The 144179-nt window shown below is 39.6% G+C and overlaps 1 protein-coding gene across 3 annotated transcripts; it reads right to left on the bottom strand.

Annotated features, from left to right (window-relative positions):
- Positions 1-8433: 8433 nt before the first annotated feature.
- Positions 8434-102392, bottom strand: USP25 (ubiquitin specific peptidase 25). 3 transcript variants are annotated; one of them, XM_040054782.1, is made up of 26 exons: positions 102294-102392; positions 80791-80868; positions 79559-79703; positions 70462-70585; positions 64184-64346; positions 50899-50985; positions 46110-46247; positions 45162-45238; positions 44367-44440; positions 42728-42876; positions 40355-40482; positions 39517-39612; positions 39061-39222; positions 36425-36633; positions 36142-36212; positions 32462-32690; positions 31030-31227; positions 29452-29591; positions 26500-26613; positions 24608-24703; positions 21164-21342; positions 16835-16913; positions 14956-15035; positions 10311-10434; positions 9476-9671; positions 8434-9030 (listed from the first exon to the last, which is right to left on the bottom strand). In XM_040054782.1, exons 1-26 carry the CDS (start codon positions 102336-102338, stop codon positions 8858-8860), a joined length of 3354 nt encoding a protein of 1117 aa, XP_039910716.1. In that variant the 5' UTR covers positions 102339-102392; the 3' UTR covers positions 8434-8857. The 3 variants fall into 3 exon arrangements, with proteins under 3 accessions (XP_039910716.1, XP_039910718.1, XP_039910719.1); XM_040054784.2 differs by lacking the exons at positions 24608-24703; positions 26500-26613; XM_040054785.2 differs by lacking the exons at positions 70462-70585; positions 80791-80868; positions 102294-102392 and having other exon boundaries at positions 79559-79699.
- Positions 102393-144179: the final 41787 nt, after the last annotated feature.

Genomic DNA, 144179 nt, shown 5'->3' on the forward strand with positions numbered 1-144179 from the left:
CAAATTAATGCATTAATTTTAAACTATTTCCTATGCAGGTCAGAGGAAAAGCTCAACAAGGTTAAAAAAAATATAAAAAAGTATGTACACTGCCACTGAGCACTCCAATGAAAGCTTCCACATTCTTAGTTTAACTAGATGGACCATATAAGAAATAGAAACTTTTAAAATATTGTAATACAAACTGAACTTCAGGTCAAAACTGAGCGTCAAGTATTTTAGCTGCATTCCTCATCATTACGCCGTCACCATGTAAGATTTTAAGAGAGCAAAGGTTTCACTTTCATCACATCTGTGTTCATTTGCAGTGCCACTGTTTGATGTCATTTTAACCTTTTTATCTTTCTCCAGTGTAGGAGGCCTGAATCAGTCGGACTGATGCTGAAATTTGTAACTGGGGCTTAACATGTAAAAGTAGATTACTTATTTAAAAGTCCTGCTGCACGTGCTGTCAGGACATTTGCTATCACTACAGACCTGTGCAGTGTTCTGTGAGAGCACACTGTGCTGGTGTCAAAGAAAGCCTAGTGCCAAATCCAGCTCTACCAGCTGCTACACAGAGCTCCATCATTCCCTTCAGGGAGACCACTAATCATCAGAGCAGCTTTCCCATTACAATCCTATAGCTTTTAATGCTGTCTGAAATGGCCACAAGACTAAAGCTTATGATTTACTGCAGAATCACAGACTGGGTAAGGTTGGAAGGGACCACAGTGGGTCATCTGGTCCAACTTCCCTGCTCAAGCAGGATCAACCTAGAGCACATGGCACGGGATTGCCTCCAGATGGTTGAGAGCTGTCTCCAGTGAGGGAGACTCGACACCCTCTCTGGGTGAACTGTTCCAGTGTTTGGTCACTGCACAGTGAAGAAGTTCTTACTCATGTTCAGGTGAAACTTCTGTGCATCGATTCCGCCCCGTTGCCTCTTGTCCCATTGCTGGGCACCACCGAGCAGAGCCTGGTCCATGCTCTGACCCCTCCCTGCAGGCACGGACAGACACTGATGAGGTCCCTCTCAGCCTCCTCTTCTCAAGGCTGAACAGCCCCAGCTCCCTCAGCCTTTCCTCATAAGAGAGATGCTCCATCCCTTCACCTTCTTTGTCACCCTCCACTGGAGCTGCTCCAGGAGCTCCAAGCCTCTCCCAGGAGGAGCCCAGGACTGGACACAGCACTCCAGCTGTGCCTCACCAGGGCTGAGCAGAGGGGTGGGATAGCTCCCTGACCTGCTGGCAATGCTCTTCCTACAGTACCCCACGACACCATTTGCCTTCTTGGCTGCAGGGCACACAACTTTTTTGTTTATTCCATAGACATTTTTGTGATGTAGGGACAGGAGGGGTTTCTTCTTACTGAGAACTTCCTTCCAGAGGAAGCACTACTAGTGAAGGGAAGGAGTCACATCCTGCAAAGACCTCTTCATCAGGGAGCTGAAATATAAGCAGTGACTATAGAAACCTGAAAAACCTGAAGGATACATTTTGCCATGCCTCAGTCAGTCAATCACAATGTAGCTGAGTACTTAGGGAGCTGAATTCAGTTGGGTGCAGGTGTAAAATAGGATATGCCCCTTCACTGTGTACAAAGTAAGGCCACGCTTCCCTTATCCAACAGGGCTTGTACCTTAGGAAAGGAGGGGCTCAGAAAAGACTTGAAGTAAAAATGAGCTCACAGGTGTGACACTACACAGGAGTGTGGCAAAGCTGGCCCTCAGCCAAAGAAGCAGAGAGCTGAGACTCAGCTGGTGACAAGGAGGGAAACAGCCAACGTGCAGACAGTGACTCCAGTGGAGAAGATGGGATTCTGCCCAACGGTTTTCACCTGTCCCTCTTCCAAAAAAAGGCATGCTTGTCCCCTTAAGGTTACTGTCCAAAATACACGTTTCCCCTCTTCTACAGTAGGGAGCCCCATTCCATTTCTCATGGACAAAGCCACCTTTGTGGTGACAATAACTCATGTCATTGACACCACCTGTCATGCTTTTCTGAACTCTGCAGGGATCAAACCTCACAATACTAGCCCTCTGGAAAGAGATGTTAGACTACAGTACTTAGAAACCCTCAACATTTACTCATTGTCCAGCACTTCTTTGTAGACATTCTTTGCGCAGCACCCTTTTATAGATGGCTTCAGAACAGCATTTGCCACCATTCCAAATTATTCATTCTTAACAGAAGTAACTCAAGACAGGTAAGTTTAAACCTGGCTGTATTACCTGTGTCTCTTCCTCTCTTAGCCAGAGCTTACCAGTATTTGTGTATCTGTCTTAAACCTCTTGTAGCTCTCTTGGCCACAGAACTGGTCTTTTCCTTGAAATAAACAGAGAAAACAAAAACCCAAGCAATCAACAAAATTATAGTTTGCCCTGAGCCCACTACTTTGTTTTAGAAGTGCCTTGGTAGGGGACAGTGGGCAGTTAGCCAGGTAATAGCATAGACATAACTGAAATTAATTACTGCAAAGTTTCACAGCTTCACTGAACTGACAGAAAATTCCCATTGGAATGAATCATACTTTCTTGCTTAACACCAAGAACTGACATTAGGCATCTACAAAACAAACTATCCAAAGAAAACACATAAAATTATTATGGAACAAATAAAAATCCACCGTAAATACTTTTAAATCAGCACATTTAGAACAAAGACAGGACAAACATGTTATCCATGCAAGTGCCCTCCTGAAGGGATTGTGACCAGTTTGAACACTTACCAGATCTTACCTAGAAATTTCTAATTTCCTAGAAAAGATAAGCAGCTTTCCTAATCTTGTGGGGATATGTGTCAAGGGAGAAATGATTTCATTTTACTTTGTTATTAAGTAGAGAACCACATTATGGCTCTTCTCTGTCAACGGCAACCAATAGGTAATTAACTCCATCACCTTCCATTTTAAACAAACTCACAGAGCACAAAGCACCATAAAATCTCTTAAGAATTCCAAGTAGCACTGAGATGTCACTGCCTCAAGTGGCGTATCACATTGGCAAACAGAATCAGTGCTGTTTCACTTGCTCAATGCAAAGCATTTGAATAACAGCCTTTAACTGAAATGAGATAAGGGGGGAGGGGAGTGAATTCCTAAAACACAGCAGTATAAACTTTTGTATGCAAAGAATGTTAAGGATTATATCCTACACAAGGAAGCTGAAGTGACAAATCATCTGTTCAAGCTTCTTGCAACAACCACATAACTAAAAAGCACCATCAGCTGAGGGTGGAACAAGCACCAGTGCCAAATACAATGACAGGTCTTAATCTCATATTGTAAAGTATTGAAGATGACATATTTTCCTTCAAAGAGAAATCATATGCGTTTCATAACATAATGTACTTGTTCAAACAGACTGAGCAAGGGAGGGAAGAAATAAGAAGTTTTTTTAACATCCAAACTAAATTTGAACTTCATAGAACAATATTATCTTCCTGGAGGAATGGGGGTGTTATTTCATTTTGTGGACACAATTTGGGTTTTTTGGGTTTTTTTACTTTCCATACAAAAAAGCATCATAAACAGATCATGAGAATGTATTACCTCGAGCTATTAGAAGTTACAAGCTTTTCAGTTTCACCAATCAAGGTTCCTTACAAAAGCCAAACACTACAACCTCTTCTCTATGAACACAGGAGGTTTTCTTCAAATTGTATTATGTAACATTAACTTCTTTGCTTAAAGTTTATTTCAACTAATTCTTTTTTTTCTAATCCACATAAAAGTTTACTATGTTTACACAGCAATTCCCTCCATCTCATGATCCTGTATTATTGATAATTTTAAAAAAACAGCCCCTCCCCAAACTCACACAGGTTTTCCCAAGCCCTTAGTCCACATTCAACTGCAAGTTTTATTGTTACAGAATAAAGGTCACAGACAAAATGCAAATTTTGTTTCTTGAAGAATATCTACAGGAATTACTGCCCTTCCCCTATTGTCTTTATATCCACACAGTACAAAGGGGTCCAAGGAACTTTAACACAGATAACAAAGCAGATATTGTCCTGAACACTGACAGGCAACATGCAGTCACAGAACACAGACATGGGTAAGGACTGCAGTTACTGACTGAAATCAGCATAGCAGGAAAAGATGCTTTTTGCCCGAAGTTATGGTTTAATGCAGTTTTAATAATTCAAGACAAAGTATAAAGATCAGGGTAAACTGAAAATTATTACACAAGAGGAACAGCCTCCAGAACCTTCATAAACTAGGAAGTGCTGAGAAACAGTGCACAAGACACCCCTCACACTCCTGAAGTGCTCAGTTAAGTCAGGCTCCAACAAATTGTTTTCTTTTTTATTTTTCTTGATATGCCAAGACATGGTGCAGAAAAACTCTGCAGTTTACTTAGTTTTGGCTGACTATCCATAATTTCCCTGTTTCAGGCTCTCAAATGCTGAGCTGCCAGACAGTATGCATGGATGATATATGATGTGCAGATCCTGCGCAGGCATTTCCAGGAAAAGCCAGACAGAAATGGAAGCTCACAGTAATCAGATGGAAGCAGAGGAATCCTGGTTCTGTATCCTGGTGGTGAAGGTACAGTGGCTAGTTCAAGCTGATGGTGAATCAAAGACTTAACCAACTACAAAGCCTGAAAAGTGAATATTCAAGTGACTTGACTGGGGAACAACAGGGGAGGGGGAAATAAAAAGTGAAAGAATGAACCATGGAGCCCAACCTTTATTTAAGAGGAACTTCAGTTTAGATATGAAGAGAGCAATGAAGAATGACAACATTAGTGATGAATCCATTCTGTGACTATCATCCTGAAAACAAGCCTTTCCCACTATGCATTTCCCAGCCTGCGAGAAGGGGATTTGTGTTGATCCTAACCACCAGAAAGCAAGTCAAGCTGTTCTTTCAAAGTGCTACCTCAAGAAACAGTTTTTGAGAAGCATGTCTCCTTTCCTGCTACTCACAGCAAAGATCTGAAATTCATAATTGAGAACATTCCATGGCCAAGTCCAAGATTTTAAGGGCATGACAATACACCTGAAGCACACGTGCGTACGGCAGCAACAGACATGCCTGCAAAAATTCAGAGGCTTTGCCTCCATATGGATCAGAACAGAACTAGAAATGCTTAACCAAGCAGGAATGTTCTGCTGATTCTTGCCTATAAAGAAAGATGCTCTTTAGGAGTTAAAAGTGTTTCCAGTTAATAACTTACCCACCAAGACCAGGACTCCAAAAAATCTTCAAGGACACAGTACATAAAGAAAAACTGGATCTTAAGTACATGAAAAATAATTGTTTCGCTTGAATCACTCCCGTTTGGAATTCTACCTACTGTACTTTGCCAAAAGACCCCTAGATAAGCGTTTTCATATCTGTATTATTGTGCTCTCCAAAAAAGAGAAAGATGCTACCAGTTTTGTCTCACTGCCAAGACAGATACTCACTTTGCTTGCACTCTTATAGACTCAAACCTAGAATATATATATTTTTAAAAGCCACACATTTATGCTGAAAAATGCTGCACAGATGAGGTGACTCATTGCAGACCTAGAGTGGTGTGTTGTTCCATCAAAATTCTTTACCTTGTGCCTATATAAGTCCTCCCACAGACTTCTGGACTCACTGGAGGTTGAGAGAAGGAAACGTGACAAATGGGCAGCCACCATTGTCTCCCTTTATGAAACTTTACATTTGGTGGACAGTATCCAGCTGTCTCCTGTATGCTACTGGTGGTGTCCAGTTCCTTCAGGGAGCTGCAATCTTCACAGGACAACATGAATAAAAATAACCTGAAAGATACTTAATGCAGATACTATGAAATCTTAGTGTATTAATACTTGAACACAAAGCATGTGCTTTTGGCTCTGCTCATACTTCAGGTTGCCTGGAGCAAACCTGTTCCGTGCAGTAAAGCACAGACTGCCCACAAAGCAATGCTGACTCACTAGTAAAGGTCAAGTTCTTGGTGTCTGGTGTGATTCCAAAGATCCCAGATCTAAGAAGTACAAACTGACTCCATCCATCCTCCTCATTTGTTCAGCTCAGTTCTGCTGCTGCTCGTGGTTTTCTACTAGCCTGAGACTGACAGACCTGCTATGGTAGCGTGAACCAGAAACAACAGGATTCTCGACACTACCAAAATATCGCTTCAAGTAAACCAATAGGATCGGGCAGCTAAAATGAAGACATGTTTGAGAGAGACCAAAAAAAAAAAAAGCAATTAACTGAAAAAGGGTAAGTCCAAGCTCTTTCTCACTATGAATCAATATCTGGAAAAACCCCCACCTTTCATTTGATGGTACAGGTGATTTTGTAAATGAATTTTGGTTAAATTTCCATAATCTTTTTGTGCTCTATTAACTGAAAAAAACCCCTGAGGAAACCCTTCATAATCCCTATCATGAAGAGATCATATCTGCTCACAAAATTCAGTCACAGATTATCAGGTAACCAAGTGGACTGTATGCTTTACTACCTTACAGTTACTTGTAGAGCTTTTGTACTGAGCATTGTGAATCCAAGCTATCAATTGCCTTACTGCAGTGAAAAAAGCAAGGCTTTTAAGACGAAATTAATGTAACCATTCATGATTTCACATTAATGTAATCATTAATGATTTCACTGAAGGGTTTAAACTCAGATATTTAAAATATATTAAAATAGCAAAATACATATTTATTTATTTCTGCTCTTCTGCCTTCTCAATTCAACTCAAAAATGTCTCTGTAAAGGAATACACATTTATGTTCAGTACTATGAACTTCAATGGATTATTTTCATACTTTCAGAGACTGAATAAAAACCAAATCCAAAACAAAAACCAAGTCTCATACTTCCTTGCTTCCTTTTAATTGAAATATCTTAGATAGTCTTCCCAAATGATTTTTTTTTTTTTTTAACCTCAGAAAGAGTGCTTTTCGCCATGTGTTTGTTGAGACCAGTTAAACAGATGAGGGTAACTGGCTCCTTCAGGGTAAGAAGGGAGCTTTCCTTAAAAGATTCTCCAACACTCAAACTCAAAACCTGTAAGCCATAATAAAATAAAGTTGCACCTTCACATCTAATTATTTTTACTATTATTACAAAAGTTGGAAGTCTGATCTGTTCAAAACCTTGTTTAAAAATACAGTGCTAAGTAGGCATATTCTTGAGTTTCAAATCAAAGTGGAACAGGTGCAAAATGTAAAAGCTTTTAAAATGTATCCTCTTCCATTTCATAGTAAGCATACTTTTTTTCTTTAAGATGGATATTTCATGCATCAACAGCCTCAGAACCTAGAAAAATGCTCCTGTGGAGTATTCCACTTGTAAAAGGTCAATATGCTTAAAAAAAAAAAAAATAAATGGGTGGTTTGAAAAAGCATGAAGCACTGCAATACTGAAAAGAGGAGTGGAGAACAGCCCTGAACATATTTGGAATTGAAGGCCACATTCTATTGTGATCCTGTACATCTCCAGAGTAAACAAATTCTCAGACTGATATGTTCTAAGATTGAACTCTGCTACCCCTTGCATATGAGATGCCCACATTTTTGCCCACTGCATTTCTAGGTGGTCTGAATTCTATCACACTTTCCCTTCCCTCTGTGGCCTTTTATTAGCAGATATTCAACCACCACTTGAAACCTTGTAAGGAAAAGTTGTGTCGCTCCAATAAAAACATACAAATAAATATTCACATATTTTACTGATCTAACACAAAATGTTCTATAAAAAGAGAAGGAATCAAAATAGTGTCAGGTAACAGCATTACCTAAGGACGCATTAAATCTCTTTTTCCACAAAATTATTAAGTTTCTTCATTAAAACCAGACAGTATTTCAGTTCTGCAAAACAAGCCCAATAGATATGTTGTTTTTATTTCCAACAGAAATTTAATTAGGACAGATAAAAGCTTTTTGAGATATTTTGTTGCAACAATAGCAACCCATTTCAAGTAAAGAAGTAAAATTAAGGTTTTATTTCTGGTCACTTACATGACTCAAAACCCAATTAAAACTGGATTAATCCTTAAGCTTCATAAATTCAGATTTTTAAAACCTTTATTTTCTCTACTTAAATAAATTTTTAGAAGTTTTGCTTAGAGGGTGTAATATATTTATACCGAAAATACTTTTAATTTTTTTACTTCATTTTTTTTCTAAGAAGAGAAGGAAGGTGCCATTATTGTTTTGCTTCAGAAGCCAGTCCCTACTATTAGAAAAGACTTGGCATGGCCATTCACACGCACACTAAAGTGCTCAGGTGCAGTATCATACAGACCAGTGAAGAATATACAAAACACCATTGTGTATAATACTGTGACAGTTTTTCAATATATTCACATACAGTAATCTCCAAGTACCTGAAAGGAAACTTGCCATAAATCCTGAAGAACCTTGTCTATAAAATTGAGTAACCCATCAATATACTGTATCTCTTCTAAAAATACCCGTATTTTACAATAATATACAAGGTATCTGCTTGCAAACACAGAAGTAGCCATAAATAAAACTTTATTCTTTCTTTTCATTTACAAGCTACCAAGTACCATGTATTTACACAGCACTGGACACTTAAAGTAGTTGCAGTCACAAAATGATCCAGACAGCTGTTGATAAAGTAAAGGATCTTAAGATAAAAGCAAAGTAATACTGTAACAGATAAATGGCAAAAAAGCAGTTTTGCCATAATGATCAGACTTGCATGTTGCGTCAAATCTGGTTGAAACGACTGAGTGCCATGCGATTCTCAGCTTTAATCGTTTGCAGTCTGGCTAAAGTTTGTACAGTCATTTCTCTTTTGCAGTTATTAAAATAAAAAAGTTAAAAACTATAGCAGCAACAAGCAAACCCTGTGACAGGAAGGCAAGGTTTAAGAACTAAAAAAGTTTATACAATGTGCTTAGGAAGGTCTGCAGAATTTATCTTCCATCGGCTGGAGTTCGACTGAGTGACAACATGATTCGGGCGTATCTTTCACACAGTTCATGTGTGGAGTAGGAGGGTAACTTTGGCGGGTCATTGAAACCTTTAATCTCTGTAGAACAATCTAGCAGTTTTGGCAGGAAATCTGTCAGTTTTTCTTGCAAGTTAGCTGCAAATCAAACCAGAAAAACAAACATAAGCATTTATGTCTGCATGTAGAATAGCCCTTTTCCTGCCCAATGTTGACTTTTTTAATTAGTGGGTGGTAGAAGAGGAGGAGTTTCACTTGGAATAATTCAGATTCTTTAGACCTACCAGCAATAACTAGGACATACCAATTTCTAGTAAGATGTTGATATAAATTCTTCTTTAGATAGTCTAACACCACAAACATTTTTCCATTCAAAAAGCATGTTTCCTTTACAGCCTGATATCCCAGTGCAACATATGAAAAAACTTTTTATTTAAATGTATACAGGATTATTCAAAAGTCAGGGTAGCTCAATAAACCTTACTAAGGCATGAAAGATCCAGGTTTGATTCCAGACATTGAAAACATAATACTTATAAAAAAGGTGCACAAGGGCCTTTTACCTTAATTATAAATGACTTACGTTCCATTTCTTGTCCAAGATAGGAACACCAACGGTTTCTCATATCTTCCACAGCAACAATATCTTTCTCTTCCATTTCATCCACCAGTAGTAATGGCAAACACGGGACAATAAGCTCGTTCATTATGATCAGGCCATTATTTACTTCCTGATCATCTCCTGATTCAAACAGTGCTGCAGCATGTTCATTTAGTTTCTTCAGAAACCACCACAAAAAAGGAAAGACTTTAAGTACACAGCATTTCACAGTCTACCATTGCATCATTATCAGTTTATTTTAAAGCACAGTCTTCCTACAGAATTACCTGGCAATTTGTATTAACCACAGCTGTGTTTTAAAATTTACTCCATTATGCATATGATTTACTAATCCACTTGAACTTGTGCTGTTCCTCAAGCCACTTCATTTCTTACCTGCTAACTCCAATTTTGCAGCTGTTTTGTTAAGACTGAGATTCTATCACCTGCTTTTATTTTTTTCACGATTATAAAAAGTGACATAACAAGGAAAAAATCCCTTGTTTCAGGCAACACACCATTGCTGATGTCTCCTCATCAAACCATGGCAGCAGGGTGAGTCTGCTCAACAACACCGTCAACCACTGCTCCCACTCAGCCCAGACACCCAGCCCATGTCTATTCAAAAAAAAAGGGGAGAATCATGGGGTTCTTTTACTTTTGCTTTTTTCCCCCCTTACAAGCCTCAGTATTAAACTGCTACGGCAGAAAGGTTTTGGGTTTGTCGTATATGATGGCAACACTTTTCCATTAATTAATTTTATTAACGCAAAGCAGCAAACTCAACATTTTGGGACATACAATTCCCTTCACTTACTAGCAAGCACTCTCGTCTGTAGTGAGATATCAGCTCTTCGTCGTGCCCTCTGTATGGGCCTTTGGACAAGAGTTCTTTGTTATTCTGGTAAGCATAGATAAGGTAGAGCAAGGCTTCCATGTAACTGAAGTGAAGAAACAAAAGCATTAGGTGCAACATCCGTGAGCCACCTGCTTCAAGGTAACTACTGTGTTCCTCAAAGGACGGGTAACTCCACTTGCTGAATGACAAGTCCACCCCTTCCCACCAATTTTGTCATAGCTTCTTTTTTTATGCCATACAATTTTGTCTTTTACATACATCAGAACAAATTATCTTATTATTACATTAGATCATTACACATGAAGTCTGATCCAAAGCTCACTGGAACCGATGGGTATCATTTCATTCACTTCAAAGCCAGGCTTAGATTGGCCTTGAAAATTTAATTTTTCCTGACTGCATTTATGTCATATTGGGTTTGAGCTTCCATTGCCATGAATATCTTGATAGCATTCATCACCTCAGCAAATAAGATTTAAAGCTGTCACCCTAATTCTAAAACAAAAACTGTGAATTTTTAAGCTTCACCAACTGTAAGTTCTTCCTAGTTATTTGAAACCTAATGTGATGGAAGAAGCCATCACAGCATTTCAAAAGCAGAAGTGCTGTTGGACTGTTGATATTTCTGTCTTTAATCTGAATGCAGAAGATAAATGCAAGGCTAATTGGTAGAGAAGGAATCCGAGAGTACCCAAGAACCTATCACTTAATGATTGACAGAGATCCTTTCATGCACAGATGAGCAATCTCCCCTCACACTGTTGCACACCATCTCCTGCAAACAACTGAAATGGCTAATTCTCTGATTTACAAAGACCCAGTTATGACAGACAAGCACTGAAAGTCGTTCCAGTAGCTACCCTAAGAACAGGCAGTTTGATATATGATTTTTATTCAAATTTAAAAAAAAAGCTAGGAAGAGGAATTTCCTAAGGGAGTGGTTAAAGGAACATGAAATTGTGCACTCCATCCTGATGAGAGTATGAGCTCAAGGGTCAAGTTGAAACTACCAAAATCAAACTACCAGGCTACTAAAAAAGGCTAAAAATCATGTGCACACACAGAGCATACATGAATACAAGTCAAGAGTTTTCCAAAGTAAAAAACTCAAGATGTAAGGTAATACCTCCCAATGAGACAATATAAAAAAAAAGGGAAAAGTCTACTTGAAGTCCATTTTTCCTAGCCATGAAAACTCTTTATACCACTGGTCACCAATATAACTGACCAGACAGCTGAAAATTAATGTAGGAGGAAAGGGGAAGAAAAGATGGTTACAAGAATTAAAACTGCTGGTTATAAAGCCAGAGGAGGAGGACCTTCTCCTTCAGTTCTTAGTTCAATTATTTGTGAAACTGCAGGTTGAAGCTACAATGTCAACAGCTCTGTTGAGGCAAATTAAAACTCAGTGGTGGTAGTGGTCTTATTTCCAGTCACTCTCTTCTTGTTCCTTCCCTCACTTGTGTGTGACCCTTTCCTGAAACAACCATGGTGCCATTTAACACCAAGATAAGTTACTTTAGATTATCGAGACTGTTTATCCAAGCTCAGACTCCTTAAATATCTTGGGTCTGAGGAATGGGACTACAGTAAAATTAGCAAACAGATCCATAGAATCATTTGGTGGCCTGGGTTGGAAATGAACCTTGAAGGACATTTGGTTCCAACCCGTGTGCCAAAGGAAGGGACACCTTCCACTAGACCAGGTTGCTCAGAGCCCCATCCAACCTGGTCTTGAACCAGGGATGGGGCAGCCACAGCTTCTGTGGGCATCCTGTTTCAGTGCGTCACCACCCTGACTGTAAATAATTTTTTCCGGATGACTAATCCAAACCTCCTTTCTGTCAGTTTGAAGCCATTCCCCTTTGTCCTGTCACACCATGCTCTTGTAAAATGCTTCTCTCCATCTTCCTTGTAGGCTCCTTTCAGATACTTAAAGGTTGCTTTCAGGTTTCCATGCAACTTTCTCTTCCTACAGGCTGAACAGCCCCAACTTTCTTCTGTCTTAATTGGGCAGGTGCTCCATCCCTCTGATGACCTTGGTGCCTCCTCTGGCCTGGCTCCAGCAGCTCCCTGTCCTTCCTGTGCTGGGAGCCCAGAGCTGGATGCAGCCCTGCAGGTGGGGTCTCAGCAGGGCGGGCAGAGGGGCAGAATCCCCTCCCTGCCCTGCTGCCCACGGGGCTTTGGATGAGCCCAGCACACATTTGGCTTTCTGCTGTCTCACAGCGGAACTGCACGTGAGCTCAAGCCTGTGCAGCCTAAGCCTAAAATCCATGAAGTTGCTCACAAAATTCTGGAACTCAATAGGTTGAGACTTTGCAAAAGATGCAGAAAGCACAGAATGGCAAAATTTTAGTACTGCTTTGAAAAAGGCATTTCAATCAAAACCAAAAAGCTGTATTGGCTTTCCGAGAAACTTAAAAGGCAACTGGTAAAGCATACAGTTTGTTCACTTTTAAGTTGCTGCCACAAGAGTGAGCTGCAGGCAAAACTCCTTCCAAGGCTCATTAGCTGGCTGAGTTCATCTCAGGCAGGGCAGGTTACTACTCCACCCTGTAGTCAGAGGAGATCTGCCTGAAAGACCCCTTAATTCTCCATCTGCAGTGAAAAGTGGGCCTTGTCAACCACCATCAGGGATCACAAGTGACCACTAAAAACAGGCATGAAAAAGATACACCAAACTACCTTAATGTTGATTTTTGTGTTTGTTTAACACATTACAATTAAAGAATAAATTCTTCTTGAATAAAGGTCGACTTTTAACTCCATCAAGATGTTGAGTGCTGCTAGTTATCACTTAGTGTTACTGAAGGTAAGAAAAGTTTGTCAACAGAAAGGTGGGTTTGCAGGGGAAAAAAACTTCAAAACAGTCCTACTAATGAAGATCATATTTCTATTACAGAAGTCCTTCCTTCAATGAATATTCTTAAAGATATGTTTTTATGATTTTAGTGTTAAATGAACTGATAGGGATCAACAAAGTCTCATTTCAACATAAGGATGGTACCATTGCTCTCTCACATGTGCAAGGTGGGAACCTCAATAAATCTGAGTCCTTTGGGAACCTGAAGCTGCAACACAGGTAAGTATTTGGTCACTGGATACCCAGATTTCACTCATCCACTATTATACTTTAGTCCTACTGTCTTTGTATCAAACACTTCATAAAGGACTTCTGAAATAGTACCTTGTATTTCTGATCCATATTAGAGTGTAAGATTGGTGATAATAGGCTTGTTTTCTAAATTATGAAGATGCTTTCTAATAAACACCTCACCCTAATTCTGCAATTTATTGTAAATAATGGAGAACTTTGTTTAGCAAACAGCAGAAACCTGTGCTTCTCTCTCTCCTCCATGGCATAACCAGAATATGTTATGGCAAGAAGGAATTTATTGAAAACATTGGCATTTTACAATTGAAGGTGCCATTTTGGAGTCCCAGTGCCAAGGAACTTGAAGATGTTTCACCCCTGCCTGCAATCTTAGAGCGCATGAAGGGGTTCCTATAAAACACACCAATGCCTCTGGCATTATTGCCTCTTTAAGGAATGAAGCAACATCAGGGTGTTTATTTTTCAAATAAGCCAGACAATCTTCTGACTAACCTTTGTACACAAACTATTTAAGACCAATAGTGTAGTATATTTCCATTTAGATTATTAGTAAATGTACTGTTTATTACATGGTGGTAATCCAAAGACAATCCAAGACTCTGGGCTCATTTTGTTAGCCAGTATAAAAAGACGTATCGTGTCACAAAGGGAAGGCTGTGTCTTTTACAATCAATTTTCCCATATTGTTTGGGGCCTTTCTTTCTTGAGAAGATACAAATATGGAGCGATTTACTACACAACACAGAAACAAAGAATTAAATTTGACTCCTGCTATAAATTTCCTACCTATTGTTTTATATGTGAAAAATCAGTGATTGACTACATTTATACTGTAATCACCATTCTTGTTGCATGTGTAGATCAGAATAAATTTGAGCTGTTTTGAATTAAGAACATAAATGTCACCCATTTTATACAGCCACAATTTCTGACTTGGTTCAAAAAGAGAAGGGAATGATTCACCATGGAGTTAAGGACAATCAGCTATAACTATGACAGATCTGCATGATAGTTTTTTTCAAATATGTTCTGTTTTCCTGACCTTTAGAGCCCACCATAGGTACAGTTTTGGCTCAGACTAATGAAGAAGGTAAAACTGCCTCAGTGGGGAGACCTAGTCAAAAACCAGGAAAGACATGGACTTGACTAATTGTGTCTGCTGATGAAAGCAGATAAATGTTTGTGCACAGGTGGTGCCAGAGAAAGAGGATTTTCTTGGCTGAGTGATACCCAGAGCACTTAAGAATAGAAGGAAGAATAGAGGTGCATGTGGAGGGTGCTCTGAAAAGAACCCATAGATTGATAAGAGACTGAAAATGGAAATTAAGAATAGGAAGACACAAGACTGAAGACATTAGTAGCCTGAATAAATGCTTATCTGAAATCAACACATTAAACACTTCTTAATTTAAATAATAGCTTACTTATCAATAATACATTTTGCCCTCACATTGTTCTACTACATTTGAGTTCTATACTACCACTTACCTCTTTTTTTGGAAAAACTCCAATCCTACCATGAGGAACATGGTTGTTTCCCTGAAATGTCTATAGTCTTGATGCCATCTCTGCATGTAAGAAAGGGTAAATAGAACTTCATCCACAAAAAAGAAATATAGTTTATTTTTTAAACACACACCACCCCCAACTTAAATTTTAGTTTCCAATAGTCACAGTAAGTACTAAGGATGCCAGTAGGCTTGCATATGTGGAAAGCCCACCTGAATCCACCCTCCCTCAATAAAAAGAAAATTCCTAAATATCTTAAACATTTCTAGATGAGATTATTCTTACAGAACCTATTACCTTTGGAGAGGAAGACAAAGCATCTTTGGAGAACCACAGGTAAAATTATACGAGAACTTGTTTTTTCTTCCCTACATTATCCAGAAAGTGTTGGAAAGCTTTTTCATATGCCAGATATTAAGTTTAATTTTCAGTACAAGAATGACATAGAAAAAGCCTGAACACTTTACATGAGAAGTGCTAAAAAAACCCCCAAATGCAACTCAGATGAGATGTTGGTGCTGGAGCAGAATATTTATCTTACTGCATCACCATTTATATCAAGTGACTCCTACTTCACATTACAGGTAAAAGCTCCAGGTGAGAAAAGCAGTTTCTCTACAGAGGGTTAACTGATGACTTTCAATTGTGCATTAAAGATAAAATAGGGGACAGAACACCATAAGACACAGCTACTAGCAGATTCAACAGAAAGAGCTTGAGAAAGCATCCATAAAATGCCAACTCACAATACCAGAGTGACACAATCTATGGAGAAACCCCCAAGTACCTATTGCAGGAGCTAAAAAAAGGCCACTTTTCTGCAGAGGAACAGAAGATACCCCCACTCACTCCCCACTCTTACAGCTAAGTCCAGAATTGTTTGTTCTCTCTGTGCAACATCATTCAGAAAATAGTAAAATGCTGAGCCCTGCACAGCCAAGAAAATGCAACTAAAATGCCTCTCTGAGGGTCCTTCTCTATCAGTGACTACGCAGGCACGCTGTAATGCAGTAGCATCTACTGTAGATCCTAAACATGGTACTGAGAAGTGGCAATTAAAATATTTTTCATTGGATTTGTGAGGGAAAGATTACTTCCACTATCCTCCTGATCAAATTGCTTGAACCTACCAGCACAAGGAGGTAGTTCACTGGAATCTGCCCAGGACACAGATACCCACTGTTAAGCGGTCTTAATGACCAGTGTTACTCAGACTTGAAACGGATGCTAGAAAATCAGCTAAAGGCTTAGCTTTAAATGTGAGATGAATTATTTTAGCAACTATTAGACACAATTATTTAATGTCCAAGATTAACTCTCACTTTCCCTCCAACAACGTTTTTCAACAACGCAGGAGGAAAAATTAAATGCATAAGCTGGTTGTGCATGGTCTTGACAAAGAAAAGAATCTGCTGCTCATAAGAAAGTGGGAAAGGCTGCAGAGACAGCTGGAGGAAAAGCACACATGGGACTGTGCCTGCTATGCAGCTCTCAAGATGAGCAAGGCTGGGCACAGACCACTCTCCTCCTTCCCTGCCAGTCGTGTCTGCCTGGAAAAAGCCATGTGGCACATGTGGTGATAAATTGCAAAATTTTGTTAGTGACGTCAAGCCTCATTAACAAAGTAAGGACAGATTCCAACTTGACACTTATTTATGGCTCAAACACTGGAATTACAGATGTGGAAAAAAAACAGCTTTAGCTCAAGAGCAGCCTTGGGACAAATAAGGGGTCTTTAAATCAATTGCCAGTTCTAACTTCTTAGTCTGAGACAAGAAGAAATTTGTGAAGATGAAATTCAGCTTTACTAATAACTATTTCACATTACAACTTAATTTAAAGCATAGGAAATACTGACCTCATATTCCTCCATGTTTACTTCATCTGGCTTTATCATTTCAAGCTTGGCTTGAGCAACCTTCATTATGTTACGACACCTTACAAAAAGCAATAAAAAAGTTATGAAATAATACTGGAAATTCACAGAAGATATTACCCTTACAAAGACAGGAGCCTCAAGCAGTATGAGCTACAGCCTTATGCAAACCAGTATGAAAATGCCATGGAAAATGTACATTTTATTATGCATGGTATAATCAGCAGGAGAGTGTGAATGATGAGTTCCTCCAAAAATGGGGACATGTGAGCAATCCAGTTTATCTGGAAGAACAGGCCTATAACCATTTCAAGGATGCAGAAGTCACGTACTAAGCAGAACAAGATGCAGAAGTCTCATACGAAGAAGTACAAAAGATGGTAAACAACTCCAGGATGTGAGAACCGGATGAGAGCCAGAAAAAAAGGACTGTATAATCTGCCACGTATGCAAGAACCACTGACCAACAGGGATTAAAGGGCTAACGTGTGCTTTTAGGGTGCAACCAACTGTAAAGTAGCAAGAAATGCCTGATTAAGGCTAAAAACTGCATAAAATAGATTGTTAGGTTGCAATAAATGGCTCACTACAATCATATTGTTCATTGTGTGATGTCCCATCCTTGATCTTCTGCAGGTGGTGCCCAAACAGGGACTGAGAGCCTCAGATTTCTTATGTGCTGCTTTCCACAACAGTGGAAAGAAGAATCGAGGGAAAGCGGGAAAGCCAACTGAAAATATCCCTGCTGTCCTGGCAGGAAGCCTCGCCAAGAGGATGGCGGGAGGAGAAGATGGCAGAGAAGCTGGTGACTAACTTGAAGGAGGTGCACCTATTAAAGCTTATGAGGAAACTCACCCTGATCAGGTGAGCGGTCAAGGAGGAGATGGGGGTGGACAAAGAGCAAGAGGCAGTCCTAAACCTCCTCCAAAATAGTATCTCTAAAAGAGGCGTGAAATGTGATGGCTCTGTTTTACGGAACCTTATACTCTGGGCTTGGGAGAAAGGACTTATATCAGGTGCAAATGTAGTCTTTGAGCTCTCGGTATGGGAGGCAGTTGGAAAAGCATTATGGGATGCGATAAGCAGCGGGGGGGGGGGGGGGGGGGGGGGGGGGGGGGGGAGCACCTGCTAAAAAAGCTAGTAAATATTCAATGCATTGGAAGCTAATTACAGAGACTTTGCAGTTTATGAAGGTGGAAAGACAAGCTGCTGCTTGTGGTTTTGTTGCTTTAACCGCAGCGCTGAATCTAACCGCCCTGTAGCGACTTCCACCTTTTCTAGGTGTATTTCAGTTCCCATACCCACTGCATCTCCTTGCCTGAGGCACAAGCTGTTCACAACACTGATAACAAGTGTAACAATGTAACAGAGACTCGAGAAGAATTTCAAAGCCTGAAAAATGAGATCGAACAAAAAAACCAGGCAGCTCAGATGGGAGAGTCAGCATGTTGTCCAAAATATCCCCAATTGCCAGACTCTTCTCCTACCTCTCCGACAGAAAAAGAGGAAGTCAAAAATAGTAACAACACAATCAAAACATTATTACAAGAAGTGTTAGGAAAGCTCGATGCACTGAGTTTCCAATCCCCTGTTGTGCCACCAGCTTCCTCGTATTCATTCCGTGATCCTCCACTGCCCCCTGTTGGATCCTTGGCACCAGCAAAGCAGTTTGGATCTATGATGCTGCCAACATTTGCTGAACCACGTACAGATCCAAATCAGAGGTGGAAAGGGGTGACCCGTGAAGCCTTAATTGAGGGACAGTTTATTCCACAAGCCTTCCCTGTGATTCTGCAGCCAGGTGGTGGGAAGAAATGGGAAGCTTTTGACTGGAAACTATTAGATAGAGCCAAACAGCAGTACAACCATATGGGCTGCATTCCCCATACACCCACCAGATATTGCAGTATCTGTTTACCTGCGATATGCTTTTGGAACAAGATATTGTGCACATCGCTTCCATCCTGCTATTGCCATCTCAGCAATTAATCTTTACAAAGGCTTGGAGGACATTGTGTCAAAGGGAGCAGCAACACCAAGACAACAAGTTGATCCATTTTTTGGTGTAACAGTTCAGCAGCTTATGGGAAAAGGACCATGGGCTGACGCCAACATGCAGTTAAAAAGTATACCTGAGGTGCATCAAAAGACTCAACAACTAGCCTTTATGACTATTTCTATGTTACCTGAATTAGGAAAGCCACATGCCTTTGCTCAAGTTCAAGAGGGTCCTAATGAGCCACATACTAAGTTCATTGATTGCTTGCATCGTACAATAAAAACAACATCTTGACTGTAATGAAGATATGAAAGAACAGATGTTCAAAATATTAGCATTCGATAATGCCAATGACAAAACGAAGCAAATGGTGGGAACTTTGCCAAGAGTGCAACTGTTGTGGAAATGTTAGAACTGGCTGAGCGTGCAACTCAGACTGCTAAGGCCGCTTATGTAGCAGCTGCAGTCAATGGGGCCATAAAACCCTTACTCGACCGACAGAACAGCGAAAAACAATGTTTCAACTTTGGAAAAGGAAGGGCTTTTCAAGAGCCAATGTCAAGCACTACTGTTCTAACTGGACTTATATGAGAAATTACATGAGAGGATCTAGTAAGACGGTTAGGATGCTTCCACCAGGTATCTTTTTAATTTGTGGAGATATTACTTGGAATTGCCGGCCATGTCCTGCTTCCAGCAGGCCTTGCTGTTTTGGAAAATTGACCATGTTTAAACCCAGCTTTCAATAGCTATTGAATATCACTAAGCATACCAAGCATCAAAAGAGCAAGAGAAGCATTACTCAGCTAGAACCAGACTGTAAGGATAAAGTAGGACTATGGGACCCTCCTGCAATAATTATGTCATCCCTTTTTACTCCCGGTGTTACTTCAGCACGTGCTTTAACACAACTGAAAAGATTGGCATGTTGGTCAGGGAAGCAATAAAACTTGACCTCCAAAATATTAAGTGAATTGACCACTGATGTAGACAGTATTAGACATGCAGTTTTACAAAACAGTGTCATGATAGATTTCCTGCTGCTAGCGCAAAGCCATGGATGTGAAGATTTTGAGGGAATGTGTTGTTTGAATCTTCCCGATCATTCTGAATCCATTCACAAAAGCTTGAGTCAGTTAAAGGAAAACATGAAAAGGCTAACTGTTAATACATCTCCATGGCTAGCAAAGTTAGGTATTACTGGTTGGCTACTCAAATTAGTAAGAATGGGAGTTGTAATCATGATTGTATTTGTAATTATTCTTGTGGTGCTACCATGTGTACTAAAATGTGTGGTCAAGCTGGCCGAAAATGCTGTAAAAGAAGTCTGGATAGTTCAAAAAAGACAAGGGGGATTTGTGGAGGATGAATTCCTCCAAAAACGGGGACATGTAAGCAGTCCAGTTTATCTGGAAGAACGTGCCTATAACCATTTCAAGGATGCAGAAGTTACGTACTAAGCAGAACAAGATGCACAAGTCACATATGAAGAAGAACAAAAGAGGGTAAACAACTCCAGGACTGTGTAATCTGCTGTGTATGCAAGAACCACCAACCAATAGGGGTTAAAGGGCTAACGTGTGCTTTTAGGGTGCAACCAACTGTAAAGTAGCAAGAAATGCCCGATTAAGGCTAAAAACTGTATAAAAGAGATTGTTAAGTTGCAATAAATGGATCACTACAATCATATTGATCATTGTGTGATGTCCCATTCTTGATCTTCCGCAGGAGAGGGCATACTTTTGAAGTATGTGTGATGGAGGCCTGTGCTATTTAAAGGATTATTTATTTTATTTCACTAAATTTCCACATTGCTCAGTCTCTTTTAATTTTAAATTTCAGATAGTTTGAAACTCCTGGACAGTTATTTTGCAGGAATTTAGGTTATTCCCTACACAGTAATAAGAGTGTTTTCTAACTTTCAATGTACCTATTTATATAAATAAGTAGATGGAACTTGGAGTGGAAGAGAGACATTGTCTTGCCCTCAAGCCAGTTACCCAGTTGGACAGGCTTTGATCTCTACTGCTGGCTTTCAGGGCAGTGAGGAAATGCAGTGAAAGAAGTTACAGAAATTGAAGTGCAAAATTATAAACAATGAGCATTTCTACTTATTTTAAATGAGTAGAAACTCAACCTCTTGATTACTCTTTTAGCAGGGATTTTTATAAAAATGATCTATTTTACAAAGTAAACTTGCAAGCTATTAACTAGGAGATAAAGCCAAACACACAGCCAAATATGAAGGAGGGATGTTTCCACACATCAGAGAACATTCATGAACAGGAAATGAGATGTGCAGATCCTATTACCTTTCATCAAAGCTGAGATTGTGATCTCCAAACTGCTCCAGTAATGTTCTCTCAATTATCTTCTTTGGTGCCTGGTTTTGGATGAAGTAAACAATTGCATGACGTAAACGATAATCACATTCAGGTGGTGGATCTTCCTGGGCTAATTTTAGCAGACGTGTGTATTCCAATTTAATTGCCTACATGATTAAAAAAATAGACATTAATTCCTTCTGGCTTTTCACTCAAACACCACAGACACAAGATACTTTATGCGCCATGGCATTTTGTCTATAAAATTTTTCCACAGACCACCCTTCTAAGAAGTCTAAATTATGTTTCTAAAATGAAAATGAACAAAACCACAGATAAATTTTCAAGTTGGTACTTTCTCTCACCAGTTAAGCCTGACAAAATCCTAAGTAAACCTTCCCTTCAAATGTAGTTCCAATCCTATGCTATGTCTCCCTGAGAGCAGATTTACCCAATCCTTAGAGAGGTTTCTTTGAGCCCAAGACAAGTATAAGATTTCAGACACTTGTCCTCAAGAAATTTTCTGAAGTCTCATAAGGTAAAAAAAGTACCTCTAATACATGGTTAAATGCAAAGACGTGAATAAAAAATAACCTACAGAAAGTTTAGTGAACATGTATGATTTGGAAAATACCAAGTGGGAATGAAATATGTCTTTCAATCAAAAACAAATTATAGGATATCTGAAATATCAATGGTATTGTCCTATGGGGCAAGATGCAGCCTCACTGAATATTAGAGAAATTTTAGAGGTCATCAGAATCATTTACTTTTTCAGCTCTGCCAGCACCTTAGGTTTTAATGGTCATTTGGTATGTTCATTAGATTTTACTCACTAAAACTATACAGCATGAACAGGAGCAACAAGAAAAAGAATTAGAAAAACAGTGACAAATGTTAAAGCACATTCCATAAATTCCTTCTGAAAATAGGGATGTGATCAGATGATTTCCTAACACATTGGCAAAGTTTCAATGCTATGTATGCACAAAATAAAGCACCAAAGCAGTAATGAGAAGGGAAAAAAAAAAAAATCCTGTTCAGTATTTCAAACACCTTTATGCTGTAATACCTGGCATTTAACTATCAGAAATTTGGGCTCCCATCCTCTGCTAATAGCATTTTGTTTCTAAACATTTCATTTCTAAACATATAGACTAATAATCATATAGGTTTAAACCCAGAGCATGTAGAGACCTTAAAAACTTAAGAGAATATTCCTCATCAATATCTTTAAATACTCATGATTTGCATTACCATTAAAAAGGATGTTTAGGACAGCATTATAAATGTCAAAAGCCACAGAGTTTCTATTACCTTCCATCAGTTCTACCATTAGAAAGTCAACATGGCTAACAATTAAAACTTGTTTATTGAGGAAACAAAAGTAAACTGCTATTCGATATTTAATGTTTTATATAATTCCTTAGAAGTAGGGAAAAAAGCAACACAAACCCTGTATTTTATAATAATTTTTAAAATAATGTGGAATTCTACAGATTAAGAAATCTTACACAAAATGAAAAAAAACACTTTCTCTACACAAAAAGGGGCAGAAAAAATATTATATGCTTTAATTTTCTCACTGAGAATATTATATAAAGATCTTAAAGGAAACATTCTGCAGTGGGATGTTTATATAGGTTAAAGAACAATGATTTGAAGACATCACTGACCAAGAAATATCAGAATGTTAGTCATGTCTTAAACCTGAGATCTAGAGGGGGAGTGAAACCTTGGCTGTAACAATGACCTGCACCAAAGGAGTTCCATTTAGATAAGGTATAGAACCCACCCCCAGTTTTCTGAAAATGCTAATTTAATTAAGAAAAAAAAAAAAACAACCCACACAAAACACCATAAAAGCACAGTAATAGCATTAAAAGATATCATAGAAGCTTTTATAGTAAGTTCTGGGAAAATGTGAGATGTCATCTGATGCATCCCAAAACAAAAATTTTGTTCCCAAACAATACAACTTCATCTGCTTCTATTCATACTAATGTATCCCTTCAAAATGAACCGTGTTTCACCTCTACCAAGCTATTACAGACACGTTCCAGCAGAAAACGAGTAAGAAAAGTTTTCTACTTTATGTCAAAACATTTTCTCACTCAAAGACATTCTGCCCCTGTGAAGCCTAAATCTTTAAGGATTCAGAATTAAAGACTGAAAATCATTTCAACTGAGCATTGTTTTGGTAATTCTAAAGCATTAAATATAATTTTATTTTGAAGTAATTTTCAGTTTTAAAAATATTAGAACACCCTTCATACGAAAAAATATAATTAGTTATAATTGAACTTTCTGGTAAGGAGTGATTTGATCAAATGAGGATTTTTTTTCAACTTAAAAAACAATTTACATGTTCTCATTAATAAATTCAGGGAAAACAAACAAACAAACAAACCCAGTTTCGCTGAACAGAGCTAGGGACAGATGTTTCTCCCTTCCCTGAGATCAGGCACAGTTAACAGAGACAGCTCTGCAAACACATTATGGTTATAACCCTTCTCTAAATATCCACTTCAAACACCCCTGCAAACAGACAAACCAACCAATCAACCCATGAGGTTCCAAACCAAGGGGTTGTAGAACTTTTTGTTGGTGACGTTAGAGTTGTTTGTTTGTTTGTTTGCTTGTTTGGGGGTTTTGTGGCTTTTGGAATTTCTTCTAGTGGAACTACACCATAACAAATAAGAAGAAAACAGACTGCTACTCAATGACAAGCAAGAAATTTCTTTTTCCTCTCCAAATCACATTTGAGAGGATTTTATATTTTACATCATGTCAAAGCAATTCCCTTTCTAATACCCTGAAAATTCAAAAGGCCATGAGCTAAAGGTGCTCAGAAGTTTGTGTGCTTAAGAAAAAGAACATATTCTTAAATCTGGCATCACAGTGGAAACTAATCACTGTAAAAAGCCTAACATCTAATTCCCAGTAATAAAAAGACTGCTTAAATAAATAGTATTGACACTCATGTGGTGACACAAATGCAAGCAATTTAAATTTATAAAAAAATCTTTTAAGGAGAGCAAACCAAGAACATCTCTTTGAAATAAAGGACAAATGACTAAAAGTCCCTGAGTAAAAAAATCCTGATGTCCCACAGTCTAGTAAAGGCATGGGTTTTATTACTAACAGGAGAAAAACCCATATACTTTTATTGATTACACATCTAGGTTTCATGTTACTATTATGTTACTCACTACTATAATTAAAAAGCTAAAATGCAGAAAGGTGTATAAGCCACTGATATCAACAGGGCAAATATCTGCCTGTTTTTCAAGAGAGAAATTTCTAAATGAGGGACTGATATAGACAAGTATACATAAATGCTGTAAAAGACTATATACAGAAAGGGGTAGAGGGAGTAGCATATCTAACAAGAAAAGTCAGAGGAGAAAAAGTTGAAAATGTTAGTTGTACCTTAAAGAACCCTGCTTCTGGCCCACACCTGTCATAAACATTCCTGGCTTTACCTATAGCCATGATAATACCTTGCATGTTCGGGGTCAGCATGACCTGCCACAAGGGATTTAAGGTAAAAGTTTTGAATGATTAATATTTTAACAACTAAATTCAATATGCTTTTAGTCTCATGCAAGATGAAAAAGCAACTTAATGCATGCATACAGTGATATGGCATTTCGATACAAATCTGGTGAACATGTTCTGCAAATCAAATCATGGAATGTGTAAATATAGTTTTACTGTAACCTTAAAGGAACCTTACAAAAAGGGAAAAAAAAAAAAAAAAAAAAAAAAAAAAGGGAAGAAAAATGTGTAAAAAATGTTACATGGACCAAACTTCACAGGAAAGGAACATGCACAGTTCAGCATTAGTACCAAGCAGAAACTGCACACTGAATGAGTACTACCCATGGCCATCTAAGGATTTAAAAAAAAAAAAAGTTTCAAGTAGAAAATTCATCCACTCACACGACAGATATACTGCACTAAAGCCATGGTAAACTATACTACCTGTATTTTATGCATATTTCAAGGTCAAAATAAGAGACTTGCTGCAATCAATCCCTGAAGCATCTGCAGACAATTTCTTAAACATCAAATCCAAAACAATTAACAAACACTAAGCCAAACACAAGATATCTCGCACTGCTATTCATATCAGTTACACACAATTTGATACATTCAAGCTACTCAGAAAAGCCTTTCTCCTTTTTTATCTATAAACAAAGGAAAACACTCCCTCTCTCCCTGCCCAAGGTATTGCTGGCGCAGCAACAAATGATTAAGGATCTTAAACTCCCTGCAAGTCTCACACACATAAAAGTATTTTTTTAAAAAGTGAATACACTCACAAAATGAACAGAGGAATAGATAAGAAAGTTATCCTCTAGAAAGACAATGGCATGGGGACAAAAGTAAAAACAAACAAACAAACAAGCAGATCATTATCAGAGGTTAAATCCACCCTTCTTTCAAGGTGGAGACTACATATCTGTGAGGAGCTAAACTCAGTGTGATGTCAATTAAACCATTTTATTCCCCACCCCATCCTCCCAGTTATAACTGATCACACTTCCAGGGCAGAATGACCTGAAATATCTATTTGCCTAAGGAAGCTAAAGCCCCCCCAAGAACAGATGTTCAGACCCCTGAGAATACAGGATGCACCAACCCTGTTTCCAACCAAAACAAACGTGGAGTAAGCAGTGACAAGGCGGGGCAGTTTGATGACCTGCAGCGTTGCTTTCTATTGCTGAAACTGGGCAGCAAAAAACATCTCTCAGAAAAACAATGGGCCTTTCAATTATTCCCCAAGTAGTAGAAAGTACACGCACCCCCCTGAGTCTGAATTATTTTTAAGATTTGCAAGATTCAGTTCTACCAACCATATCAGTTTCAGGTTATTTCCATGGCTAATTTAATCCCCAATGCTTGAAAAGCTTAACCTTGCCAAATAAGAGATCAGACTTGAACATTAGCTTTACTGGACTGATAAGAAAGCACAAACATTAAGAACATCCCTCAGTGTCCTGTCACCTTTTAAATAACACAGCAGTGTGCAGTCTATTGCCAGCATTTTGAAGGCTACCTGCCCTAACACAAACATTCAACCTCCACAGCTCCAGTGTAAATGGTACCATGCAAAGCGTGCCCAATTAGAGTTCGTAGTGCTTTCCTTCCATATTTCACGACAAACTATGACATCGTTAAGGATTACAAATCGCTAAGCATTTAGTTTTGCAGAAGTCTGTTAGGTGTCACAGTGTGCAAACATGCCAAAAATTCTCGTCAGGCAGCACAAGGAAGCACCGAGGAGAAGCGGTGCGCACAACTGCAATCAGAGGTACCTCATCGTCATAACCCCCCTCCTCTGACTCAATCACAAAAGTCCCTACATCAGGGATCGCCACCTCTACCACTCGCTGGGTAGGAGCTGCTTGAGCTGGGGCATTATCAGAGCTCTGCAGAAGAAAACCATTATCAGTAAGTGTTTGGGGAAAAAAAGAATAATCATAATAATCATCAGAAAATACAGTGAAATTATGGAGAGATGCAAACTGACAGGCTGATCTAGTACAATGATGTCCACTGCTGAAATTCTGAAGAAATTCAGAAACTGTATCTAATTAGAGGATATAAGTGATACTTACAATTTTTTAAGCAGCACATTTTAAAATTACTAGCCATAACAAATTAAAATTACAAGCCATAATTACTAAAATTATTTCATTTGTTCTTTATTCACTAATTCTATCTTTACAGGATAGTATACCAGTATTACAGCTCTAATATCCATTACAAATTTAAGTTACTTGGCAAAGGATGAGTCTGTGAATGACCCTTTCTTCTATATTTCACCCCAAAATTACTAAGTATATCATAAAACATCAGAATAGTTTAGGAAGGGAACTCAAAAACCGTCTCATCCTAAAGTTGCCACCCACTAGATCGGGTCGCTCAGGGACCCATCCAGTCTATCCTTGAAGAGGGTCAGGTCAGATACTTCATATCTGAAATACCCGATGAAGTCACACTAAAGGATAGAAACAAACTAAAAGCTAACATTTCTCGATGCTCTCGGAGGAAAACAAAACAAAACAAAAAAAAACCACAAAAAACCCAACCAAACAAAGAAACCAACCCCATCAGAAAAAAGCCCCTAACAACCAAGATATTTTAAATCATATTTAAAGGAGCATTACATTCAACTGGTTTATTTTTTAGAAGAGTAATTAAACAGAAAATCAGGAGATTATCCGAGTCACTAAAATTCTTGGTATGTTAAACTAAGTTTTAAACAACAATGGAGACAAGTCTTGGCTCCTATGGTCTATCATTGAATAACAGGCAGTTTGCAACATTTGCAGAGCTTAAACCTTGACTCTAATCCAAACAATCATAAAGTGCTATGCTACTTTTTCTGCAACAGTAACAATAGCCTCATCTTTTAACAGAGTCCAAAAACATACTCAATACCTATTTACACCCAATACTGTATAAATACAAAGAAAAGCTGTGCAAGCAGAGGGCGGAAAAAAAGGACAAAAGGCATAAAACGGACAAAATGAACATGTGGCAAATAACCTACAATCCTGTTATATGTGCTGATGTTGGCTTTCCTTTTTTTTAAAAATAGACAAACAAAAAGTGAAATAATGGAATATATGCCTGCATGTCAAATGCATATGGAAGCATATGCATAATTAGAAAGCATGCTGATACACTGAGAAGGAAGCACAGTTCTCCATAGGTGAAATTTGGGGATACAGAGAACAGCTTTTAAAGGTTAACAGAGTACCTTCAGATTAACTAGAAATTTATTTTACATTTTAACAGCTGAAGTACATTTCTTTCTAAATAATGTTTGCATGGTTTGTTTATTTGTGGGTTTGTTTTTGGTTTTTTTCCTCTCTCTCTCTCATTAAATAGATCATGGTGCTCCCCAGCCACAGTCTTGTGAAGTCCCAAGGCTGACCACTGTGCCAAGTGCCATTATCCTGAATGACAATACTTGATCCATGGAAAAAAGTCTAAGATTCTTTCACATCCCACTGGGATGGTACCCACAAACCCTGGAAGGAGAGCCGCCTTATGAAAGACATTTTATCATGCATTTTGGTATCTTCATAGCTCCTTTTCAGCTGGAGTAACACGTTTTAAACAGCCTCCCACTAAGCTGTTCTGAGCACTCAAAAAAGGCCAAATGCAGCAGCCTAAGGCTTTGGTGGCAGAGCATCTTTTCATCCAGAGTTAGATGAGATTCCCTGTTAGGTTTGATTTCAGTTTAGCAGAGGAAGTGTGCTTCCCTGTCTTCCTGACAGGGTGGAAAACCCAGCAGGTCAACAGTTGCCAACAAGCTGTCACATCGTTTTCAAAGACTGTAAGTTATCTGGGGCCAGACAGCTTCAGTTTAATGAGGATTCACACCTGATCTTGAGAAGCATTTTGAACAGATTTAAACTGTTCATATCCTTAATGGTTCCAAGGGACAGCTAAGGAAGTCATACTGTACATTTATGGATACAGTTCCAAGAGAGATGCATATATTGTTTGAATGGCACTTAGTTTTGTGACAAACACACTTGTCATTTATCTACATACTTCTAGGGAAGGAAAAAAAAAATTGCTGAAAGAAAAAAATGTCAAATATTACTTTCATTAATAACCCATAAAATTGTTAATGTCTCATTCCTCTGAGTATACTTTGTACCAGATGAAAACAGAAACACCCAACAAGGATTATTATAGACATTTTGGGCTAATATAGGCATCCTATGAATCACAAAAAATATTTTCATCAAGTTGTGAATCTGAATTAAAGCTATGGAATACTGTTGAAAAACCCCTTATTTTTGAAAGCTACACTAATTTCCACACGCCTGTCAAAGGAACTCAATTATACCCTTAAATTTCCTAGACAAAAACCTGAATGTCTAAAGCAATTTTTCAAGTCTTTTACAGGGACTGTCAATGTTTGCTCCTCAAAGGTACATGGGATCATCTAACATTTTTAAAAGGTGGTGGGCACAAACATCTTACTGTAATTTGAATAATATGCCATACTCCTGACAAGCACTTTAATTTCATAGAGAAAACCTATCTTAATAATTTTTTTTGCACTACACCCATTACCATTGTACATCGTTTCTGGATGGACTTCCGTGTTGGACAGTCCCTGAAGAAAACGCAAATTTCAGTTCAAAGTTCCCAGACTCACACCCTTTTATCAGTTTTTTTTTATCATTTTCATTTGCAAAATAAAAGCAAAAGAAGTATTTCAAGCTTCAAAATATTCTCACCGTATCCATTATAGCTTCTGGACCTCTATCTTCTTGTTCAGCTAAAGCTTTATTGATTGCTTGTACAGAATCTTCTTTTAAGTGCTTTGAAATATCAGTTCTTGATGGCTGCTCTAAGTATTCTGGTTCTCCTGCTTGAACTTAGTGACAGAAATAAGATAACAATTTTGTGTGTTAACATAAGCGTGAATTTTAAATTGATTAGTTTTATTTGGATCACTGTCTCATAGATAAGGTAAGCACACAGAAAATGCAGGGTAGGTCGCACAATTCACAAACACAACTTTACACCCGTTTGCATCTCATGTAATTTTAAATACTTCCCTACAAACGGATCCCTGATTTTATATTAGGAACAACAGACCTGACCTGTATATAGGCCCATTAAGGGTGAGGGGTGTTCATCAATCAGTCATCAGGGATGACTGAGAACAAAGGTGAGAATCTTGCTGGAGTTTCTGTGGGATACTGACTCAACATATGGAATGATATCCAGCCACTTGAGTGCAGGATTTATTTTTACTTTGAAAAATAATAAACACATTATATTTTTCTGCCTTAAAGGAGATCTCAGTCTCCTCCACTTGAGAGCAATAAATTGATTAGTATAAATAGTATCTTATATTCCTTACATGATGAAACCAAATTTTAGCAGACTAAACATTTATTTTGTACTTTTGATTACTAACAAAAGAAATGGCGTGAATCTCAAAGCGTTTGTGAACTCAAAACATAACAAAAGATGAAGCAACTCTCCGCAGAGTTTGCAAAACAAACGATGCCATTAAATCACTGCACTTCTTACACTCATTTTGCAGTCACACATAGTTATGAGAAACGTACGCTCTATCTTTAGGACTCAAATACAGCAATGAGAACACCTGGACAGAAAATTCATCTTGTCATCTTTCACATAACATACACAGCCTACTGCAATGGAGGAAAAGGTGGCTGTTACCAAAAACCTGGCAGCTCTGGTTTATAATCAGATTGCCAGTGGTCCTTACTAGCCGGGTTCCTACAAGCATTGGCCTCACAGTTGCTGGTCAAAATATTTTCCACAATTTTAACACTCTCATTTCCACACGGTAATTTCTTAAGTAGGCCCTACTATTGCTAAATCTATGCAATGCACTGCACCAAATACATTATGCTCTTCAGATCTAAATGCTGTTCTAATTTAAAATGTGACTGTAGGTCTCACACTGAATCATCTTGAATAAAAGAAATAGACAATTTACAGTCTAACAAATCCTCAGAACAGACTGGTGAGACCTATCCTAAAAAGCCTCAGTTTCTATGGGGAAAAAAAAAAAAAAGAAAAAGAAGCTCTGGACAACTGGAAGGGATAAGGCAGAAGAATCAATAAATAATTATTTTCTTAAAATAAAAAATGAAATGCAAAAACCCACCCCAACAGGCTAAACTTCAAGTATAGTTACCTTGGCCAAATAAATAGCTATAATTCAAGATTACACAAATTAACTTTTTCTTCCTTTGTTACATTGTAAAATGACATATACAAGCCCTAGTGATTTTTGGTCATATTCCCATTCCAAACAGGTAGAAGCAGCTAACCTGGAGCAGGTGAGGGTGCTGGTGCCCTGGGTATCTGAGATAACAATTTCTCCTGTTGTGCTTTCTGAGCAAGTTCTGCATCCCACTCTTCAAGCTCTTTTTCAAAACGTTTATTGTCTTCCTTGACATAATCCCTTAGATCAGAAGGCAGCGTGTCCATTCCAACAAGGATCTGCCCCGTTTCTTTGTTAAACTCCTCTGTAGTAATATGAAATATAAGTTTCAGAAAAAGAGAGAATAGGACAAAAGAAAGTAGAAAGTATGTTCAACAGATATCCTCAAGTGAATTACCAGAAATGTACAGTGGAACACCAAACCCCCAAAACTATTATTAGTTTTAACTAATTTCACTATCTGTGGAGCACTCTGTATGAATATTCAGAGAATCAAAATCCCCACGATTTTTTGCCACAGATAGCTGGACACAACTAAACTTCCCAAGAGAAAAGGGGAAGGAGAGTGGGAGAGTGGACCTACAGGAATTTTGAAAGCCAGCTGATAAGAACACCAGCTAAATTGAATCATCTTCCTTTTGCTTTGAGAATGGTCTCTGCAGGGGTATCCCAGATCCCAGGGGATCCAGCAGCAGTAATTGTCCCACAGTGAGCAGGTCTCAGATTTAACTGGAATGGCGCAGGCAACCTACAGGGCCCAAAGACCCTATGGCTGCAAGAGCATCACCAACTTGGCAACCTAGGAATGTCAAGGGTAATAGTGGCTCTCATTTAAAAACTGAATAAATGAGAACTTGAGTCTTCTGCCCTATAAAAAAACAGGAACCCAAATTATTTTCCATGATCTTCTATTGACTCTCTGGACATTTTCACAGACAGATGTCTACCATTATCAAAATCTTCATGCAAAGGGATCTCTGTCCTCTCTTTAAACACTTCCATACAAAGCCTTACAGCTGCATATTCCTACACGACCTCAAAAAAATTACCCAACCCATGTATTACTAAGATTTGATGTGTGGTTGGTAGAGCTAAGTTATTCACATTTCAATTTACTGCAGAAGCTTTCAAGTTTCCACGCTCCACTAGAGTGTATCAGGGCTCTGAAGCTTAGGGGGAAAAAAGCAGCTACATAATGATTTTATTGTCAAAAGGCTCATTTCTCTATTTCCATACTTCTCTTCTAATCTTGAGAAAAAGCCTCCAAAATTCTCCAATCCCTCCTCTAAAATATTTACAAATTAGCAAACAGTTTGGTTTTTTTGTATTAATAATGCTGAAACATTGGCATTATCTTTAATGATCTGTAAGTTGAACAGCAGTTGTTTCACCCACAAAAACACAATTCAGAGCAAGAATAAAACTTTCAATAACTATTAAAAACATTTCAAAAATCTGGAAATCCATCTGAAAGAAGTTTGCTTTACCAATATATTCAGCTATTCTAAATCATGCAGAATGTGTGCCAATAAAATTACCTTGTATCAAGTACTGTTCCTTGTCATTGATATACATTAAACAATATGCACTGGCATTCCTGTAACCACCAAAAGAGTCCCGTTCCAACTCTTCCCAAGTTGACTTTGTCACAGAAATATCATTATATTTCATCCATCTGTTCTGGTGGTGGTCATAAATATATGCCCAGTAGTGTCCCGCATTCGCTTGACCCTCATGAACTAAGACAGCATGCAACCTATACGGAACCTTAAAAAAAACCAGAAAATAAAATAAATGTCAAAACAGCATTTAGTGCCTATTGTATGCCAGCAGTAAGTGCTACATGAAATAAAAGTAACTGAAATAAATGAAGTAAAGTTAATCAGCATCAAAACACAGATGAAAAACAAGTAAAAGTAGCAACCCACTAAGCATGAGGACTTGGAACTACATTACTTACCACTACGAGTAACAGGAGATCTTAAAAATATTAGTGTATGACAAATGTCTACTCTGCTGTCTTTAGTGCCATGCATTCTCTTTTCTTAATTCTTTAATATTCCTACCTTCACTGTATCTGCCAAAAAAACCCTCAATTAAGTCAGCCCTGACTGTCAATACTCTGCTTCAGTTCCGACCTGGCAAACCTGTCAAAAAGTCTGGAAAGGCACATGCAGATTCAAGGTAATAAACTCAGTGTTTTCTGTGTGACAGTAGAAGAATTCATTTAAATTAATATCTACTTCAGTTACACAAAAATAAAATTCCCACATCAGAATAGGAATACAACTGTTTTCCAGTACTTTAACTGTATCAAGAAAAGCTAAATAAATCATGGAAGACCTGAAAAAGTCCTCTGCTCCTCCCGAAGCAAAGGACGATAGAAGTCTCTAGGATCAGTGTAAAATTAATTCCAGGCTACATCTGTAAACCAACCAGTAAGAACAATGGGATACCAAAGGAGAGAGAGAGAGAGAAGCAGAATGAATGAGTTCTTCCTCAGTTACAAGTCTTTTGAAAACATCTTAGTGATTGATTCATTTTAACCTGCTGGAATAGCACATTAGCACAATAGCTAAAGCTGAGCTTCCCTGCTATGTGGTGTGCCTCAATGACAACAGCTCAGCTGGGATGAAAAACCCCAAAACTAGTTTGTACTGGTGTCACAGTCTGGTCTGAAGATAAACAGTCTCTAACTCAAGTTGTACTCAGTATTTTTCACAAACATCATTTGAGTACTACAACGCTCATAAATGAACACGTAACTGTAACTGGAGATACTCCTTGAAGTTATTTTTAACCTGATCATTCTCTTCCAGGCTATATGCAAGTGTTGGAGGTTTTGCAACTCCCCTTGAACTGTAGAGGGACTGCACAGCAGCTAGAATCAAACAGCCTGTCACTCCAGAGACCAGACCACACTCTAAATCTCCCAAACACAAGAAGTATGCACAGAAGAAATCCTGGCAAGTCCTTAAATCTGAATGCTCTGGGGTTTTTAACATCTGTTATTAAACCAGTGTGAAAGCATTAAAATCTTTTGTGCATATACACAGGCTTGCAGTCATCCTTGAAATGACTGCAAGCCTGTGGATATGCACAAAAATGTATGCAGATCGTGATTTAAAAAAATGTGTCTCTTTAGACTTTGTCAAAATAAAATTTTCTTACTCTAAAATCAGGTACTAAAAATCCCCATTGAATTTAAATCATTTTACTTAATACCATGCTAACTGGGTCACCTTAAGGGTCCCCACCCTTTCCTCCAAGTCAGGAGAAGCAGCTGTCAGTCAACCACACTGAGCTCTCAGGAAGGTTCCCCAGAGGTCTGTGATCAGGGGGCAGGTGAGTTCAGTGCCAACAGGCATCTCTTGTGATAAGCCATTATGTCAACAGTAATTAATAGCACAAGGCAACACAAACGTAGGTAGCATTAAACTTCTTAGTTTACACTTAGTACTTGTGAGGCAGGAATGGAGCCTCACATGTAGCTACAGAGCAGGTATGTCAAAGCTGCTATATCCAAGATGAACTCCCACAGAAAAAACAGTTGTGCTTCTTTCCCAACAGCAAGTTCACAGAAGGAAGGAAAGAAATAACAGCTGATGAAACATTCATTCAGGAGAATGAAATAATAAATATTTTGGGAATGCATTTCATACAACAATTTGACACAGGTTTTATGGACTACTGTGTCTCCTTAGAACCCAAAAGGACAAAAGGAGAAGACAGATTCTCAAATAGTTCATAAATACATTAGGAAGCGGCCTGCAAATATTATATGTTTGTCTTAAAAATGTGTCTAGTTTTATGCACCTAGAACTTGACTTCAAGACTGCAATCCTGCAATTGTATTGTGCAGAGGGAAACATAACACTGTGAAACTGCTCCCAGGGAATGGGGCAATACCCAGCTATAAAATCACCCAGAGACAGAGGTAGGCAGGGCAAAGTAGATACTCTGTGTACCTGCCTCCTTCCTATTATGCCAAAAACAGCCACAGGGACAAACCAGCTGAGCTGCAGAAGGGCAGCTTCCCTTCCAGCTTGTGATTTCAGATGGGTTTAGCATCTACTTTTGTGTTTTACTAAGTTATCTCTTTTTTCTTTTGTAATGACAGCTGACTAGTATCTTTGCTATCCAAAGGTATTTACTTCTGCAATACCTAAGCTAACACAGGTAGATTATTCAGATGCAAGTTACCAAATTAATTAATTTTAATTTAATAAATTAATTTAATTTAATAAATTTAGATGACACGTAGCCTGTGGCCTTCTTTTTATAACACAAGTATTAAGGAAAAAAAGTGCCTGCTAGTAGCAAGCTTAAAGGAAGTCATCTAGGCAAATCTGCCTGAAATCCTTAACATCAGAATTCAGCTGCCAGTAACTATTAGAAGTCGTGTACAAAATTAAAACATACCTCAAGGAAAACTGTAAGCTGAACAGATCTTACTTGGAATGAAAATAGGTCTTTTTACTAACAGAAAATAACAGAGGAAGTAATCCTTAACCTTAAAACCTGTCAGAGTGAGAGAACATGAGTATGTGAACATAAGAAACAGCAAAGGAGCCACAACTCCACAGTAAAACATTCTACGAACATTGTTCAGATCACACAGAATAAGAATCTGCTAAAAGACAGCTTAGACTAATAATCAAAGTTGTGACTGATACATAATCTAGACAACATTTAAAAAAAAAAACAAAAAACAAACCCACAAGCCAATAACAACAAAATCACTCACTGGGATTAACTACTGATCAAAATCAGGAGCCTGGAATTTCCATGTATTGGCATGGAAGTTGTAATACACAGTGTCACTAAGCAGCAAAGTAAATAGTACTTTCCTGTGTCTAATGCTTTGCCACCTTAAAGCTGTAAGGTTACTGAGAAATATGGGCAAATCAGGGCGAGAAAATTTTGTTGTGCAAATCTGCATTCAAATAAAAAATGGGGATGAGAGATAGAACATATTTGGGCTTTTCACCACACTTGCCTAAATTTAAGCATGTCACCTGTAAAATACCGTAAAGCTGTCTTTCATCTGACTGCGCACAAGTCAAGGGCTTACAAAACCCATTATGACTTTCCAAAGAAATTTCTCAGAACACTACATAATTGTTGTGTACTTGCTCTATTTTCAGGCATCTAAGAACTTTTTAAAAGTGCCAAAAAGGATCTATTTTCAAATATCTCATGCCAAAATTGTACTTACTTGGACCATTGTTTTGTCAGAGTACATCAATTCAATTGTCCGATGTATTCTAGATATACTTTCCTGTAAATCTGAAAGACAAAGAAGAAAGAAGCTCTTTTCCACAGGGCTGTATAACTGCATATGACTACATCTTTATCTCACGTAAAGCCAAACAGGGGTGCATTTCACACGTGGTACATTTATCTACACGCCAAACACTAAACCCTCTTGGATGAAAGACTTCCCCCATTTGCACAAATCTTTTCCTACAGCAAATGCATTCCCCAGTGTGTGGCATTACCTCTTGTGTCATTCTCTACTTCAGTCCTCCAGCGATGCAAACAGCCCTCGAGGACAGACAGCTCCTCCTCCGTGATGTGCCTTGGGGCCGGATGCATGGGCAGGTCAGGAGGAATCCGTGATTGTGTGAATGGTTTATGTATTACTGATCTTTGAACAGGAGATGTGCTTGGGACATCTGATGATGAAGGCCCCTGCTGCTCTATTGTGCTGCATTCATTCAAAACATGAAATATAAAAACTGAATCATCACATAGACAGACTAAAAGTTACACCATAAAAATAAGCTTTTCATCTGAAAGTGGGTGTTTTGAAGGCAACGATTTCCTAAAGTGCAATCCAAACAGGTAACTACAACAGCAACACGGAATTAGCATTTAAATTCTGAAAGCTTTGTGGTGTACTACATATTAGCACAACAACAAAGTTTTGTTTTATGTGAAATGCTACTGAATAATTTCAAATCCCGTCATACACGTAAATAACTGTGGTTTGAAACATTTACAGCCAAATGGCAGAGAGGGAAATCACAGCAGTTTCTCTTATGGCCAATGACCATAAAATCCAATAAGAACAAATTCTCAGTTCAGTAACTTCCTTCCTGTGTCTTATGCCTAGCAGATATACTTTTTCTAATGTCCTACCTACAACTTATGTTAGCTGAACAGCAATAATGAAGGGACATCTGATATTTTGCCACACTGGAAATGCACTACCAACCAATCTATATTGGTTCCAAACCACTCTGACTCGAACTGCAAAGCAGCCATCTTAGAAGAATTCTGCAAGAGCAGCAGGATAATAAAAATGAAGACTTGTTACAGATTTTTCTCTTCCCATCAACAAGACCACCTCTATATAATTACACTGTATTGGAAGATCTTTCTTGTATGCCACTGAATGTTTACTTTTTGTACAGCGTCATAACAGCCTGAGGAACTTGGATTCTTCAGGAGTTTAGAAAGTTCTGAGAACATTAAGAGCTGAAAAATGTCATTCCATTTAACAGGCTGTGGTTTTTCTACAGATGGACAAAAAAAGCCACGATACTTATATTTCTACAGAACAAACTTCCTATATAGGAGTTTGAGCAGTTTACTGCTTTGGATATTGCATTTCACGCAAGCAATATTAACTTTTAAAAGTTTGTCTTCTCTTATCAGTCATAGGGATTTCTGCTGGCATTATATCAATAAAGCATTGGAAATCTTTTTAAAGCCTTTTTAGAATCATGCACTTCACTTCTCTGAATGACAAATTTAACAATCTTGACTGACCCAGAAGACAGAACCCTACTGTCCAAATACCATTTACAAAGCTATATTATAAACTGTTAATGTCCACTTATCCAAAGTTATGATCTATTATCATAGAATTATTTAGGCTGGAGAAAACTTCTAAGATGATCAAGTCCAACCATTAACCCAGCACTGCCAAGTCCACCACGAAACTATGTCCCTCAGTCCCACATCTATACATATTTTAAACATCTCCATAGATGACTCCACCATTGCCCTGGGCAGCCTGTTCCAATATTTGACAACCCTTTCAGTGAAAAAAAAAATTCTTAGTATCCAATCTAAATCTCCTCTAGTGCAACTTGAGGCCATTTCCTTGTGTCCTGTCACTTGTTACGAAGAGGCTGGCTCCCACCTGGCTACACCCTCCTGTCAGGCCGTTGGAGAGAGTGGAAAGGCCTCCCCTGAGCCTCCTTTTCTCCAGATCAAACATCCCCAGCTCCCTCAGCTGCTCCTCATCAGCCTTGTGCTCCAGACCCTTCCCCAGCTCTGTTGCCCTTCTCTGGACACACTCCAGCACCTCAATGTTTTTCTTGCAGTGAGGAGCCCAAAAGTGAACACAGGGTTTGAGGTGTGACCTCAGCAGTACCCAGCACAGGGGGATGGTCACTGCCCTGGTCCTGCTGCCACAGCACTGCTGATCCAGGCCAGGTGCCATTGGCCTTCTTGGCCACCTGGGCGCTGCTGGCTCATGTTCAGCCACTGTTGACCAGCACCCCCTGGCTCGTTTTCTGCTGGGCATCATCTGCAACCTGACTGAACGTACAACTCAATCCCCTATACTGAGTTAGTAGCTTAAATAGGGAGAAAAACAACATTCTTGCACATTTATCTCTCTAGTACTTTAGCTACTCCGCATTTAAGAAGTCAGATTATTTAGGTTTCTGACAAATTTGGTAAGATATGCAAACTGCATGGCAGAAAAGGAGCTTAGCTCCCGGGCAAAACGTAACAAATAAACTGCACACCAGAAACCTTGATGCTATGCAGCACATACACACTGCCCAATTCAGATTCTTAAACAATACACATGGGAATCAATGACCTCACCAGAATCTTCTGTCTATTTAGAATTGTAGATGGAATTGGGCTGTGCCTGAAAATGGCAATCTCCTTGTGAAGACATTTTTGTAAGTGCACGAGACAAACCCAGGTCATTAAGATTTTTGTTTATTTAAGCCTGCCGTGCTGAAAGAAACAAGCAGAAACTTTACAATACCCCGCTTAGGAGATGCCTGGTTTTATTGGGCCGGTGAACAAAGCAGCTGAATGTGCTCCCTCTCTCCCAGAGGCTGGTTTGCTCTGGCCTCTGCCCCGAGGAGCAGGAGGCAGCCCTTACCTGGGGGGGATCTGTGGTGGCAGCGTGCTGCTGGCGGGGGCACTGGCACCCAGGTCATCCACGGGGGACGTGCACACCGGCTTGCTGGAGGCAAACTCCAGGGCATACTGCAGGACATCTACCAAGGGGAATCGTTTAGGACCAGAACCATAGCTTAAATATCTGTTAACCACAAAACATATTAATGCCATGACTCACAGATTAAAAAAAAAAAAAAAATTAAAAAAAGAATTATTTTTTTTTCTGATTGACTGCAATTAATTAAAACAAACTTTTCCTAGTATATTTCATGAATCAGAATTACAACACTTACAACATAGCTTCCAAAGAAAGAGTAAAAAAAGAGATAGAGAGAGGAAATCTCAGGTAAATAACTACACACAAAGTGTATAATCACAAAAAGTTATTCTATGTAGCCCATAAAACTATTTGCATTTACACAGTTATCTATAGTACCGTTCTAATCTCTGTTGTAAAACTGTGAGGTACTCTTTGAGTCTCTTGATTTCATCTCGTTTAATTCTTGTTATTTCTCTGTTTTTGTGCATGTACCTGTAAAACATGAAATTTGGAAAGCAGTGTCAGCCCACAGCATCCCAACAGTGAAACTGCAGTTTCCATCAGCCATAATAAAACTCACACCCTCTAGAACCTACAACATACTCAGCACTAAAACAGAACTGAGAAGAAAATGAGTCTTTCCTTCCACAACTTTCAGAAGATGCTTTTTCCCCCAGTGTCAAAAGCTCTGTTGATACCAAGGATGACATCCCACTATTAGAGAAAGCCACTATTAGAGATTCCAAATTAAGCAGTTCAAGTGCAACCACAGAGCAATACTCCTGTTTCATTATTTAGGTTCACAAATAACATTCAGCAGCTAACTGAAAGCCATCCTGGTATTTCTGCTCTACAGAGAAACTGTATGCACTCATGCTGAGAATTGACTGCACATTTGAAGAGTTATCTGGAACACCACAAAATATCCAACTTGTCACCCTGTTTCCCAAATGGACCCATAAACAGTGTGATTTTTCAGAGTATTTTGCTTGTGTACACAAGTACCTAGCAACAAATGAAAGTGGAAGCAGGTTTTTGACACAAAGCATCAGTATGTCTTAAATTGTGATTTATGTGTATTTTCTGAAACAGATGAAACCCACGAAAACTCAAACTTGTATAAATAGAACATAAATTTACTATGATTCAAGTGAGCATGACACCTCATCAACTTTAACAAACTTACAAGATTTATTTTATGTTCACACTAGAATTTAATAATATTATACTGTACCTGTCTAGATACAAAATTGGAGGAAATTCTAATTTGTTGTGTATCTTCTCTGGTCTCCCCAAAGCCTGATTAAACTCAAATCTTGACAGCTCAAAAGTTAAGACAGGAGGAAGCTCTGTGAACCAGTGCTGGATGAAGAAACAGAAATCCCAAAAATTAATGCCTTCCAATAGCAGAAATTAAGTAATAATGATACAATACCTGCAGACCAGCACAGCTGTGAGAGAAACTGATTTTAGAGAGTTGGTCAGCATAGGTTTTCCAATGCTAACACCTTCTCCCTTCAGTGTAAACACAGACCATTTGTTGCCCATGAGAGCCCAAAAGAGCTTTGCTAACTGTCTTCCAGCAGAGGAGGCAGAAATACTTGTTCCACTCACATTGATTTTGCTCATACAAAAGCCAGCTCATGCTTGAGCATACCTGCCTTGCCAACTGTTCTGTTCCCTTAACTCCTCAATGATACTGAAAGGGTTGTTTACACTGTTAGTTCTCTCAGACTCAGCTTTCTGATCCTTTCATTCACCTGATATCATTCAAAGCTTCTGACCCTCTGAAACATGATCAGCAAGTGTTTGACATTTCCTCCATACTAACAGCTTAAAGTTTCTACTCATGTCTCTAATCACTGCTATCAACATCTTACCTCATTTGTCTTTGACTACTCAGCAGAGGTCTAGCCATAGTCGTCTTTTCTTTTTTTACATACATTGTTTCTCAACTATAATACAAATTGAGCTCCAGTTCCAGCACTGAAGATATTTTTGCCCCTCTCCATTCTCAAACATAAAAACCACAGTCTACCCATTTAATAAGTTTTGAGTGTCTAACCATCACCTGAAGTTTCTCTGATTGCTGCTGACAACATTAACACATATTTGTCATCAGTGTCATAGCCCAGATGTGGCATTTGACTCAGGGCTCAGTTCAAGTTCTCCTACCCAGCCAAATTTCTTGAATAGTGTTTTTATATAATACCTGGCAAAACAGCCTGTGCTCATGGCTGAAATTCTCTTGAAGCAGGATTTAAGTTCCTCAGGACAGAGAATGTCTCCTTTTCTGTTTCTACACTAGGTCACTTGCTGACACCCTCCTCTGTAACTGAGGCTTTTAGGTATCATGATAACAATACTACTACTACTGCTACTACAAATAATAATCAAGCTAAATATCCTATTAGAGTCAATGGTGGGAATAAGGAAAAAAACCAGAATGTTACTTTGAGGATCTTTCAACACTTGGAAGTACTACATTATTATTCTCTTTAAGCTGTGATATCAATCAGCTCAGAGAAAAGTTACTTGAAACCTTTGTGCAGTTGATACAGACCATGTTAAAGATACAAGAAATTCAGAATTTTTTAGTACTTCCAAAACTTCCAATGCATTGTAACATTTTTCAGGCATTATATTTAAACATAGCTATTAAAAGAAGCAATATCACTATGGATTATTTCAGGGAAACATAACCAATTTACTTGGCCCTGGTAATAATGAAACAATGTGTTTTCTAGAATAGGACTTAATACATCATTTTTCTTGGTTTTCCACCACTGTCAATCTGTCATACGACTACTTCACTTCTATTTCCACATGCTAAGAAGCCAAGCTGACAATTTCACAGAACTCAGAGCTTCAGAGTATAGACCTGTACATCACCATCCTGCTGTTTCCCAGTTTCCCAATATTACAAGTGAAAAACAAAACAAAAAGCCCCACAACTCCCGACTGCTGACATTTCTAGTCAAGCATTTATAACAGAACTGACATTTTATGCATGAATACACATAGGTTATAACTGCAAGACAACCTTTAGTTCATAAGATCAACAATTGTGCTCTCGTAGTAGGTACACACAAGGTTTCACCTTGCATGAAGAAACTAAACTTGGGATTGTATCAAGAAATTTATGAGATTTTGTTTTCTTCAAAATATAATTCAGGATATGTGCCCATTGTAAAAGAGATGCCGTAAAACATTTGCTGTAAAACACAGAACTGGCACCAGAACTTCTGACTTGAGGATGATTTCAGGGTGCATCACTATTCAGGCTTCACAATTAAACCCCATGTATACTTTGATATAATTAAATGAAGCAACACTTCACTACTGCAAAAGATTGACATCAAGGAAGAAATTGCACCTGAACTTTTCAGGCAAGTAGGAAAAAACCTCCTAAGATTTCACATCTTTAAAATAACTGTGATGAAACATGAACAGCTGTGTAAAGAGAAAGTAGCTCAGCCTTTACAGGCAATGGGCATTCCCATCTATACAGCAGGTGCCGTGAACCATAAAAGCCAGACGTGAAACCCAAAGAAAAAATAAAGGGCACAACAACAACATGCCAAGAGAAGTCCACAGGAGCACTTACCTCCTGACCAGACTTTGCAGAGTTTTCTGAATGGAGAGATTCAATTTCCCCTTCAATCATTGCAGCTTCTAGGCACTCATGCAGATCTTTAAAGCCATTAACCTGAAGTGGATACTGGCCAAACATTTCTGTATTTTCAAATTTTTTACCTTCACATGAAAAATTAAATAGTCAATGTTTTAGAACAAGCATTTACCTCAAAAAAACTGTATCAATCCTAGGTCAATTGATATGTTCTACTGAACAATACCCACAATTTCTTATTGAACAATTTAATTATATGTCCAAAGACAATTTATTAAAAAATGTTGCTCAAGCAATATTGAAAATTACCGCATTTTCCTCTTCAGCCCATTTTTAATATTGTTTTAGCATCTTTTGGTAATAAGCAAAACTCAAAATTAGCTGGCACCACAGATGTATGGGAAGTTTTACACATATAAACCAAAGTCTTCCCCTGCAAATAGGGTCTTCATAATACATGTGTATATTGTATCAGCAAAGTCAGTGGAATTGCTGGTATGAAAGAGCCCTTTGTAAAAGTAGATCTTGCAAAAAAAAAAAAAAAAAAAAAAAAAGCCATGAAAGAGATCATTCATTTCTATCCTGAAAACAAGATTATAATTTTGTAACACTGTATAAAGATACAAGTGCAAACATGTGGAGAAATGTGGGGGATAAATTATTTCAACCTAGAATTTCAATTTATTTCAACCTAAAGTCAGTAACAAGTCTTGTATCTTCTAGCTTCTGTTCATTTGTTTGATTTTTACATATCTTCTCTATTAAAATGAGAATGTAAGGGATGAAAGTAGCTAAATATAAAGGAGCAAGAATGCTAGCTACTAGTGAGAAATCTGCAGAATGGTTCTGAAATCTGACAACTCATTAGAAACATGTTCAAGATCACGGAATAACCTGGAAGCCACTTAAAAGATTATACCTGCTTCACGCAAATGCAAATGACATTCATTTGGATGGGAGACAGAATCACCAACATTAAAATGACTCAAAAATACTTTCACACCCTCTTGGAAATCGAGACCAGTACAATTCTGCAGATCTAATTACATACATGTAAGGTAAAAGGAAACTTGTTGTACAGTCTCTTCCCCCTTAGCACTCGCTCCAACACTGCCCTTGAGCGGGTTTCCACCAACTTGTTTTCCAACAAACGGTACTTTTAGGAGGATGAGTTTTCCATATGAGAAATTGTGCAGAAAGAAATGCAGTAAACTGAAGTTTTAAATTGCATTAAATGAATCAGAGGGAGTATGAGAGAACAGCTCAGTGAAATACAGTATCTTGCTTCTGTACACCATTAGTAGGTGGTAACAGTGCCCCGGTAATTTCTTCCAAGCATTTTCCCTCAGCACCTCACCCCAACTTCTGCTGCACTGAGAACATACACTCAGCTCATGAAGGTTATGAAAACAGTCATTGTGGATCCCTGCAGTTCACTGCACTTCTCCTCAGGCTCATACCTGAGGAACCATTTGTCACAGACAAATGTATATATGTGTTCTCCACGTGTGGTTCTGCAGTAGCTAAAATCCTAAAACTTCATCAGTCACCTGTGCGTTTGGACGAGCACAGAACAGACAGGACCAGAGATGTCCAAGTAAATTCTAATGCCTACCTTCAAGTACACCTACTGCTAGAAATCGTCCATAAAACAACTCCACCATTGGGTTCTTTGGTTTCTCTCCATCCCTAAAAAACAGGAACAGTGTTAGAGGAAAAAAATCCAAGTCAAAGCTATAACCTTTGGTTTATAAAACTATGAACAAACTATTCTGAATTCATTATAGAAATGATGCCCATTTTACTGTTAGTTCATTTTTGTACTTTCCTCTAATAACAATAACATTCAGATATTTGCAGGAAAGAGTATATTCTGAAAACTAATTTTCAGAAGTCTTTCATTCTAAGGCAATCTGTGCAAACTGGATTCAATAATGAGTGGTGAAACCATACAAAACCCTTGTAAAAATTGTTTCTTGAAACTTATAGAAAAAATCATGTATTCAAAAAAGTTTCCAGATGCTCACTAATACAAACAATGAGTATTTACTTCTGAGATGAGAAAGAGAAGCGATGTTTTGAAGTATTTTAACTATCAAAAACCAAAATATCATTAAAATAAAAAAATCCTAATTGATTATCTACAGAACACCTGTACTTTTTATATATTCTGGACTTTATAGAGCTAGATTTCTAACATTAAATAAGATGGTGAAAAAAGACAACTTGTGGAAAAAAAACCAAAAGTATTGACGTGTATGGGAAAAAAGTACATTTGAACTTTGAACTACAACAAACTACAGGGTCAAAATGTTTTCAGTCATACAGAGAATTGGATTTTTGGTCATTTGGTTTGCTTTTCTCTCATCCAAACATTCAACATGCAGAGCTAAAAAAAAAAAAATCTTGCCTCTCTTCTTCAGCTTTAATTTGGAAGGCATCTTCTAGCCAATCTAATAATTTGTGTGTAAATTCACTAACGTCTTGCTGTTAAAAAAAAAAGAAAAAGTGATCAGTTGCCATATATAACACAACACAACAAAGTGTCACCTTACAATATCAGTTTAGCAGAATTCCCTTCCCCCTCCACCAGTGTTCCCAAATCACACAATGCCTAAGACTATGCCATGATTGCTTTTTTTATGAGTGGCTCTGGTGTTCCTCAGCAGTGACACTCTCCTGTGATCCTTGTTACTTGGGCTCAGCTTTCACACCATGCTAGTCCAAAGGCATCTCACGAATCCCATTGTTCAAACCCTTTGGTATCTAGCAAGTGGTGACTAATATTACTTTCATCGAGCACTAAATTCAGTGTGCAACTGTAATTAAACACTTCAGCCATATAACCTCATGTGGAAAAACAAAGCATCTGAAGGAACAGAATGTTTTTCCAAGAAAAGCAGAATATGAACTGTAAGGTTTGGGTAATAATCCTGAATATGAATATTTAGTCCCTCCAAACCAGTATCTAAACAAGCAGTATAATGGGACTGTACATTAACAGTATAGCCCTGGATGTACTGTTGGATCAGAACAGTATTTCACTTTTAAAAATCCACAGACTTAGAAGCTAAACTAAATCCCAAAAACAAGAACATTGAACCATAAGTTCATTTCTAAAATAATAGGAAGAAAGTGCATTAAATAAAATAGTCCTGTTGTCTGGATTTTTTTTTTTTCCTGATAAAAGTAACCAGAAATCATATAATAATATAGGTAAAGGTCAAAGACTGTGATAATTAGAAGTTGCTTTTTCTGCAGATATTTGGGAATTCTGTTGTCCACGGTAAGTATTTCCTATTACAATATGACCATATAAAAACATTCATAAACTTGATTGAAAATACACGGAATTTACCTGTTGGGAATCATTTGATTTAAAAGCATCTTTAAGGATTTCAACTGCTCTTGATGGATCGACATATTTTCTCTTTGAACCAACTAGAAGTGCAAACAGGTACCTCAATTCACGCATGAAAGGCAGATTCCTATGTTCCTGTATGTGAAGAATACAAATATTTAACAAAGTGGTAACAGAAATCTGAACTGAACCACAAGCATTATACAATAAACTGAGTAACATCATAATATATAAGGTTACTTCTAGTACTACCAAGGTAATGCTGCATGCCTTTTACTTGTCAGTGTTACAAAATAATGCAGTTCTCTGGGAAGAAAATTCCATTTCAGAAACTAAAAACTCCCTGAAATCATATCTAGATGATACTGTTTGTCTTGAAGTGGGCCTGAATTGACAATTGTGCAATTGGAGTTGCTGTTAGGACAGAAATGTTTTTCTCTCAAGACTTACAAAGCCTTAAGTAACACACTGCAACAATATGCATTACTTTATTCAAATTAGTATTCCTCTGTACCTCTAGAAGAATTTCTTATGAGTCTACACACAATTTGGCACGTTTTCAAAGCTTATTTTAACTGAAGACTAAATTTCTAAGGTCTACACTAACCTTTATTATTTCTCTTGACACAAGTAAAATAGCCTGTTCTCCTTTCTACCCAATTTTGAAGAACAGTTCATGTGACTATGGCATTCTTTTGCTGGTTTCCACAAGAGAAGAAATACTTTCCACCTCCATAACGAAAAACCAATAAACCGAAACACAAATGCCGTAGATTAAATCATAGGTTACCAATGCTGTGGAGATTGGATATCTACTCCTGAGTAGATAGTTGGCAAATACTTGTGAAATAAAACCCCATGTAATATCCACTCGTGTTTAGAACAAAGTATCATTCAAAGGCAGCACAGATGTCTTGATACTGGTCAAACTGGAATTACTTGATGACAAACTATTTCACATGATCATCAAACAGCAGACTTGTTTAGTCACTTCTGTGTCAATCCAGGAGGCATAAAGCTTTTTGTACATAAAATGTGGTTTACTTCAGATTTAAAAAGTGCACAGAGAATTCACTGTGTTCCACATAATACCTAAGAAATACTTCTAGTCATGTAAATCTCTGAATTTAACTTGTTCTTCTAGTCCACCTTGCAGAACACCTGTCAGTTATAAGGACTCTTCACAGAAAAGGTTGCACTTCAAGTGCCACCCTAATTCAGCACAAATCACCCTAATTAAGAACAAAATCAGTCTCCCATTTAGAAACTTAAACACTATATAATAACAAAAGAAGGAAACACATTGCAAAAGTTGCATTTTTCTTGCTGTTTTCATAAAGCGTTCTATTAAATGGAATTTCAAATTTTAGATACATTTTATAAAGATGCTTCAATACCAGAGATAGATCATATGCATAATACAAATTATTAACCACAGAATACTCTAGATCTTACCTTCTTTTGATTAAATCTGAAGTATCAGCATTATTATAATGTGCATAGTACATTACTTCATTACCCAAATTTACACTGCAACTTGGGCTGAGTTTTAGCTGTACTTGTAGCCTTAGCTTGAACAACTGCCTACCAATGTCAGTAGGATTACCCAGAACAAACACCTACAAAGGCTACCAAAGTTCTCTAAAACTAAGGAAATCCTTGCTGCTTTTGACAAAGCTCAATTTAATGCATTAGACATGATCCTTGACTAGAACAAACCCTAAAATCTTCAAAATAAGACGGGCCAGTCCCTATGATAAGGCATTGAGTTCCACAAAAGGACTTGCATGTCAAAACAAACAACTGATAAAGTGATCACAGCACAGCATATAGCTCTCACCTCTAAAGCATCCTGTACATGCACCAACATAAAAAAAAGATTAAAAAAGTTTTTAACTAAGCGCTGCATGGAAATTTCATCATTTAAGACATTCTCCATTTTATCACCTATCCTGCCTGCATAAATAATTTCTTAATACATGTCAGAATAAGTTATTATTATAACTGCTTTTGAAGCAGTCTACGTATTTAATACATAGCAAACATTCATTATAGCAAATCAGTTTGCCAGGAGAGTGAGACAATGATAATATTACAGTAATATCAGAACAGGTGGAAGGATGTGCTAACCTGGAGCACAGTAACCCCTTTCCTCTGATAATAAAATGTTTCCGGAAGATATCACTGAGGCCAAATATTTGGCTGGGCTCAATGTGCACAGCAAAAAGGTCTGTTCATGTGACAGCAAAAGCCAAGAGAATCAAGACAGCAAAGAAGCTGCAGTAACTACAGAGAACTGCATTCATTCTACAGAAAGAAACCAAGGAAGATAAATTATTTTCAAATTGAAAAGTGCAAGATCAAATCGAAGATCAAATCAAATTTTAAGTGTATGCCCAAATCCAGAAGATCAAAGCCCCATTAGCTGAGACAAATAGGGTGGGGCTGTTGGTTTTTTTGGGGGGGTGGTTTGAAGTAAAAATTATACCAATGACTTCTAGATTAACAAGTTTGCATGCCAAATTATTCATAGCATTTGGATTCAATATATTGATGGGAAAGAACAAACCCCCTGCTGTGCAATATTCCCTGAAGTACAACCACATGTTCTAATTCTATATCAAGAGATTGTCGTGACCCCAGCATTACACTCTAATTCCCACCAACTGGAAGAACAACAGGATGTAAACCCAAGTATTCAAAATCTGGGATTATTAAAACATGTGCTTTATTAGCAATGAAATTTGATCCCAGAGAATGTCAGTCACATATGGTAGTTAATACTGGAATAAAAATAAAAACAAAATCAAAACCAAGGCAAGATGGTTTTAAAATAAGCAAGAAGTCAGAAGTAAATTTCAGGGTTTTTTTTTTTTTTTCTCCCCTACTGTCAACTGGTAACTTATATTAGAAGTCTAAATCAATTTGCCTCTAATTGCTTTTACTAATAAAGAAATAAAGGCACCATATTTGGGAGCATGCATGCTTGTGACTTCTATCTTGTCTAAATTTCAACTAGTGAAGCAAGCCCTTATCCTAAATCCTCCTCCTTATCCTAAAACCCCCTTATTCTAAATTCTTCTCAATCCTTTTTCAGCTAGAGATAAGACAGATGAGCACATCAAGTAGTAACCCTACTTCAATCTGGAATGTAAGTTAAGAAAGGAGAGGACACAAACTACTGCCAGAGATTCTTTCTAGCAGGCCTGCAGAAAGCAAGGTTTCTGAATAAATCCATGCACTTGCCTGGTGTCACACCATTTCACAAGAACTTACTGTCTGTCATGGTCTCAATTTCTAAAATAAAGCACTTTGGAAAGTCTAAAGGCATTTGGCTGCAAGTGTCAATGCTTGGGCAAGATGTTTATGAAGACAATAGCTTGTTATCAGCTATTTCATAGTACTTTTTAGATGCCAATTGCTTTTCACATGCTGAAAAATGAACACAATTTCTGCATACTGAAGGATATTACTAAAACAAATTATATGATGAAAAAGTAAACACTGGGCAGAGAGTCAATCTAAAAAGAAAAATAATTTAGTACACCTCTTTGGAAAGCATGACTTATCTTTCTTATTAAAATACACTGCTCCGTCCCTGCCTTGTGCTGAGAACACTACTCATGTTTTATTTTCACACCATCTCATGACCTAATGCAAATATGCTTTCCAACAACAAAAAAAAATGACTTCTTGCACTTTGAATGTGGTGAGGAAAGAAGAGGGTAGGGCAGGGGAGAAATTATCCAGTCCTGACTGAACATTCTACTTCCCTTTTATGGAACATACCCAGAGGTTTAGGTCTTCTCTTTGTTTTCTTTTGCTTCTCTAATAACAGCTCTTACTTTTGATAGTGAACATTCCAGACAAGCCTGAAGGGACAAACAACTAAGAACAGGCTGACAACACACTCCCTTTAAATCTGACAGAAAGAGGCAACAGGCAAGCCTTATCTACTCTGTGGGTGGTAAGGCCCTGGCACATGTTGTCCAGAGAAGCTGTGGATGCCCAGCCCTGGGAGTGTTCAGGGCCAGCTTGGATGAAGCTCTGGGCAACCCGGTCTAGTGGAAGGTGCACCTGGCCATGGCACAGGTGTTGGAACTAGTTCATCTTTAAAGTCTTTTCAATCTAAACCATTCTATGATTCTAATTTCTGGATATGTAAAAAATTCATTGCTCTATAAGACCCTGCTAAAAATCAGGCAACCAAGTGTCTTCACATCTCATACAGCCACTTCCTTTTCCATTTCTTCCCTCCCATTTCACAGCATAGAACCAAGGGGCTCCCATTGCATCTCTCCTCAAAGGATGCCCATGAAGGAAGGAAAACTGGTCTGTCTTGTCCCCCACTCCATGACCATTCCCCCTTGCCAGTCTGAAGCCACAATAAACCTAAGCCAAGGCCTTCCCCTCCCCAATCCTATATGAGTACCTGATAATATGAGAAAGTCTATACTTATAATCACCTCCTGAAAAAGGCAGAAGAGACAAGGTAATAAAAGAATGCTCAGTGTCAGATCACGAGTAGGAGGGAAGTGGAATAAAATACACTTGCCAAGACAAGCTACACTCACATGAGAAATGCTCTGCCTCTCTCAGCACCCTGCCCCATATTCTGCTGTGAGGCTGATGCCTTCTATGTAAGATCCACAACAGGAAGCTCCGAGAACTGTTAACTGGCACCTCTAAAACCCATGCTGATATGAGCTAGAGAACAGTCCAAAATTCAAGTACAAGACAGAAATGCCCTCATCAGCCACAAGAGGAAGTCAGCTTCTCATCTTACCTTTTGGTTTCGGGGCAAATCTTGAGCATTTGCAGGGGGATTGAAATTCAAAACTAGTCTTCGAAACTCCAGTAGGTTAAATAATGACTGCAAAGAAAAAAAATATGAAAACTTTTAAGCACTTCCACAAACAACACAGAACTCTTCCAAATAAGCCTTAGCAAAACAAATGAAGTGTTAAACATATGCAATGTTAAGTTTTAGTTCACAAGGCAGAGTATTGCTAAACATATTTTCACCAGAAGACAGTTACTTTTGCCAAGAAAGCAGTGTAATAAAAAATATCTCTGCACTTAATCACATAAAAGGAATAATAATTTTATATGATAGGCAAATTACATTTTACAACAAGTATTTTATGAATTGTATAATTGTCAGCTTTCAAATTGACATGAAACACTGTTTAGCCATCTAAAATTTATCTTGTAGGCCCTCTATCACCTACTCCACAGTGCACAGAGAGTACATCTCTGCATGTGCAACTTAATTCCACTTGCATCAGCTGAACAGTTTGCATTCTGTCCTCTCCTCCCATTCCTATATGAACTGAGGGATGCACCTTAGAGTAAGGACATTGGGTTATATAACTTTGCAGGTAAGCTACTGATAACATTCCCATTTTATGGACACACAAATAGACAGGTGTCTGTCTGTCTACAACATGAAAACAGGTGTCTGCAGGCACACCCACAGAGAACTCCACGGTGTAACACGGGGCCTGGAGCCAAGAGAGTACAAGAGCAAGATGACTCTGGGTTGCGAACAATCAAAGTCCAACACATTTTGCGGAGAACTGGATACCTCGAAACTTGTGGAACTGCATCACTGCTTTTCTGTACAGACAAAAAGCATCTTAACTAAAAATCACTTTGTTACAGAAGAGCATTTTGATGAAGACAAGGTAGAGGGAAAGGTCTGAAATACCTTAAACATGCTCATCAGAGAAGCACAGGGAAAGATCTGCCTTCCTATTTGTACTCTCCTGGGTTTACACTCTATAATTAACTCTCCTCCCACCCCATCACACATCTTACTATTTGTCTTGGAAAGGCAGAGTTTGCTTACCCCAGCAATAGACTTTGATCCCAGAACTTGTCCTACCCATGTAAAGACTTAAGTCACAGATCACATCAGTTTAATAGGTTTTCAACACCACAGTGCCAAATAAGTGAAACACAAATTGTGAAGAGGCTCTGCATTTATTCCACTAATTTAGAACATATTGGTAGGAAAAAAAAAAGGTTGTGAAAAATTGCCATGTTCCTGATTGTCCTTGTGAAAGAGCCTGTACAGAGTCTAACCTTTTCCACACCCCATATAACATAGCATCCCCAACAAAGCAAAGAGGCTACCATTGTCACACCTCTTTTTAGATTTAAAAAAGTATCAAAAACATCAGCTGAGAAAAGACCTTTCTGACCTTGCTGAATCAAGGCAGAAAACTGAACAGTCAAACTTTTTTCCTGTTTTGCTGTTCAAAATACATGTCCCTCTTTTATCCATCCTTCCAGAGAAGGGAGATTGTAAAACAGAGTCCTTTGTTTACTTACTCAAAGCACAGAAAATGTTAATATTTAATTCAAGTGTCAGTCTAGAAGCTGATACTAATTGAAGTTACGTCTCATGATGTAACAGCATTCCACTGGTGGGCTCTTCATCAAGCAAAACATAGCAATGTTTTATGCACAAAATAAACCAGCTGCTGAAATATAATGTGCAAAGGCTGAATTCTCTCCATAACTAATCCAAGTGCCATCAAAGTGCCAAGCATCTGAGCAAACCAATTTCATAATACAAACACACAAATTATGTACAGCAAACTGTACTCAAGTTTAGCACTTTTGCCTGGCATTCAATCCAACAAGTTTTTCACGAAAATTCAGTTTCTTTAATTCAGAACTCTACTGAACATAATTCCATGCTTTCTGACTGACCTGAACAAACCTATCTGTGCAATCTGCTGAGAGTAATTAAGAGGACTGTCTTGTTCTTTTCTTCTTCAGCCTTGTACTATTCAAAATTCCTTATGCAAGATGTTTAGTTGTTAAAATTCTTGCCAGAAAAGGTTACACTGTGTACGGTTGTTTTGAGATGCAGCAGAACCCTCACAGTTTATCTGCTGCCAACGCCACTAATGCACACAAGACAGTGTCATGCTGTAGCTCTCCTATACTGAGCTAAATCAACTTAAGGGAACTTCTACTACCATTTAAAAAAGATCATTTCCCAGTGTAAGTGTAAACAAGTGCCTGAAACCAACTATTTTTGTGCCTGAAATATCTCAGTGAGGAACCTGCAGTTCTTCCTGAGGTAAGGAAATAAAAAAGAATTCACCTAAGCCCAGCAGAGATCTCCCCAGGCCAACCACCCCAGAGCCCAGAAAGGGGTGAGGCAAAACACTTTCCAGTTTCTAGACTTCTGTCCAGGCTCCCTGCACCCAGGGTAAGCGGCCCATGAGGCAGAGGCTGCTCCTCTGCAGCCACCAAGAGACAAAGCAGAGACTGTCCCCGGCCCAAGTGCCACACACTGACCCTAGCCTAAAGCTCCAAATGCATTTGCTTTCCAAACACGCTGCATGGAGCAGCACATCACCTCTCACCCACTTGGCTTCAGCTGCACAAAGGTGCCAGGAGCCCCAGTGCAAGAAAACAGGCTGCACCTAAAAGGTGGATACTTCACATTTACTGTCCTTGATCAAATACCTTAACAATTTACTGAAGTATGCAAAACTTAGGCATGAAAGAAAACCTCTCTGCAAGGTGGGTTTGTGGGTTTTTTTCCCCCAGTGCCTTTAAACCATTTAAAAGCTGTCACCTGGAAACTTGACCAAGCCAAGCTAAGTTATATCAATTGAAATCGTCATGAAATCAACAGATGTTTAGAATTCTGCTTTCTATTCTGTCAGTTCTGGAGGGTGAACAAGACAGTAAAAGTAAATGAGAAAAAAACGAGAACAGAAATCCAGTATCAGTTTAAGGCATTCACACCAACAATACTGAATAGCAACAAGACATTGTGGCTTTCCCCTGCTAGAGGTGGTTATGATGTATTTTCAGTCATACAAGAGAGAACTAGGTAGAGTCCTATCTTCTATACTGTAAGACACTAAAGCATTCACTTTTATGAGTAATATTTACTTACATTGAGTTAAAACACAATTTCTGAATGCAAGCTGCCTTGATTTCCCTTAAAACACTCTGCTCATCCCATTCCCCCCCTTAAAGTCTAGGATTATCAAACCGAAGGACCTTGCCAAAATTTAGATTGACTAAGTATTAATTCTTAATACTCAAGAACTGTGATGCTGCATTAATGCTACAAGAATATAAATTAGTCAGGATATTAAATCTGCTAATGCCGAGCGTGCAACACAGGTCATCAAAAGCCACTAGCAGAGTCCTAATTAAGAGTAGCTGACTTTAGAAAGTGGGAAAACATTGTTTCTAAGTCTAGATACAAGATGACAAACAAGCTCCTGCAGAAAGCTTCAGATGGGCTCTCTGGTGGATTCTTGCAAGTTTGTAAGCATGGGGCACTAAAACCAGCTGTTTCACTAACAGATTTATAAACACATTCGGTTCTCTTTGACTAGCAATTTTGTATTTTTTTTTCAGCACAGAAAAAGAAAAAAAAAAAACAAAAACCCAACAACAACCAAAAAAGAACTGAGCATTTTTAATATGTATCACCTTTATACAAGCTTTCATGAAAACCTGAGGTATGTAATACCATGAAGATAGACAGCTTCCCACTAAATTTGCAAAGGTTAAGCTTGGAAGGACAGAGGGAAGACAGAAGGAAGAAACCCAAAACCTAAATATATCTTACTAGGAGAGCTTGAAAAGCAGCTCTTGACATGGAAAAAGAAAAGCATGCACTCCTACAGAGCTCCTAAACAAATTCCTTTATCTACTGGCATTTAGCTAAAACATGACCTTGTATAAGTTGAAAACTTATATTTAGTAGCACATCACAACACTCATTTCCTCATCTGGGGCCTTTTATGCATTTCCAATTTGACTTTTATTTATTTATTTATTTCATTTTTTTATTTAAAGCTACAAAGCCAAGACCATATCTACCTTCATTTTGTGTAACAAGCAGAAAGCAATCTTAAATACTGAATTCATCATTACTGTTCTAATAATAAAAAGCAAAAATAGAGCCCTATGTTATAAAGTATATTATTTGGAAGAGTTTGCCCCTGCCAACATGACAAATTAGATTTAAGTTCTTACTTCACTTTTAAACAATTTTGGTGGTTTAAATAGAGGCAGTTTTAGTGCGGTAGATCGAGTATTATTAGGGTTAACATTTAATTCATGTTAATAACTCAAATCAAATAAAAACACAGAGTTATGGAATATATGGTCCTACCTGCATGCACTGCCATGCTTCCTCCAATAGAATACAGAATTTGAAATTTACTAGTTATCAATATTTGACGTGCTAAGGTTCAAAGTAAAAGTACTCCTAAATATTGCACAAATGAGTGATTTAATACTCCCACATTCCTCTGATTGAGTATTAAAGCTCCATATTGCAAAAACATGAGCAACTTCGCTGACAACTGAGTCCAGTTCTCACCAATTAGCAAGCCTTTTCAACTCTATATCCCTATATCTTGAGAGAACTGGGATTGCTCAGCCTGAAGAAGAAAAGGCTTGAGGGTGACCTAATTGTGACCTTCCAATACCTGAAGTGAGCCTACAGGAAAGATGGAGAGAGACTAGACTATCGTGGAGTGACAGGACAAGAGGGAATGGATTCCCACTTACAGAGTAGGTTTCGATCAGACACGATCTTACTTATAAAGACATTCTTTACTGTGAAGTTGATGATGGCACAGGTCCCATCCCTGGTAGTGCTCAGGGCCCGGTTAGATGGAGCTCTGAGCAATCTGGTCTAGTGGAAGGTGTCCTTGCCTGTGGCACGGGGTTGGCAACAGAATCTTTACAATCCCCTCCAACCCAGGCCATTCTTCGGTTCTAATTTGGGAGAATCACTTCTCTCTCCTCTTTAAGGCTTTCCAGACTTCTCCTGTTTATCGATTTTATTTTTCCTTTTTGGTTCATATTCTTGGAAGTACTTTCTCACAACAAAGTCCTTAAAGTGGCTGCTTGTTGCTACTACACCAGTTGGTCTGCTGGGCACAACTCTCCCTTCTACCCTGCTCCTCCTTATAACTTACTCTGGGGTTGTCTCCCACTCCACCTGTTCGTGTCTTATTCCTGTCGAGTGGTAAATCCTGTTTCCAGAATAGAGACTAATGACAGGCATTAAGAAAATTAGGAAGTCACCCAAAACATGCTTCTTTATACACACTGAGGATTTGGCAGAGTCGAAAGCTTCTCTTGCATTCTTTAGAAAATTTCACGTAAGGAAGACAGAAGAGAAGTGAGCAAAGCAGCTTCAAAGCTGTGACTTGAGCAGATTCCTGTTCAAACTTCACTGTGAAAGTATAGGAAGAGGAGGTTTCTTTTTCTCTTCCCCTCTGAAACAAAAACTCTTACAGACAGCTATGACACTGCCCGATATCTGTACTTCAGCACAACCGCCTCACATGTACAGTGGTAGTGATGAGGAAAACATTTAGCAATTTGAGAGTCACAGATTCAATTCCCAGTCTCAAAAGCTTCAGAAAGTACCTCTAAAAGGGCATTTTTATTTATAAACAAACAATCAATTAGCATTCCAAATTGCTGAAAACCTAGGTATAAATTGCAGTTTTAAGCTATCATGTCTTATATCTCCCAAATGCTGAGGTGCAACATTGAAGAAGACTGAAAACAGCTTGCATACTGTTTGAGCTAGAAAGTAAAACTAAGAGCTCTAGCTGGCTTGGGTTAAGTCAACATTTTAAACAAAGAGTTCACCATGGAATTACCAGCCTGCATTTAGAGAGCATTTACTTGTTTATAGCAACAAACTCAGAACATTACTGCAACTCAGAAGACAGCTAAGTATGATATGTGTCCAGAAGAATTCACTTTATGCTTGTGTCTTGGCACATACTAAGAAATGCCATCCAACCACTCCTCTACTACAAGGTCAAAGCAAGAAAAAAAAATCTGTTAGGACAAAAAAAAAAAAAAAAAAAAAAAAAAAATCACAGCCAACATTTCCTAACATGGTTACAGTTTTCAACTTCTTGCCCAAATTAAGTGATGTAAATTTAAATAACACACCTAAACAACGTATCCTGTATCCTTTATTTTAATTAAATGACCAACTACTTATGAATCAAAGTGAAAGCCATGATCCATTAAAGCTTTCCATACCATCACAACAAATTTTGCAGTATTACAAATGACTAAATGTAAGCTAAGAGCTTGAAATGTCACACAAGCAACCTGTGGGAACCAGAAACTACAGAAGCACAAAAAGCAGGGAAAGGAATACCTTGTCAGCAAATATCATAGGATGACTAAATTTGGAAGGGACAGGTTCACTTTACAGGGAAACAGGGGGAGTGACAGAGGAACGGAAAGCAAGAAACTAGATTTCCAACATCATTATTCCTCCACCCATGAAACTCTACAGAGCAGTTTACCCCCACCAATATATCCCCCACCAATCCCTGCCTCAGGCTGTTCCACAGTGAAAACAGTGGAAAGAAAATTTTTCTATCAATGATCATTTTAACTCATATGGGGATTGAACACTGAATGTTCTTCAGCCTACAACCTTGCACTGCTTGCCCAGGGAAGCAAGGGATTCATGTATAATGTATAAATGTGCACATTTAATAATATAATCCTAAGCTTTTTGGTATTAATGCACTACCACATCATCCATCACAATCCTTTCCATTTGTCATGACAAATAAGAAACATAACAATGTAAAAGTTAGATATTTGTGGCAGGCTGCTTTAAAGAAGAACAATACTGGTAAATAGCTGAGCCACCAACTGGGAAGAAAATACTTGCTTGATTCCCACCCATCAGGCTGGTTCACTTCTTCCCAGAACTAGAAGTCTAGGATCAAAGGAGATCCTAAACCCAAATATACTGACATCAGGAAAACAGGAAGGCTGCTCCCAAACACAATGCAACTGAGCAAATGCCAGAAGGGGTGTTAGGGACCCTGAAAATAAAAGTTAAAGAGCACTCTTGAAGATCTATGCTTGTTAACTTCATTCAGCAAGCTATGCACTTTTAGGGGAAAAAAAAAAAGTTATCAGACTCTGACAGACTCAGAAAGAGAAGAGTGTGGGGATGCCAAGCCCCAGCTGTCCTGTTGGGATACCCAGTTGGTAAAGGGAGGAGCTACAAGCTGGCCCTCAGGAAGTCATGAGACTGGGGAAGAGAGCGCGCACGGTCCATGAGGAATGGGACTGGAGAAAGGGGAAACAGCAGCATGCACAGTACAGCTCTCACTGATTCCCCACACACTTTTCTTCTCCCACAGAGATCTACCTTGGCACAAAGTCAGTGACATTCTCTGAACAATCTGGGCATCTCCCATGGCACAGGGCAGGTCCTGCCAGGACATTACTTCTTGCACATGACCAGAACCCTACTTGGGACTCCAAAAGGTAAAGTCAGTCTGGTGCAGTGTCTTAAACCAAAACATCTGAGGGAGAACTTGCATAGGCAGCAAGCCTATGATTACAAGACATGATTAAAACAACATATCTATGTCCTGTGAGTTACTTGCCTTCTACATCCCATGTCCGTAAAACTCTTAACTTGTGCTCAGCATGCGATGAAGGAACTACTTCACAGGCTCCATAAATTTATTATTTCTAAGCCATTTTCAGGCTGTAAACTCTTACAGCCAAGAAAAACTGTGACAATACTTTTTCACAAGGAGGCCACTAAAATCTACTGCAGAAAAGTAAAAACATACAGTGGTATATTTGTGTTTTGTTTCTTTAAAGAAATTGATGTCTTAAGTTCTATTTCAAAAGCAGACATATGTAGTTACAATAACGAGAATTTAAGCAAAATAATAAATAGAAAATAATAAATAATAGAAATAATAAATAATAAATAATAAATAGAAAACACACAACCAACAGAGAAATATTCTAAAGCCTCAAGATTTATGGGTCCTTTCATAAATGTTCATCTAACTAAACAATAGCAAAATCATGAACAGGTGAGCTCCTGTTCAAAATGTAGGTTTATTACAAGTTCAAGAAGAGGTAGAAAAAACGTTGAGGAACTTGATTCATTTCTTGGCAGGTAAGGAAGAAATGAACACAATTTAATAGAGCTTTGTTTTGGCATACTCTCTTGGGGACTCAGTTTTAAATTCATGTTATTATCAAGTCAGAAGTCCTCAACAGCAAGGCAGGTTTTTAGAAGTTACACTGTGGGAAAAATATTACTGTTCATTCTAACACTCCTGAATGTAACTGTTAAAAGCAAAACTTTGTTTTGGAGCCCTCTGAAGAGAGACTCACTTCTTCCCCTGCAGAAGAGGATGACTTCCAGATGTGCCTATCTCTCTAAGGCACAAATAAATACAGGGTAAAGGCAACATTTCCAGCGATGTTTGAATCTTGCTAGAGTTTTCTGTCACTCACTACAAAGTCTCTTCAGGAATTTCAGACTCTTAGTGCAAATACACAAAACATTTATGATTGTATTTCACTTAGTCAGCTAACTGGTGCCTATAAAAAACATACATTGCAAAAGGAAAGCATCAAAATGTCAAAATCTTTTCTTCCCTTAACAAGCACCCCTTAAATAGGAGGAAGACTTTTCTTTCTCTGCAATTTAGTTTTAGATTACATTACACCATATATCATTGTGACTGGCAGTAGTTAACATTTAGATATTGTTGACCTATGTGATGTGTCAGGTTACAAAAGCCTCCCAAAGAAAGCAAGAAAATACTTCTACATAGTCAATGCAACCCAAGTAGTCAATCTGCCCTGTGGATAAATAAAGGTATTAGCTAATGTTCTAAATTAGCATGCAATAAATTTCCTGGGATGGTTGCTTGAAACATAAATCTTTCTGGTTGACAGATAATATTAATAACCTAAATTTTCAACCAACTGAAATTATAAATCTTTCAATGGTTTGCTTGAATTACATTCCATAGAACTAACTCCTGAAGTTTCACTATCTTTTAGGATCAGGCTATAATAATTCCAGACACCACAGATTTTCATATGGTATGGCTGGTGACCACAAGAACTAGCTAGGTCTTTTTCTAATCTGTTTTCAAGGTATAAAGTTGCACGCTGGGTATAAATAACATGAGATCATAGGTCTAGCATAGGTTTTTACATTCTCTGCCCTCTGCTCTTATCTCTGTGATTGATAAATTAAAAATTCAAGTTTCCATAAAAAACATTTATTTAAAGATTGTGCATTTTCCCGTATAAAAAAGCCTTTAATAGAAATGCACATGCACATAAAATCAGTCCTTTAAATTTGGGACTGCTAGGAATGTAAAATCTGATTACACAACAGAAAACATAAAACACCAAGTCACAGTAGCTCCATAAAGATCTTAATGGAAATAAAATGTTTGCTTCTGTTAGGACAAAGACATTGTTTCTGCTATTGCAAAAAGAGCAATGCATGTGATGGAATAAGGAAAGGAGGCGAGATAAACATGGGAAACATCAAAGTATCTCTAGGAACACAGAAAATTCAAATACCTGATAGATTACTAAATGCTGAAAGAAAAGAGGCCTAAGAACATAAAAACTTCAGTGGGAAGGGTGGCATCATAGAACAAATACAGAAATCTTTCAATTTTAATAACTACAGCATTACCTACAAGGCAACCTGTAGGTAAGCATATCCTTCCCATTAAAAAAAAAAACCAAAACCAACAAACAAAATGACCCACCTCAAACTGAACCAAAAACCTCCAAGTCAAGCAGAGCATGCATAACAGTAATCCAATTTATGCAGTCTACTGGGATTTCTGGGCAATCTCAGAAGAATTCATTCAACAAAAGCTTTTAACTAAGCATCAGTGAGGGGAGATGGAAGGTACAGGTACAAGCAAATACACAATCAAAAATTAAGAGAGGAACAAGAGCCAACCATCTGTTCCAGCCTGAAGGCAGGTTACTGCAAATTCACCAGCTCTGCACTGGTAAGTAAAATTCAGATGTAATCTAAAAAGGACAGCAAGTTTTGACCATGTTTACTCAGTAAAGAGATTTGCAGCGTAGTAGAAACAAGAGTTGGCAAGCATGCACTGACAGAAACATCATATGAGACTGAGTATCCATGTAAGAAGAAAGCTAAATTCAAGACAGCTTTGTGTACAGTGAGGTACATGGTGGAAAGCAACTCTGGAATTTATAGAAGATGATGTGCACCAAACTAACTAGCATTATTCACATTATACTGACCTGTGAGATCAGACCAGGCTACTCAGGGCTTTTTTTCAGGCATCTTAAAACTTTCCAAGGTTTGGCAAACCCTGCACAGCTTCTCTGGGCATCCTCCATTGCCTGCCTGTCTTTCTGGGAAAAAAACGCTTCTCCACATCCAGGCTTAATCTTCCTTATCTCAATGACTCCTATTGCCTCTCATCCTCCCAATATGCATTGTTCTAAAAAGCCTGGCTCAAGTACATCAGAAACCTCTTTTATTCCCCGTGACTTCGCAAAAATGAGAGAGTTGCCTTGCTAAGACTTCTTCCCCACTGTCTCTCATCCCCACTGATGCAGCTCAGTGGGTCCTGTGGACTTGTATGAGTCAAGTTTCCCCAAGTAAACTAATTCAAACCCTTGACCCTGTTCAGAGTTTCAACTATGTACAATGGTCTTGTGGCTCTCATAGTAAAGACTGAGGCAAAACAAGGCACTGAGTACCTCACCTGCTCTATTCAGCAACATTCTCCTCACTCAGGCCTTTACAACCAGTACAACATCAAAACCTTTTCTTGTTACCCTAGACAGCCTTTGAGGTACCAACTCAGGTCAGCTTTCACTTTACTAATGCCATTCCTTTATGCCTGGACAACACTTCCAGTCTCTTCAGTAGCCCATCTCTGCTTCCAGACCCTGCACACTGTCTGCTTGTGCTGAAGCTTGCCTATGAGCTGCTCCCTGAGAGCAGAACAGACCCTTCTGGCAATCAGGGAATGCTGTCAGCCTTCCTAAGCATCTCTGCCCTTCCAAGCTCCCACCTATGGAATCCCAGATACCATCTTCTGGAAGACAAAGTCTGCTCTCCTGAACACTGGGTCTGGGTCAGCATCTTGAACTCTACTATTCCATGGTTGCTGCAGTCAAGGGTACCTATTACTCCACTTTCTGCTCTCCCATTTGTGGGGAACAGCAGATTCAGCTGTGCATCACCCCTAGTTGGTCCATCAGTGCTCATATCAAGAAGCTGTTCCTCATACCCTCCAGAAATCTGGTTTGCTTGTGTCCTGCTGTGTCGGACCCAGCAAGGGTCAGGATGTTTATTTAACATGTTTACAGTCCATGGGAACCACGGACTGTAATCCTGAGAGTTCCTTGCCTTTCAAAAAGGCTATGTCTACAGCCTCATCCTGAGGAGGGTAGTCTGTAGCAGACCAATCATGGTGGCACTTCTACCAGCCCCTCCTCTGATCCTGATCCACAGGCTCTCATCTTAAAGTGCCACCTTGTCCCACACGCATCTGAGCTACTCCTTCAGGAGAAAGGCAGTGCCTCTCCTTGTCATCCCTACTTGTCTTTCCTGAGGAACCTGTATGTCTCCCTCATACCACCCCCAATTCACAGCACACTCACATCTTAAGAGCTTTCCTCATCCTCCAACTAAAGTGCTACTAGAGCTGGAAAGGGTCTAGAGAACAGCAAGAAAGTGGATCAGAGCTTAGGACACACTCTTCAAAAGGCAATTGAGCATCCAGCCTGGAAAAAAGAGACCACTGAGGAGTTAAAAGAGAGTAGGAGAGCAGCCCACAGAACTGGAATGGCAATCAATTCCTGTCTGGTCCACCGGGAGACATGAAGGCTACTGGACAAAGACAGTGGGAGCCAGGTTTAAAATACCACACAAACCCATGGCAGTTCTTTGTGCAATACAAAGCACAACTGTGGAACTCCTACCCAAAAGACCCTCATGCGTACAAGAAGTTTGCAAGGATCAAGGAAGGCACGTAAAATATAAGGGAGGTCCCTTGGGACTATATAAACTGCAGAGGATTAAAAAATCCCTTCCAAGACAAAAGTAGTGGGAGGCTCAGGAGTTTTATCAGAGCAGTATCATGCATATTGCTTGTACTCCTCTGTAAGCATCCAGCTGTGGAAATTGCTGGGCAGAGCATTGATCTAAATGGACTCAGCCTGAATTACAACAGCCATCTTTCAACAGCCAGTATGAAAGTAACAGTATTAGTTTATCTGAAGTGCTTCAGCCTGACAGTAATTTGTTAAAAATGGGTATTAAATATTTTATTTTCTTTCTCTCAAAACCTCAGACTATGAAAAGTTACAATATATTTGTTTCTTGTAGACTAAAATACTTGTTTCTAGTAGACTAAAAAGCAATTTCCCATCATTGTATTCCAGTTTCACCCTCACTTTTCTGTAGGTTAAAACGCTTTTCAGTAGATCTACAGATGATTTACAGAAACATACATCTCCTAAAAGATGGATTCATAAAGTTTATGTACATCAGTTATTGATATTAGAACATTAGAACAAGACATTGCAGTATGTGTACTCATTTCCCTACTCACCCTATCTTAAAAAAAAAAATACACATATTGATTGTATTACATAAAAGAACCAAAACCAGTTGTAATTGTATCTGTATAAGAACTATCCCTTCATTCTTCTGAAGTTCTATTCTTTATCAATTACTCCTCCTTTTGCCTTACCCAGCTGTAGCCATTTGAGTAAGCACTCCATGACTGGAGGTATCTTATTTCTTCCATCTACCTCCATTGTCAGCCACCCTCTTTCAGTCACTTGCACGTGCTCCTTTTAATGTAAAAAAAATTGGTTCCTCATCTGTAACCCAGTTTTCCCATGTTTACAGGCATCCACAATTGTCACTGATGCCAACATGAGCTGCATATGCCCAGGATCTTCAGAGAGCCAACTCCTTGTCTTCAAAAACTTCTTTATAAGAAAAATTGTGAAGCTTTACTTAGATAAGCTACCAGTACTTTCTACACTTCAATCTGACTTACAGATAGACACATTAAGAGATGCAATAAATAAGAAATGCACAAAAATATCTCATGCAGTGGCCTAAACTTCCCAGGAAAAGAGATTATTTTAAATTATTCACTTAAAATGAGCTGACTCACTTCCCAATAGATACGATGAAGAATACACACAGCTAATTGAAGAATGCTTACCTGAATGACAGCACTAAACCAGCATGTGTTGCCAACATTCTTTAATCCTACTGGACAGTTGTCTTGCCGCTTTCGATCATAAGGGTTCGGAGAGTCACTCCATACCTCTGGATGCGTCCTCTTTAAACTTGCTTTATTTTCTGCAATACTGGCTTCTAGAACTCTTCAGGAACAGAAGTGAGGGAAAAGTGTGAGAAAAAAACCAAACCCCCCTCCAAAAAAACAAAACAAAAAATCCCCCACCGAGTAGTAAAATAAATTCAGGTAGCAATACAGATATCATAATGACATCATTCACTTATTGTTGCTGAGCAATATATGCACTATATTATGCTATATTATATGCAATAACATGTCTTCAAAAATGCTATTTCACTTTTAGCTGTGCTACAGCAATTCTGTTACCCTTTGGAAAACAGTATTGGTGAGAGCACGAACCTCCTGTGAGAGCTCTAGATACAAGAGCCATGTCTACAAGTCATTAATTATTTAAGAACCAGATTCAAACAGGATGGACAAATTTTAGGCAGCGCTAATAGTACAGTGCTTTCATCCTCAATTGCTTTTATTGCTATGTGAAGGACCACTCTTTCATTTACTGACAGGAAGCCAAAGCTAGCTAGGCAACTTTCAAAAACAAAGGCAGCTTTCTTAGTTTCCATTTTTGCAACTTAGGCAACTGTGTTAATCACTTTATATGGCAAGTAATTACTTTATGAGCCATGGAAAGACACCTCCCTGCAATTCTTCAAATGTCACTCAACACTCTAATTGCATGCTTCAATGACCGCTTTCTTTGCTGGAAACCATTCCTATGTGATTTATGCTGAATATCTGTATTTCACATGACAGTAAGATCTGATGGGTGTGAAGCTCTCCAACTTGATACATTATTTCTGTATCGGCACCTATGCTTAGGCTGGTGACAAAATACACCTCAAAAGTAGTTTGTGGTAGGTGTATTCTAAATAGAAAGATGGATGCATTGAGGTCACGTAACAGTGGCTCTAACTCACAAGCCAAGAGTCTGGCATGTGCACTACTGACACAGTAGTCACTCTCCCCAACCATCCAGTCCAACTCCGAGACAAAAGGCTGAGCTACTCTACTACACGAAGCACAGGATTTCCCAAGCTGCATCAGAAGCATCTAAGCAGTCTGAGCAGAATGAAGAGTTGCCCCCTCTCAGTTCTAGACTCACTAAGCACCAAAGAAAGGCAGGTTTGGGTTGGTCTGTAAAGGGAATTCCTAAAGGATAAAGTTGGAACATCTTAGAAAAAGCATAGAAACTGACAACTCCGCTCCCTCAGTTTCTTACCTATAACTTTATTTCAAGCTATGTTCCTGTCAAAGAAAGAAAAGCTATCTTACCAAGAACTATGAAGCATCACATGAATTTACTGCAGAGAACTGCTCTGGGGAGCACACTAATTTGTCATTGATACTTATTTCAGACAAAATACTGTAAAAGATAGGCATTCTACATTTGAGAGACCATTTGATACAAATACCACTTTTGTATCTGTCTCAAGAAGAACTTAAATCTGGTCATGTCCTAAGGATTAATTGGTTTAGTTTTTTACATCACGTAAACAGCACTGAAAGGACAGGCACTAAGAGTTTCTGTTCTGACATCTATTCAAACACTTCATAGAGATAGAACCTGACCCTGTTTATTCTAAAAGTCTTTTTTGATCATTTTTTCTACTAAGAAAACTCCAAAAGAAACAGTAAAGAAACAGTCAAATTCATTTCCCTTTTCACTAATACAGTCCATCAAAAGTGTTAGATGACTTGCACATCTCTGCTTTGAGAGCAAAAGTTGGTCATTGGGGACATTAAAAAAATCAATTTAAAAATGTCATACATAGTTCAAATAATTTGTCATGCAGGTAGAATTGCTTAAAATCTTGTTTAAACTAAATTGAAGGGACCTTTAAAACTGGAAGGAAGATTGGCAGACTGGAATAAATTTAAATTATGTTGTAACAGGATACAATACCTACTTCACACCATTTGTGTTTCAAGTAAACAATCAAACTTCTCTTTTTTCGCTCTCCCTAGAAATTGAAGAATATTTCAAGTTCCGAAAAATAAATACTTCCAAACTGAAAGAGCCCCCTGACCCCATGAGTATTACCATTCAACAGCTTAATTACCCACTAAAATTTCTTTCTTGTATTTGAATTTGTGTTCCTTTAGCAGGTAAGGGATTAACTCATCTCTGCTCAACCTGAAATGTGATTCCATGTGTTAATAAAGTATTTGCTTCTGAAGACATCATGGTATTTTTTTCCTTAATTCTACTTATAACATTATCTGTCCTCAGAGAGCACATGCAATAACTTCACATTCTGTGTGCTGAATTAACTTTCAGACATAATGATAGCTGTGATGCAGTTAAATCAAAAACGAAAAGTGAAATAAAGTGTAGTGAGCACAGTAAATAGGAACCTAATGATCAGCTCAAAAGCTACATAAATAAATGTATTTACTAGCACAGTGAGGATAACTCATAAAAATGCTCACTGTCTTACATTCATGGTGCCACAAATTTGGGGCATCACCCGGATCAAGAATCTTACACTGCTTGACAAAACGAGCATACTTCCAGGGAGTTACTGAAGGATTTAGCAATTTTGATGACAGAGCTGAAGTCCCACTTGGAGACCCTTGGGGACAACTGCACAGTCTCCAGCACAGAGCCATCAGCTACATCAGCCATCAGGGTTTGGCATCCCCCAGGACTCACCCGACCTACAGCTCCTTCACCTCCAAGGGATGGAACCCTGTTTGGAGGGAAACGCTGTAGCAAGGGTTAGTTAGTGCCAGGCTTGGCATGAGGCTTGAAAGCAGCGCTTTATTTCTCCATAACAAGCTGGGCACAGCCAAGCAGCTTCACAGAACTGCAGGGGGCTCGCCAGACAAAGCAAAAACGCCCGGGGCAAGCCAAGTCCACAGCACAAAGATTCAGTCAAACCACTCTAAGGAAGCCCACTCAACATGCTGAAGAAAAGCCCACTGTCAAGTTATTCAGCTAAAAGAGCATGGGAAGTTATTTCTACTGTGACTGTCTTACAGCTGGACATCCAGGAATATATCCCTGACTCTACAACATTCCACAACCCCACCTTGGATCTACACACACAGTGCTTAACCACAGAGCAGAGTCCCCAGCAGTTTCAATGACCCTGATTTAAAAAAAAAACAACAAAACAAAACAAAAAAAACCCCAGAGGCTGTGCACATCCTTTATGCACTGACAGCATGGACTCATTTTTATATGGGCAGTACCACAGCACAACACAGGCCAGCTGATTTCTCCTTCCGATAAATATCTCACTGGCTTCCCTAGTAAAGCCCTATTTGGCCAGCTTCAGACTCTTTCAATCCAGGAAAAGTAATATAAACAGGAGAAACTTCTTCACAATGGGAAATACACTGATCACGCACATTTCTCTAGGAGATATATAGAGGAAACAGGAAAAGACTTTAAATGTGCCGTGTACAAGACGTTCAGCTCGGACACTTGGACATTTCAGATGCACTCCTCTCAACACCTACACAGTAATCAGATCTGTCCTTATTAGGTAGTCTAAAGCAATTACATTCAGGAAGACGAATTCTATGCGCATTACAACATCAATTACACAAGTCAAGAAATTCCATTAATTCTCCCTGGGAAACCCTAACAAAATCTGCACAAATTAGGTTCCAAACGACTACAAATACCTTTGAAAAAAATATCCAGCACAGCAAAAACTATTTAAATACGCACATGGCCTACATTTTAAAAGATGCAACATTTCCATGTCCAAGTTTAAATTTGCTTATTATTGATCTCTTGTTTGATTTCTGCATCTTGTTTTATCTACAAAATTGTAATTAAATGGCTGTAGCTTGACTTGTTTACAACCACAGTGTTCTACTTTTTGTTTTGAGAAGTTCTTCATGGGTCCTGCGCTTTCTATTGGAATGCCAGCATTCTTCTGTGGGGTGTTAACTACAAAGTGGGATTTTTCTTGTTTCGTTTTGGTTTTTTTGTAATAAAACCAGACTGAAGTTCTGTCCTTAAGGAAACTGATTGAACAGTTCAGATCAAGAATTCAAGAATTCTGAACTTTCTATATTTGTTCAATGCTCACATAATTTGCCATCAGCTTAGGGTGCTTCTTGCTACATTACTGAGTTGATCTAGTGTTCCAATGCTGCCAAAACCTTCAAGATCCTCGTTCTTCTCTGCCTCCATTCACAAGCAAAGTCCCATTCCCTTTCTTGAGTCATGAAATACTATGGATCCTTCAGTTAATATTTTTTTAAATAGCTTAGTAGAATAAATTTGTGCAACAAATGGTCCAAAGAACCCTTCAGCAAGCATAGAAAATGTGGTACAGTGCACCAAGGGGGATATGACCTGCAACATGCTCATTTGACATTGCACATGTTACTGTGTGCAATTTTGCCATTAGATGCAAGTCTCTATTTCATAAGACCAACATTTTCTCTACAAATAACGAAATAGGTTGTCTAGATGCCTTTGTACACAGAGAAAAAAAGGCATCCTTTGTTGTTTTCTGCAGTCAGAAAAATATACTCTGTAATTTAAGTAGAAAGTATTTATAATACTAAGTTACAGGCTAAGCAGATAGGATCAAAGAGCAGTTTTTAGTTTCAAAAGTGAAAAACAAAGTCTACAGCAAAAATCCTAAATCTTCAAGGTTCCCAAGAACTGAAGAAAGCAGAAGCAGTCAAGGCTTGGGTAAAGAAAAAGAGGGAGAAAATTTTCCATCTCCAGAAATAGGTCCATCTTTCTGAGTGCCTGCCTAAATCACAACTCCGTAATTACAATTCTGCCCTTCCAAAAGGAACATGCAAGAGCTGACCTTCTGAAAACAAAACAAAACAAAACAAAACAAAAAACAAAAAAAAAAAAAAAAAAAAAAAAAAAACAAAAAAAAAAAAAAAAAAAAAAACCACGAACACCTGGACAGAACTTCCACCATCCTCTTGTATACATGCACTAAAACTGAAGTTTTAGAAAAAACAATACCTTAAATGCTTCTTCCAGCTGTAAATGAGAATATAAACCCCTTTCATCCTACCTTTCCCTCCTAAAATATGTTCTATTAAATTCATATTACAAGATGACTTTTATCATAAGGGGGGCAGGGATAGAAGGGTATGCTTATTCTCACAATTAGCATATTTATTTTTCAAAAGGGAAAACAAAATTACTATTGATAAAGTACTACAAATAAAGCAATAAAATATCCATATTCTCAGAGATGGAATTTTCTAATAAGTTATTTAGCCTATCAAACACAATGAACTAAGAAAAAGAAATGTTGTGGTTAATCTCCCCCATCTAAATTATTTTTTTATAAAATTGGTCTTTTACAAGGAGGCAGTACTTTACCTCCTATCAAGGATCAAATCATTGCCTGTTTCCCTTAGAACAAGACCAGCCACAAATGAAAAACTCAACATTCCTCTCAAGACCAGTTACAGATGGAAAAAAAGAAACATCGCTCCCACACAACCTTACACCCAGGCTTAGTTCAAGTCCCAAATATTTCATAATTGTACCAACATTACCAAAAGAACATACACTGTACAAAAAGTTATCATAAAATCTGATCAAAAGTTAGCTCAAAGACTCTTATCACACCCAAACTACGAGAGCTAAGTTTATAGAACTTTAAATCCAGAACTTCACTCAAAGCCTATAAATCTTATTTGTTAAATAGGTTAATAACATTCTTCAACTGCTAAAATGGAGCAGCTGCTCTTAGTATCCTCAAATCATAATATTAATACCCACTCCCTCCTTCTTCCCACTGCCTCAGCACAGAGAGAAGAAAATGAAAAATGAATATATAATAATATTATAAAATGAACACTGCAAAAAACAGGACAAAGTATTTATTAGCTTCTTAATTATGTTTTGGGTTTTGTTGCTTTTTACCTGGTACACAAGAGAAACTTAAGGGTTTAGGTCCTATTTAAATATCATCACACAATTCTCTATCTCCATCCACTTCCCCATATTTAAAGAAATACATAAATATGAAACATACTATTAATCCTAGTCCACACATAATAGACTATTTTCCAATGTAGAGCATACAATACATTAAAGCAGCAACCTGAAGCCAGGCATATCAGTAGCACAAGTAAAAGTAAACAAGGTATTATTTGTTAAAAGTTTAAAAAAAGCAATACAGGCCAATCTCCAACTCTTTAATTTAATTTCTGCTTTATATAAGTTGTTTGTTTACCTGCTAATGGCTTGTTCCTCATCTGTTATTCCAGTCTCCCTGAATGCCCTGTTTGATTCCTCCAAACTCAAGGCAATTGCCCTCTGAAGATCATCTTTATCATCTCCAGTGAGATCAATCACATCTGAAAAGCAAAACTATCTTTCTCAAAATTAAAAGTGAAACAGAATGAAAGGTAAGTCTTACTGTAGAGGAGAGAGCCCACGTGGATTGCTGAGCACCATTCCAGTCCATCCCTCCTGTGCCCTACGCTCTTTCAACCACTAACCCTGCTAACAGCTCCCTTCTGCCTCCAAGCCAGATAAAAACCTCAGCACCTCACTCCTGATATGATGGGCATAGTTCTCCTTTCTACTAATGTTCTTAAGTTTCACAAAGCCATGGGACAAATTTAAGAATCCATGTTTTCTGAAACCCTTCTTAAAGCAATACACTTAAATGCATTACTTCAGCTATTGAGATTAGTTGCTTCAGGGACCATATGATGAAGAGGACCTTACTGAAAAAGGATACCTTAACTGAGCATAGTTGATTTTCCTCCTCATGAAGGAACATGAAATGGAGTTTTCCCAACACTGTCCCAAATTCTACACGTACTTCTGTACCCTGGTGAGCCAAATACTTTCACACAGTTTCATAACAAGTGGGAGAGCTCCTTACTCAACCTAATAATTTTCTATCCTGTTTGTGCATTCCTTTTCAGGACATATTTAAATTCAATTTCATCTACTGAAAGTATCACAGCATGAAAATAACAAATACTGGAGACAAAATGAGGATCCATACTTGGATACACGGGGAATACTGGATGGACTACTGACTGAAAACAGCTCAACTTCTGCCTTCTTCACCAGCTCTTAAGAAGACTGACATCCCTTGTAAACTTCCTTATTTTCTGACGGCAGCAACAACACCCCTCCTCCCAATTCAGGTGGGATCCTACCACACACCACAACACAAATCATGTCCCCATCAGGCACAGTCAAGCTTTTAGAGCAGCTAGAGCCTACAGGAATGTCCATCAGCTGCACAAGACCTTCAAAAAAGTCGAGGTCACTGGTTATCACCATTTCAAAGGTCAGAAGTCTCATTTTCCAAGTCAGACAGAAAGAAAGGAAAAGTGTGAAAGGGACTTTTGCATGCAATATCAGACAGACACACATGGAGCATTGACTGGTTTGAGTCTCCCTCTTCTAAGGCAAAGTTTACTCAAAGAGTTATGAAAGAGACTTGTGTCCAGCCTGGGGTTTGGCCATTAGAAGCTGAAAGGCTCTGGGAGAAAGAGATACAGATTTGAAACTGGCAATTGCTCACAAAGAGAGACAAGAGGCTTGCCAGGATTTCTCCTTCCATAGGCTAACCCAGTTACTCCAAAGAGCTTGTCTGTCTATGTTCTGACTTTTCTCCTGCAAGGGCAGGCCCACTGTAAAGACTGTAACTTCCCCTATTCCTCTGGGCTTTCTTTTTTGGGATGTTCCTCATTGGATCAGAACAGAACACTGAATTTAGTACACAAAACTCATTGCTGCAGTCATGCATGAACAGAAACTAAGATGACCTGTCCTTGCAGAAAGCTGAAACCAGAAAGAAGTTGTGAAGAAACTTCTCTGTTAATGCCAGCATCTTCAAAACCTAGCTTTAAATTCAGCCCTGTTTTCTCCAAATAATGGTTGAACTTCTACTTTATTTAGTGGGCCTTCAATGGGAGCATGCTTACCTGCAGAGTAGACTGGGCAATCTGTTGTGATCCAGAAGTATGGAAAAACACTATTGCTATAAAAGCAGCACTTTCTAATTTTATTCTTAGACCTCCTACAGTCAGCTCAGATCTTCCAGCATAACAGGAAGGTACTTCATTTCAGATGCCTGAAATTCTCATTCAGAAGTACTAAAGCAATTACAACCACCAGCAGTGGAAGTCTCCCCCAGGGAAGTTTTGATAAATATGCTGCCAATGCTGAGAACAACAAAATTTGGGTGAAAATACCACCTCAGCCTGGATCACATGCAAACCTGGCTCTGTCCTACAGCCTGACAGCAGGAGACTAGAAAGGTAGACAGAAATGAGGATCCCCTCACCACACACACACTACCTATTATGCTCTAAAATACAGTGCTTGTGTTGTATTTTCTGCACATTTACAAAGAGCTACACACAGAATCTCATCTTCCCTGAAGCCAAGCTGTATTTCTCAAAGTAGGAACAGTGGTCACAACCCAGCAGCCACACATGCTGATGGACAAGTATGGGATTGCTCTGGTCACCCTCTTACAGGGAGGGATGCTCCTTGAGCAAGTCTCTAGTCGGGTAAGAGTGATGACATTTTTATATGACAGTAAAGAAAGTTAGATTAAGAGGTCAGCTTCTTTATATCGGAACTATTTTCTAGAAAAGAACTCGATGTAGGTGAAAATGATGTTTTTAACAAAACTGCCCCTGTTATGCAAAAATCTCTCTGGATCAACTCCAACTCACACTTCCATTAAAATAGTAAACTTCTTTGCAACTCCCTAGCTCTCTAATTTGTATTAATCTCTAACACCACCTTAGGCCTTTAGAAGTTTATTACCATTCATATTACCAGTGATTACATAATTTTACTATTAAAATCCCAAATCTTTTACTTCTGTTTGCCTTCCAAAAGCAGATGAGCTAAAAGAGTTTGTTTTGGCATGCAAGGGTTTTGGAGGAGACACTACAGGATTCTCTTTAGAAATGTTCTGTTCATATATTGCTCCTGCTCCACATGAAAAAAGGACAGTAGAGTGAAGACATGTTGCCAGATATTAGCACTACATGTGAGTGGTGCAATCAATTCATGTCACAGAGGGTTTACCTAGCATAATTTATGTCAAAAAATACATTCAAAAGTATCGGCTCATCTATGGTAACCTACTTCACGTAAGCTTTTAGTTCATAGCAAATATAAAATAAAAATGGTTTTGACATTCAAGCGAACGTATTTACAGCTGACACAGTAACTCATTAAGCTGCAACCTCACATATGGCTTGAATCCTAAATCATAAGATGATAAAGAAGACATCAGTAGAATCATAAAAGAAGGGTCAGTCAGAGACTAAACTCTTTGTTCTAAAACACCAAAAATAAATATATATATTTTTATAATATTACCTTGTCTCCACATTTTGAATTCCTGTCAGATGATGATACATTATACAAGTGTACATATAATACATTAAATTAATGAAGCTTTCTTTTTTCCTCACTTTATTTTAAAATATCTTCATGTTTTATAAATTCTTGCCTGGGGATGTTAATGTTACAGCTATTAGTAGTAGAACTCATTCATGAAACTGAGATGCTGATGTTTCCTACCTGACAGACAGATTTCTCTGTTTTAAGTGCGAGTTGGAAGAAAAACAAAATGATTACTTTTATGCAAAGATTTTATCAGACATACAAGTGTTTTTTTTCCTGTGATAGGCTGAAGGATGCATTTCATAAAGGTGTAAGAATAATGCCACTTGTCCAAAATTAGTTACCTGACTTTAATTTACACATGCCAGTTTTGTAATACTCCTCTCATTTAGCCCACAGAATGCTTCAGTTCTCACTGGCTCATCCTCATAAAGGTACTTATAACTTTGATGTCAAATAGCCTTAGAAAATGCAAACATTCTTAACCAGGCCATGACTAGTAAATAAAGTTTGCCTATGAAAAAATTCTCCATGAGCGAAGAAGCTCATCAGCACAGTCTGCCTTGGTGCATGTGTGTTTATTCTATGAAAATTAGCATTCATAATTAATAATCTGTTATACTAAGAAATATAGCCTTGGTTTACAACATTATTATAATATAATAATGTGTCCTTCTGATTCATAAGATTCAGAGAGTTTGACATTGTTTGTTAATCTACAAAATAATTTTAAGTTATATATTGAAATCTGGGACAAAATATACTAGTGTATGTATAATAAATGCATGCACTATATCTATCTATCCCCACAGATCTTCCTTTTTATAAAAAAAGCTTAGTCATCTGTTTACTTCGGAAATTTCTACCATTTAAATAAATGGTTCTTACATGGTTATTGCCTAGGTCATTAAAATAATTACTGTGTTGTTGACTTGGTACTTATATGAGGAGGAGGCAGAGAGTAGGAACTTCAAACTTAAGTAGGCTGGGAAACTCAGCATGAGAGACAGATCAAAAGTAGCAATTGAACTCAGGGACAGGCAATAAACATCCACAGTGATGCAACAACTGGAGCAGGGAGAGAAAAAATGAAGGGGCAGCCTTGAAGGATTCAATAGAGTACTGCCAAAAATGAAAATCCAGCAGCAACTTTCCAATTTCAACACATCAACGACATCAAAATTTTTAAAAGGGAGTTGAGACTACATCTGGTTTATTTATTACAAGCAGAGCTAAGCAAGATCCTATATACTGCCACTGATTCTGTGATGTTAAATTTACAGTAGTCTCAGGCTCCTAACGTGAAGATTTAAAGGGATTTAAATGGCTATATATGCCAATTTTGGTTAAAACTGGATGAGGGGAGAGTACCCAGCACCCCTGCAGCAATTCAGCCAATTCAAACCGCTGTAGTGGTGCAGGAACTTGTAAATATTGGCCATCACTATCTCACAGCTTCCTCATCTCAGCTGTATTTACAACATCTTACAATCGTAACACCTTAAACTGATGACTATCACATTGATGGGGAAGGAGAAAGATAATCATGGCCCAAAGCAACAAGTAAATCTGTAAGATGAAAAGAGGACCTCAAGGTACAAGACTCCCAACATTTTGAAGCAGGGACCTTGACATACCAAGCTGGCAAAACTCCCATGAACTTGGATAGAGATGACACAAATAATCCTTGAAATAGAAGGAAATGTCATGAAGACACATAGCAATGGCTGAGTTAAGCAAGGTGACAGAAGAAGCCACTATCAAATTCTACTCACAGAAACAATAAATGAACAGCTAGATGAGGACCTGTGCCAAGAAGGATCCAGGAGCTACAGCCAACTCATGTTCAATCGGCAATTCACATCATCACAGCACTGAAGAAAATAGGAAGTATTACACTCCTGTCACTACTCCTGTACTACGTGGATATTTATAGAGATTCACCTATTTTTCTTAAGAACTAAGCTGATGTCTTCATTATTGTTTCAAGTGCTACAGTTCAGGAAAAAAGCATGCTAAGGAAGGCCTAGATAAGAAGAAAAAAAGTGACAATAGGTATAGGAAATGCATCCAAATACTTGAAAGGAATTTAGGCTGTTTCATTTAGATCTGAGAGAAGTCTTTTGATACACTGTCTTTGAGCATGCAACACGTCATCTGAGATAAAAGGAATTAAAGTGTACTATAATTTCTACAAGGGGCAAACAAGGAGTAAAGGACTTAACCTGAAGCAAAAGGGACTGAGGCAAGGCACTAGGAGTTTAAAAGTAGGGACAGTGAAGCACCAAAAGAAATTACCCTGTAAACTTTTCAGAATCTCTAGAACAGAACAGTAAGGAATGTTTTTATAAACACCACTTCAGAAGGATTTAGGTACCATTGAGTCTAAACTCTGCCTCACTGGAAGGGGCTGACTGAGTGACTTTTGAAACATATGCAAAGTCTCAAAGTAAGAACAGGAAGATATAAAAAGCCATAAGCCATGAAATCTACAATCCCCAAATTGCTGTGTGTGGCATTTCATAGTTACACTGTAATATGCCCTTATAAAAGGGCTTGAAATCTTTTGTTTTGGCCATGGAATGTGCAATTGTGAAGACTAATAATTCATTTTTAATGAGAAATAACTGAGTTTCCAAAAGAACGGAAGGAGAGAATTTGTCCTGACAGCTGTTTCATTGGAACACAACTTCCAAAACACATCTCTTCATTCCGTTGACTCCTTTAACCCTGGGTTCTTCAAGTTCCTTCAATAATAAGAAGAAAATAGATACATTCTTACCAATCCAACAGTTCTATTGTGCAGCCATAGATGAAAATACAAAAATATTACCTCACATGGGAATAAAAAGGTTTGTAGAGAAATAAATAAAGTGAAACTATTTGGAAGTACTACTAAACTTCTTTTGTTTTTCTTTAAGTATGATGCCTAGGATTTCCTCTACCAAGTGGAACATTAAAATTACCTTAGACTAAAAGGTGTGCATCTGTACATTGCAAGCCTAATGCTTAAGCACTTTCTTCTCACAGAGTGCAAGAAGAAAAAAAAAAAAGTCAAAATCTTAAAACCACCTTTGCAAAAGGATCAGATTAAGCTTGCATCACTGTTGATGTGAAAATACTACATTTGCAGGTGCTTGCACGTGCCATCTTGGACAGACAAAAAGGCGAGCATCATGAATAACTGATTTTGCACGTCAGTCTTTGTTTAACAGATGGAGTAAACTTAATGAAAACCTATTATTTTTTACAGCTGCTGAAATGTTGCATTTGGTAATAAGACAAACCAGATTTTTTTATACCTCCTACAATCCAGGGTGCAACTCTCACTTATGACCATTGTCACACTTCTGGAAGAGCCAGTGCACAATATTCTGGCTGTTATGTTACACATTAACATTTTCATTTTACCCCTTAACTAAGTAACCACGTCAAAGAAACGTAGTCAGTCAAGCTCACAGAACACATCTGACATATCTTTACACAAGAAAAGCATTCAACAGCCTTTGTAAATGACTGGAGGTTTTCTGTGGCATAAAAGACAGCTCTGGTATTTATCTGTGACTTTCTCATTCCCAGTTTGGATGCTTTAACTTGGCAGGACCACAAAGCTCAGTGACTCTTAACATCCCAAGTTCCAAACGTGAAGAGGTAGTTAAGGAGTAAGGAACAGTAAGGGTGAGTTATAATTAACTCATGTAATTATACCTATGTGGGATAATAAAGAGAGCCAAATTTGAGAGACAAGACCCTGTCAGCAACTCAGCATAGCCACTGAGAACTGCCAATAAGTGTTGTTTTGCAGAAGGGAGTGATGATGGTCAAAGCTACCTGCTGAAGGTTTTCCATCCTGTGCCCACCCTTCCATTTCCTCCTCACAAGTCACTGCTCTTTCACACTCCCTTACGTGACGGTGTTTACTTAAACACAGGGCCCTGAGACTTGGCCTTTTTGGTGCACTGAATTTTATAAACCTAGAATCCAAATAATTACAGGCAAACACATTACCAGGGAAGTGTAGGTTTCTTCCAGAAGCATTCACTAGATCTCTACAGGAGCCTGGGAAGGCTCCACGATCACACTGGATTAGGCTTTTGTTCTGCTGTAGGTGTTCAGTTCTTGCCTTGTAAGTCATCCAATATGATGAAAAGCTCACAAAGATGCCTTTATCTCGTAATTTGTTTTCAGTCTCACTAAAACAGCAAAGTCTGGCCAAGGGCTCTCATCTTTGTTCTCAGTGAGGACCTGACTAGACACTAAAGCTACTTTAAAAAAAAAAAAAATTAAAAACCTATTTTTCCCACAGCAGCTGGTGTTTCTTGATCACTGACTTGTTGTGCTGTGTAACTGTATGGAATCTGCCTTCAGCCCTCCAGAAAAGAGAAGAGAATCCTGAAATTCACCTTGGAATGTGCAACTCAAGACCTACTCTTCTCAGTTCGACCACCTGCCACGGGTAACGTGGACTCTTGCAGGTTTGATTCACATCCCTTGTCACCTCATTTCTTCAGTAAGGTTGTACAGCACAGTAAGTGACAGCAAAACTAAATACTTCTATTAATGGGATTGCTATTAAATCTAATTAAACACAGACTCCAAGAGAATCCAGCTTACTATTCCACTGCCATAGCAGGTTGTCAGGACTAGAAACTGTGACACAGTCATGAGTCTGTTCTTAATAGCTTTCATTTCATCAATGGCAATTTTCTGACATTGAAAATTAAACATGCAGAGAAGGTTGTGTGTGCTTTCTTTCCAAAGGAGTGAAAAGAAAAAAACACACAAAAACCACCAGCCACCTACCACAACTTAGTGCATGAATAACACAACTACCTATAATGCACTGAGGACATTTTATATAGGGTTGCTAATAATACCAAGGATTTAAATGTAGTTTTCAGATCAGACATGCTGAGAATAAATTCATCTCTAATAATAAAAAAAGTTTAAAAAGTTCTTGTCAAGGGTCTACAGACAAAAGATAATTGTACAATTGATAAGGAAATCTAACTGAAATTCTTTACATTGAAGGCACCATGACCAAAACAAAGGGGGAAAAAAATCTTACTGCAGGAGGCACTAAATAATTCTACTTGTTTAATAAAATCTACATAGATGTAGATATACTTACACACATATATGGCCAAAAAACTGATACATAATTAAAACATTCTCCAGCTGCATTGCAAATAGCGTAACTACAGCATCGAGAAACTCAGATTTTACAGGTACCAACCCCACTACAAAAGTTCATTTGACTTTTTACTTCTACTTCTTTATTTCTTGAACACACTTTTTTTCTCCCCATAAAAATAATTATACACTAAAGAAGAGGTTTAAAACCTGCAAGACTTAGAGAAATGCAGGTTGAAGGACCTCCTGTATAACGAAGTAAAATTGTTTAAAATCAGGTATGTTTAATGTTAACTTCATCTATAAAATACCTACTGTGTTAGTGCAAAATTTACACTAAACCTCCCACCTCTCCCTTTGTGAAAATCATTCCTATCGGGGAGACGCTATGCTTAAGAATATTCAGCTTTACCATATTAACACCAACAATGAACGACAGGCTCTTCTCCAATTTTGTTTAGACAGAGGAGTACCCAGCTTTTGCCTTAAATTATTTACTGCATTACCCCAAAATAAAACCTGTAATATGGAAGGGGCGGGGGGGGGGGGGGTGTGTGGAGAAAAAAAAAGATGGAAAGCCCAGTTATTCACCCTTTGATCAGTTCCATACATACATGTAAATGTATACTAAACGTAGCTCAAATTAACAAAACAACTACAAGCCCCACTGAAATGAGAAAAGAGAGAATACATAATAATCTAAGAAATGATAAATAAGAATTATCGGCAGATTAAGTTATGTCCCAGGCAAGTTTTATTTCCCATGCCTTTAAACTAAACTTATGAAAAGCAAAAATACCTACTAGTGTCTGCCTGGCTGCCCACGCTGATGTATCTGTCATTCCCAGGAAGGGCTGTTTGGTAGTAAGTTGCCTCCTCTAGCTGGGGAACCTTGGCATTCTTCGCGGTGAGAAAAGCCACAGCCAACTCCAGATTACCATTGCTGTCCTTTAAGCATTAAAAAAAAAAACAAAGAAGTGAGAGTCCCCTCACCCTTTATTTGATTTTTCTTAAAAGCAAAGGACATGATTAGCAACTTGAAATCAATAGCCATTGTACAGACAGGTAAAATACTGACTCGAAAAGGAAGTTTACAAATAAATATTCTGCATATTTCACTTTTTTTAACCAAAATAAAGATAAAACATCTTAGAAAAAATTGTTTTGGTGGAGTTTCACTTATTTCAGGAAAGAAAAGTCTTATAGTGTAGGTCAAACTCTCAACAGACATAACCATCATATTCACTGGAGTCAGACTTCAACAGGAGTTAGATGAATTCTTCTGAAAATAGACAGTTTCATTTTTAAAGCCAGAGATCCTGGCTTTTGAAAAGCATTTGTGCACATGACTTATGCTAACAACAGCTACCTATTTACTAAGTCCTCATTTACCATGTATAAATGGCTAAAAAGTTCTGCTTGAGGGAGACAAAGCATTTTTAAATTTTATATATATATATATATGTACAAGGAAACAGAATGCAGAGAGATCTGCTATTTTTACTTCCATCAAAGAACTCTTCTGTTCTGTGCAATAAATTACAATGGTTGAAAAAAACACTGAAACTATACCAAATTAGCAAAGGCTGTCAAGTTCAATCAGAGTTCTTCATTCTACACAGTGAGCAAGGTCTGGCATGCTATTATCTGGCATGATAGAAAACAGCCACACCTTGACAAGAAAACACCACTTGGTTCCTCAGGAGCTGACCGCCTGTAGTAGCACCAATGTATCCCAAAACAATTCACACAAAAGTTAAAGGCAAGTCATAACATTCCTGTCTTTTCATTTTTGAGCATTTGATTAATTTTTAGCTCTGTACCAAAAGAGAACAAGATTCCTTGTAAAGTAAACAAGCCATCATTATTAGCTTTTTTCCCCTCATGTAAGAAATTCAAGCTGGGAAGGGAACAATGAAGGAAGGGAAAGGAGGGAAGGAAGAAAAGGACAGGAGTAAGAAAGGGTGGGATTTATGGCTCTCACAGGCAGTTAAGATACATTCAGGTGTGTTCAGCTACAACTCAGTTATCTTACCTTCAGTGCCTGTTGTAGTACCTGGATGTCATTGATACCAGTGATCTCCCTCAGCTGATTTAAAAATGTTTGCTGGTGCTAAAAAACAAACAAACAAACAAAACAAACAACAACAGATCATCAAAATAAGATTAGAGCCAAATAACAGCAAAACCAATTCTTAACAGAGTAAAGTCCTCCACAAACATTAAAGGCATCTCCATATGAGGTTTATGCACCACAAAGGAACCCTTCATTACTCGACTTTGTCTTAGTTTCTGCAATCTGGGCACTTTTAATTCTCAAATTTAATGATTTTGCATTTTAGTGGGTTTGCTAGGTTTTGGATTTTTTTAAACAAAAAAACTGGGTAAGCTTATATAACATGGGTTTAAGAAGCCTATGTAAAGCCACAATTGGTCCTTCTAAATAAACAAAACTCCACAGCTTTGGTCTCCAAAGGCAGTAGTGGAAATAGCTGACTGAACTCCCACCAAAAGCAGCTTCTTTATTCTCAGTTATTCTCAACCCCATTATTTCCTTAACGTAAATAATTCCTAGTCACTCCAACCACAAAACCAGGAAATTCAACTTTGCTGAGCACTTAGGTGTTTTAAGAGAAATACTATAAAAATCCAAACAAAACAGGTTTCTTAATACTGAAACAGAACTTCAAGAAGCCATCCAAACTGTCTTCCTAGACCAATTGAATCCAGCTCTCCCAAACCATATAAGTCAGCACCCAAGACTGAGTTTAAAGCAACATTAGGAATTAGAAAAAGAACAAGAGGTTTTGGATCTCTTAAATATTCACTCCATAAGAATTCTGAGGCTTCATTTTGTTTTATTTAAATAAAAATCTGTTTAGAGCCAACAGATGATTTACTCTGCTCATGTTCTAGGCTCATCACAGAAGCAAAAAGCAGGCACTAAGCTGGAACAATCCTTGAACTCCTGTTAACCATTATAAGCATCTTAACCATTAAAACCATGAAAACACAGAGCACTGACCATTGTTCCCCTACTAACAAATTCAATTGTTCCTTCAGCAGATGGGAAATGGAGAAAAAATATTTGCAAATGGTTTTTCTTTTTTATTCTTCGCCCACCACATCCTGAACTCTAAACAGTAATTTCATCTATGAAAGAGAAAAATTTTGTAAAGTATAGGGTTTTGTTTGCATGACAAAAAGCGTATTTCCTACTGGGAACAAATAAACATTCTCCTGCTACTTTCCAAATTCGTTTTAAAATAGCAACTATAATTGTCTTGCAGCTACTCCTAAAATACTTATCTTTTAACTGAATTATCTGGAATCAAATATTCAAATACCCTTATTCTTCCCTTATCACTCTTTTGTATAGAGGAGGAAATTAAGATCTGCATGAATGCTGAATTCCCCAGTGAGAAACTAACCTGGCAAGCACTACTTCATGCCCTAATAAGTTGAAATAGAAGGCGTATAGTTCAGGATGTTTATGAATTACAGACACAATCTTCCCTTCATTTATGATCCTAAGAGACACTGCTAACAATCCCATTTGCCTCCTTTTTGCTTTTCCTTTTAAAAACCCTTCTGTTGCCACAAGAAGAGTGAAGTGATCAGAAAAACAAACTCCCATTCTATCCCCATCCCTCACCCCCTCGACTGTTTACTCTGTGCATTTCATAACACTGTACAAAGCCACTCGTTTCCCCTATAAAGTTGCTTTCCTGCCCCTAAGTCTGGCAAGAATCAAAGAAATTAAATAGAGTATTCAGGGAAAAAATAATCACAACAGCATTAAAATTGCCAGAAGCAATTCAAGGCATGGCAATAAAGTGGTTTTCTTTTTTTATTTGCCACCAACATGATGATAAACAAAACAGAAAATAGGTTCGCTATAAATTATTATAACAAGTTCTAACAGATTTCTGTATCTTCCACAATATATACAACACTTGGAAAGGCTGATTGGAGGATATTTATCGTTCACAGAGACTGGGAAAAGACAGAAGAGACAGTTTACCAACAAACAATCTCTTAGCAGTTCAAAATATTGGCTGTTAATTTATGAGCACAGCTGTGACTTATAAACTTAGACATCCGTAGTTTCTATCCACATTTCAGTATTCCAGTGTAAAAGCTGTGTTTCAAGGCCCCCCTCCCATGGACATACACATTTCACAGATCAGAGCTGTACCCAGAGATGCTCCTTTCTCATCAAGAGATGATTTAAGCATCTAATTTTTTTTTTTTTTTTTTTTTTTTTTTTTTTTTTTTTTTTTTTTTTTTTTTTTTTTTAAGGCCAAGAGTTTATGGTACTCAGCTCCAGAATTTCTAACTGGTCATTAAAAGAACAACATTGAGAATCCATAAGCATCACTGCTAGAAGTGACAGGAATTAAGAGGAAAATTAACAGTCCTCCTGAACACCTTAAATGGAGCTTTGGGGCATTTGTTTCATTTAGACATTACTGTTTCTTCAGCTAAATGTGGACAAGTTGCCACTATTTCTAATTGACTAATTTCAAATAATATAGAAGTTAAAGAACAGATACATTCCCTTTCTAGAAAGGGTGTAATTGAAGTTAATTCCACCTGGTCAACATGTTCTTATAATACTTGCTTAATAGACTAACAGATCTCCAGAAGCAATTATAAAACTGCATAGGGCAGCTAAAAACTCTGACTGGTGGCCTTCTCTTCCACAAATTCACAATCTGCCCTCACCCTCACATATCTGATGTAACTGTATCCATCATTTTTACTGGACACTGACCTTTTTTGCAACCAGATGTTTAACTTGTCATTACTCTCCTTCACTGTTATAATGACAGTAACATTATCACTCGTGAAACAGTATTAACACAAGTAATTCTATTTTTTTTCATTACAAGTGACAGAGCAGCCAGCTATCAAACCGTCTCCTCATTCACTATCAGAGGGTGAGATTAAATTTTCTTTTTGCTTTCCTTTTCACTTAAGACACTTATGAAACAATTGCAACCATATTCAGAGAGTTTATATTACTTAGTTCCTGATGTGACTTTATTTAGTGCATACATGCTACTTTGCAAAGTCAAAATGGCTAAATTTTATTTGTTTTGAATAATATTCCTTTAGCTCTGGTTATTGCAGCATACAGGAAATGTATGTTACTATTACTTATGACTTGGAGATCAATTTGTAGTGCAGTTAAATTTCTTCTGTATGATAAGAAATATTTAATACAATACTATAGACAGCCTTCTACATATGAAGCAAGCCACCCACCTTACCCCTATTAATGCTCATTCTGATTATATTTACCCTAAAAACTCAAGAAGCTTGGGCTACCTTGAGCTGAAGTGACTGTAGCATATAGACCTTCAAATGACTAAAAATACATAGATATATATTAAACAATTATAAGAATAATTCACTCACAGGCTATAACCAAAAATACCCAAAGGAGCTCACCCTATGCTAGAACAAAGATAAAATATGAAGAAGCCAGCAGACAAGTATTTGCAAGTGTCTGAAATACCTACACCGATGCATGCTCATGAAATCAGGTCAGTGAGAGAAGTTTCAGATCACAACTACCAGTACTAACATTAAAAAGCTGCTGTATTTTTTCAATGCAGCTCTTTCCTAATTCCCTATTTTTTCCAACCTTGCCTCAGCAGATGTTCAAATTCTGAATTATAACTCATAATTACAACTGTTCTTTAATTCAGTTTATGAAACAGCCTCTCTTTTCAAATGGAGACACAAACCAGATCATTCCAACAGAACCAGATACAACTACTGGTGCTAAGAGATCCATTTCCATTTTTTCAAATTTGCCTGTACTCACTTCTGTTTGCCATCCTATCCTCAAATTTACATGACTGCTTCTGTATCTTTTCTCTAGCAGAGATCCTAGAGTTAAGTGAGGCAAGACTCCAGGAATATCCGCAGTGTTAGGACATATGTGCACACATGTCACACACACACCCATCCTCCATGGAGTCTGAGCAGCATTTGAGTAAACTCTAAAAAGCCCCCAGGACCTGATCTCCGACACCAGACTGTGCTGCTACAGCTGCTGCAGGGTACCCCAAGTCCTGGCCACACAAAGGAGATGGTTCACTGACGCTATGGCTGCCCTGGGATCCAGCTGTTCATACCCCTCAGTCCCACCACATCACAAAGCACTCTGTTCCCTGGGGCTTTCATGCACAAGCTATTCCCAGCCTTTCCCTTTCCTCTGGCTCCCTGAGGTATGCACTACACATCTTCAGGCTTTTAGCTCTTGGAGAATTTTCACTAACAGGAAATTCTCCCATTTTCCTGGATGGAAGCCAAATTTGTGTATTAGGAATGCATGCCCTTATTTCCAAGTCTCTTCTTTTTCAGCCATCCCTCCCTTGCTCTCAGGAAATGCCCAATTAAGATTATCTGGTTTATGACCTCACACAATAGCATATTCAGTAGCTGCGCCAGCACCAGTGAAGCAGAAAAGGATCTGCACTACTATCAGCTCAGAGAGATACTGTGCCCAAATTAGTTCCACAGCAGTACTGTAAACTCTGATATAACTTCCTACTATCAAAGCAAAAAGCTGAATTACACAAATGTTTTTATTGAACAAGGCAAATCTCATAAACTGACTAATACTGAATTACAGTGAAGATAAATTTGGGGGAAATATTAGCCACTTTTTGATCTGTTTATTTTCTCCTCTCCGTAGCTTCTGAAAAAGCACATGTAAACTTTGGCTTTATTCGTGGCAACATCCAAATATTTGCATTTGCAACACAAGCACTTACAAACTCAGAAGATAAAACAACCTTTTTTGCATTTCCAAGCACAGATAAAATTGTATGCTCAGGAATGAACGAGATGATCCAACCATTAGCAAAGAAAACGGGATCTATGGCCTCACTACACAGTTCACATTTCAATAGTACATAATGAAAATGCATTAGGGATGCCAAGCTGATTAGAAGTATGGAACGCTCCTATGGGGAAAGGCTGAGAGAACTGGCATTGTTCAGCCTCTGAGATGGCTTAGGTGTGACTCGTAGCCTTCCACCACATGATGGGAGCCTACAAGAGAAAATGGGGAGAGATTATTTACAAGGGCCTGGAGTGACAGGACAAGGGGCAATGGTTTCAAACTGACAGAGAGTACATTTAGATTTTATATCAGGAAAAAATTCTTTACTGTGAGGGTGGTGAGGCACTGGAACAGGTTGTCCTGGGAGGTTGTGGGTGCCCCATCCCCAGAAGTGTTCAAGGCCAGGTTAGATGGGGCTCTGCACACCCTGGTCTAGTGTAAAGTGTTGCTTCCCATGGCAGGGAGGTTGGAGCCACATGACCTTTAAGATGCCTTCCAACCCCGGCCATAATTCTGATTCCTGAGGGATGTGTACTTTTATCAGAGACAAAAAGAAAGAAAGAGGAAAATGCAAATGCTGAGAATGTTATCTTGACTCAGGCTCTCCACACAAACCCCACTTTCTAGCACAACACGTAAGACCTATTTATTGGAGGAAAACTCAAATGACATTGCACAAATATTTTATATTAAAGACAACTCCAGTGAAGCCTAAGCTGCAGAGGACCTGCTAATGGCATTGCTTGCAGGCAAGTAACTAATAAGCTGGTTTCCTCAAATGATGCTGCTGTAATGAGAAGAACACTGAGAGCTTAGAGGAATGTAATCCTCTATTAACAGGCTTTAGGTTTCTGCTACAAACAAACAGAAATAGTTTAACATACAAAGGACAAGCATACTAAAGACCCTCAATTACTACTGTGAATATCATTTTCTGCCACATTAATCATATCTCCTAGGAATAGTTAAAAGGCCCACAGACACTACTGTATATTACAGCTTCCAGCAACACAGATACATTAACCATTTTCTAAATATGCTGTTGGTCAAGTTCCAAATAGGCAAATAAAAACTAACTCCTTCCATGAAAATTTTGAGTTGAAACACAGGGAAAACGCACAGTCAACTCCAGAAGGTTTTGCTTTTCCCAGCTCTGTCCTCAAGATTTTTCTCCATACATGTGCAGAATAAATGTATTTATAAGAATATATAAATTAGAAAGTCATTGTATGTGTATATATATATTTTAAGCACTATTTTGCTAGTGCAAAGACCAGCTTAAATCTCTGCACTAGTTTTAAGGCTTTCCTTAAAGCACAGCAGAATCAGGTTCCCTTGCCCAGTATCTTAACTGGGCTTCCATTTGTCCAGGTATGAAAAGAGAAACCTCTTACATGACATTGTATCCTCTAAGAAAGTAGGTAAAGATATATTTTTATACACACATTAATGCAAAATGCACCTCAGCTTTGGTTCAGATAAAAATCACCTGTGGAGAGCAAAGGACATGCACAAAGACAGCAGATTTTCAGTCTGGGACTACTCTGCACAGGCTGCCAAAATCTGACAATTACAGCAGCAGCTTGTACAAAGTGCAACTGGACTGAGAGCAAAAACTTATTTCAAGGAGCAAAAGGACACAGTGTATGGCAGGAACTTTCAGCCAATCATAGCCTACCCAATTAAAACTTTAAGCGGGAAAAGGCTTGAGTGCACTACTTAGATGTGTACACTCCTCTCTCAAGAACTAAATTAAGGATCCTACTTAATCATAGCTTTATGTAACCTATATTGATCCTAGACAACACACAGAATACCCTCACTGGATTTCCACACTTTAATGGGTGACTTTTCAATGAATTTCAATGTTTGATATTAAGGTTTCTACACAACATGAGATCATGCATTCATATAAACACTCAAAATTCTGAGTCTCATATGTAGCAAAAAAAAAAAAAAAACAAAACCTTTTTCACTCTCAGGACATATGTTTGTCTTTATTCAAGCTAATAGCTAAAGATTTTGAAATAAGACTTTAAGAAGAGGCTTGAGGAGCTTGGTTTGTATTCTCTGACACTAAACATAAGGCAAACCCACCTCTGACAGTTATTTACATAAAACTACACAGATGTTATGAGTCAAATCATCACCTGCATGGGGAATACTCTTGCCATGAGCAGGAAAATCACCTGCTCAGTTCACAGGGGGAAATTTTAAAATTAGTCTATGAACTGATTTATGAATACTGTTGCTTAAGTCTGTGTTTCTAGTTGTTACTAATAGCTAGTCCTAAATGAGTCTCAGTGATGATAATCAAGAAAGGATGGCAACCTTAGTACTTACTGAAAAAGGTGTCAGAAATGTAAAATTACTGAGAATTTTGAGGTGTGTTTTAAACCATCATGATTTCTCAATACCCTGCTCAGCATAACAGTGAGCTTCCCAATAGAAATGACAGCAGCTCTGAAATTAATTAACTACACTAAAACCAACGAGATCTTCAGTTAACTAGACACAAGTTAAACTTCAGGTTGTATTCACTGGAACCGCCGCTGGAAAATCTGCTTCACAAAATTTCCTTTTGATTCTTACATACTCCAGTAGCTGTGACAGTAATTAGCAAAAATCTCTCTGCTCCAAATCTGTTGGGTGATTAGTCACCGGTGGCAGTGGGAGAGGTCTTTCAGAGCACCAGCACATATTATCTGTAAACTACACATAAAATTCCGGAGGATTCCTCCAAGAGCCCACCCATGGGCAACAGCTGGGCAGTGCCACGGTATCAGTGGTTCACAGCCTGTCCCACCTCAACACTGAGTGACCCACCAAAAACATACACAAGTCATGGCAAACTAAAACCAGTGCAGTCAGTCAGGGGCAACGTTACACAGATAGAAAGGAGGAGGAGGCTGGAGGATGACATACACAGCAAACTGTGTGTGCATAAATGCACAGCACCACAGGGGTAGGGGTTGGAAGGGGCTTCTGGAGATCATCAACACCCTGCTAAAGCAAGATACACACACATGTATGAGGAAAGGCTGAGAGAAACAGGGCTATTCAAGCTGAAAAAGGGAAGACGTCAAGATGACCTAATTGCAGCCTTCCAGCATCTGAAGGGAGACTACAGGAAAGATGAAGAGAGACTATTTACAAGGGCCTGGAGTGACAGGACAAGGGGGAATGGCGACAAACTACAAGCAGGTTTATATTAATATTGGGAAGAAATTCTTTACTGTCAGGGTAGTGGGTGCAAGTTGCCCACAGAAGCTGTGGATGCCCCACTCCTGGGACTGTTTAAGACCAGGCTGGATGGAGTTCTGAGAAACCTGGTCTAGTGGAAGGTGTCCCTGCCCATGGCAGGGGGTTGGAACAAAATGAATTCCATTTCCAAACTACATCATTCCATAATTCTATGATATTTTTCCAATTCCTCCTGGCTACTCTCTGTTCTTAAAGTTTATTTCCTAATATTTATCTTCTGTTCACAGATATTCACCACCTTGCATAAACATCCCATTTTACAGTGTCTGACTAGGTAGCATGACCAAGACTTGAGCTTTCTCCTCACAGGACTGACTATTGCCTAGAGTATAATCTTACCGTAGCCAGTATTAAGAATGTTCAGTCTTGTCTTTCAGGTCCAAAACAACACTGCCACAAGATGCACATTTTTACACTTTGAGATATTTTCCTTTGCGTCCCAATCACAGTTTAACCCATCACACCAAATACAAGTCTGGCTTATGCTTGATGCTCTTCACAGTCCTTTCACAGGCCTAACTTTCAAGTGGAAAAGGCAGTCCCACTAGCCCATTCAAACATTCAACATGTTTATAGGGCTGTTTTTCTCCAAACAGACATCATAACAGCCTCACCCTGCTTGGCACAACACAGAAGAGCTCCCAAGAAAACACCAAGCTAGCCCCATTCATCCTCCTCACTCTGCCATTACGATAACAAGGGCAACTATTCTAGGAGCAAACAAAACAACCCTGGAAATTCCAAGTGTCCTCAGATCAGTGGGATCCCAGGCTCTGCAATACTTACGAACAATAACACTCACAGGGGCTGTCAGACCACAAGCTGCTTCTGAGGAGTCAGCTGTTCTTCCCAGGCTGTAGCTCCTGCCAGTGCTGGCCAGCCCAGGCTGGTGTTGCCAGATTCCACTCGTCCCTAGGAGCCAGCACCACCACTCGCCCAAACCTCTGGGAAGCCAGGACAGGCTCTCAATAAACCATCAGAGAGTCGCTCTCTGCGTTCACTGATTTCCTGCTAACTCAGTGAGAGACAGGAGTGGGACAAGGGAGGGGACAAAATAAAGACTGCACCAATTTCCACCGGGTTCAACTGTTGTGGAGCAGCAGCCTTATGAGTTGTTTCTCTACCATTATTTTATTTCCTTTTTATCTAGTGAGAGAAATTGATGGGGGGGAAAAGATCTCCTGCAGTCCCCATCCTACTTAGGCACTACTGCAGAAGACTTACACCAATGGGAGATGAATTAAAAATCTCAGTGACAGAAGTGGTGCTCCTGGTGTACACTTCTGTCACCGAGACACACAAAGCAGTCACACGCAGACAAGAGATTTCGCAAGGCAGAGGTCCTTCCGAACCAACTCCCAGCTGAGAGCAGAGAGAAGAGACCCCTTTGTTTATTTCTTACTTTTTATACATTTGTGGGTCTAGCAAAAGTTTGGCTTTTTGGGGTTTCCACCCCTCAGCCTCAGTGGCCAGACGAATTGTCAGTTACAATTGTTTTCAAGTTAGAAATATGCGAACAAAGGACAGAGAAAGAAAAACAAAGGATTTGTTTATGTTACTTCTGTAGGAAAAGGTAGAAAACTGCTCTAATATTCTACAGTAACTAAAAGATCTGATTCCATTTATGAAATTCAAAAGGCCTTAAAAAAAACTCAGAAAAACCAAGGTAACACACTTCTGACAAATGAACATGCACAGTCAGACCCACTCCTGCATGGGCCAAAATGCCATGCACTGCTCTCCACTTCCTGCTTTAGGTGTGCACATCCAGAAGGATTTCATTTACTGCAGTTGTTAATGGCACAAAGATCAAAGTTTCCACTTCACCTCAAACAATTCTGCTACGTGCCCTAGGTAAGTGATACCAGAAGATTTCACAATTTTTTTTCCACACTAAATTCAGCATAGTACAGCAGAGAAATTATAAATAAAATTTAAATTGCACTTTTTCAGAGACAGGTCTGTATTACAAAGAGTCCACTGTATTCAATAGAATGGACACATTTGGAGAGAGAGCTCAGCTGTCTGTTTAAAAAAAAAAACACAACCAAACTTAACAGAAAGCCTTTCAATAAAGGCTCTTCCGTTTAGTCCAATTAAAAAAAAAAAAAAAAAATTAGTGACATGATTTCCTACAGAAACAAGCCTTGTAATCACAGAGTGGGCACGTACCCAGGCACGTCTTCCCTCCTGCCTCTCAAATGAAACAGCTCAAGGCCACCTCCAGCAGCCTGGCCTGGCCCCAGGGATCCCCAGAATCCCCAGCAGCATCCCCAGACTCCCCTGCACCTTGACCAGGCCGTGTAGCTCCTGATCACACTGCCTGCTCTTGCCCACATCTTGGGCCACAAGAAGTTAGAGGAGACAACACAGAGGGTTTGGGAAGAAGAACAGAGGGGGAGCAGCTCCACTCCACTGCAGTGAGGTCTGCCAGAGGTGAATTTACCCGACAGCCTCAATTGGTCACCCCATCATCAGCTGCTGGTACATTATAAGACAAAATTACAGCAGGAAAGTCACACCACTATTCACAGCATTCAGTAAAATGATTTGATAGCTCATCCTGCCCTCCATTAATCATCTAAAAAGAAATCGTGTGAAGAGACATGTTTTTAGCCTGGGGAAGCACATGTGGGCAAGGACAGACGCAAGGCACAACTCCGCACAAGAACGAGCCCACAGATATCATTAAGCCCTGTGCAATCTGGGGCAGTGTTTAACAGGTCACCTGGAAGGTGACAGGCTTCTGACAGCAGCTCCAGCTTCTAGGGGAAGACAGCCTTTCCTGGGTCAAGCACCAGGAAGGCGCTGGCACGTGGCACGTCCCTGCGGAAAGGTCACTGCCACAGCAGTGGGAAGGGCAGCCAGCAGCTTTGACCTGCAGCAGGTAACAACTGCCGTGGATGCAGGTGATGTTAGAATTGAAATGAACCTCAAACACAGCACAGACACTACAGTATTCAAAGACATGGTGAGATCTGCACCAGGGATCAACGTGTCATTTTATTACCTCACAATTAAAGAAATAGTAAATTCAGCATTGCACTCCAGAGGGCAACTGAAATTTTCCAAGCCATTTTCTTTCATGGACAAAGAAAAAAAAAATGTTTTGTTTAAAGTTTGGGGGGGGGCTTTAATGGACTTCGAATTACCTTATATTGAAACACACATTTGCCTTACCTCCCACAGAAAGCTGAAGCACTATATTATAATACATTCGGACATGGTCTCAGGAAATCTCCAACAACTTTGGTTTGTAAGCACTGTTCACTGTAATTTAGCCCTGTCAGTTTTCCCTGTGCCAGTGGTGTCGTAACAGTACCACCAACAATGACTTTCTGCTATCACCATACACCCACCTGAAGCTTCAGAAGCTGACGTGAATAAAAGGGGTATGAAATACTCCTCTAACAAGTTCACATTTCCGGAAAATTATTTGAAACAAAATTTTAAAGTCTGTGCTGCCTTCTCAGCAAACGACAGAGGTGATAAACTCTGATAGTAAAATCTTCAATCCTTTTCCATTCAGTTAGGTCACAAAGCACTCAGTACTTTCCCTGGCCTCTATCAACTCAGCAGAGCCAGTGCACTGCACACACCCTCTGCTCAGCACTAGCAGTGGGTGCCACATTTACCACTCACCTTAAAATGAGCCCCCGAAAAAGCTTCAAGGCAACATGGAAACTTAGCAAGAGCTGGAATTGGTGATGATGCAGAAATCTGTCTATCCTCACCATTAATAAATCCAGAGCTCACCCTGTAGAGGGTACTGTACCCAGAAAGGCACACCAGGCAGCTTCAGGCGAGGGGACAAACTGTGGTCCAGACACTGCTGTCACAAGAGACATTCTGTGGCTTTCAGCACTAAGTCCCGTAAAACACGTGCAAAACCAGAGAGAACTTTTAATAGTTGCCAATAAGCTACTGGTTATTTTTTAATTTCCAAACAAGTAGTGGGATACAGACAGAGAAGACTTAATCCTAGTACCCCATTAAAAAAAAAAAAAAAAAAAAAAAAAAAAAAAAAAAAAAAAAAAAAGTTATAAGCTTAAATATCAGAATTAAATGAAACGTGTCAATTACTACCACCAAATAATGAAAATATTCTAAAGTAAGAAAACTACACAGTAGTGGGAAAGTCTCTAAATGAAAAAAACAGTCCCCAAACAGGTGGAAAATTACATAAGAGATATGAGCAGAATTTGAAGAAAAGTAGCTGACAGATGGGAAAATAGGTAATACCAAGAAGGGAAGTCCCTGTGCAAGCTGTCTATAAAGCTATTTAGTTTTTTTAAAAAAAATATTTACAAGCTTAAAAATGTTCTCAAATATTTTCCCATGGTTCTATATCAAAAAAGAGCAAAAGTTAAAATCTGCAAAGTATAGGAATGCTTTCTCAGTCATAACCTAATATTTCTGGGATACAATATAGTATTCAGTCTTCTAACTAGGCCACGTATACTTGTAAAGTGCTAGCAGAAAAAAAAGAAAAGTACTCTTCCAACAACTGCATCTCAGAAGAAATTTCTGTTTCAAAGTAACTAACTTTCAGAAGAATAAAATGAAACCAAAAGCAAAAGGGAAGTGGAGTAGGAGTCTGTTCCTGCCATCTCCTCTTCTGAAAAGAATGAAGAACATCATGTGCTAATGCACACCTAGCCTTTTCCTGATACTTAGGTCTAAGCACTCTCACAGTACACACCTGAAAGTAAATGAATACTATTTTCAACTTCCATGTGACACTCTCCTTTTTTTTTTTTTTTTTTTCCCTGCTTAATCCCAGTAAAAACACAGCCAAATTCAACTTTTCAAAGTGGCTTTATGTCTTAATGGAGATTTGATTGAAAATCAGAAAGTGTCATTTTTAGTTTGAGAACAGGAAGGGAAATTTCAAGTACAGGTTTCTGACTTTCCTTGGGAGTCACAGCTGTGAGAAGGACAGTTATCACAAAAACCATGTGTGACCTCAGGCCTACCATTTACTGTCCAACAGAAGTAAAAACTGGCATGAAATACAGCTGAATAAATCACAGTCCAAAAGTTCTACACCTCAGACTCAGACCCTAATGTCAAGTGAACATCCTCTTCTAAAGAGAGCCCTCTGCATTTTGGGGTACAACACCAGTGAAATGATGACAATCGGCAGGATGAAGCCACGGGGGGATAGAATGACATTATATCATGTGCATTTATTTTTACTAATTCTGTGTATGGTAAAATACAAGGGTCAATTAGATTTAAATAGCTCTAAATCATGCCTTGAAAACACTAACACCTCTCTCAAGCTTTCATTAAATACATTGTTCTATCTACTTCTGCTTACTGTAATGCTGAAAATATGCTTTCACCTGATGGCTAAAAAAGCTTTAGTCAAGGATATTTTAAGCATAATCTGCATTTTCTTGGCACCTAAACTTTGACAAACTTGACTGTTGCCAATTAGTTGATAACAGAAACATTTTGAAAGAAATATTGTGCAGAGTATAATTTTTTTGAGCAAGAATCCACCAGGTAAAATAATTCAGAAGCCAGGTATAAACAAAAGCATCAAGTCAAAGCTGTACATCTCAGAATAAAACTTGTTAGAATTTGCATACCAATATTTCTGATACCCTTAAAAAAAGTGTTTTACATATGCAAATCTGTGTCAGGTGATGTTTTCAAAGTTAACCTAATTGCACTCCAGCCTTCAAGCTGTTCCACATCACATGTCCTTTGGATTCCACCTCTCCAACACCCTTAGACAGAGAGATATCTTAAAACTGCAGACACTCAGGGGTGCTACTGCTCACAGGAACAATGCTGTTCCTGTTGAAGTCCCATCACCAGGCAACATCATATTTCAGGGAAACTCTCATGCTGATGGCTTTCAACATACTCCTGAATTTCATCCTTTATGGCAAAGAAAAGCTAATGACATTTACAAAACAATGATAACTAACCCCCCCCCCCCCAAAAAAAAAAAAAAAAAAAAAAAAAATCAGTGCCTCCTCAAATTGCAAGAGTCTAGTCTGAATAGGTTATTTTCATTGTGATTTTCAAATGCTTAGAATGAATGATGTTACTAAATACGTGGGAAAACCACTCTATAATTAAACAGAGAACTCAGAAAGCCTGTCACCAACAACTGAAGCCATCACAGTGTCCAGCTCATGACATTTTGTGTCATTCTGTCTTTTATACCATCTTAGGACACAATTTTTCCTTCACAGCATTTCACAGCAACCTCAACATTTTGAATCAATGTTGCTTAACATTTCATTCACATTAAAGCCCAAACCCACAGATTCTGCACAACACCCACAGGAAAACCACTGTGCAGTTCAGTACGCTAAAACCACCCCTCTGCCAGAAGACAGAGCGAGTGTCAGCAGGAGTCAGCACAGCCCCACAGCCACCCCAGAGCACAGACTGGTGTACTCATCTCAAATATTGAGGCAGGGAGGCCTAACCCTCTGCAGCCAAGAGCTACTTTATCCACTTGTGAAAAATGGGGTGGCAACAGAGCACAAACGCAGTATGGACAGGATCATTCAAAAAGAAGTTTCATGAAAATTTTCCAATAGTGTCTGTAGAGCTCTTAGTCAATTGCAAGTTTTGAAGTCCTAAAGAAATCTAGCAATAAAAAAATGCAAACTCTGCAATTCAATGAGAGAGAGCGAACGTCAGTGCTGGAAAAAAGCAACATTTTAGATGGTCACCACCATTTCAGATGCCCCCGATTTTACCTGCAAGTTTGGCCGAGGCGTGTAGGCACAATACAGCTTATGATAACATCTATATTCAGCACAGTATTAAAGTAGCGTGGAAAAACCTGACACGTGCTGTTCAGAACACCCTGTGTTGCCAAATAAAGAGTTACAAGTGTTCACAAGAAACAGCCAGAGATGGCATTTGCTCACCTGAGGAAATAGCAAAAAGTATTTCCTCCTGCTTGGCACTGAGCCTGAGTTTGTACCTTTACTTGGCACAAAGCTTGAGTTGGCACTATCGTGCAAGGTATGCTCTGCAGGAAGGCATCTCACCACCTCATCTTTCCTTCAGCCCCACAGCTTTAGCAATCTCTCCCTTTTTTAACTAATAAAAAAGATGAGCTTATAGAAAGCTTTCAGCTTGCACCGTTTTGCACACAATTAACTCCTGTGATTCACAATATTAACTTTTCCCTATTAACGATGCTTGACCATCCATTAAGCAGAACACTGGACATATTATAGTCCCAAATGGAACGGAGGAAGTTTTCATCCCATGTATCACACATTCAGCTCCCTGGCAAAAGTCACATGTGAGTGACATTAGATTCACCTGACTACTGAAACGGAACCCATTTTCACTCCAATCTAATATTTTCCTCTTAGCAGATGTTGACTTCTTTAAGAGCACCCCAACTGATAAAGTGTAATCATCAGCTAACAAAAGCCATCCCTGTTTCATAATGTGAAAAAAGATTGAACTCTACCCTGAATTCATAAAATCCTTTTGAAATACATTGTCAGAAGAGCCTCTCCTACGTTACTCATCTAATACTCTAACTTGTGTTTTGAATTGTGATGCTACACTGCTATCCCAGGCACAAGTTAACAGGCCCCCCGGTGAGAATCTGAATTCTTTCAATTTAAAGGTCTCCATTTGCTGACTGAAGACCACCACACATTGTAAATTAGTCACCAGGGTTTGATGGGGAAGTTTAATAACAAAGCCGGCTTAAAAAACCCCAAGCAAACAAAGAAACAAAACAAAACAAACCAAAACAAACAAAAAGAAACCTATACTCACACAATCGTTCACTGTGACTCAAGGCAACGTTCACCCACTTTAAAACAATCACAGTGGTTATCACAAGAGAACTAGAAAGTGAAAGCCATCAGGACACTCATTTCCAAGAAAATCTGCTCCCACACCTGTGGCTTTTCTACTCAGAGAAAGCAGAAAAGACTTTTCTCGCTCATGTCCCAGCAACTCACACCTCCCCCCCTTCAGATTTTTAAGAGTTCTGTTCTAAGAACAGAAAATCAATTAAAAAAAAAAAAAAAAAATCAGGCCTTTAAAGGAATTTATTCCTACATGAAAATATGTAAAATATGTAAGTGAAGACATGGCTCTTGAGCTTTTTGTTTACTTTTTATGCTAAGGATTACCAGGAATGTCACATTTGACTCTTGACCAGCTGGGAATTGAAAACCAGTATCTTCACGAGAAACAGGGAAGAGCAGTATTATTTTAATACATGTTTAGGCACCTCTGGGCACCTCAATAATCCCCCTGTCACTAGCACTGCCAGCAATGGCTGTAAGGGGGTGTCTGACACAGCTCCTCAGACAACTCCTGGCACAGCTGAGTGTCAGAGACCTCCCTGCCGGTTTTTCAAAGATCTGAGCCCAGCCTGAAAAGGCATCCTCCAAGTCCTCTGGGGCCTCAGGCTGATTTGCCAGCCTGGCCACTTGGTCCCCAGCACCTGCGACATCCCTCAACCTCACCATTCACATCACTGGAGCTATAGAGCCAGCTTCTCAGGGACTGAAAAATCGAGCTGTCAACACTTGGATGGGTCCTTCAGCAAGGAGGAAGAGAAGATTTAGCCAGAAACAGAGCAGAAATTCCATCTTTTGTTCTACTTTTCATTCCCTTTCAATTACTCAAGTCCACAGACACCAGCTGAACTCATAGAATTAAGGAGAAGCCGGCCACAACATACCTTCTTAGGTACAAGAGTGTAAGAAAGACAACTGTTCAATTATCCTTCCACTTATCTTTATGAAGTACTTTTTTAAAATGTGAAATACTTTTCTATTTTAAGACATGGGTAATTTGTTTTTTTTTACCTTTTCATAGAAGCTGATGGGTTTTATCATCTTTTGTGGCTGCTGCTCATAGTAGCTGTGAATACAGGCTTATCCTAAAAATATTGGAGGGGGAGGGAGGGGGAATGTGTGTTATAGATTTATTACAGATATTTTAAATTAATACTACAAAAGCTTACCAGGAAAATCTATAAACTTTACACTTTCATATTCTGAAGAAGTATTTTTTTTCAAGGTGTGCACTGAACATATTTAAAGACACTATTTCAGACAAATTGTAATGATAGAACTACACTTGTAAAATCCTGCCAACACTATCAAAATCATTACTGAATTTCTGTGAAAGGTTTTCTGAAAGCAAAATTTTTAAACTGCTGTTAAAGATTTTATAAAGGTGCTGACTCATATCATATTATACCAATAAACATAACCCTCCAAGATTCAGCAAGTTTACATAGATACTAAACAAAGAAAATATTAAAAAAACCCAAAACACTAACCACACACACCTCCACCCACTCCCACCAAAACTCATCAGAACAGTCAAAAAACCAGAAGACATTCAGCAGACCAGTTTGACAAGGACTTTCAAAATTACTTTGAAACACTGGCCTTTGCACCTTGCTCTAGCTTTCAGAAATATCAACAGGAATCTGTGTCAAAGGTGTAACTACTAATACTATAAAGTTTATTGATATGAACTTCTTAAATACAGAACAAGATGCATATATTTAAAAGCATAACTCCACAGTACTTCAAGTAATGTTTGCAAATTAGTAGTTAGTGCAAACACTTTCAGTAAACCAGTGTTGTTCTGCTCATCCTGGACAAAGAGGTACTAAAGCTCTGGGTACCAGCACTGGCAGCTGTAACCCCCCCATATTCAAGCCCTCCCAGCCTGCCTGTCACACAGTCCAAACACAGACAGCTCCCCATTCATGAGGAGATGCAGAAACCATCCTCATTCCATGACCCAGGGACCACTGCTCAGGTGCAGAGGGACACCTTGGTCACAGGCAAAGAGTGGCTCTGGCCTCGTGATGAGAGAGGGGGAGCCTGCAGCCTCTGGGATCCACCAGGCAACCCTGAACTCTCAGAATACAGAGATTTTAAAGGTTTGGATTTTAACTCCTTGGACAGTTGCCACATCTTAAGATGGGAGAAGAAAAAAAAAAAAAAAAAAAAAAAAAAGTACACAGCTCCCAAGATACCTTCCTTGTGTACCAGGTGCTCAGTAGATACTTTGCATTCATTTCCTGCCATTCAGGACTGCATCATGTCAATTGGTGGAGACAGATGACTCTATCATCCTCTGCTTCATCATGAAGCAGCTATTGCTTTTAGGGAAAAAAAAAATACTCAGTGCCATATTATTAGCTAAATCCTTAAATAATAAGTACATCAAAACCATGGGACAAGTACAGAAGCACACCCGAGCTAGCACAATTTCCACCTTTCTACCTCAAAAAATAGCAAGAGAGAAGAACTTAGTATCAGACCTTGCTTTAAGCCACACATCATTTCAAGTGGTAAATATTCTTAAAAGTTTGTGCTTCTTTTAGAAAAAGAAGAATGAGCTGAGCTGACGTAGCTCTGTTCTACTATTATTCTACTATTCCTGAGATTACACTGCCAATGCACTGCTGAATCACAGGTCTGAAATAACAGTGGGTGTGGGAAACCAAAGGACAGATAAAACAACCTTTAAATCCGTGTATCAACCAAATGTCAGGCTCTCTCCAGAAGCAGTAGAACTTGATAACACACATTGCTGAGAGGCCAGCTAAGTGCCACCAATTAAAACCCAGCTTCTTCAACCTGCTGCTCCGAGATGACCATCACAGTATTTATAAGAGCTGAGACAACGCTGAAACACCTTTGACCTCCCCACATCACAGCTTCCAGTAACCAGAAAAACCACCATTCACTCAGCCCCAAACTCTCTGTGTAGGGGACACTGGCTGAGGGAAGGATCTGCACAGCACAAGGGGAGGCCTGGGAAGATCTTCCTTCAGGAGGAAAATTGATGTATGCAGGGCTGCCTGGAGTATGGGAAATCCTGCAACACACATGCCTTAGTTCCTCAGCAGCAAAATGCCTGACAGGAAAAAAAAAAAAAAGGATTGGACAAGACAGAAATGCAGATTGGACAAAACAAGAAGCTACTTTTTTTAAACTTCTCATGTTGTTTACCTTTATTCACACTCCTTAGTCTTACTGTGAACATTACCTATAACCTTCAGACACTGAACAATGTCAGAGAAGCACACAAGGGCCATAAGCAGCAAGAATAATACGATTAATTATTTGCTTCTGGACATAAATTACAATTTTTAACTAAGGGTCAAGATGACCAGTAGAGATGAAAGAAAAAACTTCTTTTGACCTGATGCAGCTGCTTTAACTACACAATAAACTAAAGATAGCTTCATTGGGAAACAGGCTGTTTGTAGCTAGAGCATTTATTAATACAAACCTACATCTCCAAGTGCTGCTGAAGTTTGACACACACTTCCTGTGTGACAGTAAGAAAACATCTAATGAACAATGTTGGGAACCATGGCTCTCAATAAGGTATGCTGATGACTCAGGCATCGCTTGTAAAACCAAGATATTTCTACTTGTATGTGCTTTCTTCACGCTATCAGAAAACAATTGTAACAAACTTTGAGGTCTCCAGAACAAGCTCCCTTATTTGTGGAGATTGGATTTTTCCTCTTTCAAGGGAAAAAAATAATTTAGTGCCATGGTAGCCTCTCCGCTTTTCAACCATCCATCAGCCCATTGCACCTTCTCCATTTGCCTTCTTACATGCAAATACCTGATCAATGTTAAAGTTTGTCACCCAGTTAGCTAGACATTGGTCTCACTGCGCGATGAGTTACTCACTTGGGAGTCAAATAAAGCTTCTTTACAAAGTACTTTTAAGATCTGTCTTTCCCTCATTCCCTAAATGCATTCAGTTAGGGATAAAACAGGTAACAAGAACTGCAGATAATAAAATAATCAGATAATTAAATAGAAATAATAACAACAAAAAAATCTCTGCCATGAAAAAAACCTTGATATTTTATTCAGTTTCTCTAGACACTTTTAAAAGTGACCATCACCCACAGATGCTGATTACAACTTCAGAATTATCGCTAGCTTTATTTTTTACTGCAGCATGGATTATCTGGTATATACCACAATCAATCTTCAACCTCCTTTTGGGTTTATCCTCGATTTGAATCTCAACTGAATCTGAACTACTGACCCAAAAGCAGTAGTTTAGCTGAAAACTAAGGACCCTTCTAGTTTAGATGAAAACGAGCATTTCTCCTTCAGGATTATTGTCAGAAAACACAAATAGGCAGCACTGATCAGGGTCCATAAGGTACTGTGTAACAGAGTACCTGATGTGATAATTACCAAATATTAAGTAACCCACTGACAAGAGGTTTTGTAAAAAGATAAACTTGCTCACGAAAGTTGTCACATGCACAGCAGCAAAAACAGTTTTCAAACACAGCAGACACATGTAGCAGCAACTCTGCTACATTAACCTGCGAGCACACCCCGACTGAATACACTTAGAGAGGAACAAAATCAGCCCGTTCAACCCTCGCCTTCCTGCTGAAGCAGCCAGATTCACTGCTAACTACTTCCAACTATGAGAGCAGTCCTCGGCCAGACACGCCCTCCCTCCAAAAAGGCTTCTTAAACGCGAGTTGTACCACTTTAACCAATTATACCCTAATCAGCACATTCCCACTGTCCACTCTTAGGGCTGCAGCCATTTAACTTCCACACCGACTATACCAAAGCACATACACCTTTATTCTCTTATGAAGGCAGCACGCGACATAAAAACATTAATAAAAAGCCGGGAAGAGGCAACAGTCATACCACTAACCAGAAGAGTTTCGTTAACCTACAAGCTACCTTTAAAACATATTATTTTAAGAGCAGTGACGTTTAATTTTAGACATTTCTCTTGACAGTTCAGTTCAAGCAAAGGAAAGCCTTAGATGGTATCCTTTTTTTCTTCTTTCGACAGAGAGACGTTCTCCGTCGACTCTTGGCACACAGTAACAGACTGGTAAGCGCCGTCATTCCCTTAACCCCGTTCCATGATGCACGCTTACACGAGTCCCTAAACCCGGCACTTTTTCACTCCAGCAGGAGCGCGTCACTCGCTGGAAATAGCGTTCACCTTTAGCAGGCGCGGATGCCGGCGCTGCGGGGTCACGCCGGGCATGTGCAGCATCTCCCCCCGGGCCCACGGGGATCTCGGCAGGGACCCCGCGCTCCTCCCGCCCAGCCCCGGTCCCACCGCTCTGCCCGGCAGCCCGCGAGCGCAACAGGCCCGCCCGGGGCCGCGGGGAGCGCGCCGGGGCTCCCCCGAGGGCAGCGCCCAGCCCGGGGCCGGGATGACCCGGGGCCGGGCCGGCAGCGGCCCCCGCTGCGGCTCCGCGGCCGCCGGAGCGGCGGGGCCCAGGCGAGGCCGCGGCACGGGGAAGGCCCGGGAGAAGCTCGGCACGGGCGCGGGGGGAACCGGCGGGGGCCGGAGCGGGCGCGGCCAGGCCCGGACGCGGAGCCGCTCCGGGCCGGGCCCCGCCGGGGACTCACCTTGGCGGCGCCGCCGGGCTGCAGCACGTTCTGCTCCACCGTCATGGCCCCCGCGCGGCTCCCGGCGGCGCCCCGGGCTCGGCGGGTGGCGGCGGCGCCGTGCGGCGGCGGCTGGGCCGGGCCCGGGCTGGGCGAGCGGGGCGGGAGGCGGGGCGGGAGGGGGAGCCCGAGTCACCGCCCGGCGGGGGGGAGCGGCGCGGCCCCGCTCCGGCCCCGCTGCCGCTCCCGGAGCGCCGAGCGCCGCCCTCGGCCCGGCTGCGGCTCCCGGCGGCGGCGCCGCCCCGCGCACCTGCCCCGGGCGCAGCCCCCCCCCGGCCCCTTCCCCGCCCTGTCACACCGCCCGCCTCCATCTTGGGAGCTCCCCGCCGCGGCGGGGCCGCGCCGCCGAGCGCCGGCCGCCGCCCCGCTCCTCCCCCGGGAAGGGCTCCGCGTCCTTCGGCGGCTGCAGCGGCGGCCCCGCCGCGTCCCCGGGGTAGGCGAAGTTTGCCCCGCTGCGGGGCAACCGAGAGCAGCTGGGACCGGCGCCGCTTTATGGGGGATCGCCGGGGAATTTCTGAGCTAGCGCTGGTTCCAGCGCTGTCGCTGCTCGTAGCGACAACAAACCGTATCGCCAAATGAATCACAGGATCGTTCGGGTTGGAAAGGGCCTCTGGAGATCACCCTCCCCAACCCCAAGGCAGGGTCACCAGGAGCGGGTGACACAGGAACGTGTCCAAGTGGGTTTGGAGTGTGTCCAGAGAAGGAGACTCCACACTCTCCCTGGGCAGCTGCTTCAGTGCTTTGCCACCCTCAACAGAGCAAAGTTCTCCGTCGTGTTGATGTGGAACTTCTTGTGTTTTAGTTTATGGCTATCGCTCCTTCCTGTTGCTGGGCCCCAGTGTTGCTGGGCTCCACCATCCTGTTGGCACCCACCTTGGAGATCTTTGTATGCATTAATGAGGTTCCCCCCTCCGTCTTCAAACTTACCAGTCCCAGCTCTCCTCATAAGTGAGAGCTCCAGACCGTTATCACCTTTGTAGCCTCTGCTGGACCCTCTCCAGGAGCTCCTTGAGGAACCCAGAACTAGACACAGTAATGGTGCATCCTGAAGTTGCAGGTCTTCCCTTTCCCTGAGGTTTGGCTGAGTGACCGGGTGAGCTGTGAGGTGATGGTGTTCAGCATTCAAATTGTACAGGAATGTCATTAACGTATGGGGGGATAGCTGGTCTTGGCAGCCCACAGTGAATTTTGGCACCACAAATAAGCAGTAACAGTGAAAAGATTGTCCCTCTGTCACCCTGCTCTGGGGTGTCAAGGAAAGGGCAAGAAAGGACTCTGCTTTGGGCATCAGGACAAGGAGGGCAAAGAGACTCGGCTGGTCAAAACACATTTACCCAGCAGCAGAGAAGCCCACCCCACATTTTGAATGCCTGGCCAGTGCATGGTACCTGTGTCCCAGTTCCATTTCCAAGGCTGACAAAGCTTAGTCTATAGGAAAAGTGCAGAGAGCAGCACGGTTCCGAGAGCCCCAAGTACCTAAAAAACATGAGCAGGGAGCCTAATGCAACAAAATGAATTGCGGCTACTGCTTGTCTGTCAGGCAGAGTCTTTACGACTTCGTAATTCAAAACCCTCCTCTCCCTCACAGTAGAGTATGCATCTTTTTAAAACTGAGGTTATCAGGTAATAACATCACTGGAAGATACTGGACTTTAAGTAAAAACAAGCACAGCTCATGACAAGCTGCAACTACTGCTTTATTTCACTGTACCTTCTGTGCAAGAGATGTTGCAATGTAATCAATATTTGCCCTTCTCAGGTTTGTTGCCCAAAGATTGTATCAGTTTTAATGTTGGGTTTTTTTGATTTTTTTTTCCTTTTATGCTGCAATATGTGAGGCAATTTTTAAAATTAATGTTCCCAAAGAAGTTGTTGTGCAAAAGAGAAGAAAGTATGCAGATAATATAACAGGATCAGAAATGGCTTGCAAATTACTTTTCTGGAGATAGGAGCGGAAATTCTCTCTACTTGGACTGATGGCTACATGTAGGAAAGACAACAGTAGCAGCTTGGGGCTTTTCTTAGAAAACTTTACTGTAGCAGTTGTACAGGAGTGCTAGTCCATTTCCTCTGTCCTCTTCCAATATATAATCATGGGGGGTTTTATACATTTTTACAGCTTCTTCACCGTGTTTTTGGCATGTGCTATGTTCAGATAACTCTCATCAAAACTATTAATTATTTACATTATTTGAAAATTGTGATCGCGACACGCAAAGCAATAACACGGAGACAAGAGGTCTGCAGGTGCAGAGTTGCTCCCTAAGAGCAAGAGCCTGTTTATTATCTTACATTTTTATACATTTGTGGGTGTGGTTGTGGATTGGCTTCTGGGGTTACTACTCCTCACCCCACTGGCCAGACCAGCTGTCAATTACATTATTTTCAGGCTAGAAATATATAAACAAAGGACAGGGAATGAAAACAAAAGGTTTGTTTATGTTCCCATGTGTGAGAAAAGCGAAATCCTGCTCCTAATGTTGTGCAGAAACTAAAGAAACTGACTTCATCTTATGAAAAAGTAGAAGGCTTTAAAGCAACTCAGAAAAACCAGGGTGACAGAAAATACTATAAACAAATTAGCATTTAAATGAAACACATTTGTCTTGCAATGTTTTTTTCAAGTGTTCTCATTGTTTCATTTATTAGCTTTCCTGCATCCAAAAATAAAATTTGTCCAAAAAGAAAGAAGAAATCATAAGTTTTGTTCAATTCTCTATAAATCAGGATAGGATGACCTTAAATTCCTCTCCCGCAATACAATTATCACTTTTAAGGGCTCCGGCTTGCTAACTTTCTTTAGATTAAAAAAAGGCTGAGCAATGCAATCCCAAGACAGGGATTTGCCATTGAAATACATAATCTGAACCACAGCCACGCAAATGAGGATTCTGCCATACTTATGGTGTTGCTGGGAACCAGAGGGAGCAGAGTTCCCTGTTCTGTTTGCAGCTCAAGCCCTCTATGAAGTGTATTGAGCACAAGACTGGAATTTGTACCTCATCAGAAAACACTAATGATTTTGTCAAGGCCACAGTTTAGGAAGAATATTTATATGTATACTCATATTTTCACAGAAGTTCGTTGGAATTCCCCTTAGTTGCTCCTCACCTTTTAGCAATATTACAGGATTTGGCTGTTACCAAACATGGTTTGGTTGGTAAACAATTTGTGACACGTTGCACAACCTCTGCCTCCAGCTGTTTGGTCCCCTGAGCAAGGCTCCCCCTTGTCTGCACATCCTCCTCACCAGCAGTACTGGTGAAGTGATTCACCTGAAATACAAGAACAGACTCCCCTCCCCCCTAAACTGGTTGTTTTCTTCTGCTAGATCAGTTCCCCAAAATGATTCACTGACTGGCTGCAGGAACAGCTGTGCTGGCCCAGAAGAGATGGTGACCCAGGCTCAGCCATGGTACCCATCAAGTTTCACTTCACCTATTTCTCAAATCAGTAAGTGATCACGCCTTCCTGATCTGCCAGTTGGGGGGAAAGCCAGCCGGAGGAAAGCCTGTGCTTGCTCACCGGAATCCTTATTTTCCCATTTTTGCAAAGAACAGTCAAAACATCAGCCAACCACAAAACACTTTAGCACATGGTTTATTGTATATAAATATCATGTACAACAAGAAATAGCTCATTATTCTCCTCAGTTTTCAATAGACTTGGGTTTGCCTTTAATTAAGTACAACATTTATTTAGGGCTTTAATTAGTCTGTGGCTGTGTAAGTTACAGCTGAGGAAGTACAGTCAGGACTTCTTGGTTTTCTTTTCCCGAATGTGTAAGCTGCTATATTGGGGATGAGAAAGCACTGCTTTAAAAAGTGCAGTGAACGCTACAAACACAGGTTCTGTAGTTAACCCTGGACAAGAGTTGCCCTGGATTGATATTTATAAACCCCATCTCAGAGCACTTTCACTTAGGCCTTTTGGCTCTGCAGTAAATAGTTCAGCCAACTGACAAAACCACGGCCATTCAAGCAGCTTTTATAGCATGACACTTTTGAAATCATCATTTGGCAATTACTCTGTGTGTCACTGGTAACCATTCAAGCATTGCTTTGGCACCTGCAAAATCTCCTGGTGCTTATCATCCAAGGGAACCAAAACAAAAACTAACCAAAGCTGTAACTCAGGAAACAGAGCAATAGTCTTCTGAAAGCCTTTTGAAACTCTAAAAGTGAAACTAAAATGAGGTGAAGGTAGGTTTTGTTGCTCTGCAAAACACAACTTCATATTCCATTGTTTATTGACCATAAATTGAAGGTCCCTGACCTTCCAATTGCTTCCTGACAGCAGATGTCTGTTCACGTGCCTTCTTAAAGTCAGGTACTACATTCAAAATAAAAATTCTCAGATTTAGACTCCTGAGTTCATGTAATTGCAGCTGAATTCCACAGAAATTATGGATTTTACAGGAACCTGGTTAAAGTGCCCTTTTTACCCTGACCATCTTCACATTTTATTTATTTTCTTGACCACCCTTGCACACTGGTCATATTATTTCACACAGCTTTCCTGAGAGGCCATAACATTTTTTTCTACTTGCCTGAAAGTAATTTAGAGCTCAGCAATGACTACTAGTCCTTCCAGTAGGCACTACCCAGTGTTCTTTAAGGAGTAGAAAGTTACAGAACTGTTCCCAAAATACTTCTTTCTGTCATTGGAAAGGTAACTCATTTAAATGACCATGGTTCACAACAAAGCATATTTTCCACTGAATTCATTTAAGCAAAATAATAATTAACATCCCCCTGGTTTAGACTTTACCTAATAATTACTTACAATGTTTATTTTGAAACTATTTCAGCTCAAACATTTATAACTTTTAGCACCATAACTTCACACTTCAAGGCCTAAACTATTTTGGATTACAAAGTACTCAAGCCAGTTCTACTTTTTTTTATTATTATTTTTCTTACTTTGCATGTATTTTTTCAAGTGGCAAACTCCCTGATCTTCTCTCCCATTCAACTTCAAGTCATTTCTTGCATTTTGCTGAAGCAAATGTTCGTTGACCGTGATGAGAGCCTATCACAACTCCTGGAGAAGATTCCCATACATGCAGTCATGTAAATGCATGCTGCACTCTTCGTTAAATTAATAATGACAGATAATTGTTTTCTTAGACAATGACCTTACATTTGATGGTCTGTGTGGATAAACAGTGTTCTCCATCAGGATCCTGTAATCCACACATAAAACTAGGATCAAAGCTGATGAGACTAGCACAAAATTCCCATCTTTTGCCTCTGTCATTTTGTATGCCCTTATTTCTAGTCACCCACAAAGATAAAGAAATTAAAGGCCCCAGACTGTAGTGCGTAATTTCACAGAGGTTTCAGATATTGTGTTCTTAGGGTGATATGAGGTAAAATACCTCAGCTAGTTACACAAGTTCCCTGTCCTAGGTACGGAATGGCCTTGGATGCTTCATGATGGGATGTACAACATCCAGCAACCTACAACCTTCTAAATTGCTGAGGGAGGCACGTGCCTAACATCCTACCCCTGCTACTGACAGGGAAGATATTTTGAATGGGTGGGAAGATGCTTTACAAAAGCATTCATGTTTCACAACTAAAGCTTAATGATCCTTGCTCAGGTCCAACCAGCCCACATCCTTATCACAGCCCAGTCTGCAGCCTCCTTGTCTGGCCACTCCTCTGGAATGAGGGGAATTTGGACACCAAACCTCTGACAGTGTGGGAGGGACCAGCACTCAAATCCTCCATCTACTGGGACAGCACTCTGAATACGAGGACCTGAAATGAGGAACAAACATCATTACAGCCTCCCTCAGTGGCTGTATTTTTAAATGAAGAACTCAAGGCTCTGCATGCCACGTTGATTCACCCCATCAGCATGCTCAGAACTCAGCTATCAAGTGCTCTCTGGGAAGATGAACTGGGGAACACCACTGCTTCCCATTTAGGGAATGTTTCTAGGTATTCAGCCTTGGCAGGGTTGAAGCACATACCCAGAAAGAGCTTCCTCAGCACTCAGGAAACTTTTCTGATAACTATTTGTTTCTCTAAAAATTTAGATGGGAATTTGCCCTTTTTTGTGTTTTTGGTTTTTTTTTTTTGGTTTTGTTTTGTTTGTTTTGTTTTGTTTTCCCTTTATAAATCTTCAGTCGACTCAGCTGTAGACAGGCAGTTTTGTATAGACCATGGTGGGCATTAGCACAAGTTTCATTGTATTCATCCTGTAAAAAAGTTAAGGAAAGATCAGGCAGTCCCTCACAAATGACTATGACTTCCATAGTAGAATTTAATTACAGTGGGGTTTGTTTGTTTGTTTGTTTCGTTGTTTGGGTTTTGTTTTGTTTTGTTTGTTTTGTGTTTTTTTTCCCAATAAAGGATTTTAATAGGATCTTGTAGGATTTTTATAGCCTAAAATTTTCATGCCCTCAGCCAATTTTTTTTTTTTTTTTTTTTAACTTAATAGCACTCAGTCTGGATCACATGAAACTTCTGAGTAAAAGGTGTAGAAATTTCCTCAAAAGGAACTGCATGCTTACATTTTTACATTCCCTGAGTGGTTTCCTCTCTTTTATATCCAGTTTTGGGACAATATGTCCTTCATTTTCTTAAATAAGTGTCAGTTTGGTTTATATCTTATTGCTGACTATAAGATATTATATGTAAAAAATCAAGTTTTACTAATGCATAGTCAGGCTCATACCATCTTGTATTTTTTACCTGCAGATAAAAACTAAATGTTTTCTAAAATATATTTTTGGCAGAAAAGAATGTATTTTCCATGTTACTTCAGCTATCCATGCTGTATGACGACATTTACTGACTACAACAATAGCAGTTTTGTAAGTGAGAAGGCATAAGAGAAAACAAAATAACATTTTGTTTTCTTTTCATGGTTTTAACCAGCAAGCTTACTTTACCTAAAAGGTACAGAAGAATGCCGACAGTTGCAGACCATTCCACCTGACATATCAGACTTGTTTTATCTGAGCATAGTGTTCATTTGGGTGATTAAAAAGTTATAATTTTAATAATTAATTCTGGGGAGGTTGCCTACCAGAAAAAAAGAAAAAGGAAGTTTAAAATCAATATATAATAGCCCTTTAAGACCCCTTTATTGCTATAAACCCTCTTAGAGATGCATTGAGGGTGGTCTTGGCTCTTGTCAGTGGCTGCTCTAGACACAGCTGTAGGCCAACCTCTAAATAAATATGCAACTTTACTCTTTGTGTATTCACATGAGGGACAACATTGGGCTCCAAGAGTACACTTGTCACCACAAAATCTGTCACTTTATATACTCTAATGAGATTTCCAGTCCCCCTTGTCCTGAGAAGACCGACAGCAAAGTCATTTAATAACTTCAATATTTAAAGCTGATCTTGTCAACAGATTTCACTGTGACTCTTCCTCATCACGTTTGATATATAAAAATGAAACCCACATAATAGTAAAGTCAGCTTAGTGACCTTTACTACTACAGTATCAGGCACAGCTCATGCAAAGCCTTTAAATGTAAAAACATGGACAGCTGGGGTGAAACATAAGATTGAAAGGATGACACATTAGCTAAACAGGAGCCTGAGGAGATGAGACAGGGTCATAAATTGCATTAGTCAGACTGTTTGAGAAATGATCTCTTGTGGCACTTGTTTCTCAGTGGGGACTTTCATTGATGATCTTTAGTATTCACTGGTAAAACTCTATTCAGCTTCTTACACTCTCTATTCAGTTTCTTACACTATTGCACATTTGGTACACTTTTCCAAAGAAAACCGTCCTCAGGTCAGCTTTGCTGCCATGTAACTGAACATGCAGAACAGGGGGAGTGCTACACTAGCTAGGACTCCATGCTGAACAGCTACAGCAAGGGTTAACTTTGGAGAGGGGGAATCCATGGCTTGAAATGGAGACGGGAACTGAAGTGGGGACATTAGGCAGTACTTTTGGGGAACTTGGGAGCAGCAGCCTCCTCAGAAACACTGCGTATGGACTGACAGTGGGAGCCGCTTGGAACAGCAGTTCATGCATGTTTCATTGAGGCACACTACACATGGGCACACTTTGCAATTTAAAACAAGCTCAATATAGTATTCCAGAGAGTCAGTGAAGCAAGAAAATCTCCAAAGGCAAAACCCAAAGGGAAGTGTTTGTTATAAAAATGGACAAAATTGAGATAGTAAAATAGTTCATTATATGGAAAAGATGGAGACTGATCAGCTAAGTGTGAAGGCAGAGACAAAGAAGGTTTATCATCAGTAGCTGGTCAGCATTACAAAGAGGCGATGTCTCAAACACTTAGTTTAGTTGTCCACGTAGAAACGTGGGCAAAGCTGTTCATTCTGAGGGCTCACTCTACTTTTGTTAACCAAGGCTGGGAGATGGAATGGCTAAACAGAGCTCAGGGATGGCAAGGCATTAACTGTAGAAGGACACAATCACAAGGAGCGACTGTGGGAAAACCCCACACTATGAGGGCAAGCAACTCTCTGCACCAGGTTAGACAGGTGACTGGTGTGGGAGCTGTGCAGAATGCAGCCTGGGAAGTGGCCGGGATACAGTGTTCCACCACGCTGGGAGCCTTTGCAAACACACCTTCATGGCCTGTCAAAAAGTCACAATGCTGCACTGGAAATACAAGTTCAACACACACAGTGACAGAGCAAGAGAAACAGGACAAGAGACCCAGGACTACCCACCCCACCAAGTGTGTATCTAAAGTAAGGTGAAAAGTTCAGGTAAATACATCTTTATGATATGGGAGTTCTGGTGGTGATGGTGGTGGTGGTTTTATTTGTTTTCTTTCAGCTATATGATACAAAGAATTCAAACTGTTTTTTTAGTGGACTCTGGTCACCATAGAGGAGACACGTGGATCAATGTAATAGACAAATTTAACATCTTTGTGTAAGGTTCTGTGATTCAAAGGTATTTACTAACTCACACAATGACATGAGTTTGGTTCTTCACTAGGTGAATTCAGTGGAAGGAAAACTTTGGCTCTGGGATCTTTACTTTAAGACCAGGTTTTATGGACTCTAGAGTCAGTTTGGCTCAAGTGGTCATGGATTTGAGGACTCATCTAGAAAGACCCTAGATGAAGGCATCTATTTTTCCTCAGAACCAGTGTTGAAAGGCCCTACATGAAGGAATCTATTTTCTCAGAATCTATGTCACTTCCTCTGATACATTCAATTTTGATCTATTCTTCATGCCTGCTATATGTTTTAAAGTGATCTAAACTCAGCTTCATGAGTGCTGTGCCTTTACCAACAGTCACCTCCCTAAGACTGCCACAGAGGACCAGCAGAACTTATAAAGGCCAATGGAGACTGTTAACTTTCAAAACCACTACTCCCCCTTCCGTGTAGTGGAGCTTGGACCCCAGCTTGTCATTCAGACTGCAGGGAAGCACTCTTGCCTCAGCCAAGGCACTCATTCCCTTCTCGGGTGCTTACAACTGCAATATTTCAAAACTGAAAAGTCTTCCGCTTTCTAGCCGTTCCAGACAGACACCCTCATGACAAAGCAGGAAAAGACAAACTAGGGAAGTGGATGGCATCAACCCATCTATTATTACTACTTAGGAAGTTGCAACACCTTCTGATTCTGACAAGGCTATCATTGCATCTGCACCAACACATCTAAAACCCCTTCCGTGGACTTTTCTGGAACCTTTCAAAACACAAGCAGTACAAAGCCAGCTCATTGCACCAACTAGGTAATGGACATCATGGTTTGCAACCTATATAAACTTGTGTCATCCTGTTCTTCTTTCAGGTAGTTTCACTCTGAACCACAGTGCTGTAACTTCAGCCCAGATCTCTGGGGAGGCTATGTGAAGAAAATTCATCGTAGTACAAGAGCAGGCAGCACATATGAAGTGCCATGACTGGAACAGTCCTGCTTTCTCTGGGTATGCAACAGAGCACTGCAGCCCAGTGTCACGAGACCAGTTCTACTTGTCAGGAAACACAGAAAAGAGGGTAATTTGGAGAAAACTATAACAACTATCGGTGTTGTTGTTAGTACAAAATTTACTGCTTGTGTCTGAGTTTAAGGTGAAAAACTAACAGACTTAATCTACAGGCCTGCTTTGATAACATCTGAGCCATCTAAAACTGGATTTCTTACCTCGCCAAGAGGAAAGCTGCAGCAAAACTACTGTCATGTTGCCACACATGTGGGCACCTCTGCCTTCTCCTATAATGTCTCTTTACTGTGTCAACTTGGAAAAGTAGAAACAGTAGTGAAAAACATGAAAACCCTAATCCCCACATTAAAGAATTCATTTTACTAGCATAGATTAACTTGTAATTGAAGACTCAAGCTATTGCACGACTGTGGTAATAGTTTGTTTGAAAAGACTGTCTTTTTTGAACGTGTGCATATGTTACGTTGCCATTTAGGTGGCGCCGCTTTTTGCATAAAATTTACTTTGCATAATTACAGGCAGTTTTGCAAAATATATATTTGTAATCTTTGGTGCTTGCTTGCCACATATTTTTTTCATTTGGTTGAGAATGTTTGTAATAGATGTCTGTTGTCTGTTACACGGGGCTAAGAACTGACTTCTGAAATATCATGGAAAAAAGTCTGGAAGTCTTTGCAAACTCATGAATTATTTCCTTCTTCTGTTTCTGGGCCCTCCACAATTTGCTATCACATGTTTGCCAGAGAAAACCATCCCCGCAGAAAAGCAGCTGCTGGGGCTGCGTGTACATGACTCAGATGCAAAGTCCAGCAATTTTCTTTAAAGTGCTGACAAAAGCTCATTTGGGCCAAGAAAGAAGACTTTGTGCTGAGACACGTGCAGGTGCTCCACCCGTGCAGGCCAGCTGTGGCAGGGACAGGACAGACAAAACAGCTGGAGGGGTTCTGCCTCTTAACAACCTCAGCACAATTTGCAAGGCTGTCCCCTCCTTGTCCCTGGGCTGCAAGAGTGGCTCAACTGCTTTGTTCAAGGAATAAACACAAGTTATGAACAACAGGGTACCTGTGTGACAGGTGAAGTAAACCGGGGACTTCTCACATTTTAAAGTAGAGTAATTCAGTGGGAAAATTCTAGTTCGTTGAGATCAGTTCAAGATACCTCAAGGTTTGGATTATGTTAAATCCAAGGTAGAAGTGAAACCTTTCCATGGTTACTGTGGACAGCTGAGAGCAAAAATCAGCCCTTGTGTTCAGCATTTCTGAGTCAGAGCCACCAGGTGTATCCTGGAAGATGGGAACCCTCTGCAAATGGTTCATGGCACAAACATGGGATATGCCTGTGTCATGGGCTTCAAGGGGAGCTAGGGTAAGTTGCTGGTTCATATGGGGCACGAGGAAGGGAGGTAAGCACAAAGGCCACCAAATGAGGGATATGTGGGGCATTAACAGGGCAAGAAACATAACAAAGAAGGAAAATTATGATCTAACTTACCGCAAGTCATTCTTAGGAATCAGCAAGACTTTATTGTTCAGATTCGTATTTCACAGGCATTTCTCTCCCTCCTATTTCGTTAGGTGCCAGAAACGTTCCTCCATGTTTTGTTCTCCATTTCCCCTTTCCCTGCACATCGTTTCTTCCTGTTTTCTGAGTACTTGCAAAACTCAGTTTCAAAAACAGTCTTTTTTCTTAAGTGCCAGGTTGTAAAATATTGCCAGAAGCCAATTGTTGCTCACTCTCACTGATATAAAATCTAAAATTGAACTAAAAATGTTGAATTGGCTGAGCTTTCTTCATGTTCAGACAAATCTCATTATAAAACTATAAAGAAGAATTATCATGCTGTCCTTCTGAGATACAATAGTTTAATTAATACTGGATATATTTAGTTTCCAGAGTGCCTCTCCCACACACAAAAGCCAAGGTAAAACAGGAATATTCAGTTGCTGCATAATGGGAGGATATTTATAAAAACAAAGCTGCATTAAGCAATGCATTGTTCATTTAGATGGATGAGTTGAAAGATGTAATTAATTCTAACTTTAATGTGAAGTTGTACACATTACATGCCTGATTAAGAACCCATACAAATAGCTAAACTAGATTTTTAACTTGACTATGCAGAGTTTGCAACCCGATTGTTTTGGTAGACATCCCAGGCCTGGTTTTACTTGTCTGTTACCTGTACAACTCCTTGGATTACAACAACTCTGCATGGTGTACAAGGGAGGTGTTATCTGCATTCCTTCATATGACTAAGTTACTCTGCCATGAATCTGCTGTATACAAATTAAGATGAAGGACAAGATTCTTGAGTCCACCTACAAGAAGGAGTAACTCATTTGAACAGAGAAATAATTCAGACATAGCTTGAAGGGCATTTTGAACTAGCACAGACATGTTCATTTGGTGACAAACACTCCTTTAAGGTCTACACACTCCTACATGGTCTCCTACATAGGAGAATTCTAGCTAATTAATTTGTCAGACTATATTTCTTCTTCAGCTTACAGAGTGATGGGAAATGCATGGATGTGACATGAGAAAAAAATCTGTTTCAACAGGAAATAGGTCAAAATCCCCAGAGGAGAAAGATAATCTGGCCAATAGATGATTATTACACTTGGTGGGTGTTATAGTCAAAGCATGGTGCAATGCTCATTGCACAGTGATGAGTTGCACAGTACAACTAGTCCTTTTTATTTAATGTTTGAATTTCCACATAGCAAGAACAGCTAATGAATGGGCTCCGCTTCCTTCACACTAAAAGCTTCTGCCTCCACCAACACTTCTTGCAGTTATGAAGGTGGTCTTTATAATAAGTTTCCCACATCTCTGCTGCCAATGCTGGCCAGCTCCCAGTGAGACCTATCTTGCAGCACTCCATGGTGACATGTGAGATGTGATAACAGCTTATCTGACGTGTTCTTTAGGCTTCAAAGGTAATACCCAATTTAAAATACACAGAAGTTTAACCCCAGCCAGCACCTAAGCACTGCACAGCCACATGCTCACTCCCCCTCAGTGGGACGGGGGAGAGAATCAGAAGGGTAAAAGTGAGAACATTTGTGGGTTGAGATAAAAGTTTAATGGGGGAAGGCAAAAGCCTCATGCACAAGCAAAGCAAAACAAGAAATTCATTCCCCACTGCCCATGAGCAGGTGTCCAGCCATCCCCAGGAACGCCAGACTCCATCACACATAACTTGGGAAGACAAACACCATCACTCTAAACATTCCCCCTTCCTCCTGCATGACAGCAGCCTACACTTCAGGTAATTGAGAGCCTTATGCTTTGCAAAAGCATAATTACACTGAGACTATTGATATTTACAGCTTGGGAAGATCTCTTCACCTAGTTTTCAGAGAAGGGCACAACCAAGCTCCAGTGCTCAGGCACCATTCTGAGGAACATGTGGAACATGATCGAGCCATCCCCACTAAAACAAGCAGGTGGCTCAGGAGATCTTAATCCACTTGCATTTGTGAGTTGACATTTAAGAATCTTCTCTCCCTTTAAAACCATCAATCAAAAGTATTTACAGAATCATGATTCATGATTCTATGAATCAGAAGTATTTGCAGATTTAGGAAATTGTTACTAAACAGACCTGGCCAGGAACTGGATTTTTTGTTTCACGGGATTTCTTTTCCCCATTACAATTTTTTTCCCATTTAAACCCTGTCGTTGCAACACATTTCCTAGAACTTAGGTTTATTTTATTCTTTTAAATAACACATTTCACATTTTAAAAAAATGTAAAAATGGTCAAAATATTCTTTGCTGGACTTTTTAATGCTTTATCAGTTCTCCTTTGAACAGATTTACATCAAATTTTTCAAAGCATTTAAATTTTGACAGGAATCATGCTGCATTAAGAAGAAGAATCTCTAAAAAGATACACTAAATATCCCATCTGCTGTACTCATCATACACCTTTCTATTTCTCTCCCTAAATTTACACTTCCTAGATAGACTCATGAGCACCCAGAAGAGAGGCATGAAACTGATAGCAGTCATTCTGGAAAGCTTTAATTCAAGGGTGGGTTTTTTTTTTTTTTTTTTAATGCCTTTAACAGTTATTTCTTTAAAGATAATCCTGGTAATATTGGTCTAGTAGCTATTTATATCTGAATAAAAATGCCAGGGAAAAAAGAAAGCCCAGCTGTGCTCAAGAAAATGTTAAAATCCATAGCATCTTAGAGAGCCACTGCAGAGCAGTGACCCACTGAAAAGAATCATTAAGAAGCTTCTTCCCCTCCCTTCAAGTATTTTCTTTATGCGAGAGGGTTTTTAAAGCCCTCATTACAGGACAGAAATATTGGAGGTCTTTTGCATGTGTTAAGCCAAAAGTACCCTAAGAGCTACTCTTCGATGCAGGCACATCTCTGCAGACTTCAAATCCTTTTCATGTCAGCCTGTACTTTAGCACATTATGTTCCATCTCTGTGGGGAGAATGGCATTGAAGCTCCTGATGAAGCATTTCTTAATCAATAAACTAAATTCATGAGAGGACTTGAATCAAGGAGCTCTAAAACCACCATCAATTTACACATATTCACCATTCCTTTAAAGGACTAATTGATTGACTCATGACTTGTATTTTAGCCTGAGGAGTGGCAGATAATTTTTTGACTTCGTCCAGGGATTAGACATTCAGAATACACTGGAATCTCTCAACTTACCCAATTCAATTAAAAAAAGATGCATGTACAGCATTTATGTAGTGTTTTGACAGACTGTATTTTCTGCTTAAGTGATTCAGTTTCCCCTGGATACATATGGCCCTCTCTTTGTTATGCAGAACTGGAATTGCAGAGAAAGAAGGTGAGGTTATTGGTTATTGGCTAAGTTGCAATACATTCATTAAATCAGCAATTTCAAATAGCCTTCAATAAATGAAATGTCCTTTAGGTAAAATCTAATTCTCAGCTACTCTAAATGTTAGGCTACCAGGCTAAGTAAGAACAAAACAAAGCAGTATCTATTAATAAAAATATACACTGATGATAGCAAAAGCAACAGCACAGCAAATACAGTCAGAAGAGATAGTATCCCTTCTGACTTCTGAATCCACCAAGTTTCAGAATCAAGGAAGCTTTATATGTCTCAATTTCTGTAGAAGAACTGAGCAATTTTATCAGATGAGAATGATGAATACTAAAGAATCCAGCCAGGAATTTCAAGATCCAGAAACTTAAAGCACTCTGCTTGAATAAAAGTTTAATAAAAACTAAGAAGATGGAGTAGTGCAGTGCAAAAGAACATCAAATTGCAGGACTTTCATCACAACGATGCAGGAGGTCAGTGCCCACCTAGAGAATTGACTATATCAGTCAGTGCACCTCAAAGTCCCTCGGTGTCTCCCCTGAAGTCCACATTCGGGTAGATCCAAAACTGTGACGTTCTGAATATCTGAATCCTGGATTCAGGTGAATATGCACCCCTGGCTTCCAACAGCCAAGCAGCTCCATTCTCATAGATACAAGTGACCAGGCTCCTCATGGGCAGCCTGAGACAGCTGTGGAGAGAGCACGTGGCAGGGCAGAGGGGCTGCACTGCTGCAGCACATTCCTGAGACCACTCTTTGGGTGCAAAGGCAGAGTCAGTGATTTCTGAATGTAGACGTTATCACCTACAGCTGACAACCACAATTGGAACAAAGCATTAGTCAGAACTTAATGTCACGTAGTTTGCTTGCTGTAAGCACGAGCAAGATCTTGCCCCAGAATGGCAGATACCTCATCTACAATAATTTTGAAAAACAAAAGACAGGTGTTAACAGAGAAACTGTAAGAGAAGAGAAGGAATGGACTGATACTCCAAAGAAAAGGTGGCTGTGAACGGGTGGCTCACAATTCAGGTATTAGGCTCACCATCCTTTCTGCAGGAGCTCTGGAGGAGACAGGGCACAACAGCAGGTGGAAACTGGCACCTCCCTCTCCATCTGTGCATGGCAGCCTGTCAGGAGAGCACCCAGCCAGCCTCCAGCACTGAAAAACTGGGGCCACCAAGGCGCGTCCACACCTCACATACTGCAGAGGGTGTCTGAGACAATTTCTCTCTCCTTTCCTCCACAACCCTCCCCTGAAGGGTGGCACAGAATATCTGAGATAGACCTCTGATCAGGAATTCCCTGTGAGATCCACTTCCACTCTGTGAACTACAGAGGGAGTGCTTGGAAATTAAAATCTTAATTTTGTTGACCAAAACTAGTGACCTACAGCTAGGGAAAGTGAAATCCTTATCCTTTCCTCAAAGCATTTCCCTTGGGCAAAGTAGACAATTTTCTAAGGTTAAAAAAAAATAAATATAATAAATCAGTATTTGATATTCAGCCACCTACATTTACATTATTTCCAAAACCACTGAGAAACAATCTTCTATTAATATGAATGAAAAGCAGAAGCAAGCCCAAATCTCCAAGTTAAACTACAACTTCTGGTCACTTCTGGAGTTTTGTGGCGACACTGTATCTCTTCAGCTAACAATTATCTCTGCTGATGTTAATAAAATGGTTTAAAAAATTATTTAAGCTATTTTTTAATATTTGGGTTGTAGATGCTCCATTGTATGTAGACGCAAGTAAAGGGTATAATCTCTGTTTAGAAGAGGTTATAAGTCAAATGAAGTTTACTAAAAAACAAAAAACAAAAAAAAAAACCCACAAAAACAAAAACAAACCAAAACAAAACAAACAAAAAAACCAACCAAAAACCCCCCAAAACTATGATGGTAAGCCAGTTTTAAATACGATCATGGCTTTAGTGTATTACTGTCCACAGAGGACAGAGGCTACTGTGAGACAGCTATTAAAAGCATCTTTGTTTATTGTTAACCAATGAACTTAGCAGGGGGACGGATTCCTGTCACAAGGCAGGATATAAGGAAGGAAAAATAACAGTGTATTTCTATTGTTGTCTTTATTCTGTAATATTCTGTATAATCCAAGTAGCTGATGATGCTATTTTCTTGGCAGCACAACAAGGAGCTATTGTAACTAGGAGAAGCCAGGCCATTTTCACATGAAGCAGCTTTCTGAAACACTACGGCAACATTCAAGGTTGGGACAGAAGACTGTGGAGAAAACCCAAACAAGGAAGAACGGAACTGGACACACTGATATCTCCAGGTTTCTCATGGGCCAAGTCAGGCAATGACACTCACAGGTCCCACACATTGTGTGCTCTGAAGTTGTGATGATGTTACAACTCAGAGCAAGACGAGATGTGAGATCAGTCATGTCTGATCCTGCCCTCTGCATAAACCCTGTGAGACAAGGGTGATGGCAAGGCTGCGCCTTCACTGCCTCTACAACAACTTTTTAATTAACACACAGGAAAAAAGACACCTTGCTGAAATATGGCATATAGAAAAATCAATAAGATATATTTATTTCCCAGGAGACTCTGCAGATACATCTCTCTTCTCTCATTATTGCCTCTGTCCCCTCCCGCTTCCAAAATTACGGCATTTGTAAAATTAGAAAGGGGGAGGGCAGAGAACCTCAGTCGAAAGGCTTCTCTCTAACTATGGTGTTAAAATTGAGACAGGCAGTGTTTACCTTTGTAACCTTTTTGTTTAAAGATACAACTTACCCTGGAATAAAATATATCAAAAGCAGTACTTCTGATGTTGTGTATAAATGGATTCTCCTTGTGGTTTTTTTTTTGTTTGTTTGTTTGTTTTTGGGGGTTTTTTTTGGTGTTTTTTTTTTTTTCTTTTCTTTTTTGATTGTGCAGTTATTTCACGGGTTTTAAGATGGTTGTACCTCACTTGTTATCAAGAAATGGTATCTAGCCAGCTAGATCCTGCTACAGAGTGACATGAGAGGGACTCCTGCAGGAGCTCCAATCTTTTTAGTCAAGAACACTGAGCTCTTTATTAGCAAATGTGAAATTAGCAGTCTAGTTTCAGCACTGAAACCAGGTGTCTAGAACTGTCTGAAGTACCTAACCAGGTCAATTCTTAACCAGATAGAATCATGGTATTGTTAAGGTTGGAAAAGACTTTCAAGATTTTTGAGCCCAACCATTAACCCAGCATTGCCAAGGCCACCATTAACCCATGTCCCTCAGTGTCACATCTACACATCTTTTAAATACCTCCAGGGACGGAGACTTCAACACTTCCCTGGGCAGCCTATTCCAGTGCTTAACAATCCTTTCTGTGAACAAATGTTTCCTCATACCTGATGTACATTTTCCCTACAAGAAGGACCCTTGTGCAACACTGCCATGTCCTTCTTGTAGTGAGGAGCCCAAAAGTGAAGGAACACAGGATTTGAGGTATGGCTTCAGCAGTGTCAGTAGAGGGAGGACAATCACTGCCCCAGTCCTGCTGCCACACTATCCACACACAGGCCAGGTGCCATTGGCCTTCTTGGCCACCTGGGCACTGCTTGCTCATGTTCAGCTGCCATAATCAGCGCCCCCAGGTCCTTTTCTTCCAGGCAGCTTTCCAGCAACTCCACCCTCAGCCTGTATTTCACTGTACACTCTTTAAGGCAATGGACAGACCGTAATTTATGGTCCAAATACTCTGAGCTTTTTAAGCAACATAACACCACAGTCATTAAGAATTCATAGAAAAAATAATATCCAAATCCCTTGAAACCCACGATTCTACCTGTTACATATTCTCTGTGTGTAATTAGCATTATCATTAACAACCTAGAAATCCAAATTCCAAACTCTGCGTGCAAAAGACCCACAAACAAGCAAGATGCTTTTCCAGGTTGTTAAACAACCTCAGGTAGTTCCTGTAAGAGAATCTTCTCTCCCCGTGCTGGGCTCTCTCCCACCCTTAGTTACAAAGCATTGATTTTTTAAGCATTCTTTTTTGAAAAGTAATTTCTGTGATGCTCCACCTATAGAAAAAACATTGCAGAGACTATGGCAAACATTTCAAACTTCCACAAGTATTTCTAAAACTGTATTTAACTTTTGTTACTTCTGAAGTAGAAATGAAAGAGAAGGAGAAGGGGAAATGAAATTAATAGGTACAATTAAGGCTTACACAACCCCTTCTTGCCACTTTGCTGAAACTAAAAATAATTATGATACCATCAAAACCCTGAGATCGAGCCATCCCTTCCCCAACCCATACAACAATATTTTAGATCTTTATGAATAACTGCAATTCTGTACCTGTAGACTTTTTTTTCTGAATTCCAAGAAAGCTACAAATATATCATGACATCTTTCTTACAGAAATGAACACAGCAAGGAGAAGGACTTTTTCAAGAACTGGATTCGTACTTCGGAAGCCTTTCCTGCAAAAGTGGATGACTAAATCTCATCCCATACCAATGAAATTTCTCACTAAAATCTCATTTCTTTAATGAAGGTTTTCGCTAATCTGCTTTAGACACATACAGTATACATACATAGAGTTTTTTCTTCACTCTCACAGAGAAGAAAAGGAAAATGACATTTGAAGAATTTAAAATCAGCAGGGACAGGCTCTGAGGGAATATGATGGGTACCGTATAACCTGAACAGTATAGCTCAGATTGGTCCATTCACTTCTCAGCCACAACTGTGGCCTGCCCTTCCATTCAAACCACTGCTAAATGTTAACTTTCCTTGAGACAAATGTTTAAATACATATCATCTGACAAATTTACAGATTTCAGCTATTGCAGGAATAATTTTGAATAACCTGTGATTATTTCCCTCCACTTTGTCATCAGTTTTCATAACGCCATTAATGTAAACCAGAAACCAGAGAATTATTCAGCACAGATGGCACAGCACTGAAAATCTGGACATTTTTCATGTCTGTCTTTGGACCTATTTTCTAAGCATATGGAATAGAAACCACGACACAGTGCAGTATGGTAAACACTCTCCATAGCAGTAAATGACTATTACTTGAGTATAATGTTAGGGATCATTTGACATTAAATACATATCTTGGCACCATATTTAACTCATTCTACTTCATCTGGTACACTAAGAAATTCATCTGCTGTTTTTAGATATCTCCAATGTTGAGGCTTGAGGTGGTGATCTCAAGAATGAAATATTTGAATCTCTTCTTCCAGCGGAAAAAAAAGGCAGGGTTTTAATCTATAGGAATTGAACTTTAATACAAGACAGGCTTGGACTACAGAAATTTAATACCATGCTCCTAGAAGAAGAATAGGTCTTCCTGTATGAATGAGCATGTATTACTATTATTTTGGAATGAAGGAGAAGGAAAAAAAGAGGAATCAGAAACCATTTTAGGCCATTAACTTGGAGCGGTTATCACACAGAGAACCTAGCTAGAGCAGCACTGCAGAGACAGCCAAGTTAACCTGAAACTGGCTGGTCAAGTGTGCAACGTTTATATTAAAGGCCATTCATGGCAGGAAGGAACAGAGTTTTACCCAGCTAACCTGCTGAGAGCCAATTACTCCTATCAAACTCTTGTATTGCCACTTCCATTACTTCAATGGCTAAATTAAAGCTAGTTCAAGTATTGATAACTCCAGCTTATTATTTCTTAATAATTTTTAATAGTCGCTTTTGAGATGGTAATGCATCTTCACAGTGACAACTCCTACACATTCTCTCTAGTTTCAAAAAGGAAGTGAGGATTAGTCCAGACTTGAAAAGGTCCTTCAAATTAGGAGGTATCAGTTGCTCCAAATCAAGAGGCATTTGAAATACACTTCTAAGAAAATCAGATTATTTAGTCTTTCAAGTTGCAAATTACAATTTTGAAGGAGTTGTTACAAAATATCCTGGATGATATTTGCATATACACAGTGTTCTTGTATCTTGAAATTATTTCTGATTGATTCCTGGTGTTATAGTAATTTAGTTTATTGTGCAGCTATCAGATTTTTTTTTTTTTAAACCTCTGTGAAAATGCAGAAGCATTTTTGCAAATCATTCAATATCTAAATTTTTTTCAGTTGTTTAGCTCAAACAAGGCTGAACTTCCTCTGAAATTGTCACAGTTTTATTTCTACATATTAGGCACATTATATTTCTATATATTTCTATAGCATTGGGCACAACTGTGCTTTAGGAATCTCTGACAGTGAGAGAATTGAGGCAGTGTTATTGAACAGAAATTATGTTATAAACAATTACAACCTTCCAAAGCAGATCTCATCATAATAACTGGAAAGAAAAAATTTAAGAAACATATAACTTTTTAGGAAGAGTCTTCTCAGACTCCTTCCGTGTACCTGTGTGATTGCACCTTTTCTTGGGCAGCTAAAACTGAGCACACAATTACTTCTGGTTCTCTGTTCTAATACAGGTCATCTAACATAGCTCACAGAAGGTCAACAAAGTTTTTGGAGCTGATTTTTCCAAGTGCCATTCCTCTGAAACATAAATGTCTTCTATGTGAGATCTCTAAGCAGTGAGCCTGTGACATCTGATACAAATCTTGCCACAGATGCCAAAGTGGTATAAACAAGGTAGAACCTTTTTCGTAAAACATTAAGCCCTAAGAAAGAGTAAGAGCAGAAGACATCTTGGTGAGTCAGGGTGCCTGTAAATGCTCTCAGAGCACTACAGATCAGGCATGAACATTTGCAGCATCGAACAGGACTTACATGCTCCCTGAAATAAAAGCTGGCCAGTCCCACAGCTCCTCTAAAAAGCCATATTCCCCCACAAGGTGCTTACTGTCAAATTAATTGCCCCTTAAGGAATAAAATTATAAGCCTCATAATCTATGTTTAAACCCTTGCTGCTACATAATCAGGCTATTAACACCATCCACTCACACATTCATTGAGATTTGAGACAATCCACAATTACTCCGCTCTGGCCGCTCTTAGGTTTTGGAGTCACTTGCTCTGTATTAATTACATCATGTGAGAGAAAGGTATGAGCAACCTCTTAGTAACACTACCCTCAGTACGCAGCACACGCACAGGGCCTCAGAGACAGATTAGGGGTTTATTCCACAGTCTGACTTACAGCTAAAAGTGCTACAGCTTAGGGATTTCTGAGCTAGGGAAGGAAGCAGCCCCTCGTTTACAGTTACTGTTCACTTCAGCTTTAAAAAGTACTCAAGATAAAGAGCATTACATAAAATCTCATTATTACTCTGCCTTCTCCTACATTTGGATTTCATCCCTTTTATTATTTATTTCCCTCTGCCTGTGCTGTATCTCCTCTTCTGCAGGTGACAAGAACATGAAGAGTGACTACTGATGACATGTAAATAGCATCTAAAGAGGTGTGCTTGAAAGCACCAGGCATAAAATTGCTCTTTACTGGTGCTTTACAGATCTTTGCTTCTTGTCCTATTTCAAGCAGCAAATGCAAGCACTTAATAATGTTCCTCAGTTCCTGACCAGTAAATTTAATGAGAATGCTAGAGTCCCTTAATTTGATTTGCATAGACAGTATGAACTGGAAATAACTAAAAAATAGAAAAGTGTGATGATTTTTTTTTTTCCTCTCTGTGTCACTTTCATATCAACATATGCTTATCTGCAACAGGTTGCAATATTCGGGTCATATTTTAATAACCAAGGGAACTCTTTATACCATCAATGATTTCTCATTAAGATGCAAATCAAGAAGAATCTCTGATCTTCTAACAGAGCCTGAAAGCAGTTTCTTAATTATTCAGGCTCCATCTGACAAGACTTTCTTCATCATAGGAAACTGACTTTAAAATTGTCTTAGGAATTCAGATTTGTGGTCAGCAATAAAGGGCTAGAACCATATATAAGCCATCAAAATAATATGGTAATTTTTAACAGTCACTATAAATCAGCATATTTTCTCCTTAACAACAGAAAGTGTGAATGAAGTTTAGTTGTTTAATCTCTGTTTTGTAAACTCGTTCTGACACCTGAATTCCTTCATATGCTAAAATGAAATGTCCCATGCCAGACAAGCAGAATGGTATTTCACTGACTCAAGAGTCACTTCTAGCTGCTCACTCGGTGAGTTTTTCTTCATGCTTTCTCTCACACCACTTCCTAGCTTTTGCAGTTATCTCCCTTCATCTTTCAAATATAGACCTTTGGAAATGTAAGTCTCTAAAGCATCTCTGGTTGATGACATGATGACCACATCTCACCTGTTGCTGCCATCATATGGTCCATAATTAACCTTCAAAGTGCTTTGTTGCTATCTCAGCTTGAGTAATAGAATCCTTGAGACAAACACCATGGCTTGCATTCATTTTTACAGAGCTTGCTTTTCTTGCCATCAATAACAGTTTTATAATAAATTATTAATACCTCCCTCTCTTTCAGACCTTCATTTGTATTGAGCAGAACTTTGCTAAAGCCAGCAAATTTATAAGGTCATGCTGAGGCAGAACCACATCTCGTGGCAGCATCTTTACTATTTTCCTCACACATTTTGGCAGGCTGACCAGCCGTGCTGTGGGTACACGCACACTGGGAAAACCCAAAGAAGGTAAAACAGGTTTTCCACCCACATTCCAAAGAAAAAAGGTTTTAAAGAGACTGAATATATAGGCTAGTCCTGATTCAATGCATCTCCATACCAAATTCTGTATTTCTCCAACTTCAGCAGGACTGCTCACTATCTTAATTTAAATCTTAAGCCTGAGGAGGTTTGTTTAAAGGAACTAATCCAGCCAAATACACTACCATGAGGAATTTACACAAGCTCTCTATATTTGCATCTCCCCGAGGCAGTATTCTAATGGCACCACAGTAAAAGAGTGTTATTGCCTCACAAATCTGACATCTTCAAACCTTTAAATAATTAAAAAAAAAATAATTATAGGTCAGTAACCAGCTGACTAAAGCTGATGACAGGTCTGGAGCATCTCTCTTATGAGGAGAGACTGCAGGAGCTGGGCCTGTTTAGTCTGGAGAAGGCTGAGAGAGGAGCTCACCAGTACATACAAATATATCCAAGGTGGGTGGCAAGAGGTCGGAGCCAGGCTTTTTTCAGTGGTGCTCAGGAACAGGACAGAGAGCGGTGGCTATAAACTAAAACAGAAGATCCACCTCAACATCAGGAAGAACCTTGCACTACGGGTGGCAGAGCAATGGAACAGCAGCCCAGAGAGGGCGCAGAGTCTCCCTCTGTGGAGACATTCCAAACCCACCTGCGCCACCTGCTCCAGGTAACCCCGCCTTGGCAGGGGTGTTGGGGCGGATGATCTCCAGAGGCCCTTTCCAACCCGAACTATCTCGCGATTCTGTTTTTCGAGGCGCACACCCCTCTCAGCTACCGGGCCCACACAGCTCGCACGGCGCTCGCAGCGAGGCGCCCCGGGCTCCCCCCGCCACGGGCGGCTGCGCGCCGTGGGCGGGCACGGCACACCCAGCACCAGAAGCAGGGCGCTCCCGGCAGGAAAAGGGCGGCCGGAGAGGGACGGACGCGGCGGGAAAGGGGCGGTGGGAGAAGGGCGGTCCCGGCAGGGAAAGGGCGGTCCCGGTCCCGCAGCCCCGGCCCGCGCCGCCACCTTGTGGCGGAGCCTCCGCCGGCCGTAGGAAGGAGCCGTGTTTGGGAAAGCACGTCCGGTGTTTGGGAAAACCCGCCCGGAGGAAATGCAGGACGGCCGCGTAACAGGGGCTTTGGGCGACCTCCGAGACGGCTGCGGCAGCGGCGGGGTGCTGAGGTGCCCTCGGGCTCCCGGTCGGGCCAGCAGGATTTGGGATTCGCTGCTGATTCCGCCGAACACGTGGTTGGTAGTTTCCGGAGGGCGTACACCTGCCTGTCGGCCACTGCGGTGTTTTCCAGGGGATTACAAGGACGCCTGAGAGGCAGCTGTGTTTGTAGTTAATTCTGTTGAGTCAATCCACCTGGTTCCAGAGGTGAAGGAAATGCTTACCTACTACGGATTTAAGGCTTTCATAAGTCAGGTCAGGCTGGTTTATTTACAGGCAGCCGTGTGGGTTGTTAGGGTGAACACAATCACTGATCGGCTTGTGTGGGGTGACAGCTCCCTGAACACAATAAAAGCCGTGCTTCGCCCGTGCCCTTCTGCCCCGTCACGGAGCTGCCGTGACAAAGCCACTGCTTCATTCCAGCTCAGTCCCTGAGCAAGGAAGGCTGAGGAAAAGACGACGAAGAGCTGAACTCTTTTCTTACGGCTGGAGCAGTCACCTCTGCCCCGGTGTCCAGGTGTGGCCCCACAGCACGTGTTGGGAGCAGCTGTCCTGCGTTCAGGATGGCCGGAGCGCCAGGCAGGCCGTGCCCTGCCGTGCCCTGCCGTGCCCGGGCGCTGACCTGCAGGAGCTGCCCCGAGTCTCTCAGCTGCGCTGCGGTGCAGCCCCGGCCTTTGATCCCCTGCTCTCGCCCCAGCTCGCTCCTCACAGTTCCCATTGGAGGCAACATCAGGGACTGAAAACAACTTTTGCTTAGCATGGGAAATCCTGAGTAAGTTGGGGGTGGTGTTTTTTTTTGTGTTTTTTTTTTTTTTTTTTTTTTTTTCTTGTAAAGACAAACAAAACAAGCCTTGGGTTTAACTTATTTGTATGCAGTTTCAGTCCTCTCCTCTACTGAAGTGCAAGCTCAGCGTGTACTTACTGATACATACAGTTTTTCTTTCTTTCATTCCCGGGCCTTGTCAGATCCAGTCATTCTCAGAGCCCTTCTCTGAGGCCATTCCAAATAGTTCAGTATCTTTTCAGAGGCACTAAGTTCAGAATTGGATGCAGCATTTGACAGTGATCTCGCCACTGTTGCAGAGAAGACAAGACAAACCACCAAATGAACCCCCCCCCCCCCCATCACCTCCTAAGTAATATTTCCTTCTTAGTACAGTGGAGTCTTAGGACAATTATGCTGTCTGTCAGTATTAAAAAAAACCTTCATAGTGCTAGACCTGTGTAGTTCCAGAAGAGGGCCCTTACTTCTACAACCTTACAATGTTAGCATACAAAGTCTATGTCCTTTTTCAGACATAGACCTGAAAATACTGCCCTCCACCTAATTTCAGGTTTTTATCCTTGACTTAGAGTATTACAGACATCTTGGAGGTGTGCCCAATCTTCTTGAATAGTTTCTGCCCTGAGGTGTTAGCAACTACCAGAGGCTACCCTCAGTCTGACAGTGCCTTTTTTTTTTTTAATTTTTTTTTTATTATTTTTTTTTTCAAGTTAAACCACAATGTAGATCTGCAATGAACACCTTGCAGAAGACCATTTTTGACCATTTCTTTTACCAACCAAGCCAGTGATGTTCTCAAGAAGTTACATATTGTTTTGATGGCCAGATTAAATTTTCATAGCTAATCTAAGACTACAGTGAGCTTGTGGAGTGTATGAATCTTGTAACTTTTGTCCTCCTGGACCTGTGTGATGAAACTTGGCAGCTGGTGTAACTCTTGCTGGGACTAACACAGGTCGGCCCTTCACTTTGAGACACACAGTCAGTCATGAAAAGGATCTGGTTCGGTATAAACAGTAGAGGAGAGAAGCAATACCACTTAGTACCTAGACTGTCTTCAAAGCTAGAAATATTTATACTTTGTTCTGGGAAAAAAACAACTACTCATACCTGAGCTAGTGGGCAGTATCAGGGTATTTACATGAGGCGCTGGAAAGTGACCCTATGGTTTGTGGGTCTCAGACCGCTGATAAGGAAGCCTTCACCTTACCAAAACAGGCCCATTTTTTGAAGGCTAAAGTCATAACTTACAAGAGTGAGTTTTCTACTTTGACAGGAAAATAGGCTAGGAGATCAGCCCCTTCTTCCTTTCAGTTCAGTGCCAAGAAATGTAGCAGGAAGCCCTTCCAGGCATGATCACATAATCATTTATGTTGGCAAAGACTTTCAAGATCACTTAGTCCAGCCTTTGATAGATCTCTAGCCTGAAAACTAGATCACGGCATTGAGTGTTACATCCAGTCATTTCTTGAACTCCTCCAGGGATGGTGACTCCACTGTGGGGCAGTCTGTTCCAGTGTTTGACAACTCTTTCCATGTAGAAATTTTTACTGAGGAGAATTCTTTCTGAGTAGAATTTACTTTATATTTCTACCAAAGCCAGAACCCCAAATATGCAGGACGATTCAAGTGTTGCCTTGCTTATTAACAGGAACGATCAAACCTGAGTACTGTTAAAAAAAACCCAACAACCCCAAAACAAACAAAACCAAAAGGGAAGACAGACAAAACAGGAAAGTAATAACAACAACAGCAACAATAATAATAATAATAACAACAATAATAATAATAATGTAAAATCTGTCCTTGCTGGCATGCATCTTCAGGAATTGGAATTTTTTATTTCTCCTCCGGGTAAAAAACTATACTATGCTATTTTATCTTTGTCATTCTCTTAAGGTCTTTGATAGATGTCATACTTTAAGAAAAATCATCAACAGTGTCAATTATTTATGAATGCTAGAGAAGACTCCATCAAAGAAGACATGGAGGGCAGGCAGTAAGACAAAGAGCATAGTACTCTAATAATTACAGATGGATTACTTCTTAGAGATTTTTTTTCGTGACAGATATTTTTCTTGATGAGTTTAAAAGCATGTCACTTCACAAAGGAGAGGCTAAACCAGCAGATACCAAATTCCTGATAATAAACATAATCTAAATCAACTTCATAAAAATATTCATTTAGCAGCACTTGGATTCAACTTCTTAGTTGCAGAAAAATGGGGTTTTTCACAGTGATGGAGCTGAGCCACTAGTACTCTTTTATGGTGTCTTAATACTGATTTAATGAGTCCTTTCAGTCATTTGAGAATAAGACAGCTAATGAGGGTGCCATAAAGGGAATCTCCTTCTAATTTCTGTATTTTGGGTAATGCTTTTTTTACCTTTTGGAGTGGGGATCTGAGCTGTGCTGCAGACAGCAAATTTCAGGGAGATCTTTTATTTCCCTGACCCCTTCCTCCTTCCACACCTCAAGGCCCACAGAGATTTCACCTCTCAGTACTATTCATTTAAGTATTTGCCTGGCTGATCTCTAGCCAATAGATTGAGCTGGCTTGGAACAACCATTTTCTTATAAAGAGAGTTCTTCTTTTTCAGCTGGGTCATTTTTCAGAACTGATTTAGAGCCTGCATACCTCAGCTTATTCAAATTGGAACAAATGAATGAAACACAAACCCAGTGGCAGGGATCTCTGGCCAAGGCAGCAGCTAAAGGTGAGAACAGCTCTGGGGAGCTGCAGCTCTGGGGAGGTGAGGTGGTGTTTGTGTGTGGGTGGTGTCAATAAAATAACAATTCAGCTCAGCTGTAACCAGAATAGTATCTCTGACCATACACATAGTGCTTATCTCCTGCTTCATCATATTGCCCATATGTGACTTCTTTAATTGAACTAATATATCTTTTGAAGTGCTTTCCTTGTGTTGATACACAATGGAAGACTTGAGTGGCAGAGAAGAGAGAGTCAGCTGTTACATTTATATTCACCTTCCTGATACAGGGCTGGAAAAATATGAAGGCACGTCTCAGGCAAACATCAAAACAGCTATTATACAAATCTGGGAGAACATCAAAGTGAAAGCTCTCGTGTGCCCTGATTGATTTCCATTGCAAATGCGAAGCTAACTCATTTATTTTCCAGTTTGTGCTCATGATTATTTTAATTTAACATGTTTGTCCAGAGGCTGCCGTCATGTTGATGCCATGGTGCTGTGTCACACAAGCTGTGGCCTGAAACACCCCAGCTGGGCATCTCTGTATCGAGGAAATTTATTCACGCCTCATACAAAATGCATTGTACAGGAAAGCTTGCAGTGGTATTTTGCAAAATAGCAAAATCTGTTATTCTGGGATGTTAACAGATATTTTAAGAATCCCACATGGGCTTATCTAGTCTACTTTTTTTTTTTTTTTTTTTTTTTTTTTTTTCCCTGAAGATGGCCAAAATATACCTTAGTGGCAGATAGAAAAGTCTCAGGATGCACTTACTGGCATCAAGAGCAGATTGTCTGCAGATCCACTTGTATTCAGTGAGGAAAGCTAAAGAGGAGCTGCTGGCTTAGTGGGACCGCCACTGGTGCCAAAGCTGACAGCAAACTGAAATTTTGTTAAAAGATCAGTTGCAGGTCTGCTGCAGAGCAGCAATTTCACGGAGTTTTGAAGAGGAGGTGTCATCTGTAATTGTGAAGAACCATGCAAGTACACCCTGGAGCCACTCAGGAGAAAAAAATAATCAAAAAACAAGACCCCAAATCCCTTAGCTTTGTAACCACTGAATTTCGATTCAGTTGTGGCTGTTGCAAGCATCTCACAGGCTCAGGGAAATTAGGACTGGAAGGGACCTTAAAAAAGGTTAGAGTTGGGAAATTTTTTTTTTAATGGTTATCCAGAACTTACGTTGCTGTGAGTTCAGTGAACTTTTGTCCTGTTTGTCAGGGAACAGTGACAGTGGGGCTGCTCCCAAGGGAGGGTGAGCCGGGGCCAAGGGTAACTCCAGCTCAGGCAGTGCCCTCTCCAGCTGGGGTTGGCGGAGCCAGGGGCTTGTGGCAGCATCTGTCAGGAGTCCAGACACAGGAAAGGGCATGAACCAGGGCCAGGGCCATCCAGGGGCAGCAGGAATGAGACAGGATTGGAGGCAAGGTTCATGGCATGAACCTGGAGTTCATGTGGGAAGCCCTGTTAGAGGACAGGGACAGGCGGAGTCTGGGAGGGGCGGTGGTTCCGGGGAAGCTGGTCAGACCAATTCAGACGTGTTAGGGCTGACAGAATTCACAGTGGATGTGCTGATCAGTTGTGCTCTTCTGTGGAAGATGAATCTGCTGGTTTTATCCTTCCCTCTGAAGGTGTACTTCTATACTCATTGAAAGGAAAAACTGTGGAAATGCACATTAAAAAGGTGTATAACATTATCCACTCGCTTCTAGCATTTGGTGGAGTTGTGTCTCAATACAAGCCTGTGGAAGGATTTTTTTTTCTACGTGGTGTTTGTTGTTCTGGGTATGATTTTTTGTGTCTTGGCAAGAATGAGAAATAAAAACTTTTTTTTCTTTGAACCACTTGACTCAAAATTCAGATACATGAACAAGTTTGAAAAGCAGTCCATGAAAATTATGAGTAGTTTGAAGTGCTATTTCTTCGATCAAAACAATCAGGGTTTTTTTCCCAGGAGACATTACCAAACAATTTGAATCGTTAATATGGGAAAATCAGGAAAAGTTCAACAAAATGCACTACAATTGGCCAGAGTTCCAGTTATGGTTAAACCCCCAAACCTCTGTCATATCTTTCCATTCATGCATCCAACTATTGTAGCACAAGAATCGTCAATGCTGTCTCTGAGCAGGTCATACTCCATTCCAGGACTTGGAATGATTTTGTGTTTTGGTTTATATAGTAATATAAATTATTAAATTTGATTTATATAATGGTTTTATATTTGCTCAAAACTATCAAATGCTCATGTGAAAACCGTATTCTGAATTCTGTTAATTACCTCCCGTCATCCCAAGGTACAAGTAGTTCTGCTTTTCTTTGAGGCGTTATCTATGAAAGAATTCAGAGAAGATAAAAGGGCTCTCTAAAGGCTGGAAATGTGGGTACAGTTATGTTGAACTGAATAGCAAAATAAATAATATATGGCTTTTATATTTTTAAATATATTTCAGTTTGCAGTGGTATCTTGAAATTTCTGTTCCTCAAAGTGTACACAAAGCTGTACCTATGCCCACTGTGGGATATTTCACACACATTCTGTGAGTAGTGCAAACACCGAGTTATTTAAGAATAGTGTATTTGTAGCTGTGTACAGAGGAAATGCACCTACTTGGGAAACAGATCCATTTACAGTGCTAACGCTTCACGTACTTGACTGTTTCCCACATTTTCTGCTGTATGTTTTATTAAACCAGGAACTTTTGAACCTTTGTCCCTGTAGGGAATTTAATTTAATCAAGGCTCATTCACAGGAGCGACAGATACTATATCTTGTCTCAAAGTGCAGTCTAATTCTGCCTTGATGCTGCTGCATAATGGATGCATACTTTACACTCACATTCCAGAGTGTATTTTTCAGCTAATATACTGTTCCAACACTGCAGAAAAATCATCTGAAAATTGAAATATGTGTCAGTCAAATGGTGGAGATTAATAAAAATTGCTGCCTGCATGAAAAACTGAAACTACATTTCTAGCAAGAAGATATTTTATTAGCAGAAATAAGAAGTTCTTTTCTGAATTCATTCTCACATGATAAATTAACTTCTCTTACAGTACAGACATTAAATCATTTGAAGTTACCTTACCACAGTTTTCAACATCTGTGCCCTTGCTGAGCTTCCTTCAATGCCCAGCAGCAGGAGCACTCAGCTAGCTGGAAATGGGAGTTGTTTATATAAAAATTATGAGCCACCTCTGAACTGATTAAATTCCCCCCTGTACACTGCCTCCATAAAGGTTTGTCTGAGATTATCTCTTTTGTGAACTCCTCACCTCCTCTTGTTTGTATCTCATGAGCTTTAAGACTGATAACATTTTGCAGTGACACTTTTCCAGCCCAGATTCCTTACCTATGCATTTCTTTTTTTGTTACAAAGCATTTATATTTTGCCCAGAGCACTCATACTGTAGAAGTTTTCTGCATCACTGAAACTAAGGGGAAAAAGAAGAGGACAAAAATAAATTAATTAAATTCATTTTGCCTGCTACAGAAGTTTGATTTTCATCAGCTGGTGGGGACAGGGAGGGGGAAGAATGGGGATGGATGGATGGATGGATGGATGGATGGATGGATGGATGGATGGATGGATGGGACTGGACACATTTCCTTGTTTGTTACCAGTGACTGAACTTTGGGGTTGCTTCCTGCCAGCAAGTGATCTTAAAACATTGTGATTCTGGTTTCTTTATAATATATTTGAGGACCTGAGCGATTGATGATGTGTCTTCCAAAAACCATTCATAAGGCACTCATTTTCTTTACATATTGCAAGCATTTGATGTACATTATGAGCTAATAATCTGTCAGAATTACCTGATACATGGGGTTTTTTTCTCATTGCATATACTTTATCTTGCCCAAACTACATTATTTGTTAATAATACTACTGTACTATGTCAGGATCCTCTTGTATTGAAGACTGGAATGCCATTCAATGGAAAATAAAGAGCCAAAAGTAAAAAAGCATTTCTTTCCCCTTAGTATTAAAAAAAGGATAAATGTTTATGAACTGTCAGACTAGCAAGAGGAAAGAGTGAGCATGAAGCTGGTCAGCATGATTGCCAGTGATCTGATGATTCTGCCCAAACAGATTTGACTGTCTACAGTGCACAGATCTCATGCTTCTACCTGTTAAAAAACAGAGGAAATTTTCCTGTAACCGTAACCTTTATAGGTCCTCTCATCAGGGCCTTCAAATCAAAAGTGTAAGAGCTAGCATGGGAGAATCTTTCATATTGCTCCAGGTTCTACCTATAATAGTTGAGAAAATAATCCAGCTCTAGAGGCACATGAAATATGGATGGGGCAGCCCAGAAAGCAAGTCCTCCCAGCAGAAAGTATAGAAACACATGGTCAAACCATTCAATATTTTCTGCACTTCACGTGAGCGACCGACCTAGAACTGTCTTATGAGGAAACACCAATACACGACTGACCAAAAATTACTTGTGTACAGACACAATTATAGGCTGCCAGTATCAAGGAAAGACAGGGTTTATTGTGACAAGGTCAAAGGGGCATTCCAAATAAAAAGGTGATAAATGTTACTAAAGGATTCTGCATTACTAATAGATGAACCCGTACCACTGTAGAAGTTTTGTAAATGGAGTGACCTAAAGTACCACGCAGCTTCAAGAAATACATTAGTACATGTGAAGTTTTGTGTGCTTTATGTATTTTTCCTGAGTTTATGGTTTTGCTGGGATTAAAAAAAAAAATAAAAAAAATCTCTTGCATACTAGATCAGACTTAAAGAATCTGCAAAAGTTAAAGTGAAGAAGGTTGTGGCAACAGCCTGTCCTGTTTTTGAGGAGAAAGTGGACTGCAGTAGGAATGGTGAGAGGCACACAGGTGTCCCCATTAGTATATATGTCCCCATATATATATATATATATATATATATATGTGTGTGTGTGTGTTCTATATAACAAACAACAACAAAAAAGGGCTTTATTGCAATGTCACACAACCATACAGAGAAGAAGTTTAAATTTTCTTATTTCCAAAGTTTACCTGTTGTGCTTATGACCCTGTGCTGTAAAGTCCCTAAAAAGCATCTTTCTTTAAGGGTTAAATTACTGGATTAAATTTGATGACTGAAAACACACAGCAGCACCACTTTGATGACAAACGGAGATCCATAAAGTATATAAACCAGTGGTTTATGTCAGTCACATGTCAAAATGTACTCTGTGAAGCACAGATTCCATATTCTAAACTACTAAGGCTCAGAAGCAGAAAAAGACTCCATTAGCAACTGGTCCCATGGTTACTATATGGAAAAAAGAAAAAAAAAACCAGTTTCTGAAATACTGTATAAAAAAGTATTGAACAACTCTTCAGTCTAACTACAATAACTTCCAAAAAGGAGCTGTGGCTCGGAGCTGAGCAATACTTCATGTTGTGCATTTGCTCGTTAGGGAATGAAGCTGTTACATTACTAGTCAGGCTATTTTTGACAGCTACAACGGTGCTGGTAAAATATGATATGTCTAAACTAACTGTATCTTACAGAGATTCTTTTTTATTGAGTTTGAAACTGAAGCAATACATATGAGCTACCATTCTGAAAATATCTATGAAAAGACTTAAAATATATATGTATAATTTGTCTCTGTGATACCACTAGACCCTCGCACAGTGCTTGTAGAATCAAGGCCTTAACTCACATTAGTGACTTAAGGTACTCTGAAGTGAATTAGAAGTCAGTTGAATTGACAGATGAAAATATTTAATATGGTTTTCCCCACACTTGTGTTTTCTCTTTATTTAAAAAAGGCGTTCCAGATAAGAAAAGCATATTAAGTAATCGTAGTAAACCAAATTCATTCTGAGAATATTGCAGCACTGGATATTGCACAGACACAAATTGTCACCTTCTGTTTATACAACTTGCTGAAATTCACAATTAGCAGCAGCAGCTTTTTACCTGGCTGAAAGATCCTTATCAGAAACCTTACACTTCCAACAGAAACACCAGCAGGACAGTGCTGCAGTGCATTTATAACACCTGCTTTGCAAGCTGTGTTAGGGAGATGGTGGGAACCCGGTTGTGGCACAGTTAATTGCTTTTCTGGGAAACTTTTCCGTGGCAACAGAGCTTCCTCACCTCTAAGGGGAGTCGCTTGCAGCCCAGCGGTGGAAGCTTTCTCTGCCCTGATCGGCTGTCAGACGAGGTCACCCCAGAAACAGAGCTTCCCTCCATTTCCTAAATGAATGGGCTGTCCACTCAGAGACACTAATGTCAGTGGTGTCCTCCCCATCACGTGTCCGAGCTGTCCTCTGCACATGGCACATGTTAAGACTCCCCACACGTGCACAGTAATAGTAATTTTTCACCCCATGTCAGAAAATGGATTTATAACGTAAAACCATTTACGTTGAGGCATAAATAAAGATTAAAATGGTTCCTCACATATACCTATTCTCAGTGCCACCACCATCATTTTCCTTCTCCCGCATTGGGATAATCCTTGGTGGATCCTCTCCCTCATCTTGGAGAAGAGGTCTGGCAGGGATGCTGCTCTTGCTCCAGGCAGCTTTCCACACTGCAGCTCCAGTGAAGTGGGGGACAACTTCCCCAGGCACTCATATGGGCTGGGCTGGTTTCTCAGCACTGGCAGCTGGTGAAATCCCAGTCAATGGAGCAGCTGTGGCTCTCTGCCTCTCTTGCAAGAGATGGGCTCACAAGGTGGCAGCAGGCAGAGCTCCATGGCAGTGCTGAGACCCCTGTGCAGGAGAGGTCCAAGGTGAGGAAGCACCATGCGACTGTCTCTGCTCCCAGCTGGGCAAAAACTGCTCACCATCCTGCCATGGAACTGCCAAAAGCACCCTGCTTTCCCCCCTCTCCCAGAACCATCCCATCAGTAAGGCACTCAGCCACGTCTGATCCCTGGGTCAGTGTCCATTCACCATCTCCCTGACAGCAAATGGGAAGGAAATTCCCAGAGAAAAGGGAAAAAAACCCCTAACCCCCAACACCAGTGCACCACTGAAACTTAGGCCTACAACCTCCTTCACACTGAAAACAGATTTTTCCCTTTTCTATGCCTCAGTCTAGGAGTGCTTGTAGACAAGCTGTCGTTCTAGGAGGTGATGGTGAGAGCAAGCCAGTGGATTAAAAAAAGAGTGCAAGGGAGTGGTTTCTGGTGCTTCTAGTGCACCAGCAGTCAGTGCTGGGGTAGTGGTTATTTTTCACCGGAGAAAATCGCACAAAGAGATTGAGAAAAAGACCTGAAATCAACTTTGCTCTCTCCATGACTCTGTCTGCTCTGCTTATATTACTTTCTGTGATAATGCTGCATTCACAGCTTGCTCGCTCTTGTGGAAACCTCTGTCACTGTGTAACAAGCAGTCCCAAAGCACCAAATGCAGACTTCACTTTATGCTGTAATCTAATTTACCTTCTTTTTAGTGATCAAGTCTTCAGAGGATCCGTGGGAAAAGCCCTCAAAGTCTCTTAGTAGCACAGCACAATTAGGCTTCAAAAAACTCAAAGTACATTTTCTACAAATTTATTCAAAGCATTTTAGATCCTTTTTTTTTCTTCTCTGTCCCCATAGGTTAGGTGTGCCTTCCATTCCTAATGAAGTATTAAGCTGGGCATAAGCTTAGCATATTAAAGTAATGATGGCAATGAAGAATTGCTGTTATTCCTGCTTTGAATGGGGAGATGTGGCCTACTAAAGTAAATTTAGTAGTTTTGGAAATGCTTGAGACCCAGAAAACTCATGAGCTGAAAACTCAGTGAGAAGCCGTGGAAATGGCAGTGTACTTTGTTGCCAGATAAAATTTACTTTAGAAATCTTATATAATTTGAGGTAGGTTTCAATTTTCTTATTGGATGAAATTAACCCTGATGAGAATTTTCACAACAACAAATGAGACTGAACACAAGTCACTGCCAGAGTCCTGTGTCTCTGCACATACACCCAGAAATGCCATCTGCTAGAATATAAAAAAGAAGAAAAGAGTGCAAAATATTAGGAATACAGTTGAAGAAAAATCATGTAAAGACTGTATTTATAATGTTTTTAAAAATATTATTTAATCATCATTGAACTTAGAAGAAAAAATCTGTTTTATTTTGTATTTACATTTTCAGATTTTCCAATACTTCTGCCCAGGTGAGCAATTGCATATAGCTACCATGGAAGGAAATGAAAGGGGAGATAGCACAGATACAATACTAGAAAACAAATGTGCAGGAATACTGCTGAATATTATGTTTCCCAGCACTTCAGCATTTGAGGTAAGGAGGAAAAAAATACTGTGAGAATTAGGAGTTCCTACTCTTTTTCTAGCCAAACTGTGCCCTCCAGCCACTAGAACATCCTCTGCTCTGTGATTCACTGTTAATTTACTCACAAAGCATTTGGATGTAATGAATAAGGAGAGACATTTTAGTGAGCGTGATTGACGCGCACAGACAGATCTTGCTGTCTGCCAAATTCACTTTGTGCCCTGCAACTCAGAAGTGGCCGGAGCTGTGTGGCAGAGAATAAAGGCTCCACATGAGAAATTATCACAGGCACAGAACTGGCAGCTCCAGACAGTCGGAAATCACAGCTCGAGCCTCAGAGCAGCGCCAGAGGGCTTTAAAAAGTATGAAACATACATAGTTTAATATATTCTGTATTTTTGCTTTTATGCTCTAGATTTGGAGACTTCAATTCTTCAATTTTTTTTTTTCCCCTTTTTTCCTCAAATAAAAGCTGACATTATTTTGAAATTTTATGGTCCGGAAGCTGGTATCTGCGAATACTTCCAGAAATTGCAAGTCTTGGGATAAATTTGCAAGAGTTGTCAATATATTTGGTACAATAAAGGGTGCACCCTGCACAGGAAATTCCCTATCTGGTGTAAGATAGATAGAAGACTGGTAACAGGAATATCAGACTAAGATGAAACGTGTCAGAGAAAAATAGGAGAATATAAATTGAACTGCTTTGGCTTCTCTTCTTGACACGAGCACAGGTTCTGTCTCCCAAACCCTGTAACTCATAGAGATCTTTCACAGGGGAGAGCCTTTCTCCAGCAGATCAGGCTTTTGCCATCTGTCGTGGTCTCTCTTTTCCCCACCTCTGTGCAGTCCAAAGTGGAAGGGACAATGTAAAAGCCACTGACACGTTATTAAATGAAGAATGTTCAGGAGAGGTCAAGAACGAAATCTCAGGGCTGTTTATAGTTGCTTGATTGCTGCCTGTGTAGCAAATAAGGCAACCATACAAAGGTCACCGTGTCTCATCCTATTACATCAGTGCCCTTTCAAAGTACATTGTGTCCCTTCAAGTTGTGTCACATCGAGAGCTGGTTGAGTGCTTCATTGTGATTGATATTCATTGCTAATTTAACTTTCTGCTACTGGTACGTTACTTGTGAAGCGATTCTTGTTGCTGGAAGCATATTTGCTATTTGCAAGAGTGTTTGAGCAATTTTCCAACGCTCCGGTTGATCATTCATGTTGTTGGGAGAGTCAGATAAAACAGGTGATTCCTTCCCCCTCTTTATCAGATGACACCCCTTTTTCAATAGCAGAAAAAAATAAGATTGCTAAAGCGTGTGTATATTTGTTGATTCCTAATAGAGTTGTAATCTCCTTAAAACCAAACCAAACCAAATGAACTAGGAAAAAAAAAAAAAAAAAAACAAACAAACAAACAAACAAAAAAACCCCCAAAAAACGCCCACCAACCAAAAAAACAGAAGCTTTATTAAAGAAGCTGACAATGGGCATGAACTTGTAGGATTTAAAATGTTGACTGTACCTTCAGTCAGTAGGGGCTTATAAACTGGGGTACTTTTTTGCACTGCAAACCCAGTTAAAAGTTAAATCCCTCAACAGCTACGTGGAGAGTAAAACTCGGAATTCTCCGCTAGAGGACTCTCTTTTCTTTGAAATGACGGCTCAGCTCTCACATAAAGACTTCGGGACCTTGTCTTTCGGTCCTTGCCGTCAGAGTGGTTGCTTTATAAAATGTGTGAATGAGGTCAATGCTGAGGGACTCGTGTGAAGTCTCAAATGTTCCGTCTTTAGCTTTAAATGGGAAGCAGATTTTTAAAGCAGCATCCAAATCAATTAACCAAGCTGTGAGATTGAACTGAAGTGCATGGAAAATCTCACTCTGTTTTGACACATGTGTAATATTTTATACATACTGTTGCACTCTAGAACATATCTTCACCTTTTTCTGTCATTCTGCCCTGGCTTTGACACATTCACACTCAAAAGTTTACCAAACACGATTCTCACCTGTGACCACATTGTTTTATTTTAACTTTAGTGAGTGTGGGAATTTGTTAGTGCTTTATATAGATTATTGAAACACCGGGGAAATGAAGTGTTGCTTTTTCTCAGCATCCATTTTCGTGTTAACCTGCCCCATTTAACGGGGAAATGCTAATGACAGGGCTAATGTCCCCCATCAATCTGCTTGTGCCTGGCTGTGTGTCCCCTCTGCCTTCCCCCCAGCAGATAGAAGGGCTGTGTGGCTGCGAGGTGAGCTGAATTAATCACCTGGCTCGACCCGAACCAAACCCGCCGCAGCTGGTGCCAGAGCACTGGGTTCCCTGCCAGGGAGCTGGGGGTGCCATGGGGCTGGCTGGGAGGGCAGGGCAGGATCAGGACATGCTGTCAGCTGCAGATTAGGTGCAACATGATATGGCAGGTTTTCAGGCCGCTAAAAATGTCATGCAAACACCACTTTGGTTTTTTATTTGTTTTGTTTCTGAAACTGGAGTTAGGTCACATCCAGGCTCCTGTTCTGCAGCGTTGGATTCATGCACTTTCCTGGAGTTCACTGGGTTCACAGCTGTTTGGTTTTATGCAGCTACAGAACAGGTGGCCTGAGAGAATTAGACCAATAAAAGATGTGCTAGCAAACTTAGGTTTGCCTTTTTTTTTTTTTTTTTTTTTTAGTGCCTCCTCATGGACATTATAGTCACATGGCTGCTCCCTATGACACTACAAGTGATGATACTCAAGGGGTGCAGTCATTGAAAATTATGAAGACAATATATTGTGAATCCATCAGTTTGTGCAAACAGTCTCTAAGCACTTACTAAATAGCACGGACTTGATTGAGCAATGTCTACTGTATATATTCAAATTATAACACGTTTTTACATCTCTGGTACGTTTATGTTAAAGCCAGATCCTGTCACACTAATATTTACTGCTAAACATGATTTTCTGGCTTTTTTCTTGTAATTGCTTTTGGAAAATATTGATAAAAAGCAAAGAAATCTTCAAAAGGCAGACCTAAGCTTAAAGAAAGCAAAAAAATTACCCAGACCTTACAATACTAATTAAGCAACTTGCCTTTCTTCTTGATGAACTTCAGAAGAGGATACCTTTCATTGTCAAAAGGCAAGGCTGATCCCCTTAGTGTTAATTACCTGATGCTGGATGACATGGATGGTCTGCACAATGGGCATGGCTTAGAAAGGGATTCTTCTATGTATAAATTCAAGGAAGTCACAGAATAAAAGAGTGCACATTTCCAGAGGGAAACACAATCCAGTTGCAAGTCTCCTTGAGTGAGATTCAAACCTAAGACCTAAATTCTGTTATCTGATGACTTACATATGAGCAAATATAATTTTAGCTGAATATAGCCGAAGTTCTTGAGTGTTAATTTAAGGCAGCAATAATCAGAATTAATATAAAGCAAACAAAAAAGACACAATAAGCCATTAAGTGTTGTCAAAATACAGTTTTAAACTAGCCAGTGAGCATGTTTGCAGTGCTGCAGGGTCTTCTCAGGCAATGTCTGCCGAACATGGATGATAATTTTATTATGGAATAAAAACCAAATGGTTCAGCAAGTGTAAAGAAATTAGTGAAGTCAGAGGGTCAGGAAGAACTATCGGTGGTTAAACAGGGACCTAAAAAAGTAGATACAGCTACAAAAAGGTATCAGTAGAGTCCAATGGCAGTATTTTGGAAGAAAGTACATATTTTCCTAGACAAACTGATAAAGTTGAATAAAATGGAGTTGCTTTTTGGACTTGTCATCCCTCAAGGCCAAATCCAAAAAGCATAATTCCCAGAACATTATCTGACTTAATAAATGTTGCATCCTCTCCCTTTCCTCACGTGTATCCTTAGATCATGGTTGTAACCAAAATGGCAAAATATTATACAGTAGAACAAAGATGTCTTCTACAGTGATAGGTATCAGAATGAAAATGAGAATACACAGTCTTGCAGAAAACAGTTCAGTCATGGAGATTTAATTCATTATCTGTGATTCTTTTCCTCTTCTTGCAAAAAAGATGTCTTTATTTCTGCCAGACTCATGCATAGGTGGCAAATGAAGTCCTTTGCTGATCACTATAAGTGGAAAGATCCTGTTTTCTAGGCAAAAAATGTCAAATCTTCAAGGTCAGTGTCTAGTTTCACCTGCCTTAAGGTGTACAAAAGTTAAACAAAAAACAGTGTAGAAGCAAAATTATGTCATCTAACAGTAGTTACCCACATAAGGCCAGCTTATGCTGTTGGTGCTGACCACTGGTAGTATTTAGGGTGTCAGATTCAAAATCTTGGCCTTACTCCAACGTACCAGGACTGTGGTTGGCACTTTTAAGTCTGTGGCGCAGCGGTGTTCAGATCAAGGCTTTCCACAGGAGTCCACCGACTCTGTAGGGTCAAATGTCCCAGAGACTGTGAACCATCATATTCTTTCGTAACCTTCTGCTCCAAGTAGATTTTTTGACCACCGCCCCTGCCCCATATAAATTTACAACAACAAATACACTACTAAAGTCTTTAAAAGCAATCCTCCTTCCCTATCTTGCTCTCATAAAAAAAGAACACCCTTTACCGAAGGTTTTTCTCTACACAGGTTCTCTTCCTGGGGGCAGGGTGAGAGGAGAAGGATGTGCACCCAGATGTTGGGTGTTGTGGATGCTGCACTGTCAGAAAGCGCTCGGGCACCCTGGTGATGGGCACTGCAAGTCAGCATGGAGGAGACGAGGTGCATCCACGGAACAGCAGAAGCACAGTCAACGTGACAAGTGGGTTCAGCTCGTTTGCTGCACCTCGCTGAAGCCTCTTGTCCCCCGCCAAGCCACACCATTTGTCCTGGCCGGCTGTTGGCAGTGGGACAGGGAAAGGCGCGGGGTGAGCGCTCTTTCACTGAATGTGCACTTTGTCTTGCGTGTCCTAGAGCACTCAAGGGATTAAACAATAGGAATCACAGGCAGAATTAGCATTTTAATGGGGAACAATGAGTTTGAAAATTCCCATAATTTGGCCTTTGAGCACCATCTAAAAAAACTGCAGGCACAGGGGGAAGGAGACAGAGAGACGGAGAATGTGCTCTGCCCAGACTTACCAGAAATCCAGGCTGTGTTTTAATGAGGGTTGGGCTGAAGTAAGTCAATGCAGCTGACCTTGCTGGAGACACATTTTCCTCATGCTAAATCCTGACATTTCAGACCTGCTTTCACACATTCCATGAATAGATGTCATTACTCATTATCACATTTATCACTACAAGTCTAAAACAATGAGGTGTCACTCAGGGGAAGGATTAAAATAGCCTCTAAAACTTTCCCTTCCTCACCTTCCCAGGAAGTACCTGGCAGAGGTCGTCATATGGCCATGTGTTCTAAGAGGGGAAACAGAATCCAAGCCTCTGATCTGAAAAGCTGCTGCTCAGAGATGTTATTTTGCTAAATCCAAAACTTTCCATCATCTTGTTCCCCTCCAGACTAACAGAAGACACTGAGAACAACATGGAGAGGTAATAACCAGTTCTACCCCGTACTGGGGGTTTATTCTCTACTTCACTGCAGGTAGCATCTAGTATGCAGTGCAGATCTTTCCTACTTTTTGTAGTTTTCATCAGTGGCAATAAAATACATT

This window comes from Hirundo rustica, chromosome 2, assembly GCF_015227805.2.
Source record: "Hirundo rustica isolate bHirRus1 chromosome 2, bHirRus1.pri.v3, whole genome shotgun sequence".
NCBI classification, from domain to species: domain Eukaryota; kingdom Metazoa; phylum Chordata; class Aves; order Passeriformes; family Hirundinidae; genus Hirundo; species Hirundo rustica.

Bases quoted from the DNA above. Each gene is read 5' to 3' on its own strand.
- USP25 (XM_040054782.1), bottom strand. From the start codon at position 102,338: ATGACGGTGGAGCAGAACGTGCTGCAGCCCGGCGGCGCCGCCAAG. The intron at 64,347-70,461 runs GTAAACAAACAA...CTGTTCCTGAAG, and splicing joins GAGGAACAAGCCATTAGCAG to AGTTCTAGAAGCCAGTATTG. The intron at 36,634-39,060 runs GTAAGGGCTGCC...GAATGAATGCAG, and splicing joins CCACCACAGATCCCCCCCAG to CACAATAGAGCAGCAGGGGC.